Here is a 121,896-nt window from a genome sequence, read left to right as displayed (position 1 = left end):
CGAAATTTGAAACCATGCACGTAACCTCCTTTATTGACGAATTCTGACATCAATTCATGATAGAGTGTTTTGGAGGTACTGGTTTCCCTCGAACTAAATCAAACACTTACTTCTTGTGGTCAAACTTTCTTTCTTATATTTTCCGACTCAAAATAGGGAAGAGAAAGGGGAAAACACCACCTAAAGATATTTATCTTTCGGGTAATCGGCCTAATACGAGACCGTTAAGCTTGCATGTAACATAAAGGAGTGCGAATTATCCTACAGGTGGTGCGGATTTTTCATGTCCCTAATTTAAGAGTGAGACGGTAACTGCACACTCCTTTCATTTGGTCATTACACCCCTTTCTCTCTGTATTTTCAAGACTTCTATTTGTTCTTACGACTCCCGAAGAAAAAGGGCGCCTAAATTCGATTACTAAGAAAAGGCAAAAGGTCAATGCCTTAATACCTCTCTCCAATCCCGGCTGGTGAAAAATCCCACCTCAAAAGAAGAAAGAGAAAAATTAGCTTCAAACAAGAAGCTTCCTCTCTACTCTCTTCTTCTTCTTCTTCTTCTTCTTCACCATAGATTCCAAGGTCTGTTTTTTGCTCTTTTTTTCGAGTTTTCTAGATCTGATCTGATCATGATCTAAGTTTTTTATTTTTATTTTAGATGCTGAAATTTTCTGTAGTTTGGATATCTGATTGGTAGAAAATTTTTTTTAAAAAAAAAGGAATTTCTTTGGAAGTTTAGTTGATCCGATGATGAATTAGGGTTTGGAGTCGAAATTATGTTCTGTCATGGTGATTTAAGGTACTTTTGTTTTGGATCCTGAATTTTTCTTTAGTTTGGATTTCTGATTGGTAGGAAAAAAAAAAGAATTTTTTGGAAGGTTAGTTGATCTGATGATGAATTGGGGTTTGGAATCGAAATTATGTCTGTTAAGTGATTTGATTTGATCCTTATCTAAGGTCTTTTTGTTTTGGATCCTGAAAATTTTCTTTAGTTTGGATTTCTGATTGGTAGAAAAAGGAATTTCTTTGGAAGTTTAGTTGATCCGATGATGTATTAGGGTTTGGAGTTGAAATTATGTTATGTTATGTTGTGGTGTTTTGTTTTGATTTAACGTATTGTGGTTGATCTTGCGCTATAGTAGACTCGGAGATGTAGTTCTTGGATATTTTTTACTTGATTTTCAGTATTTTCTTTGATTGAAACTAGTAGGCAGCTAGTGATTTTTGTTCGAAGTTGTGTTAGTTTAATTTCTTTGTATTGTCAAGATGTGGTGTTGAGATTGATTGGTTTGTGAGATTTTGGTTCTGATGCATGCTTTTCTGATTGACATTTTTGTTATGTTTTAAGTTTCTTTTCTTGTTTGCGAGTTGAGTAATTTGCTTTAAGCTTTTCTTAATAGATTTATTTCTATGTATGTAGTTTTTATCATTAAAATTAGGGTCTCAATTTGATGTTTTAGCTATAGAACTTGTGGAATCACTTTAGAAACAAGGCTAAATTCTGTATTTTTTGTTTGATTTTCGTCTCATCTCAATTCATGATTTTTCCATCATTAGATGTAAGGTTTATTTAGGCCTTTTTTTTTGCTGGTATTTGAAAGTGTTGATTTTTTATTTTTTTTCAATGACAGGATTCTTGCTTATTGATTTACCTCATTGACTGTATAGTCATTTGAGGAATGGCTTTTGTTTCTTCTATCTACCGTGTTGGTTTCAATTGTCTTGGGCAGCATACTTTGCATTCAAATGAAGATCTCTCTTTGTTTGGTCTGAATTGTCCGAGATTCAGAAAATCTGCGAGGTACATGAAAAAGAGATGTATCAATGTGAGAGCTGTTGTTGTGAAGCAAGAGATAGATTTTACGGACCCAAACTGGAAGAAGCATTATCAGGAGGATTTTGAAGATAGGTTCAGTTTGCCACATTTAAGGGATGCCCTTGACATTAAGCCAATGCCAACCACATTCTCTCTAAAAAAAAGGTGACTTTGCCTTGTTTTGTGTACATAATCTTCATTTATTGCTCTAATGGAATGATTTTGTTAACTTTAGATTGTACATCTATAATTATCGTGTTAGTTTTGACTTTTGAAATGCCCAGTTGTTTTCATTTTCTATTTCAGTTTGAGTAGAATTCTTGCTTTTCTCATTCTGTACTAGCCGGTGCTATTCTTCTGCATCATTAGCTCTGTTTAAACTGCTGTCTTCATGAAATAATATCTGGGTTTAGCTTATCTCATTTGCTTGTTTTAGTTTTATAATAATGACTACTGAGTTTGGCTTTGACAGGGGTCCTCAAGTAGTGGATGGTATCTGTGATCCAGAGGAAAGGCCAAATGGCTATGTAAATGAGGATGATAGGGCACTCCTAAAGGTCTGTTGTTATATCTTCCTAAGAATTGCTCTGTAATGCATCTCATACTTTATGGTCCAGCTTGGCACTTGAGCACAATCTGCTTTCACTCATCACCTACAGATTTGTGTTTAATCTTAAATCACAAAGTTGAGTTCTAACAATAGTGTTTATTTTGTTGCTGCTTTATAATTCTTCAAGTTATTATCAGTGGCTTTATGCGGATGAGAAAATAAAAGAGATTTTGGGTGTGACATTAAATAAGGAGCCATGGAGTTTTTGTAGATTAAAGAGAAGCACAGAAGTCTCCTTCAAACTATAGCTTGCAAAATAGAAAGCACAAACATCATATAAATACAAAATATCAGAGTATCAGTTATGAAAGGGCATAAAGTGAAGATCTTGATACCTTGTGCTGGTAAACATCCCCAGGCTCAGTGCCAAAATTATCATATCAAAGTTGCATAAGGGAGCAAGCCTGTCATCCCATTATCTATCACTGTAGTCGTTATCAGGGTGCTTTTCACTGTTTCTACCCTCACCCATGTCTTCATCATCCATACTCTGCTTTTCTGAATTATTCATATACATTTAGTATCAGACTGATTCCTATAAAATATTGTCAAAAAACTCCAAATTGGTCTATGACTGATTCCTATATCTTATTGAAGTCGCAGTATATTGAAATATGGAAGATTGACCTGTTCTGCTAACTACATATAAATTTCTTGTTAATAGAAGGAAGGTTCCATGCGGAAGATGGTTAGGAGTTAGGATCTGTCTCGGGAACACCGATACGTAAACAGCTAAACGCGCTTTCTAATCCGAGGAGGTCTAGACTGAAGGGAGCCCTTGCAAAAAAGAGGTGAAAGGGCTCCCCCATTGGCTGCACATCACCATCGTGTTTGACTTTTCAGCCGTTACATAAGCATGATGGTGATGTGTAGCCAATAGGAGAGCCCTTTTACCTCTTTTTTGCAAGGGCTCCCTTCAGTCTAGAATTCCTCTTCTAATCCATGTCAATTGTGTCGAGCTGCTTGCGAATTCTCCATCTTTCGGCCAAGCATAATTTGAACTCTTTTTTTTTTAATGGAATTATTTTGAACTCTTTAACCCAAATAGTTACATAAAAAAGTGAAATATGGAATATTAGCTGCCCAAGAGTGTAGAGAATGATGACACTCACGATTTTCATGTCACAGTGATGTTAAAAGCCAATTGGAAAATGTTTTTTGGCGTGATAGCGAGAATATGATAACAGACAACAAAGTATTATATTCTTCTCATGCACAACACATGAAACAACAGCTTTTCACTTCTTTATTAGATTAATGTTATGCTTTCAGGACAATTCAGATTTCAGGAAAACTTTAGTGTTCATGTAACCTTGTTTTTCCTCTTACTTCACAATAAGTAATTGATATATATTGCAACAGTTGAATAGGTTATGAAACAGCTTTGAGTTGAACATGAATATTTCCTGCCTGTTTGTTATGTAGATGCCAGTAAGCATATAAACAAATTCACATTACGATTTCATGAATACTTTAGTGTTCATGTAACTTTGTTTTTCCTCTTACTTCACAATAAGTAATTGATATGTATTGCAACAGTTGAATAGGTTATGAAACAGCTTTGAGTTGATCGTGAATATTTCCTTCCTGTTTGTTATGTAGATGCCAGTAAGCATATAAACAAATTGTCCTCTCCCGCCATATCAATTTATGAAATTATGATTCATACCAGGTTATAAAGTTTTCTTCACCCACTTCAGCTGGAGCGGAGTGCATTGACCCTGATTGCAGCTGGGTGGAGCAATGGTACTGTTCTTCATCTATTGTTTCTTTCTTTATCTTTTTATGTTGCGAAAATAACTTAAAGCACATTGGTTTTTCTCTTCAATAGTGGTGTTTGCATTGCATTTAACCAATTGTCTGACACTTCCAGTCTTTTGTACCCTCATAATTAGTTTCTTCTGTATGTTAAGTATTAGGGGCCGTTTGGATACGCAGATTTAAGAATCTTGGATTTCATCAAAATCGTAGTTGGGAGACGAGAGAAGAAGGGACCGGTCGTCGTTTTCTGATTTCTCGCCCTTCTTTCCTTCAGCAAGAGAGCAGGAGATCATCCCATGACCCATGTTTCCAGGTTTTAGATATCTCAGGATGGGGGAGAGATTTCCAAAACCTGGATTTCTTACTTAAAATCCAAGATTCTAAAGAGAAGTGAAACGGTCTGTCTCCTTCTTCTCTAGTCTCCCAACTACGATTTTAAGGAAATCCAAGATTCTAAAATCTGCGTATGCAAACGGCCCCATAACTACTCACCAGAAGAAAAAAAAACTACTTACAAGAAAAAATATTGACTTGCTTGCATGTTTTTAGAAACATGGTTTGAGCCTCTAGCTCTATGGTCAAGGCTTTGTTCTTCAACTTGGAGGTTGGAGGTTCAATCCCAGCTTAACTACCAAAAACAATGTATATTTTTTCAGAGAACTACAAAACCATATCCTAGGCAAGGTTTTAAATTTCGGTTTCGTAATGCGTTTCGTCCCTCACCGAAACCGAAATTTCAAAATTTCGGGCGAAATCAAACGAAATCAAATAAGTTAGATTTATCTCGTCCTAAAATTTCAGGCGAAATTACCGAAATTTCGGTTTCGTAATGCATTTCATCCCTCACCGAAACCGAAATTTCAAAATTTCAGGCGAAATCAAACGAAATCAAATAAGTTAGATTTATCTCGTCCTAAAATTTCCCGAAATTTTGGGAGAATATTAAACAACGATAACAATTCCAGAGATTTTGGGATTTCCCTGAAATTTTGGACCAAAATTTCCGGAAAAATGAAATTTCGATCAAAATTTTGTACGGTTTCAGATTTACCCAATTTCGGTTTCGTTCTCCACCGAAACCCGAAATTTCGGATTTCGGTCGCAATTTAAAACCTTGATCCTAGGGTACGTTGTGAACTGTGATGTTGGCATTGATTAGTGATTGCCCTCTTATCCTAGGGTGCATCGTGCGGGACCCCGTAAGCAAATATACTTTAAACCTGAGGAAGTAAAAGCCGGCATTGTTACTTGCGGAGGACTCTGCCCTGGTCTTAATGATGTCATTAGACAGGTTGGTGGCCCTGTAGCTATTTATTATTATTTATTTCTTTTCTGCTATGTCATGTTGTATATTTGATTATTTGTGTACTTATTTGAAATTCCAGACACCCACTGTGCACTGACTTGTTCTGAAGGAAAGTCCTTGCATTACTCAAACGGCTCGATCATCCAAAAGTTTCCCCAGCCGTATTTTTTTAATTGATCAGATGGCTTTTAGAGTAAATAATCTGTGAGAAATCTTTCCATATTTTTTCCATGGAAAATAGTCAACCAAACATGCCCAAAAAAATCTGTTGAACTTTGTTCTTTGTTTAGTCGATCAATGCCTTAAGATGAATGAACTGAAACATGAATTTTACATGCTGGTACATATTTTGGATATCCATTGAGTCCAGACACTGATAATGCAAGCAATTTATGTTCATAAGCATCGACAACAATGATAAAGAGAAATGTATTTCTTCTAGGCTGTCTGATTTGATCTTTCTCATTCTAAGTTGCTCATAGAACTACCGTTCAAATAAATAAATAAAAAGTTGCTCATAGAACCAAAGCTCATTACAAATCTGTGCCCAAGCATACAATGAACCAAAGCATTATTCTATAAAGAACAATCTGCACCTGGGGCCTCGTATTTGTCTATCATCTTGCCACCAGATATCATTTGCTGTAGATGCTGTGTCTACTTGGTTCATATGTTCATGTTGTTATAGCATGTAGCTTATTCTTGCTCAATGACATCCTAGAATCACCATAATGGTAAAGTCTAGTGAGGCAGCATTGTTTAGATTATTGAATTAATCAAAACATAAATAAAAAATGAGCATCACATATATTTTCTGAAAATGATATTATGCATTTTCGTTACCAAATAAATCAAGTATATATTGTACCTTCTTTACCTGCTACTAGCCAAATGTTTGTGTTTCTCTTTCATAAAGCTTTTTTTGCATGTTATTCACTTGATACACTGTTTTACGCTTACAAATGACACATAGTAGAAGCCAGTTCATTCTTTGTCAAGTTTTTTCACACTCAATTTCTTTTCTATTTTGCTCCTGTGTTTGTAACTGTTTTACAAATTTGAGGGTGGAAGGTCGAGATGTTTACTTTTTTTGAAGAGGTTTTTGGAAGGTCGAGATGTTAGGGTTTTTATTAAGAGAGAAAGTAGAAGGGGGTAGATGTTCAAGGGTGGAGGGTCTAGGCGCTAGGTTTTTAATTAAGAGAGGATGGATTGTGCTTTCACAAACATGTTTAAAGGGAAAATATACAAGATTCGCATTTTAAAAAAGTTGATGATGTGTTGGACTTGCCTGAAAAAACAGGATTCATGTGGGACACAGCTATGACAAGAATCCGGATGTGTCCCACACGAATCCTGTCCGATTCACGTATCGAAACATGTCGACGCGGATTTGGCATAGAGGGGCAAAGAATCTATGCAAGGCATGTTTGTAAATGGTCTGTTAATTCCTAGTATGCTACTTCCACTGAAACAATTGTGTGTTTTAATTTCTTTTACACATTACTATTTTCAATAGCCAGCAATGAAGCCAACAAGGCGATGACTCCAGTAGGTCCATATCTAGGGGATATCTTTTTAACTTGGTGGATTGCATTTTCTAGTTTTCCTCCATTCAGTTTGTAAATGCATATTGTCTGGAAGCTAACTGGTTGTTTATGAGAATCTTTTAAATTAGAAAGTAATTGGTCGCTATGCATTTATTTGATCTTTTCAATAGCTTGTCTCTTGGAAGGCTGAAGATGAATTTACTTGTTCTATAATTTGTCACGTGGAAGGTTATTTTGTAGTCTTGATAATTCATTAAATACTATGGAATATATTATGCATGGATGGCTTCTTCCAAGATATGATGCACAGTTAAGTAAGAACTTCCGTTTAACCTTAGTTTCACATGCTTATGCAGATAGTATTTACACTTGAAATATATGGGGTCAAGAAGATTGTTGGAATCCCATTTGGTTACCGTGGATTTTTTGAGAAGGGCTTGCCTGAAATACCGGTGATTAATCTCCTTGAATCCATAAGATGAGAGTTCCTCTGGTCCGGATCTATTCTTATTTTTAATTGTAAATTTACCATTTGACTTTGCAGCTTTCACGCCAAGTGGTTCAAAACATTAATCTTGCCGGTGGAAGTTTATTGGGAGTTTCTCGCGGGGGAGCTAGTACTAGTGACATTGTAGATAGCATACAGGTATATTAATTTCACTGGTTCTCAGGTTTAATGTGGTTTCACTAATGGTTGTTCCATTATCTCTTATTAGTTTGCATCAAGATTAAAAATTTACATTATACTAACTGAGTATTTTAGGCCAGGGGAATCGATATGCTTTTTATATTGGGCGGGAATGGCACCCATGCAGGGGCCGATGCAATACACAATGAGGTACTTATATCTTCTTCTTCCACAATTAGCAAATAACACAATTGTATTTCATACTCTCATTTGTATAGTCTTTATTTGAATATTTTAAAATCTTTTAAAGCAGCGTTCATGGTTGTTGGAGGCAGCTGCCTAGATGCCTAAGAGTGACTTACCCAAGTGATCTAGGATATTTTTCTCCTAGTCCTAAGAGTGAATCACCCAAGTGATCTAGGCCTTTACAACTTGGGCCTCATTTTCCTCTCACTAAGTGGAGGTCATGATCTACTAATTGATGCTGCAACAAAACTCATACTTTCTCTTTCGACTATTGTCTGTTAGAGTGGAATTTTAGTACTCTCTATAACATGATTACAAGTTCCATTTAAGAGATGGTTCACTTGCATGACTGATGTAATGCTTTCACATGCAGTGCCGCAGGAGAAGAGTGAAAGTTTCTGTAGTATGTGTGCCAAAAACCATTGACAATGATATACTTCTGATGGATAAGACGTTCGGTTTTGATACTGCTGTAGAAGAAGCTCAACGGGCAATCAATTCTGCATATATTGAGGTAATCAGCTTTCACTTATCTAACAGTTCTACATTAAAAAAAAAAGAACTTATCTAACAGCTCTTGTGGAACTTGTGGATTATTTTCCGAAAAGAACGAGTGTAGGCGTCTCTCAGACATTTTTTTTATTGACTCTTGAATCTCACTTATATATTTAATGGATTTCTCTTCGCTGTATTCAGGCACGTAGTGCATATCATGGAATTGGACTGGTGAAGTTGATGGGAAGAAGTAGTGGTTTCATAGCCATGCATGCATCACTTTCTAGTGGACAGACTGACATCTGTCTGATTCCTGAGGTGTGTAGCTTTAATGATATGCTTTCTTTTTATTATGATTTTATTAGGGAATAATTTCTTGATAATTCAAATGAAGGTACCTTTTAGTTTAGAGGGATCATATGGTGTCTTACGGCATCTCGAGCATTTGATACAGACAAAAGGATCAGCTGTGGTTTGTGTGGCTGAAGGAGGAGGACAAGTAAGTGAATTCTGTATGTGTGCATTTAAGACAGGTTACTGGGAATCTTCCCTGGTTTTTCCTTGGTAGCTTGAAAATTATTTGTAGTATTTTTACCACTGAAATAAGTATTAGTCTTGCTTCCACTAACCTCTTCAGCAAAAATATAGTGAACAAACTAGAATGCAAATAAATGATACTGATGTGCAGATAAGGACGTTTTGGCACTCAAGTCTTCAAATATGAGAAGCTTTTGGCTGTTGTGAGATATAAACCTCAGGTTCCCAATGGAGTAAAAGACAATTTGGAGAATTTATGGGAACTGGGATCTTAGTTTGCAAACATGAGAATTTACGGTTTAAATTTTAGGGATAAAAGTTGGAACCAAGAAGAGATCTGCAAAATTTATACAAGAAACTGGCTTGGGGGGCTGTGGGGAGCAAAAATAGTTAAGGTGAAATACTCAAAAGTTGCAAAAACTTCTGGAAACTGAGAGCATGACAGCAAGACTGAACTATGAAAGCTCAAGTAAATATGAGTTTATCACGATTCTGTTATGGTGAAGGACTGAATCTAACTCAATGGGACTTTAGACTGGTCTTAAAAGTTAAATATTATCCGGTTTCGATTCAAATGGAAGAACTGAATCTAACTCAATGGGACTTTAGACTGGTCTTAAAAGTTAAATATTATCCGGTTCATTGATATCCTTCCCTGCTTGATTCTATAGTTGTTGAGAGCAGTGTTTAAAACTGCGGATGCGGTGCGGAATGCGGCCAAAGAAAATCCTAGTCGACTCTACACGACGCGGTCGAGTACTCGGTTGATGCGGGTGAGTACTCGGTCAATGCGGAACACAGCCAAGGTAAAAGGTAATTGACTCGGGGAGTCGACATGGGGGTGGGGGAGTTTTAAAACTATGGTTGTGAGACACTACCACAGCATTACCTGGCGGATGAAGCTCAGTAGGGGCTTCCCTTAACTATCGAGGATGTGCTCAATGTTGTTGAGGGGCAGTTTACCGCATTCCAGTATATTTTTGGGTCCGACAACGGTGATGTGGATACCTTGGCACGTAATGGCATGGTTAGAGTCACTATTGAGATGTTTGGCCGGATCTCCCCCTTGAGGGTTACTTCTTGTTTTCTTATTTTTGCTCAGTTTGATTGTTGACCCTCTTATTCCCTTCTTTTACCAGTAAGATTATCCTCCAAAAAAAAGAGCTCTGAAAACATCTCATCATATATCAATTTCTAATTAACTTAGGGTATTTTATGAATCCGAACTCTCAGGTCCTCTACGCATGGCTGGGCATGAAGCATCTTCCATAGCTGATAATTGATCTGCATGTGAATGGGAAGCCTTTTATGCTGTCATTTTTTTCTTCATGCTGTCCTTATGTGTAAACTCAATATAGGTGTTCAGTGAAGCAATGATGGCCTGGAGAAATACTCAATGGGAAAATCAAATGAAAATCTGTCAATTCTTTAGGGACAAGTTTTGAATAACCAAAGTGGTCGATCAAGTTTTGAAAGTCTTAACAGGTTATGAGGCGTAAATTTGGCATCCCAAGAGTTGCCATCTTTTTTAACCTTTGGATGACTTAGAAATCAGGTTCATTTTAATCTGAAAGTAAACCCATGGTTCTCTCTGTGCTTATCCATCTATATTAAGATCACTGATAACCATTATCCTTGAATCTCATAATTTAATTTTTTTTTAGAATATGAATTTCTAGAAACATGGCCGGCGATTTTTTTTAATGCGAGTTTAAAGGTTCATAAATATTTATGTGTGCCTCTCAGTGCTACATGCATACTACTTCCAGAAATTTAGTTGCTACTTGCTAAGGATACGCTTACTATCTACATAGATGAGCTGCACAATTTACTTGGAGTCTTAACAAAGGTTTACTTATTTTCTGTTTCATGGTTTTATATCACATATTTCCACCAAGGAGCTTATGATGTCATGTATGCATTTAATAGGAGCTATAGGAGTTTAAAATCTCAAATGGTTTCTTAATATTATAACTTAATTGCATTCACGGTAGATCGTTCAATAAAAATTGCATTCATAGTATTTCTGAATTTGATGTGCAGGATTTGCTTCAAAAGTCAAATGCAACAGATGCATCTGGGAATGTGGTATTTGGAGACATTGGTGTCCATATCCAACAGCAGGTTAGATTCTAGTGATTAACACTATACTCCGGTGTTCCTCAGATCTAATACGACCTTATTGATAATAAAGTGAAATGCATAGGGAAAAATATAGCAATATGGGTTTCAAAATTGCATAAATCCCCACATTATTTTCTGATATTTTAATATGAGAAACATTTTTTTAGAAGAACTGTTATTCAATTTCTCTTTTCTTGAGATCAAACAGAAGTCTCCAGAGTTGCACAACTGTCAAAACACCAGACGTTGATTCTGGTTGTTCTGTTTATATTTAAGTAATTACTCCAATAATAAGATGTCATCTAACCATTCAAATAATAATAATAATAATAATAATAAGATGCCATCTAACCAAAAAATAAATAAAATAAGATGCCATCTATTTTCGTAGTTTAAAATATGGCTCCAGCGTGCACAGCCATTTAGCCCCCAGAAATTCAAGCTGGTTGCTCTGGTATCTTAAGCCATTCACAAGGAGGAGGCCCCCAGAAGTTCATTCTGGTTGCTCTAATATCTTAAGCCATTTACAAAAAGGAGGCATCTGCTTTCTTTGACATGGACCCACCCATAGTAGTTGAAATGCTTATTATATGTGGTGATTCATACTATTATGTGCAATTATCTTTTTCCCAGTAGACCCAGTAAATTTTCTGGCATGTTTTTAGAGAATTAGAGAGACTCTAGAACCAGGTGCTGATTAATATTTATTCAGCCTCCAGGGGTGAGTCATGTGGCATCATTCTCTTAATGAATCCACATTGACCAACAGTCCACCCCCACCCTTTTGGTCTTTTACAGATATCAAGGGACTGTTAGGTCAGGTCTAATCCCACCTATCAGCCCTACCTACCCCTATACCATATACTAGTTAATCTAAACCTGCAACAGTCCTTTATAATTATACTCAGAGCTGCCTTAAACCTGAAAGTTTAGTCCTAATCCACAACCAGATCTACAACAGCCCACTCTGACCCGTATTTCCCTTTCTTTAGACCCTGCTTAACCTTTCTTTTTGAACGATAATAAAACTTTTTTGCTAAAGAAAATGTGCGAGTGATCTACATAGTCCTCAAGAGGGACAAGGCATCCCAAAGAGGAACATAGCAGATACAAGACCAATAAACCAAACCCAATCCTATCTAGATACCCTACATCAAGCCTTCAGTTGAAATGGAGTTGACAAAGACCATTTCAATCTCTTCTGCCTTGCTCATTAATAGACCTCAACATATGCTGAAAGTTTGGATTTACTTTCAAACAGAGATCTGTAATTTCATCAATAACCCCTGCTAGTTTCCATGGACCCACTGACTTGTTAGTCATCCAACCAATGACATTTGCAGAGTCACCTTCAATGACTAAGAGACCACAAAAAGAGTTGGCATAAAATTCCAAACCCCAAAGAAGGGCTCTTGCTTCCGCCTCAATGTAGTTGCACACAACTATTGGCCCAGAAAGAGTTAATAAATAAGTCCATCCGAATTATGAAAGACGCCTCCAATATCCACCCGACCTGGTATGCCTCCAATACCCACCCAATGTTACCTGGAACGCGGTTCGTTGCGGTACGTGGTACAGGAACGGGTACGATGGTAGCCCGGTACGCAGTACGATGAGGGTATACATATATACATGCATATATAATTTCATATATTTTTACAAGAATGTCATTCCATAGTACAAACTACATACATTTAATACATAAAATATATAAACCTCATGTATGTCATACATATTTTTTCAAAAAGAAAGTTCCCGTTGGAATATATGAATATCCTTCCATAGTCCATACTACATCCATTTAATAAAAAAAATAAAAAAACCTCATGTATGCCCTACATATTTTTTCAAAAATAAAGCTCTAGTTCCAATTCAACCCAAAATATATAAAATTTGTAGCTCTCTCTCCATCTCTCTTAGTTTATATGCATCTCTCTCTTTCTCTCCTGCGGGTCGCCGCGGTTCGTCATTTTTGGTGATCCGGGTCGCTAGTGAACCACGTTTGGGATCGTGTGACCCCGGATCGCGGATCGGAGGGGGGATAGCGAATCCGGCACCCGACCTGGTTTTCCTTTAGAATTCCCATCAAATCTAAACTTGATCCATCCAGTAGGGGGAGGGAGCCACTTTGGAATGGCTCATTTTCCAAACCTTTTTCCCAAATAATAGTACTCTAGTTTCTCATGACATCCCCCATAACCTATTCTCTTAACCCATGTGATTTCATAACAAAAACCTTAGCCCAATGCTTACCATAGCCTCCACAGATATGCCTTTCCCTTGACTGTCCTTCGTCAATTGGTATTAGAGTCACCACACCTAGTGTCTTCCCTTTACATCCTGCATCACATACAGCATACACATTGTAGTCGGAATTTTTTTGGAATTTCCCTTGATTTGTTACTGTAGTCTAAAATGTTAATCTTGAAAGCTGTATTTCATACTATCCTCTAGTTGCTCACAAATTGTTATTGTTGTTTAAGGTGGCTGCCATATTGATAATAAGCTTTCAATTTTTCTTGCAGATCAAAAAGCATTTCAGGGAGATAGATGTTCCTGCTGATGTCAAATACATTGATCCAACTTATATGATCCGAGCATGCCGTGCTAACGCATCCGATGCCATCCTCTGCACTGTTCTTGGACAGAATGCTGTAAGACTTCATTTATAGCCCCTCAACATGCTTTCCATATATCATCGCGGTACTTTCTCCATAAAAAATAGAAAAAGGAAAAAAGGAAACAACATTTCATTACTGCTTTGTATTGATATTTTAATCCATTTTTAAATTTTGTTTTCTTACATTATAATATGGTCATAACAAAAATATATTGAAAATTTTAATCGGGTAAGTAGATATAATATTCATTTCTATTCATGAAAACATGAGGTAATTGTAAAGTTGTGGTAGCGGTATGCGGAATAAACAGATCAAAGAGATCTAGAAGTGTCTCCAAGAATCCTGACGTATTGGAATCCGAGATGTGTCCAACCCGGATTCTTTGCCCATTTAGAAGAATCCGTGTAACATGGCTCTGCAGTGTTAATCTTTCTGTAATGCTATTTGTATCTGTACTGATGGATCATGGGATTTGCATTGATTAGATTGTCCCATTCCTATATTTCAATTTCAAATCAAGTTAGTTGCTTACCCTGCCTCAACTTTTCACGAAATTTTTTCCTCGAAAAATGCTTTTCCCAGGTTTGTTAATGCCTTTTTAGGTAAAAATTATTTTAGCTAAAACTATTTCAGCAAACACACACACACACACTTATAAAGTTTTACTTTTTTCATATTTGTGTTTTAACTTTTTTAAATATTTGAACATGTTTCTATGACAATTCCATGATCTATTATTCAGGTTCACGGTGCCTTTGCGGGATACAGTGGGATTACAGTGGGCATATGCAACACCCACTATGTTTACCTTCCCATCCCTGAAGTCATAGCTTCTCCGAGGTTTGTCGACCCCAACAGTCGTATGTGGCATCGATGCTTAACATCCACCGGACAACCCGATTTCCTCTGATTTCCCCCCTCAATACTTCATTAAATTTACTGTAGAGAAGCAATGGGGTGATGAGGCTCAGTTTTTGCTAATTTAAGGTGGAGTTCTTTGTTTCAACATTTCACAGCAGGCGACGTTTGTTTTCGAATAAGGATCTGACAAAATCCAGCAATTTTGTAGCCATGTGAGTAAGACATATATTCCTTTGATTATTGCAATTGCAATAAAATGTTGAACAGAAACTTGTTCTTGACACTTGATTAGACCAATGTGGTCATTAATCATGTCTTATATTCTACAATTGAAATTATTCTTATTGATTTGGATCCTATTTTACATCGAAAAAAATAGTTTGCTTCACTTGGCCGCATCTTCGGAAGGGAGAGGAGGTGTAATTTAGAGGTTATATCGTGACATGCCCATAATGGGAGAACTGAAGAACACTACTGTATTTGGCATTTCTTCTCTGCTTTTCTTCATTCTCTCTGCTTATTTCTCTGATTATATCTAGTTGTAAACAATCACCTCTAACCTTACATAGAGATGGAAAGGTAAGTTAGAGTTGGAAGGTGATTCCTCTAAGGTTATCTTGAACCAACCCTATTCAATTTTTACACAGACTGATCTTCAATTTACAATAATATTCCTCTAAATTAACCAAAATCATATCATTTCCCTCTAAATTGTGGAAAGGAAAAAAATTTCCATCAGAAATGTTTTTTCTTGGATGAGATTTTTGTTTTGTATAAAAACAGATTTTGTTCCTTCGTTCATTTTCTGGTGGAAAATCTTTTCTTAAGAAATTTCATTCTTTCCACCATTTAGAAAGAAATAACATGATTTTTGTTAATTTGGAGGGATATTATCATTAATTGAAGACCCAAATAACCACCACTAATCTAAAGCAATCACATTAAACGAATCTCCTTCCACTAGAAAGCCCCTCCCCCCAAATTCAATTAGCAAGGATTAGAACATGGGAAGGGATATATATTCTCCCCCAATTTCTTCCTTGGGCCACCTCCCTCTAGTAGTGTATCTATGGCTGCTCTTTTACAATATAAGGGGTAGCCCGAGGAAGAAAAGGGGGCGAATATATCACTTCCCTTGGAACATTACCTGGCCAAGATTTTTTTCCAATTCACATTGTGCAATCATTTTATGCTTTAACTCATTGCTCGAGTGGATTATCTACTGCTTTAATGGCATTTGCTTCTTCTAATGCTATAACCAAGGTTTTAAATTTCGACTGAAATCCGAAATTTCCAACCCCAAAACCGAAATTGTAGATACCCGAAACGTTACAATATTTCGTTTTCCCCAAAATTTCGGCTGAAATTTAAGGCATTTCACACAAATTCTAGATTTTTTTTAATTATTTAATACTTACCTTTCTATGAAACAGCCCATCAAAACGCTTTCTGAAACCGAAATTTGAAACCATGGCTATAACTTTTTCTTCTCTCATCTCAGTACAAAATTGGGTTTCTTTGTTCCCTTTCCAGCTTTATTTAAGGCCCTCTTATAGATTGCAGGAATTTTCTGGAAAAGTTTGGAAAGGAAGAGCTCTTTTATATGGTGTCTAAGAGCTAGAAGAATGAATATTTCAAACTTGAAAATACAAAGAAAATTACGCTTTTGATGCCTCTGGAATTAATTAATTACCACTTCACAAGTTCATTTAAACTGCATAACAGAGCTTCATATATGCAATCACCATTGCCTTCTCATGAACACAGACAAGAGAAAATGGATTTACTGAAACTCCATCCATCTCAATATAAAAACTAGAAACTGGCAAAGGGTGTTTAATATAGTTCTAATCTGAAAAAGGGTCTGTTGTGTTTTCATGGGGCAAAATTAGAGTCTGAAAGATGCACAATGGAAATAAACAAGTCACGAGATATACGTAGTTGTTTTACACGGGAGAGAAGCCATGATCTTCCACTATGAAAGAATATGCAAAGATTAATATCCCAAACTCAATCCTCTCTTTCTTCTAACACAAAGATAGCAGGCCTAAGAACACCCATTATCCAAGTCAACCATGTTTTGTTTCTCACAGATTCAAAGACTAATCCCAAACTCAATCCTCTCTTCTTTTGAGCACCCATTATCCAAGTCATCTCTCTCTCTCTCTCTCTCTCTCTCTCTCTCTCTCTCTCTCTCTCTCTCTCTCTCTCACACACACACACACACACACACACACACAGAAAAATCCCATGGTTTTGTAACTGTGAAGGTGTTTTTGTTACCATTAAATGTTCAAGATCATTATCTACCACGCCTTAATTTATGGATTGGCCAAGTCCCAAAAATCTATGATCAAACAATCTCAACCCTCTTGTTTTTTACACTCCCAATGAACAGGAGTTATTTCCTTATGTGAAACTACCAGTGACTCCAAAGGCTTAATCTGTTGGAGAAGGCGTATTAATCCTTATATCAAATGGAAGTCATTGTAGTTTGATGTGCAGAATTTATTCTGATAGTAGAGCCCAATGGGGAATCTTTAAATGCTCAAACAAGCAGGCCTCAATTGGTACATTTACACCCATACTATATGAAACAATGGAGCCAAGAAGTGAAACCCAACCAACCAAAGCAAATCGAAAGATACTTCTTTATTCATCGTAGTTGGAAAAATAAAGGTTTCAGAAGACTGTCAAAACCTTTTTTACAGAATAAATAATGGGAAGTCTACAAATCAAAATCTAATGCTGTTAGAGCCAGACCTTTGAACAAGACAGAAAATCAACAAACCCAAGACACGAATAGCATAAGCTATGACAAATAATAATAATAATAATAATAATGACTAAAAAATCACCTACTTTAGCAAAGAATCGAAAGAGGAGTTCAGTCTTCAGATCTCCAAATCGCGTGCAAAAAATAGGCTGTGTCAGAGAAAAAAATGAGCTCAGATTTAAATGGTTCTAGAGATGAGAACTGACCGAGAAAAATTGTGTTGGGGCTATGTTCTTCTTTGCAAGCGAAAGAAGGTCCTTGTTTTCATTCACTGGATGTGCTATTTCCACTGGTAACCCAGTACTGTTTAACAACAAATAGTATCTTCACTGGGACATAGGGGCCATCCTCATGATCCACCAATTTAGTAGTCCATCTCATCCCACTAACGATCTTTTTCACCTTGATAACAGTATCAACTTCATCACGGATAATGACCGCCCCTTCCGGTCGCAATATACGGTCCATCTCCAGAAGAATGTCTTCTACTTTACACCTGGTTCAAAGGCATTACTCCATAAAATTGATGTTCCCAAAGAAACAGAATGTAGAAAACAAGTTGTTTAGGGACACTTAGGAACTCTTTGGATAAATCTAAAAATTTTGGATATGATCTTGGCCCTGTTTGGATTGCAAGAAAATATTTGATAGAAAAAAATTTCATGAATTTTTTTCTTTCCATGATTTACAGGGAAATGATATGATTATATGGTTAATTTAGAGGGATATCATCATAAATTAAAGATCCCTTAAGTAAAAATTGAGTAGTGTTGGTTTAGTTATCTTTTTTCATGTAAAAACTAAAAACAGTAGGAAATTTTAGAAATATTTTTCCTTTCCAAACTTTTTCCAGAAAATTCCTGCAATCCCTATTTGGATTGCAGGAAAAGCAAGTTCTTGTGGAAATTTTCTTCCCATGATTTTTTTGCTTCCATGTTTTAGAGAGTAATGACAAATTACAGTGATATAATTACAAATTAAAGGTCCGCTGTTAATAAAACTTGAACTGCAGTGATTCAAGTTACTTTTTTCATATGTAATCAAGCAATGGAAAAGTATGAAATTCTGGAAAAGTTTTTCTTTTCCGAAATTTTCTAGAAAATTCCTGCAATCCAAACAGGAAAATTATGTCTCCACCCATTTTCAAGCATTTTTTTTTTTGACATAGGGTATCCCCTACCCACAACTTGGGTAGAGACAGTGAGGAAAGACTCAAGGGCTAGGAACATAACAGAGAACATGACCTTGGAGGAGAGAATGGAAGAAAATGATCCATGTAGACGAACCCAACTAGTGTCAGGATTAGACTTAGTCAATTTGAGCCGGGTAGATCCTTTCACCTTCTTCATGAAAATTTTCTAAATGACTCATTAGCCCACCCCAACTAGTTTGGGACAAAGGCTTAGTTGAGTTGAGTTGAGGGTATCCCCTACCCCATTTTAGGGTGGGACTAATCCCTACAGACGCACGCAATCACCTGTAAACCACGTGCATCGGGTAACTATCGGGGGATTCGAACTCGCGCGTCTATGGGGAGCAAACCCACAACGTCAGCTGACATGATTGTTTGTCTTTTTCTGAAAATAAAGCCACTTTCAGGAAAAGACTAACAATAGGAGGTGGCCATGCTGAGAAATGGGTGGAAATATCATTCCCTGTAATCTTATTTGCAAATGGTTTTGAAATGGTAGTAGTATTTGCACATAATGGTTATATTTGTGAGAGAAATGATATAGTTAACGGTTTCCAAAGAGACCTTAATGTCCCATTTTCAAATAAGATTAAATTAACATAACCTTATTAGCAAATATGGATCGATTTGGTGGCACCCAAAGAGGCCCTGATGCGTTTAGGAATATCATGTCCTGATTCCAAAGGCATCTGAAAGAGAAGAGTAATGCAACTATGCTAAAATTTACTAGTAAGCCTACTTCTGAATAGGCTCTTCTCTAATTGTATCTGATATGCTGTGATTTGGTGAGTATGGAATCCTGAAATACTTAAGACTTACTTGTTCTTGTACAAGCTGAAAAGGCCATTAGCGTGAATAAGATCATACGTCCTTGGGTAAGTAGAAAAGCCTTCACACCTGAACCAAGACGAGGAAAGGCATGTTACTTAAGTCGCTCTGAAAGGCATGGATGAACATCTAATCTCATCTCCAATACAAACCCTTCAGAAATACAAGATGGAACATAACAAATATGTAATATTTCAGCATGATTGATTAGCAAGACATCCCAGCTACAATAATATACAAGATAAGATAATGTCTTAAAGATGATGTTTAACCAGAGAATAATAACAGTCAAGACTGATATGAAAAAATTTCAAATCCACTGAAGGAATCAAAAGATGTTACTGATAAAGGAAAAGAAATTATACACTAATATATGATGATTTTAGGACAATTTCTCGACTAAAGTATGGCCTAAAATTCAGAAAATCATACCAATCATGATAAATGCCGATTAAGCCTCGCTCATATATAACACCCAGGGTACTTTTCTCAGCGATAGTAGGTACAACATTCATAACCCACGATTTTGGAGATTCAAGTGCCGCAGCAAAACCTCCAAAACCAGCAGTCATGTCCATCATGTTGCGATACCTCCCTGTACCAATAAAGTTATTGATCCTCTTATAAGCATTTACATTCTTCTTCCATAATTTATTGTGCTCCTGGTACGTCTCAATAGAGACCCCAGGGATTGACCCACTAGCTATTCTGGGAGGGACATCATTGAGCCGATCTGGAAACGTTTTCAACTCCCCACCAGCAACTTCATCTGCACTGTTAACCTCAGGATAAGGAGTTACACATGCTGTCATCTTCTTGTACCTAAATATCACAAAAAAAAACAGTGAATTCGAATAGGGCGAAGCTGGTGAATAATACACATATAAAAAATATTGCTGTCATTAAAAAAAAAGGAAGAAAGCAGACGAGTATTCCACTGTTGTGAATTTGGGCTCATTGAAAATCAGGTAAAAGAATAGTCAATGGCAGGTTGTTAAGCATATACCAGACCCTCTGCAAAGCCCATTTTGTAACCATATATGCTCTTGTGATGAATAATAAATAATATAAATTTCTCCAATGCTTAACACATTATCCATCTTAATGGTAAAGCACACAGTATACACCATTGTTTTGGTATATACTCTACTAAATGTTTTAGGTTTTGATTCCAATATGTGTTTCGGTTGTAATAAAAATAGGAACATGTCAGTTTCCGTTGAAAATTTTGGTAGAGATCTTGTAAAGTTATGGAAACGCATGGAAACGTTGACATGCAAATGATAGATATTTAAGATGAAACTTCTAGAAGAAGTGCTAAGATAAGCACAAATACACACGCAAAAAATTTGCCCTTATATATACATAATACATTCACCATATTTCACATGCAATTCATAAAAATATAATTATGTAACACATACTAGTATAGTATGCCTACTATTACACATACACCTTTGATTCCAGTATGTATTTCGGTTTTAGTATGTGCTTCGGTGGGGATGATAATGAAAACATTTCAGCTTTGTTGTGTCAATTTAGGTCGAAATTTGAAACTATGGCTCTGCTACAGATCATTGCCCACAAGAATAATAAAGGAATTCTTTCTAAGCGAAAAGTCTAGCATAAGACAGAGGAAATCGAGAACCTCTTGATATCAATTGCAAATTGGCAGAGAATCAACAATGTCACCGACAAAACCTCCACTAACTCAAGAAAATAAGGATCATATGGATGGCGTTGCTTGGTTGATTTGAAGAATGACAAGCATATAGTTTCTTCAAGAAAATAAGGATCATATCGATGATGTTGCTAAGTTGATTTGAAGAATGACAAGCATACAGTTCCTCTAAAGCGGTCAATTATGGATAGAGGGAATGAGTTATGGAATTTAGGCATCAAAACACTGATATAGGTATGCTTTTGGAAGGTTACATATGGTTCTTTCAATTCTGTAACCATTTATTAACGTCCCAAAAGCAGGTACATCATGAGCACAAAGAGAGAAACTCTGGATAGTCTGGCTAAACATAGGGTAAGTAGAGACATTTGTGCCCATAGGAGCATGGCGAGCCCTTTTGTATTCTTTAAATCTGATTTATGTCCTTTTGGGCATGTCTCAGTTCAGCTGTTCTCCGTAAACCAATAATAGAATTGATCAGAATACATACAGCAAACACTATACCCAATATAAAACATAAAATTGCAAAAGAAGCCATGGCACCAAATTAGTCCCAGGAAACCATTTTACGTATCCAGTCACAAATAATTACCAAAATCCATCATCATCCCAGTCAAGGTTTAAAATTTCAGTTTCGATTTTGAACATAGCCAAAACTGAAATTTTGGCCGAAATACCGAAATTTCGGCAGAAAATCGGTAAAAATAAAATAAAAATTCAAACTAGTGCCAAAATTTTGGGGAGGAAAAGAAAATTTCAGAAGAAAAAAATTAAATTACATTTTCCCGAAATTTCGGATTTAGGTGATTTCGGTGTGATGCATCTTTTTTATTTTCCAATGAATTTACATCTTTCATTAATGGAAATTGTTCAACTGAAATCCAAAATTTCGGTATTTCGTCCGAAATTTAAAACCATGATCCTAGCATGTATCCTATGCCAAAATAACAAGAACAGAAACATACCAGACATCATCTGCATTTGTTGATTCACACATAGTTATAACCGAACGATCTTGTCTCTCAGGACAAGATTCAGCATTCATTCTCTTCCTCCAGATTGCCATTTCACCACTCTCGTACTTCTTTTCCCAGCAAAGAAGCTTTGCGATCTCTTCAATCCTTCTTTGTTCCTCCTGGAGTTCCTCTTTTGGACGCTGCCATGCTTGGTAGTTATGATACCAATTGATGGGAGGACCAGAAAGTATCCAGTAACCACCAGGTCTGAGAACCCTATCTACTTCCATCATGTACATTCCATCTGCAAAGCGAAAACGGCCGTAATGCTCCAAAATATAGTTGCTGGCAAACGACAAAGCCGTCTAAATACTATGAAGAGAGCAGAACTTGACTAGAAACATCATTGTGGCTTAAATATGCAGTATTAAATTCTTAATGGTTCTACCTATAATCAACACAAACTAAAAAACATGGTTTAGTAATTAATCCTCACCATTTGAACCCCATTGGATCAAGCATCGCGAACAGTGGGCCATATCAAAGGATCTAGATGGGTATGGGAGTTTTATGGTTCCAAGAACCCCAATAATAGCAGGAACACCTCTTTCCAAAGCAAACTGCACTTGTGCCTCGTGCGAGTCCCTAGGCGCGAAGGACATGGCTAATACATTTCTTTTCAGTAGGTATGCACCCCAGCTCGCAACCTACACATGTTTCAATAGTTAACAGATCAATTACAATTGAATCGGCTTTTAAATGTTGGGCCAAGTAAACAAAAAAATCACCTAAGTCAACTCATCTAAACCCAGGTCGAGTTAAATGGGTAACTTGTTTTTTTTTTTTTCAGAACCCAAAATAACTAAATCTAATAACCAGAAAACTTGATCATGTACCCTATGAACTTGAAATATCCAATCAAGGAGTCAGTAGAGTCTCAAGTCGACACAAGACTTGGGCTCTAAAAGGATCCAAATAATTTTTCGAATTTTAAACTTTGAACTGGATAATAATTTGGATCAACTATGTCTCAAATGATCCCACAAATTAAACCACAAGCACTTATATTTTAGACACTGACCATTGTACCATACTGCATAAAAACAACTAAGTGTGATCCTCCAATGGATTTCATATACCACACTTGCCACCCCCTCCAATAGAGGGGGTTGCAAGTGTGTGAGCTGTAGCAAGCATGTGAGGTCACCGGGATAGATTGAACAGAGACAGCCAAAAGATTTCACATACCCCACAACCGGTGTCCAGGGCAGTTCTGACTGTCCCATTGGCAATTGGGACCACAGAAGCAAGCTGGTCGATGTATGCATCTGCCCCTTGAGGAAACTGTGTCCCTCCACCAGGAAATCTGAAAACATTGCCTTCAAATTGTACCCAGTTCTGAATAGCCTTCTCGATTGTCAAACTCTTATATGGAACATTTGCATAAGGCACAAAGTCGCGACTCTTAGGCCATGGAAATGGTGTCACATAGCCTTTGGGCGCTGGGATAAGGCAATGCAATTTTTCATTCTCTGGGGGACAATGCCTCTCTCTGTAATTCATATTCTCTCTGGGAAACGTCATTGCCCGCATTTGCTCTTGGCATGGAGTATAATCAGTGTACTCCGCCTCACATGGCTTGAACACTTGGGGTTTTGATTCAGAAACATCAATGGTATCACTTGCACCGCTATGATGGGTCTCAAAATTCAAATTAGGGGGGACAGTACAGCCTGTCTGCTTAGTGATCCCCAGTGCTATGATGTCTCCCTTTCCAAAACCACTATTTTTCCATGTGCCCAACATATAGAAGAAGCAACAACACAAGCCAACCACAATAAATATGGAGAACGACCTGCCCCGAGTTCTACTGTCTGCTGAGTTCGTTTTCATGGCCATGATGTACCTGAAATAGCAACTGAGAAAAAAGAGAGAGAAAAAGAATGAGAATACAACTTTAGCACAATAAATCTCAATGCAAATACAAACTAAGGAGTACAATTTCCAGGATAATCAGAATTCAATCCCCTTCTGAAATATTGATAATGGCAGTTGACAAAATAAATAAAGATCACTGAAAACCATAAATAACTACCAATTCTGAGTCAGCATAAAGCCATGTTAAGGCTTCGGCAGAGTAATTTTACCCAATATAATGGACTTATTATACAGGCCAATAACCACTGGAGATATACTGTGAACTATAATTAGAAAGAGTTGAGCCGTTGCAACTGAGGATCTCAGGTTACAAATCCCCTTGGACGAAAATCAGTCAAAACAACAACAAAGACAATCATTGTGTTACAGTGGTTGAGTTTGAGCCCATGAGCCTAATTTTGTGATCTTTGAACCCATACAATAAGAGCATAAGGCCAACCAAAAGATAACATTTTTGGAGAAGATTCTTTAAAAACAAGTTGATCCTACTTATAACTTGAATTGGAGAGTTGAGTCCAAGGATCTCAGGATAAATGCCTACTTTGATGAAAATCAGTCAAAATAATGGGAAAGAGAATCATTTGCCTCGTGGAGTGAGATTGATCCCAATACCTCACATTATGATCGCTACACTAAATGTGCTAGGTCATGGGGACAACCGAAAATAACAATTTTGGAGAAGATTCTTTAAAAACTTATGGATTGGGTCGGAACTTGGCTGGGTCTATTCGATTTGGCAGGCCCCATATACAAAGTCCAAACTCAGAATCCATAAAAAAATCTGACAAAATCAATGGTCTACTACTAGATGATTTGTTTAAAAAGTTGGAAAGTCTTTAATTGACAGACAATTTTTACTCAGAAGTAGATTAATATGACACAAAGGCAGACCTCAACTGCAATAATAACACAAATCCAACAGATTTTTCTTCATCATCTAATTTACTACCAGCTAATGACACATAGAAAGCATTCTTCTCTTCAAGAGAACTCAAAATCATTGTACGTGTTCGCATAAATAAAGAGATCTCAAAACCAAGCATCCTCGCTCACAGAGCAAAACCATACTTAAGAAGGATTCCCAAAGCCACTAACGAATATCAGCTTTAAGCTATCAAATGAAATGAATCTTATTGTTCTTTTTAGCAGCAAAAAAATCAGAAATAGTTAGCAAATTTCACAAATTCTAAAAAATGAAATAAAATAAAATAAAAACCAAGGCAATCCTGTTTGTTGGAGACCGGCATCATGGGATTCGGCAAGTCTTGTTTTACTTTTTGCAATGGAAAGATTTTCCTAGATTGGCACATCCCCTCTTGTATGTTTTTCCTATTATTAAAAATATTTAAGGTGTCGTTCCAGGTTCGTAGATAAATTCCAGGTTTAAAAAAGCCAAGAACGGTGAAAAAATGGAGTGTTGTGACTATGCCAGGCCACTTATTCCCATATTATAAATGCCATGTAATTCATCAATAGTTTTTGTTCTATTGTGCCTAATAGAATCGAATTCTATTAGATAATTAGCAAATAAGAAAATACACGGCAAGGAATAAATGAAAGTAACAAATGATGCTATGAGTGATTATTCGTCTTACTAATCTTCCACAAAAGAAAAGGCATTTTCTGCCATTTACGTAAAAACAGTCAGTCAAAATGATTAATTTCAATGAAACTTGATTTAATAGTTCTTATCAATGAGTCAATAAGGCCATGTTTGGATTGCAAGAATTCTGAAGAAAAGTTTGGAAATGAAAAATATTTGTAACTTTGTTTACACATGAAAAAACATACCTTGACTAAACCCTATTCAATTTTTTATTTGGAGGAGCCTACAATTTATGATATTATCCCTCTAAATCAATGATAATCACATTATTCCCCTCCAAATTTAGGAAAGAAAAAAATTTCCTTGAGAAAAGTTTTTCTTGCAATCCAGACAGGGCCTAAAATTAAAGAGATTCAAATTCCAAGTTTTACAGCAGATATGCAATCTTTCAAGATCCAATCATAGCAAATCAAACTAATGAACACGAAGATCAGGTTAGAACACTAGAATTATGTAGTGTTAAGTATCAAGAAAATCAGGAGAAAAAAAAAAAGGAATCCGTATGAATAAAAATTCAAAACAGGATGCCTTGATTATCAGGAAAACAGCATGAACAACACATCTCATATCAAATGAAGCAAAAAATAACAAAATAAAGTATAAAAACAATAAAAATTCAAAACAGATGGCATCGATTATCTGAAAAACAGCATGAACAACACATCTCGCACCAAATCAAGCAAAAAAGAATAACAAAACCAAAGCACAAAATGAACAAAAACTCGTATAAGAAAAGTTTCACAGATGGAAACCATCAAGTAACTGAAAAATCAGCAAGAACAGAATATCTAAAATCAAATCAAGCTAAAAATTACCACAAAAAAAAAAGGAAATTTATCGACAAAAATTCAAACGCATCTGAAAAATCAGCAAGAACAGAATATCTAAAATCAAATCAAGCTAAAAATAACAAAAATAAAAAAGAATCTTATCGACAAAAATTCAAAGGCATTGATTATCTGGAAAACAGCATGAACAACACATCTCGCATCAAATCAAGCAAAAAAAAATAACAAAAAAAAATATATGAACAAAAATTTAAAAAAAAATAACAAAAAAGGAACCGTATCAATAAAAATTCAAAACAGAGGGCGTTGATTATCTGGAAAACAAGATGAACAACAAATCTCACATTAAATCAAGCAAAAAAATAACAAAACAAAGTATAAAATTAACAAAAACTCGTATCAGTTAACTGAAAAATCAGCAAGAACAGCATATCTAATCGTCAAATCAAGCTAAAAATTAAAAAAAATGAATACAAATAAGAGAAAGATCTAAACGAATAGAAAAATTCTAAATTTGACAAATAAAGATTTAGAAAAAGAACAGATCTACAATGCGAGTTCATTCCAAATCTCTTACACGGATTTCGGATCTCGAGATCTCTCTTAAAATTAGGTTACTATTCCATTTGCGGCAAAAAAATCCTCTTTTTTGAGTGAGAATTTGAGAATAAATAGAAATTGAAACAGCGAGCAAGAGCGAGAAATTCCTCAAAAAACCCCTTGCTTAGAGAGAGAGAGAGAAGAAGAATCTGCAAAAGAGTTTTAATAAGAAGAGAGTCCGCAAAAGAGTTTTAAAGTATGATAAGATGACGATGGAAAAGACGCGTCTATCCTGATACGAATTTAATTCCGTACAAGACCGTGAAAGGTAAAATATGGGTGATGATAAATTCGCACCCCCTGCAGGATAATTCGCACCCTCTAACGTCAAAAAAGTGTTATGGTCTGCCGCATTATATCGGTCGCCCTTTTGTTTTTGAACTTGAGTATTAATTCATGATTACTAAAATGCGCCGTGTGCGTGGTACTCTCACCAGTTGAATGTCAAGGGGTAAATGGGCTGGCACGATATTTCTCGGCCCAACATGGCCCGCGGGCCTTGGGCCTTCATGGCACGATTTGTCCACGGGACGTGCCGTGCCGGCACGAATAAGGTCGAGGTTAAGCACAGTACGGAGCACAGCCAGCTCTCTGTGTCGTGCTAGGCCGGCAGACAACAACCACATAGGCTCACTTTTTAAATGATTTTGTCGGGCCGTGCCGTGTCGTTTCATGCCGCGTGCCTAAACCGTCAGCATGGCATGGCCCACGCACTGTAGCAATTCGTGCCGGCACAGCCCAATTGCCACCTTGAGTTGAATGTTATCATGTTTCGCGGGTCATTCACATTCTAGGACTGTTTGATCTAGTAGGCCACTATTTTTCTAGAAGTAATGTGGGTTCCACTTCATAGGATGATCCAAACCGTTCATTTAATGGGCAGTTTGAGCTACTCGCTTATATGGGAGTCTTTACAACTTCCCTATGGAATCGTTTCCCATATTTATTTTGATGAGCAACGAGTTTCCTCATGGGAATCGGTTTCTACCTTGAACCACTGAACTTTTAGGAGAGTTACCGTGGTAGGTTCCGTCTTTCCCCTAGGGCACTTTCCTGCTTATTTGGGGATGCTATCATGGAGATGGAGAGACATTCTTGCCCTCGTTATCTAGGAGGCAAGTTCGATTACTTAATTAGTCTAAGTGTCAAATTAGCGCTTGTGGATGGACTAATTTTCCACTAACCACAATGCCTTGATCAGATTTTCCAATGCATTAATCCTTCGTTAGTTTCTGTAGCCCTTTTATATTAAACATGAGCAGTGTGTGCGGGATGAGAAGTGGATGGACGACCCGAGTTGCACCCCTTTCACCTTTGATTGTAAAAGAAGTGTTTATTGCATAGTCATTCTCGTTTATAAGAGCCACCAAGCAAAAAAGTTACTTTTACTATCAATGGTAAAAGACAATTTTTGGGTCCTACAAGGTGGCGTGTATGTGAGATAGGGGTGCAACTCGGGTCGGGTTGGGTCGAGTTGAGGCCAACCTGATCCGACCTGATTTCCAACCCGACCCAATGAACCCTTTTTTCCAACCCAAACTCGATCCAACCCCGAGTTCAATCCGACCCAACCTGAGTTTTTAAGCTTAAAAAAATAAAAAATCATAAGAAAAATGCTGGGTTTCGCTCGGGTTGGGTTGCCAAAACCTCAACCTGAACCCGATCTGAACTCAAACCGGGTTGGGAAAAGTCAAACCCGAATCCGAACCTAAACCCGAACTCAATCTGACCATTTTCCAGGTTGAACCCGACCCGAGTTGCACCCCTAATGTGAGATCGAGACCTTTTTATAATATCGTAGAACATAATGAGGCAACCTACATTGTTTTGGCCCCATCCCAGACAGGCATCCCATGCATACGATAAAGGACTGAAAAATCAATAGTATAACTTTTCTTGACAGAACCCTAAACAAGCTTCATTGATCAAGGGCCTAGGATTATTCGATCAAGGTTTTCTTAACGGCATCCAATCCTCGTTATCATTACTGTTCATATCAACAGATCTGATGATATAAACAGAGAAAAAATAGGGCCTAATGAATGTCATTTAGGAAGAAGCATAAAAGTGACTTTCTTTTTATAATAATTCCAATTTTATTTAGGGGGCGAGGTTATGAGCTATAGCTCGTTCTTAGCTATAGCTCAGTCTGAGCAAGCCACCATAAATACACCATCTCCATGTTGTTTGACTCATCTTCCATAGAACCTCACAGGGATAGGTTGTTCCGAACAATCCATCTCCATACAATCATCTTAACCATTCGATCTATAAAAGCACAAAATGGACTCACTTCTAGCCATCCATTTTAAACCTCCACAAATCAACGCTCACCATCATCCTATGGAGATGATTTTTTAGGGACACCCTATCTATATTAGGTCCTATAGAATCAATATGTTAGGTCATCTTTCTTCCTTGGGCTACCCCATTGTAGTGTAGAAGGGTAGTCATAACCAAGGTTTAAAATTTTGGTCGAAATCTGGTACCACAAAGAAAATGGTATTTTTTTTCAATATTAAATTTCAGCCGAAATTACCGAAATTTCGGCCAAAATAAATGACCGTTTCGGTTTTTGGTGGTTTCAGTGTCGGTAATTTCGGATTTCGGTCGAAATTTTAAAAACCATGGTCATAACTCATAACCAATGTTTTAAATTTCGGTTTTGGTAACCGTTTCGGCCCTCACCAAAACCGGGACATTTCGGCCGAAATCGGATACATAATTAAAATATAATATATTATTTCATACCAAATTTCGGCTAAAATTTAGGGAAAAAACTAAATAATTAAAAATATTGAGATTTTTGTGTTGAATTTCTCGAATTTTTGGACGAAATTTCAAAAAAACTGAAAATTCGGCCGAAATCCGTTACTGTTTCAGGCTTAGGTGATTTCGGTTTCAGTGCTGACCGAAATTTCGGTCAAAATTTAAAACCTCGGTACTCGTAAAGTCGTAAATACACTAGAGGAGGCTGCCCTATAGAAGAAAAGGGGGTGAATGCATCACTCTTGTATAACATTCTTTGTTCTGTTCAGGAATCTCACAACCTGTGGATAGGCGAGCCAGGAATGTCGGCAAGAGCATGGCCACGACGATGTGATTGTTTAAAGTCAGAGACCAATTTTAGTAGTGACATTATCAAAATATGGTAGTGCGGATGTAGTCCCACTACTTTTTTATTGTTTAATTGGTTTTGGTAGGCTTACATGTCAACAACCCCAATCCCAGCTCGTTCGATCTCAACCATACATATGTATATGTGTACTGTAATCAGAACCGTTCATGGAGTCGACACAATAATACGGGCGGGGCAATATTCATTAGCTGCACCTCTTGTTGATGACAATGAAACGAATCGTTGAGTGTTAACATGTTGCTAATGGTTTACTTGTTCTCTTTTTCCTCCCTGCTGAGTGCTGACTACTTAATTCCACTACGCTCGGAGTTTCGACTACTCATTTAAACTAGAGGGGGCTGTCTCAAAGGAAAAAAGGGGTGAATATATCACTTCTCCTCTTACACTATAGTGGGATTGGCCCAAGGAAGAAATGGAGACTGATATATCATTTCCTATTTATCACAAAGTACACCGATTGAACGTCCTAGATTATTCCTCACATTCGATTTCCTTAGGATCGACGGACTCGATCCAAAAGACCAGTTGTTGAACATTCTCGATCGGTTGAAGATCAAGAGATTTGGCCATACCAAATGCTCTCTATAATTTTCAATTCGTGCTATGTTGGATCTTAAGATAATTTAGAATATTTCGTTTGGATCGACTAAGAAATCGACCATTTTTTTTGTAAAATTCATATCCGGAAGTGATACATTTGCCCCTTTTTATTTACTCGGGACAGCCCCCCCCCCAATGTATTATGGCCATAGTTAGCAAAACTTCGTTTTAAATGTTGCTTTGTAGGTTCGCCATTTTAGTACTTCGTTTAAATTTTTACAACCAAAAAAAACTATCTTTTCAGGAGAACGCTTAAAACACAAGATCTTTAAACTTATTAAATGTGTTTTTTGGCCAACTTTTGAAATTTTCTGTCACTATATTTTGTAAATGAATTTTTTTAAAACTTATTAAACGCATTTGCTTTATGTTTCGTTTATTTAACCATTTTTACTACGTTTTATAACCAAATACTATATTAAACCTGGATTTTTTATATCTAATATCAAGTTTTGCTATGTTTATGACTAATCTTTACCCTAGGGAGCTGTCCCAAGTAAAAAAAAGGAGAGGAATATATAATTTCCAAATTAAAAATGCATAGTTTTTTAATTATTAAAGAAAGAATTTGCTCGGTGAGAAGAGGCGACTCGTGCCAAATTGATGGAGTAAAAAGAGGTAGGGACAGACCGGAAACAACTTGAGTAGAAACAATAAGGAAAGACTTGATAGCTAAGAACATAATAGAGAACATGACCCTGGATTGGATAGAATGGAAGAAAATGATCCACATAGAATAACCCAATTAGAACCAGGATTAAAGCCAGATAGATTCATTTTACCATCTTCATGAATTTTTTCTAAAGGAATCATTTATCCGACCCCAACTAGTTGGGACAAAGGCTTTGTTGAGTTGAGTTGAGTTGAGTTGCTATAGGTCACCATCCTATGGGGGCAGCCACATAGGATGAATTAAACGAATAAAACAAAAAGTGAGCCAATGTGGCTGCTCTCTCATGCAACAACAGCCTGTCCACAAAATACTTCGTGCCATGGTCCCTAGCAATTGCCTCAAAAAAATTTACAGTCTATAAGACTATAAGGACAAAAAGAAGTTGAAAATTTTCAATAGGATTTGCTAGTGACCATCACATGAGGCATCCCAGCCGCGAGATGCCTCATGTGAGAGCAGCCACACAAGGCTCGGATTATGTCATGCAACATCCCAGCCGCGAGATGCCTTATGTTATGGACCCTAGTAAATCTCATTTTCAATTATTCAAAGGATTTTATAACTGCAATGATATTTTGGTGTACATGGGTAGATTACCATGCCTGTTTGGCTGCCACATGCCTGGCATCCTAAGGATGTCAAGTAAAAAAATGTTTTTTTGGCAACTTTACGGTGATTTTTTTAAATGGATGGTGGTAATTTTATTGTGTTTGATAGCCAATTTAGCATCACAATACCTAGGGATTACTCGACAAGATTCAACGATAATTATTACTTATTTGGTAACGTGTCATTGGGTAAGGTTGCTCCATTGTTACCTGGTGGTCACGGGTTCGAGTCATGAAAACAGCCTCTCAGTGAAGCAGGAGTAAGGCCGCATACAGTTAGCCCTCCCCAAACCCCACAACGGCGGGAGCCTCATGCACTGGGCCACCCTTCCGGTGACGTGGCACCATGTTCTCTCTCTGTGTAATCGTAATAACACCCCTTCCTATCTCTCTTGCCGATGGTTTTAAATTTCGGTTTCGGTCCTGGGCCGGAATCGAAATTTTGGAAACCAAAATTTTGGCCGAAATCTTGAAATTTCGGCTGAAATTAGGTAGAAAGTCAATTATATAAAGAAATAAAAAAAGGGCATTTTGATCGAAATTTAAAACCAAGCACTTACCAGACTGGCAACCAAACACTACTATAACTATTCTACCAGGTAAATCCCAAGTAGATCAAATATTACAAATGTTTATCTCCTCCCTATCAACTACTTATACCACTAATTTACAAGGTAACTATCGGCATCCAAACTACCAGGTAAATCCCAGGTAGATCAGTACGTTTCGGTTTCGAAGTAAGACCATGCTCTTATCACATTGGCAACTAAACACTACGATCACTAATTCACTATTCTACCAGGTAAATCCCAAGTAGATGAATCAAACATCACAAATGTTTGTTTCCTCCTTATTGACTACTTATACCACTAATCTACAAGGTAAACTATCTGCATCCAAACTACAAGGTAAATCAATGTTTGTCTACTTACACATTGTCCATCTCCCTCTATTTTCTCTGCTTTTATTTTTTCTGACCCTATCTTCTTCCTAAAGTCACCCTACCTTTAGGGTTTTCCTCTCTCCTAACACTGAATCTCAGGTTCCTCCTTCAAAATCAGATGATTTCATCAACATCCTCATTTCTCCTCGTTCAATCCTCTCATCTCACCTTCCCTAACCTTCCAAAACTCTCTCCTTCTAAGAAAAATCTCTTATCCAAAGGAAACAATGCCTTTCTTTTCAGTACCAAAAACAACAACTTTTCTGTTCGTCTTTATCTTCGCAAATCAAAAGAGATTTTAGGGTTTGGAAATGTAAAGAAGACGCGGGTTTTGGATAAGGGTTTCTCCTTCGTATGTTCTTGTGATAAGAAAGAGAAATCTGAAGGCAATTTTACACAAAAGGTTAGATTTTTCTGATTCTCGATTCAAGTATTTAATATCTTGTTTGAATTTATGTAGATTTTTCATGTGAATATGTATGCCTCTCTTTTATTTATTTTTCTTTTACGGTATTTATTTATTTTTTTAAATTTGAAGCAATTTTACAGGAAAGGTTAGATTTTTCTGCTCCTTGATAAGTATTTAACTTCTTATTTGAATTTATTTAGATTTTTCATGTGATTATGCCTCTCCTTTTTCTTTTTCTTTTTCATTTACAGTTTTTATTAATTTAAATTTGCAGATGAGTTCTTTTTTTTCTTGTTCTAATTTATTCTCAGAACTTGTTTCTCATTTGTAAGTTCCAAGAATTTTCTAGAAAAGCTTGGAAAGGAAAAATATTTCTAAAAGTTCCTACTTTTTTATACACTAGAAAAGATAAATTGAATCTAAATTAAACACAGTCATATCATTGCCTTCTAAATTATTGAAAGAGAAAAAAAATTTCCACGAATTTTTTTTCCATCAGTAATGTTTTTCTTGCAATCCACACAGGGCGTAAAATAAATTGAAAATGGAAATTTTGACAATTTTGAATATTTAAGGGCAATTATGAGAAATTTCTGGAAATAGGGCAGGTGAATGAATTTTGGAATTGTTTTTATAGTTCTGTTTCAAATAAAGTTTTAAATTTTGGTTTCGGGGTCAATTTCGGTCCTCACCGAAACCGAAATTTCAGCTGAAATCCAGAAATTTTGTATTGGACGCTCGAAATTTCATTTTTTGGGCCAAAATTTCGTAAATGATTAAAAAATTAATATTTTCCTGAAATTTCGGCGAAATTACCGAAGTTCCGGCCGAAATTTGTACGTTTCGAAGATCTCGGGTTTTGTTCGTTTCGATTTCAGTCGAAATTTTCGGTCCTAAATTTCGGATTTCGGTTGAAATTTAAAACCTTGGTTTCAAAAGGGTGTAAAGATAGAAATGTATGAAGTATTTTTTTGAGATTTCATGGAAATTCAAACCATGGGTTGTACTTATTCCTTCATAATGTGCAGGATTCTGGATTGGACTGGCCAATCCTTGAGCCATGGGACGTGCCTTGGAAATGGCAAACAGTTATCCTCACCATGATTGGATGTGGATTAGGGTGCATTTCTCTGAAACAAGACTTAATTTATTTTACATTTTTACCAAAATTTCACTATGAAGCACAAAACCATATTTTGTTTTATTTGATGGTCTGCTGAAGTAGTGAGATGATATTCCATCCCTATTTCCCTTAGGCTCTGTTTCTTTGGACGTAAAAAGGGTGTAAAACTAATTCTACACCCATTTTTTGAGTGAAAAAATGGGCATCGATTTTGTTTTTCACCCATTTTACGTAGAAAGAAACGGAACTTTAGCAAAATTTGAAAACTTCGATCTGTACTGACAATTTGTCATTGCTGGATGCTCCTGTACGATCCAATTTTGATGTCAGAAAGAAATGTTGCCATTGAAATGAAACTGAGGTTTGTTCAGCCAGTTTTGTTTTGACAGGATTGGTTGTGTCATCAGTTGCACCATATCTAGGGATTCAGGGTGGAAACCTGAGTTCAGATGAGAAGGCAGAAATACTATTTGTGGACCAATTGTACGATCTACCACCTCTTTGTTATGTTGAATTCTGTTTATAGTAAAAAAAAAATCTGTTTATAGTTATTCTGTTTATAGTTTAAGCCTCCACACATGCTATTTGTGCAGCATTGTGACTGCAGTTGTACTCGGAGTTGTATATGGTGTCACCAACACCTTCCAGCCACTTCCAGATGAAATTTTCTGCTACAGTACGTGCGTATAAAGATGTTCTTTATTGCAAATGTTTTGACTCTTGTGCTAACTCTTGATTAGGTTAGTGAATAAGCTATTATTAGCCCCCCATGATTGTAACTGGTTATTTAATGCTTGCTCGAATGTCAACTCAACTTGGTCATGTACTGGGTTGAATTGAAGGAGTAACGTGGTTTGTGGTTCAGAAAACATTATCTAATACTTGAAGAACTTGTTCAATGATCAAAATATAAGATATCAAACTAAAGCATTAGCTTTTTTAACTTTAAAAAGGTCAATCGTGTACCATGATTTCAGTCTACTCGGACTTGGGGCCCCATGTCTGAATTTGCCTCAAGTCTTAAAAATTAAACCTTGGTATGAAAATGTATGCCGTTATGGTATGAAAATGTATGCCGTTAATATTTCAATATTTATCAAAGATAGATCTCTAGGGCTTTGTCAGCTAGTTTTGCATTTGTGGATGAGTAAATGTGTTGATGATGCACATAATGGAACTGTTTCAGAATGGGAGGAACCATTCAATCTACAGAAAGGATGGCTGTTATGGGCAGGGATTGGATTTGTGGGTGCCCTTCTTGCTATAGCATTAACGGGAGCAGGATTGGCCTTGTTTAATGGAGAAACCCCACAGAGAGAGGTTAGATGCATCAATGTTTTTTCTGTTATTATTATTTTTTGAATGGTTTTTCTATTATTTTTTTATCTATGGTTTTTTCTGTTATTTTTTTTTGTCTAAGCTTACATCTCAAGGTGCCCATAAAAAAGCGGATTACATCTCAAGGCTAATTGGATGTTTATTGATACCTTTCTTTTGTTGCACTTTTAAATCGTGCGAGCATGCATACGTGCACACACACTGAAAGAAAACAGAAGTCAATCTCGTGATTGAAATTGTGCTATCAACTATAAAATATTGAAATTCAAAAATCTTTGAGATTTGTGATTTTTTATTTTCAATAACTGGATTATAAAGGAAAAAATGCCGTGAAACTGAATCTTGATATACAAGTATTTTTTGTCACCCTCATTTCCAGGGCCCTTACAATTTCAGACATGCACATGAACTTGCTAGTTCCATAAGAGTTCTAAAACCTAAACAAACGAGGGAAAATCTTTTCATGTTTGACTATTTTGTTGATGATTCCTGCATTTTTTTTCTTAAAAAAATTGTTTCAGACTGATGCACTCATTCGCTTGTCACCACTGATTGGTTCTTCAAGTATCAGGTACTAATCATTTTATACCCTTGTCATGGCGTTGAAATTTCTGAATTGGCACGATTAAGGATACAATAGTGGTGCTTGAGAACTGGGACATACAAACTAATTGTGCTTCAATATGAATTTATATTGGCGTAGCACTGCCTGTCTGGTGGGCATCACAGGTTTTATGGCTCCACTGCTGGAGGAAACAGTATTTCGAGGCTTTCTAATGGTTTCCTTGACTAAATGGTAATGCACTTTTTAGTTGTGAAGGCTTTTTAGGTTTAAAATAACATGTATGGTAACTCAAACTTGCTTTATTCCTGTTAGTGGATTGTACTGCGGCCCACTTGTTATTGTTATGTAATATTGTTTCTTTAATTCGGCCATTATTGCGATCTGTATGAAGCCATTTTTTCATGATTCCTTGTGCTTTTTTTTTCTCTGTTCATATGAAGGCCTCTTCTTCTTCTTCTTGCTTGCTTACCAAGTGTATACATACGCTAGATGATAAGGGGCAACATACATGTGGCAGTTTAATTTAAATACTTGAAGAAATTTGAGATGAGTTTTTTTAAAAAAAAACTAAGAGGTCAAGTAAAAACATAGACAGCTCACCCAAGAGCATTAACCTCTCACAATTTAACAATGAGATTTGTAAAACAAAAATTGTAATTAAAGTGTTGAAACTACCTCTCTCTGTCTCATTTAACAATTAAATGGGAGAATCTCTTAAGTAGTGAGTTTCTCAGACTGAGTGAAAATTGTAGTTTTTTTTCTTCGGATGATGAGAAAATTTTAATTAAGTCATGAAAATTGTAGTTAAAACATTTCAAGAAGCAGACAATCTCATTGCAACCACTTTCTCTTTTGCATGGAGCCATTGCCTTTTCTTTTTCTTTTGAAATTTGGCATGGTTTGTTGAAGTAATTGCCTCTCATCCACTTCATTGATTATTTGTGTTGCATCTCTTATGTCGTATGCAAAATGTGTTTTTGCTGGATGGATTAGATGTCACCAAAGGTTTGTCAAAGGTGCTAGTGAAAGGAATGCTGAGGGGATAGATTGTATTGTAGGAGCTAGGAGGGACTGAGGTATTGGGTTTAGGAAAAGGAAGCATGAAGTGCTACCACTAAGGGTACGGGGGAGCTAATATGAGTCATAGGAGACAGGAGGGGCTGTTGTGTTGTGTTTTGGGGAGTAGGCATAGGGCTCTTAGGTTTTGAAATATAAGATGGCTAAGGTTAGGGGAGGGCACAAGTTCGCTGGACCTAAATAGTGTATATTGATTAGTGGTGGGGATGGTTGTGGAATGCGATTTGGGTTGGGCTGGGCCAACCTTAGCTAAAAAGAAATAAAGAATTTTGAAATTTCAAACCGAAATCAGCTTGATTACATGGTTAAAATTCAAACTGAGAACTGAACTACTTGCACCCATTTCTTTCATGGTGTTGTTCAAACCAGGAAATACAATTTGGTTTATCTTGAAGTCTTAACTTGTATCTACCATTTAATTTTTTAGGATTGAAATTTTAGTTTGTAGCTTAATGGTGATTGATCAGGAATTTGTCCGATCTTTATGCATTTGCTTCCTTCTGCAGGTTTCCGGCACCGGTTTCTGTGCTTCTTAGCGCTGCAGTATTTGCTCTTGCCCATTTTACTCCTGGAGAGTTTCCCCAGCTTTTTGTCCTAGGTAATACTCCATTTTCAGTTATAGTCTTAGTTTCATAAATTTGTACTACTTTAGGAGGTCACTAATTAACCCAGAGTCTGGTCCTGTTGAAGGAGGCTGACTCCTTGACGCTTTTAGTTAACATCAGTCATCAAGTTAGCCAAATTTGATTTGGCTCAGTCACTGGGTGGATTGGGTCTTGGACTCACGTCCTTAACTACAATGTACTTTAAGTGCAAGTACATTAAAACTACACATTGTTAATACTTGTCTCCCAGGCAATGACCAGAGTAATTCATTATAAGCATGGTTTTTGGTTTCGACATCAATTTCGGCCGAAATTACCTAAATTTCTGAAAAATTGAATATTTTTTTTTAGAAAAAAAATATTCAATTTCTCAAAATTTCCTAAATTTGGCAAGCTCGAAATTTCAGTTCGGTCCCAACCGCAATCTGAAATTTCGGATTTCGGACGAAATTTAAAACCATGATTATAAGAAGTATGCTTTATATACCATTCAAAAAAGAAGAAGTATGCTTTATAGTTTATACTCAATGACAGAAAGAAAACACAATTTAATTAATTTTTTAAAAGCCTTATCGATGTCTCAACACGTAACTTTTATGCTGAACTTCTAGAAAATGGAAATACATTCTCCGAACGTCTATGATTGGCAATATCTTTAAAATTCATCACATATGGTGTGAATCTGGATGTGATACCAAATTGACGTGAATCCATGACAACCAAGAGAAAGAGAGAATAGATAATCAAGATCAAGAAAGACCATGATCTACACAGAAGGGTGATAGGAGTAGAAAATGAGAGCATTTTATGAACCCAATATGAACCCAATCGAGAAGGGTGAAGAGGGAAATGAGAAAAAGAAGGGAAAATAGAAAGTGATTAGAAGAAAGAGAGAAGCGAAGAGAAAAAAATGAAAGTGAAAGAGGAGTTTAGGGATAGAGAACTAACTTAATATGAAACATCACATTTCAAAAAAGGCGTCACACCCCATCAACAGAAGAAAACATCAGTTTTTATTCATATTCAACGGTTTTCAGGCCGATAGACCTTTTATATTTATGGGCTATACAAACCATACCAAAATTGAAAAAAAACTCTTCATCTTTGTTGCAAAACAACTCCTAGTCTAATTAGGACTCCTATTATAACTACTAACTCCTCATTGACATAAAACTCCTATTACATGGACTCTTCCTACTACGAAGTAAGCTAGGACTCTTCAAAACCTAACTCGTGATGGAAGCTAGCTCACTTCAAGTCCCACAACCCCGTTATGTTGCGATGTGGGCCCATGTGATCATTCGACAACTTACATGATTAATTAAAAACAACTTAAATGCCTCTATCACTTAAGATTTGATGCAAAAAAGGACCTTGGCACCCCTCCTATAACTTGAGGGGCTTAAAAAGCACCTAAAGGCTAAATGACACTTAAAAATTAAAATATGGGCCCCCGTATGGTTACCATCAACTTATGACTATTTAAAAAGAAATTACCCCTAATGGTAAGAATACTATTTTATTGGCATGATCTAGTTTATGTAGTGGCCAAGCTTGAGCCTGTGCCCATGGTTAGCATTTTCAAAGTAATCGGTTTTAATAATAAAAGCCAACATATTCGTGCAAGCAGACTTGTCAATCAGGATTCTTATCCAGTTGCAGCCCAAGTTTGCGTCTTTTTAACTATCATCCAATTCTTCTGACCTGGGTCTGATTTTGAGTTTTACATGTTTTAAAAGATTATTTTGTGATATAAGTTGTGTTTTTTATTTTCAGGTTATAAAGAAAATGACCTTTCCCTTTACTTGATTCTGTTGCGTCAATTCCACTATTTTTGAAGTAATTGATTTAGTTTTTAATGAATGGTATACACAGGGGTCGTGTTGGGGTTTTCATATGCACAGACTCGCAATCTCCTCACACCCATGGCCATACACTCACTCTGGAACTCTGGAGTCATCTTGCTGCTCACCTTTCTTCAGGTAAACCATTTACATTTCTATGTTTTTTTTCTCCTTAATTTTGGTTGGTTTTTAGATATTGTTTAGGTCCTGTTTGTGTTGGATTTTAAGAATCAATTGAGTCCAAAACTGAATATTGGACTCGGAATTATGTAATTTTTAATCAGTTTTGGACTCATGGTCAGATACCAAAATCCAAAGCAAACCAGGCCCTTAGCATTGCTCAATACCCAATCCGATATCCACAGAGAAAATATATCTCACCTATAATATTTATTTATTATATTAGCAGTAGGATATAAACAGGGCAGTGATAAATCGACCCCCATATAGGGCACTGCTGAGAGAGAGAGAGAGAGAGAGAGAGAGATTATGAAAACCTATTTTGACTGTCAAACTGGTTATTGGACTCAAAATTATGTTTAAATTTGAGTCCAATAATCAGTTTGTCACTCACCATCGGTTGTCATAATCTTAAACGAACAGGGCCTTAAGATATTAGGGTGGCGATTTATCACTGCTCTATAAACATGATGGTTATGTCCAATTTTGGCTTTTGTTTTTGGAATTTGCTATAACACTATGTTTTGGGTTGTTTTGTCTACAGCTCCAAGGATATGACATAAGAGAGCTGTTGCAGGGATCCTGAAGGAAGCTCCTAATCTCTCCATTGAATTGATTGGATGAGCTTGTGAAGACTGAGTTTCTGTTTGATTTTCTAGTAGTTTCCATTGAGAAAATAAAGCAGAAGCAGCAAGAAAAGCAAATGTAATATGTTTTATGTTTATAGTTTAACACTTCAGCTCAGTAATTGCTGCTTTTGTAGATCTAGACACAAAATAACAAGGGATTTGCTAGGCAATTTCGCGGAAAGCCATTTTGCGACTGATTTTTGCATGCGAGATCAGCCACGCATAGCAAATCCCAAATAACAATAGAGGTGATGCTGATGGTTGGGCGTGGGAATCTCTTTAGGCTGCGTTTGGATTGCTAGTATTGAGAATCAGAATGAGAAAAAAAAATTAAAAATTTGGCTTTAATGTCGGAATGGAATTAAAATATCACCTCTTGGAGTGAGACAGATTCCAGCATTTTCCCCCACTAATACCTGTCTACTGTCTGTTATTTCTTTCTATTGAAGAATCATATTTCCATATTTCCCTTTTCAATTTTATTTTGGAATTGTGAAACCAAGCATGCCATCGTTATGTTTAATAGTACCTAAAATGTTAAATATCCACATACTGCCCATGCATTACTCTTAACTGATATTTTAAACCATGGATCTTACCCTATGGATGAGCTGAAAAGATCAAAGGTGGAGCAGTGAAAGTTTAAGAACACGCCCAGTGTGCAATTATTTAGTCTCTTAGAGGTAAAATCAGGTGGCACCTGATCATACACTTGCTGTGATTGGTCAAGGACATAGTCACAAGTATTTATGTTGGGAATTTCTCAGGAAAGGTTTATCTTGGGATATTTTAAATTTTTATGTTATTTTCGTATTTATGTTTGAAGCATCTGGAAAAATAAAATATTTAAAATTTAAGAACAAAGGTTGGAAAACAAATAATATCTCGAATTCATTGCGATATTTTAGTGATCATTTTTTTTTTTTTTTGTAAAAATAAAATATGAAGATGTCTCGATGATTTTTTTTTTTTTTTCAAAATCTCGAGAAATTTTAGAAATTTATCGTTGTATTAAAAAATCATAAATTACGGAGAGATTTAAAAAAAAAAATTGGAGTCAGAGATAGTCGCCCAACAGCCGCTTGTACAGGCCATCTTATTCCTTGAATATCACAAGCCAGCACCTGTTCCGACGCCACCCGATAAACCCCGACCTCTTTTACTTAATTCATTTTTCGGTACGAAGACTCTTTATTTATTTATTTCCTTATGCTCTGTTTGGTTGCTTGTAGATGGCTGGGAGAATAGGAGAATGATAAGTCAAAGAGAATTAGACAAGAATGGAAGATGATAAATTCGCACCCCTTGCAACACGAATTGTGGCAGATTTTTAACACTTTTTGACGTCAAATCACGTTAAGTTAAAAGGGGTACGAATCATCCTACAGGGGGTGTGAATATATCATCACCCTTTTGTTATTAGTAAATGTACACCCCCTTGACCCCTTCTGCATAGAGATTAGGGGCTCTAAGTTTTAAACTTCATCTTTGGCTGTTGAAAGATTTCTGGAATTGTAACAGAAGATGAGAGAAGTTTGAATAGGGGTGCAAATTTCAGAGCAAGGGGTAGAGAAAAACAATATTAGAAATATGTATTTGAAATTGGTGATAAATTGAAATAAAGTGGAAACATAGGGAGTTATTTAGGAAATTTAGAATAGCAACCCTCAGATGAATTAAATGAATACGACAAATTCTGCTACCAGGTGGCTATTCTCTCTTGAAAAACTGAGCGAAATTGCCTAGACATTCTTGGAAAATACGATCTACCCTTACAAAAACCAGTGGCAAGGGAGCCTCATTGTATCCACGTCACCCATAGATTTACAACGGTACAGAAAAATACAAAATAAAAGGAATAATTAGGCCATGTTTTGCAACCATGAATTTTTATTTCATGGAATATTAGCTTACCAAGTGTTGAGAGAGGGAGGGTGGAAAGAATATTCCCTGGAAAAAAAACATTCACATTAATTAAGAATGAAATTCTAAGCATACTGGTAAAAAAGGAGAGAAAATATCAAACATTCACTTGGGCATATCGATTATCATTCGCAGTTTTTTTTTTTCCCTCTCAACATCATTCTCAAAGATTTCCCTATCTCTCTAAAGTTTCATATGTCACATGAGTTTATCAGATAATTCATGGTTTTCTCTCCTTCTCACTTGGATTTATAAATTACCATTAATTATTTTCTTACCGTAACCCTTTTTTTTTTTTTTAACGTGTTTTTCCTTTTGTTCACTTGTTTTCCCGGGAAAGGAAAAGAAAAGGTTTCCCGGGAACTTGACGTGGCATTAGGAAAAGAAATCCAGGAAAACTGTGTAGGAAAAGGTTTCCCGCGCCTGTTCACGTGCGCAGGAACTGTGCAGGAAAAGGTTTCCCGAGAAACTGCTTGCCCACCTTTTTTCACTAATTTTCCTGGGAAAGCAAATCCGACCAAAATAGTGGGATTTGGTTTCCCACACTTGTGAGAAAAGAGACATTTCCACATCATTTTTGGCAATTTCCATGTCATTATTTGACATTTTCCACCTAGGCTTGTTACTTTCTCAGGAAAGCAAGTGAACACCAGAATTTTGTCTTGTCAAGGAAAAAAGAGGCTGTTTTCCAGGGATTTGCTTTCCCGGGAACGCAAGTGAACAGAGCCTTAATTTAAAATTAATATATTAATGGCATCAAACTGAACTGCGGGTGGACCGAACCGAGACCTATTGTGGTTCGATCACCGATCAAGTTTCCAAAAATTGAATTTCATTCTGTAATTAATATCTATTGGTAGAAAATAGTAGAGATGAATGACGCGATCAATGTAGAATTTAGGCTCTTTAGTTACATAAGTCTGTTCTTAAGCTGTCTTTTGCCTTTGTTATTAAACTTCCATAGCCACAGGAATCCTATACTTCACAATCAAACTGAGTTTTCTCAGTTGCAATCATTTAGTAACAGAAATTAGACACCCCATCTCTTTCAGATTACATACTTTAATCAATATTAACCACCAAAAGACTAGATGTTAAGGAAAATAATTTCAAAATCATTGTAACAAGACAACCTTGATTATTTTATATAGTATAAGATGTTTACATGGAGTTCTCTTTTGTCCTTATGTTCAATAAAGATAAGGTTTGAATAGTATGTATCTAGAAAGAAATTTAAGAGCAAATACAGATTATAAAACTATTCATATATTGAACAGAAAATTGGATGTAGTTTTCAAACACTAGAGACATTTGAGTGATTTGAAAGCATTGTGTATTTACTCTTGGACTCTTGGGGAGTTTGGGGGAGCTAAATATTTATTAAAAAATCGGTTGGCTAATTAATCACAATTAATTAAGGGGACCGATAAATCGACTCCCCATGTGTCTTTCTCTCTCTCTAAGATATTTGGGAGTCGATTTATCACTGCCCTTAATTAAGGGAAATGATATTTACCCCCCTTTTATCACCAGGGACACCCATTTGCCAGTGTACTTTGCAATCAAAGCCTCTGGATTTTTTTTTGACATAAAGTACATGAGCCCCCTTTTTGCCATTGATACACTGACGCTGGGTGTCGCTGGTGATGAAAAGGGGCGTAAATATCACTTCCCTTAATAAAATGGATTACTAATTGTTGGCATAAAAGATTAAAAAAATGTATGCTACACTGGAAACAAGGGTTGTTTGGTGTAAATTTTCAGGTAGAACTGAAAGCAAGAAGGATTAAGTCATGGGGTTTTTTTGGGGAATGATGGGGAGTAGTAATTAATGATAATTAAATAAGAGGGGTTGTCATAAAAAAGTGTGGATTCATAGAGAAATGGGTTGCTTTGGGGGGTTTAATGTTCTAAGAAGTCTTTGAGGTGAACAGAAAGTTAACGATTAATTCCATGGGGTTAATCACCCACCAGGAGGGTATGTGGCAGGCTTTAACCTTTTTTAACTTCAATTCACGTTACAGGGGTGTGAATTATCCTACAGGGGGTGCGAATCTTTTCGGAAATGCATTTTGTGGCTTGACTTTTCAGCAAATTTTGTCTTATTCATTTAATTCATTTGACGTAGCTGTTCTCTCATGCAAAAGTCAGCTGCGAAAAATACTTTTCCGTGAAATTCCCTAGCAAATCCTCAACTAATTATATGATAATTAAATAAAGGCACTTGTTGAAGACAAAATAAAATGGCTACTGATATCGCACTATTAATAATTGCACAAACTCAGCTTGTCTGTTCTTTTTTAATTGGCTTCTGAGAGCTTTTTGGGAACTGTATTAACCTTTGACAGCCCATTAAATAATAAAAGACAAGAAGAGTTTGTGCAATTATCAAAACACAGTAGTGCAAATATCAGTGGCCAATAAAAAAAAATTGTAAATCCTACATTGGAAACATGGATTATTTTTTGGACTTTAATGTTCTCATAGAATGAGAAGAGGAGAATTGGGTTTGAAGAATTTGACCTAATTTTTTACTTGAGTTGCACGTTTGGAAGGTGGGATGCAAGCCCTAGGTCAAGGAACAGACAAGAGTGGTTTGAACCGAGGGCTAGATTTGGGGAATTTCACTGAATTTGGAGTTCCAAGTTGGGGATTTGACTCAAGGATCCTTTCATTTATTATAGGGTTCTTCCTTTGTTCTCCACTTAGCAGACATGGTTAGCAAACTTAGTAACACAAATGAGTTAAAAAATATGATAAGGGGTTGATTTTAAAGGGGTGTAGAGTTCAAATACTTCATTAACACTACTACCCTAAGGAAAATTAAAGAAATTGGTTGGAAAGATTTTTCAAAACCCTAAAAATCAATTGACTCAAAACTTCATGTTATGACCATGACTCAAATGCTAGTATATTTAGCATTCTTGACCCACGGTATGCATGGTGTAATATGGTGGGCCCACATCAAAACATGAGATGTAAGATGGTGGAATCAAACTACATCAAACATGAGGTGTACATTGTGGGCCCCATCTTTTGGGGGGAGATGGTGAGCCCCACCCCATCAAAACATAAGGGTAAATGATATATTCGCCCCCTTTTCTTCCTTCGGCCACCTCCTTGTGGTGTAAAAAGAGTGGCCATATTTCCCAACAAGAGGTGTAAAATGGTTGGCCCCAACATGCTATAGATGTAGTGTGAAATGGTAGGCCCCATCCTATCAAAACATTAGGTTTAATATGGTAGGCCCCACTCTAATGCATGGCTTACAGTGGAGATCTTGGGACCAACCCCATCAAAACACGAGGTAAACTTAGGAGCTTGCCCGATGCATTGGTTCGGTAGAGATTGTGATGGTGTGGCAAGGGTGTCATAATCAAAACAGAGGGTGTCATAGTCAAATATATATTTAAGGGAAGTGATATTTACGCCCCTTTTGATTACTAAGGACACCCAGTGCCAGTGTATCAGTGACTAAAGGGGGGCTAATGTACTTGATGTCAGAAGAATCCAGTGGGTTTGATTGCCACGTGCACTGGCGCTGGGTGTCCCTGGTAATCAAAAGGGGCGTAAATATCACTCCCTATATTTAATTTTGAGGTGTCCCTCGTAATCAAAAGGGGTGTAAATATCACTTCCCTATATTTTATTTTGAGTCCAATAACCTGTTTTGGACTCACAATCGGATCTCAAAATCGTCTTAATCATTTAATTCATCTGAGGTGGCTGCTCTCTCAAGCAACAGCCGGTCCGCGAAATGGCTTCTGCGATAGCCCCTAGCAAATCCCCTAAAAACAAACAGGGCCTCAGTGGTGACAAAACCGATTTTCTAAGGGAAAAGGTTTTCAGAAAAACAAAAATTCCAAGGACAAAAGCGAATGAAAATTGAAAGAAGAGATTTGTTAGGCACTTTGGCAGAAAGGCATTTCGCGGCTGGCATGTTGCATGAGATAGCAGCCACCTCAGATGAATTAAATGATTAAGACAAAATCTGCTGAAAAAGTGAGCTTGTGTGGCTACTTTTTTCATTCAACAACCGACCGCGAAATGCCTTTCTGCGAAAGTCCCTAGCAAATCCCTTGAAAGAAACATGGTTAGGCAGGAGTTAACTCGATCTTTGTCACTAGGAGTGAATGCTATTAGAAGAGCCAAAAAGTCACTATTCCTCAATAAGCTTGTTAACATGTTTGTGAGGCTAACTCCCCATTATACAAATAGATGTTGTTTATCTTCTTTTATATTTGTAAAGGTAGTTGGGCCCCTTGTTCAAATGCTTGTATACAAGCAAATGCTTGTTCACAAGTTGTGAGGCTAACTAGGCTCATTATACAAATGTTGTTTATCTACTTTATATTTGTAAAGAGTAAGTGGCCCCCAGTGTTTTACATTCTTTTTATTAGAGGAATCTCCATGAGATCCCAAATATCCACTGACAGGTCAGGATATACATCTCTGATAGGGAATGAGATAGAAGGCCTTTAAAGAAAATGAAATAGGCTTTTTGGATCATGAGAAGCTAAAAGAAGATATTAAAAAAAAAAAAAAAGATAAAAGGGATTTTAAGGAATTTGCAGAGAATATAGAGATTGAATATACATTTGAATTCTAGTGTTGGAAATAGGGTCAGTTACAAGTTTAAAAAATTCCAAACAATAAAATATTACCTTGAAGCTTGGTTTGTCTTGATTTGCAGAGGATAAAGAAGTTCCATGGGTATGAATATGAGAAGTGTGAAAAGAAAACTATTTGAAAATCCCCATAAACTGTTGAATTTGTAGTCTCTTGAGATCCTACTACTTGGATTTAAACAACCCAACTAGTCTCAAGAAGGAAAATTAAAGAGTCTTCATTGGAAACCAGTGTCTGACTTTGTTTTCTTGGTTGTTGCTTTGTGTTGCTAATAAGTGTTTTTAAGAGCTTTGCTTAGCTTCTCTCTCAGCCTCCGCAATCGTCTCGAAAACACGTTACAGTCTCCCCCGAAAGATCGGCTGAAGATTCGGAGACAGGTCTTCTTCTCAGGAACCATATAATGGCATTGAATTAAGTGAACTGTGAATTGGGTTCCTTGAGTTCATCCCATAGACTATGTCCTAGTTTTGCTTAACAGCTTAAACTGTTTGACTGTAGAGTTTCTGAGATTTCCACTGATGGGTCTTGTTCTGTTTGCAGAAACTTATAGAAACTAGTTTAGTGTGTGTCCTTTAGTTGAAGAAAGCTTGGTTTGGCTCTAGGCCTGCTAAGAAGATCAAACAAAGTTCTTAAGAAGTGCCATAAAGTTTTTTATATTTGTGTTGATTTGTAGACATAGAAAAGATGAACTGATTGTAATTGGAAGTGTGACGACTGGGGAGTTGGGATTGGTTTATCTTCCAATTTGTTTCAGCTTTTCTTTCACTTGGTTTACAAAAAGCTTGTATTTAAATAGAAGGGAGGGAGAGTTATGGATGAAAAGAGTGTTGTGGATAGGGTGGATGAAGTGATACTGCCTGGATTTCGATTTCATCCAACGGACGAGGAGCTCGTCGGGTTTTATCTTAAGAGGAAGATTCAACAGAGGCCCTTGTCTATAGAGCTTATTAAACAACTTGATATTTACAAGTTTGATCCATGGGATCTTCCAAGTAAGATATTTTAAATTTGCTGCATCACTTTTAGCTTTTAGTAGGATAGGAAGCAGTTCTAAAGCTAGATTTGATATCCTCTATTTGCACTGCTTGCCTTCATTTGTTTAGTTTAAATATGTAGAAAGTTTCTTTTGTATTCAGTCATTATTTTTGCCAGACTTGGAGGGTTTAGTGGATTTTTTCCCTGAAAATTTTCTCAGTGAAACTGATTATCTTTAATATGTATTTAAGTGAACTTTCATACTCACTTCTTACCTTCCTATTTAGCTTGCATGGTTCTCCAAGTTACTGTTTTGTGGTACTAAGTTTTTACCTATTAAAAAGATGCTTAACTGTGATAAACTTATTTTTTAAAGGACTTCGGTTTTATTTTTCAGTTCCTTGTTACTCTGCAGAGGCTTTTAAGGGACAGTTAGTAGTGAGATTTAATATGGTGTAAGCCCGAATAGTTCAGTATTTTTTTCAAAAAGTATTCGTAATCCTTGATGTTTAGCCAAACATGAAGATTATGTCTCTAGTGTATTTATCCTTTTCTTCTTTATCTCTTAATTTTGAGTTTGACAAAACACTATTTTTATGTTTCTTTGCAAGAAGAAATGGCAACAACTGGAGAAAAAGAATGGTATTTCTACTGTCCAAGGGACCGAAAATATAGGAACAGTGCAAGGCCTAACAGAGTCACTGGAGCCGGGTTTTGGAAAGCCACTGGAACAGATAGACCCATCTACTCTTCTGAAGGAACTAAGTGCATAGGCTTGAAGAAATCGCTTGTATTCTACAAAGGCAGAGCTGCAAAAGGGATTAAAACCGACTGGATGATGCACGAATTTAGGCTGCCTTCTATCACTGATTCAACCCATCCCAAAAGGCCACTAGATAAAAATCTTCCTGCAAATGTAAGTTTTCTAGCTCCATTTCTTTCAACGTAAAATGGGTGTAAAAAAAAAATATTTACGCCCATTTTTTCACTTAAAATGGGCATAAAATTTGTTTTACGTCCATTTTACGTCGAAAGAAACAGAGCCCAGTTCTTTTCCTGTTATCTATCACTTCTATATGGATAATGTTAAACAACTAATTACTCCAAAAGATTAAACTGTTAGAGTTGGTGTTATTTAATCATTTATACTTCAACACTCGCCCTCACTTGTGGCCTCTCTTTTTTGGGTTGGGCGTAGACGTGGCACATGTGGCTTCTCTTTTTGGGTTGACCATACGGGTGGATTTTTAATATCAAAGAGTTGTTGGGTTTTGAACCCAGGACCTGTCGTGAGGCAATAATGCTCTGATACCATGTGAAACAACCAATCACTCCAAAAGCTTAAGCTATTAGGGTTGGTATTTTTTAATCATTTATACTTCAACACTCCCCCTCGTGTGTGGCCCCCTTTTTTGGGTTGATCGTACATCTGGCACATGTGGGCCCTCTTTGGGTTGGTTGTACACATGGATTTTTAATATCAAGGAGTTGTTGGGTTTTGAACCCAGGACCTATTGTGAGGGAATAGCGCTATGATACTATGTGAAACAAACAATTATTCCAGAAGCTTAAGCTGTTAGAGGTGGTGTTATTTAATCATTTATACTTCAAAAGATAATATCCTTATTGATTCATCATTAATTTTCTCCTTGGGCCTGCAGGATTCGTGGGCGATTTGTAGGATCTTTAAGAAAACCAACTCGATGGCGCAGAGAGCTCTCTCTCACTCTTGGGTATCTCCATTACCAGAAATTACAAGTTCAGACATATTTTCACACACACTACATGGTATGCAGTTCACTTCAGAGAACACGTCCTATACCGGCGAACCCATATCGGCAATCAAGTTCTGTTCTGATAACTTCCCTCAGTCCTCTACGAATTTCTCGCCCGTAGATTTTTCGCCCTACAAACTCATTAATCCAACAGTTTATAATCCCACAGTTCCTCCCACCTTTATGTTTTCCCCACTCGAAATGTCGGTACCCGCAAAGTCTACTCTCGATTTCGCTTCCATGCTTCTAAACATGTCCCCTAACATACTTGGGGATGTTAATAAAACCTCTACCAATATAGATTTTGGTTCAATGCAAAATTTTAACAGTTATAGTGTCAATTTACCACAAGAGATACAAGGGAACATGGATAATGGAGAAGAAGAAATGTGCTTAAGGACAGTTGGTTTTCCTTTCAATCAATCAAATCTCTCTGATGCATGGAAACCAAACTTGCCATGGGATTCTGATTCTCCCCCTTGTCCTAGTGAATTATCTACAAGTTGTTCTACAAATAAGTGCTATACTTGAAGAGATCATATATAGTGAATGTACTTCTCATCTGTTAGTTTTGAAGTTCATAGAGAGATTTTTCATTATGCATTACTGTATATCATTTTCTCATTCCAAGGCCTGTGAACAGCAGTGCTAACAGAGAGTAGAGATATGTGTAAGTTAAATTGTTTGTCTTCATTGCATCTCTGATTAAGAAAGAATGCAAAACTTGCATAAATTCATAATTTGTCACTGATAAAAAAAAGGCCTACTACTTTCACTTTCAGATATAAACTATTTGAACCTAAAAGAGAAGCTTTGCATTGCAGGAATTTTCTGGAGAAGTTTAGAAAAGAAAAACTTTTTCAGAATTTCCTACTTTTCCATTGTTTGAATAGATATGAAAAGTAACTTGAACAAAGCATTTCAAACAGAGCCTTAACGCAGAATTTATTCCTTCAATCATCACCTTCCTTGTGTGAACCGCACACTTGGAAAGAAAATCTCAGAGCCCTGTGCCTGCAAGAAAAACATTTCTAATGGGTGGGGCCCAACATTTTATCACCAACCGTAGCATACGTGGGGCCCACCATTACCACTATGTTTTGATATAGTGGGCCCACCATCTCCACCAAAACCTATACATAAGTTGGGGTCCACCATTTTATACCTCATGACCACTTTACACCATGTTTTTTTATGGGTTGAGGCCAACCGTTTTACCTGTAATATTTGATGAGGTGGGGGCCCACCACCTATGCATTAGGGTGGAGCCCAATAGTTAGTGGGTTACTCCATTCTAATCCCTATAATTTTGCTTTGTCATAGTGTAAGGTCAAGTTTTCGCCTGCAGCCGTACACATCTTGGCCGAACCATATAAAATCGATGTGCATCTTGTGGCTTGTTATTATTTCTACTTTTCGATTGGATCGGATTTGCCGGGTAGATTTTATCAACAAAAACAGCTATACACTGCCTGCCCAAAAGGGCTTCCTTTTCGTTTCAGTGGCTAGCTACCCAGTTTCACACTTTCACAACAATTCCAAAAGGGAAATGATAAATGTGCCCATTTTCATCACTTGGGACACCTAGCTACATTGTATCTTTGACTGAAAAGGTGTTGATGTACTTCACATTTGAAGGGATGAAGTGACCTGATTGCCACGTACATGGCTAAGCGATCCTACTCACATCGGACCAGTGCCCGAGGAATAGTGGCTCAAGAAATATTGAATGGTGATGTGGGGGGTGGTTTCCGAGGAATACAAATAACCTCTGGTTTTTTTTCAGATTTGGCGAGCGTCTGGAATAACTAGTGAATTACAACTCTATTGCACCGCAATTAATGGAACTTTAGCTTTAGCTGGTCGTGATCAAGAAACCACCGGTTTCGCTTGGTGGGCTGGGAATGCCCAACTTATCAATTTGTCCGGTAAACTACTCGGGGGCTCAGGTAGTCCATGCCGGATTAATCGTAGCAATGAACCTATTTGAAGTGACTCATTTCGTACCAGAGAAACCCATGTATGAACAAGGATTGATTTTACTTCCCCATTTTACTTCCTCTGCAGTATTAGGCTTTTGTGGTATTTATCATGCACTTCTTGGACCTGAGACTCTTGAAGAATCCTTTCCATTCTTCGGTTATGTATGGAAAGATAGAAATAAAATGACCACAATTTTAGGTATTCACTTAATCTGGTTATAAAGGAGCGCCTTTATCATTTCCCTTCCAAAATCTTCCTTCCCTTGTATGACACCATTTCCTTCATTTTTTCAAAGGATCTCAACAAAAGGTCTGGGTACGTATTCTTTGGATTCTTGTTCATGTTTTGTATACTAAAAATATTCACAAATTCCAAACAATTTTTGAAGGATAACTGTTTAGCTAAATTGGATTCAGCCCCTATCCGACCAATTTTATCGTAAGAGCCCAACCCGAATGCCAAAAAATATCTACGGAGTTGAGCTTCTTTTGCTAAAAAGTGAATTGGGAATCAACCCAAGTTTATGTAAAAAGCTCAAAACCAAATTCCCTAAAATTGACCTGAACTTTTGCTGAAAACGGTAATGGATTCAACACAAATCAAACCCAATTTTATGGCGAATTGAATTCAAGCAAAATCCAATGGTAGAAGCTCAAACCGAATTCCCAAAAAAAATTCAACCCTGGTTGAGCTTTTGCTAAAAAATGAAATGGAATCAACCCAAATCCAACCAAATTCCCAAAAATCAAACCACTACACCCCTGCAAGCTGAATTTCAACGGCACATAAAAAAGAAACACAAAGGACAGATGTTTATCATGATTCATAATCAACTACTCAATAATTAAGGGAGGATCAAATACCTATTTGTCAGTAAGGCTACATTTCTTTCAGAGCAAACTGGATGTAAAAATAAAAATTTTGCACCCATTTTTTCACTTAGAAAGAAACAAGGCCTAGGAGCATATACGACTTGGATAAGGAAACAAGTTGCAATAGTTTGGGCTTGTGAACGATGATACCAATAATCCCAATTGCATTTGAACAAACGGATCTTGAAATGGATGGAAGCAGTAAGCAACACTCAGAGAAGCATCAACAGATTGAAATTTAAAGATATTAATAAAAAGCATTGAACTAGAATTACCAAATACCAATTTCAAAGGTTTGTCAAAACGAACAAATAATCAGAAAACAAAACATAGCCTTGACAGGCAAATGTGTTGTCGTCGAATTGAAGTACTAAACACAATCCAAAACAAACTTAAAAAGACACAAAATAAACCTCTTAATCCACTCTTATCTCGACGGGCGATTGTCATCATCATCAAAGTAGCACAAACTCAAAAGCTTGTGACTTTTATCTTCTCTAGCTCTTTGCAGCTTGCTTTTCCTTGGCCTTTTGGATCTTCAAAACCTTCTTGACAATCTTCTGTTCTTCCACTAAGAAGGCTCGAATGATCCTACAAAAAAAAAAGGATTAAAACAACACAATCTCATGAAATCACATGAAAACATTTAGGCGTTGGAAAGAGAAGAGCACACCTCTCCCTGACTGCACCCCCAGAGAGAACCCCTCCATATGCGCGATTAACAGTCCTCCGGTTTCTCGACAATCTAGATCTTTTGTATTCTGCGGGTCTTAGGTGAGGAATCTGAAGAAAAAACCCAATTTTTTTTTTCGAGGTCACTAGAAAAATTTTATCGAGACAAAACCCAAATTTATTATTAAGAGTAGTTTCAAGATAGAGGAAGATGATAACAGTAATGGAGAAAAGCCTATGAAAATTCCTCAGAATCAACCTGTATTGAGGTAAAAGGCATGCTAGCAGCATCATATCTATTAAATGTACGATAAATTGCAAGAAGAAACATATCGGAACTCTGATCACAGAAATCTGAGAGATCTTAGTCTTGCATTTAGTTGGAACATGTTGCTGCCCATTGTCTGGCATTTGCATATAAATAGAAAAGCATCCAATAACGCCAAGGAGTTACATAAGTCACAAGAAATAAATGCAAAACAATGTGTACTGACTTCCCAGTGCAGATGGTGAAGAATGTACAAGCTTCGGAGAAAGGATCTCAGCTTATCAGTTCCGACAGAAGAAAATTCTGAGTTGGTTCTAATAAGAGCAACAGAAAGAGAAGACTTTTCACATGTAAAAGAGCATGTCTCAGCTTAATGTCCCATTTGAAAATAAGAACAAATCAATATTAATATAAACTAATTTACAAATAAGGAAAAATTTTGGTGCCATCACAGAACTTAAATTGTCATCTAAGGTCATCATAATTAATATTATATGGGATTTGCTATCGAACCTCGCAGAAGGCATTTCGCGGAACGGCTGTTGCATGATAGTGCAGCCACCTCATATGAATTAAATGAATAAGACGTGGCTGCACTATCATGCAATAGCCGTTCTGCGAAATGCCTCCTGCGATGGCCCCTAGCAAATCCCATATTATATTTCTTGTAAAAGGCACTCCACTCCCAAAAGAACAGGTTACTAAATGCTTTGATCGAGTGAAAAGCATAGAAACAAAGGTGACACTACACGTTCATATTTTTTAACCAAATTAGAGAAAGAAAAAAAAGAGCGAGTTGGGAAATCAAATCATTTGGAAACACAATGTTACATAGAAATCAATAAATGCTACCATGTTTGTTGTAAGATAATACAGTAGAAATAGATTGAACATTATCATAAAATCAGTAAATCACTCATTAGTAAACACAATGACATATTGGTCGAATTAAGATTCAAGAAGATCCCACACGGTTTTCCGAACTTCATCTACATACGGACAAGAAACCAAGCATCTATGCAAGAGCCATAGCTCCCCACGGCCTTACGAGGATTTGCTAGCTGATGCTTGTGACATACAGTAGAATAAAGACCACCACAAATTTAGATTCATAATTGGAAAACTGATGTAGATCGTCGTGGCGGATCAGCAGAAGCAACAGGCATTCTCTACAAATCTCACCAGAAATTCTTAACATTCAGGAAGAAACTTAAAATTACAGCTAATGAATCGAAATTAAACTTGAATTTCTAGTAAAATCCTATCACATGACGGAAAATTTCTTCATTTATACTCAGAAATCACAAGTAGGATTGTTGAAGAAGAGTTCTTACACATCAAGAGACCTTCTATTCCAATTCATGAATAAAACTCCAAGAAAAAAAACATATATGAGTTGGTTGCCCAGCATTCCTTCCCAAGTCTTCCAATTTCTCTTCAACATTCCACAACACAAGTTGCCAAGAAATGCTCTTCCTAGTTGTTGAGAATTACAAATTGCAAATTACAACTTACATATTCGAAGTCTTCATCAATGTTGAATTCCTATAAATTGAGTCTTTAATCTTCAATTTGACCCATTTGAGTCATCTTGTTTCTTGTCTTGTGCAATGTATCTAAACTTAATATCTTAATCTCAATTGATGCAGCAAGCAAGCTGGAAGTCTCTTGTTAATAGTCAATCGGTGATTATACTTGCTGACAAGGAGAGATCGTGGATAGCAAACTTATAGTTTTGGAGAAAGTGAGAGATTGTAGAATGTATAGAGAGAGATAGAGGCAGAATGTGAGTTGTGCGTTGGTGTTGAGAGATCAAGGAGTCAATGTTGAATTCTTATAAATTTAGTCCTTAATCTTTTTTTCTTTTTTTTAAAATGGAGTCTTTAATCTTCAATTTGACCCATTCGAGTCATCTTGTTTCTTGTCTTGTGCAATGTATCTAAACTTACTGTCTTAATCTCAATTGATGCAGCAAGCAAGCTGGAAGTCTCTTGTCAATTGTTTATTAGATTGTAGATAATAAGAGATCGTGTAGAGCAAACTTATAGTTATGGAGAAAGTGAGAGATTGTAGAATGTATAGAGAGAGTTAGAGACATGAAAACTATTTAACCTACCAAAACACTCCCAAACTAGCTGTTATTTAGTTGGGGGTATACTTGGAAATTATATAACATACCAAAATACCTCCCAACATTAGCCGTTTTATAGATGGGCGGGTATTTATGTATAAATTGTTCGACTTAAACACCCCCAAAACTAGCCGTTTTCAAGATGTTGGCAGTATTTGGGTAAATAATTATTCAACTTATGAAAATACCCCTAAGACTAGTTGTTTTCTAGTTGTTGAGGGGTATTATTGGTGGAAAAAATAAAAACGTAAAAATCACGGGTCGTGCTGGCTACTTGCACGATGGGTGGGGTGAACCACAAGGAGATAATTGGGGACCACATGGTAAGGTGGTTGGACATAATTATGTACCACATGGAGAGAACCACAAGGACCCATGGACAAGTGTCAATTTCTGCTTCACATCCACTTCAAGGTGGCTATTGGGCCGTGCCCCGATGGGTGGGGTGAACCACAAGGAGATAATTTGGGACCACATGGTAAGGTGGTTGGTCATAATTATGTACCACATGGAGAGAACCACAAGGACCCATGGACAAGGGGCAATTTCTGCTTCACATCCACTTCAAGGTGGCTATTGGGCCGTGCCGGACCGAGCACGGCCAGTGTGCTACAATAGTGGCTGGTGGGACGTGCCAAGCACGGCCCAATGATCTGGGTTGGGCTGGGCGGTAGGTTTTGGCACGGTGGGTTGTGCCAGCCCGCGGCTCATGATGGGCTGGATGGCACGCACAATTTTTTTTTATGTTTTTTGCTTTTTTTTACCAAAAAAATCTTATAAGAACTACAAAACAGCTAGTTTAAGGGTATTTTGGTAAGTTGAATAATTTTTACCCAAATACCTCCAACATCTATAAAACAGCTAGTTTGGGGGGTATTTTCGTAAGTTGAACAATTTTTACCCAAATAGCCCCAGCATTTATAAAACAGCTAGTTTTAGGGGTTATTTTGGTAAGTTAAATAATTTCCAAGTATATTCACCCAACAACTAAATAACGACTAGTTATGAAGGGTATTTTTGTAATTTAAATCATTTCCAAGTCCTATAAATACCCCCTCCATCTCTGAACACCAACACACACAAGTCACTTTCCCCCTCTAACTCTATCTGTATACTCTACATTCTACAAGCTCTCACTTTTAAAATTTTAGGAAGGTTGGACGAAAAGCTCATGTATGTTTCGTTTTCTTGGAGGTTTCCTATGAATTGGCAGAGAATGTCTCTTGAGGTGTAAAAACTCTTCTTCACTCTTTAAGATTTTGCTGAGATTTGAAGAAAACAATTGTTGCTTCCGATGATTTGCCAAAACGATTTACATCAAAAACCCATGTCAACCCCATCTATCATTCACCGACAGCAACATACTTCTTTCCTTTAAGTGGAAATACTGTGTCAGCCCCATCTGTCATTAACCACCAACAACAAACACTTTTGAAAAATCAAAACCTTTTTAAGAATATTCCTACTCTTCGGCTCTCTAACTTAGCTAAGCACCTCCATGGCTCCACCAACTTGAATTCAACAATGGAAAACCCATGCCAATCCCATCGATCATTCACCAACAACGGCAAGCACTTTTTGTTAGAAGTGTGTATTGTATGTGTGTAGCATGCCTGAGGGCATTTTAGTCTTTGTACTTTTCCCTTTATACAAATACAAATACCCTAACTCACAATTTTCTCTTTTCTCATCTTCTCTCATCTCCTCTCTCAACACTTTTGAAAGATCAAAACTTTTCTAACTATATTCTTCCTACCATTACAAATATACCTTTCTAACGGAATAGGTATATTTTCCATTCCGGTCCGGAAACCGGAATTCCCTGTTCCGGCCGGAAAAAGGTCTGGAAAGGCGGAAAATTTTCAAAAGAATTCTAAAAAATTATTAAAATGCCATTAAGGCTGTTGGGGAGTGTGTATTTTACAGATTTGCCCTCGTTTTATGACCGTTTTATAGTTGTTGTGAGAGCATTTTTTGTCTTTTCAAAAAAAATCCAAAAAATTACATAAATTCATTTATGGCTGTTGGGGAGTGTATTTTACACACTTGCTCTCATTTTATGACCGTTTTATAGTTGTTAGGAGGGCATTTTTCGTCTTTTTGCAAAAACAATTGAAAAATAAAAAAATCCCAAAAATCACAGAATGCCATTATAGCTGTTGGGGACTGTTTTTTACACTTCTACGCTCATTTTATGACCGTTTTATAGCAGCTGTTGGGAGGGCATTTTGCATCATTTTTCACCTAAAAAGCTATAAATAGCTCTCTAACCATTGTTTTTTCACAACTTATTTCGTCTTCAAATCTTCTCCTACACTACATACAACTACATCTAATTCTCCTACAACTACAAAGATCATCTCAGAGGCTTTTATTATTCCAATTCCACTACAAGCTCAAGAAAATCAAAGACTTTTTTTATCTCCTACAACAACAAGCTCTACTATACTACAGACAAGGGCTTCTCTTCTACAACCTAAGACTTCTTCAACTTAATCTCTCATCCAAAAGGCGTAAGGAAAGTTAAAGCTTTATTTGATTTAATTTCCTTTCATTCCATATTCTTTCTCTCCATTTCAACTTAAAATATGAGTTCTTCTGGAGGAGCATCATCTATTGGTTCCGCACCCGCTAGATCGGATGACCCGGCATGGGCTTATGGCCTAGTGATTCCGGGTCAAAAAAACTGTGTTAAATACATCTTTTATGAAAAACTCATAAAAGGTGGAGGTATAACCCGATTTAAAGAACATCTAGCGGGTGTTCCTGGCCATGTCCCGGCAATACTGATGTAAAATGGAGAATGACACAAATGTTAGGCGAAATGAGAAAAGAAAGGGCTAGGAAAAGTGTATCAAGGGCAGATGTGGGTAGTTTTCATACCACACCAAAAGAAGATGGGGAGAGGGATGAGGACGATAAACCGTTTTATAGCTGTTGGGAGGGCATTTTGCATCATTTTTCACCCAAAAAGCTATAAATAGCCCTCTAACCATTGTTTTTTCACAACTCATTTCCTCTTCAAATCTTCTTCTACAACTACAACTCTTTTATCATAACATCTAGGTGATCTATACTCAGTCGGTTCGTCGTCCTCATCACCCTCTCCCTCTTCCACATCCACATCTTCTTCTTCTGGTGTGATATAAAAACTACCTACCTCTGCCCTTGATACACTTTTCCTAACCCTTTCTTTTCTCATTTCGCCTAGCATTTGTGCCATTCTCCATTTTACATCGGCATTGACTTTTTTACATGCCGCGACATCGCCAGGAACACCCGCTAGATGTTCTTTAAACCGGGCTATACCTCCACCTTTTATGAGTTTTTCACAAAAGGTGCATTTAACACAGTTTTTTTGACCCGGAATCATTAGGCCATAAGCCCATGTCGGGTCATCCGATCTAGCGGGTGCGGAACCAATAGATGAGGCTCCTCCAGAAGAACTCATATTTTAAGTTGAAATGGAGAGAAAGAGAATAAGGAATGAAAGAAAATTAAATCAAATAAAACTTTAACTTTCCTTACGCCTTTTGGATGAGAGAATAAGTTGAAGAAGCCCTAGGGTGTAGAGAGAAGCCCTAGGGTGTAGAAGAGAAGCCCTAGGTTATAGAAGAGAAGCCCTTATCTTTAGTATAGTAGAGCTTATTGCTGTAGGAGATAAAAAGCCTTTGATCATCTTGAGCTTGAAGTGAAATTGGTTGAAATTGAAATATTAAAAGCCTTTGAGATGATCTTTGTAATTGTAGGAAAAGTAGATGTAGTTGTATATAGTGTAGGAGATAAAAGAGTTGTAGTTGTAGGAGAAGATTTGAAGAGGAAGTGAGTTGTGAAAAAACAATGGTTAGAGGGCCATTTATAGCTTTTTGGTGAAAATGATGCAAAATGCCCTCCCAACAGCTATAAAACGGTCATAAAATGAGCGTAGAAGTGTAAAAAATAGTCCCCAACAGCTATAATGGCATTTCTGTAATTTTTGGGATTTTTTATTTACTTTTTTTTTGCAAAAAGACAAAAAATGCCCTCCTAACAACTATGAAACGGTCACAAAATGGGAGCAAATGTGTAAAATACACTCCCCAACAGCCATAAATGAATTTTAAAAGACAGAAAAATGCCCTCCCAACTATAAAATGGTCATAAAACGAGGGCAAATCTATAAAATACACTCCCCAACGGCCTTAATGGCATTTTAGTAATTTTAAAAAAAAAAATGAAAATTTTCCGCCTTTCTAGACCGTACCGGCCGGAACCCCGGAACAGGGCATTCCGCCCGTTCCACCCAGAATTCAGGGCGGAACGACGGCAATTCGGATCGGAACGGAAAATATACCCATTCCGTTCCGAAATCTAGTCTGTTCCGGCCGGAACGGAATTAATAACTAAGATGTCAACACTATATTGGCAACCAAACAAGGGGTTTTGCTGACATGGCACCCAAATGCCAACCAAGACACCGAAGGTACTCAGGCTTTTGCTCAACCAAACACACCCCAATTGACTTGGCAAGTCAATGGATTCTGATTAATTCAGAAGGGCCAAACCGAGTCCACTTGGATCAACAACTTATTGGTGGGCAGCTATTAATCTGTCAATTACCATACAACATTATGAGATCGTTTCTTAATTTATATTCTTACTTACATAATGGCTATGATCTGTGCAAATAGACACAAGTGTCGCCTGTCGGCACGGACACGGAGTGTCGGACACGACAAACTCCAAAAATTTAGAAACAGGGACAAGCCTAAAATAGAAATAACATATAATCATGATTTGTAGACATGGATTCGTGTGCCGAATTTTGAAACGGATATGAGGTATCCGACATGGAAACCTCTAAAAATCTAGAAATAGTCTCACACTCGTACACACACATACGTATAAAGTTACTGACACTTTAGTACACTTAAAAGTGTCTAAAGGAGTGTTGACATGTGTGCACACGGGTGTCATGTCGGACACGACACGACACGCGTGTCAGCAATAAATTCAAAGTGTCGGCCAAATCATAGCATAATGGTACACTCAACTGCAAGTGAGGTTTCAAGCTATGAGTAGGACGTAAGTTGTTTTCATTGAAACTTGCAAAAGTATACTCATGAGCACCGTGAGACTAGAAACACAAGTTTTCTATTTTTAATGCAAGAGAATCTGATAATCTATAACCTAAGCGAGGTGAAAAGTATCCAATACAGATGAGATGAACCAACCTTATCTGAATCGTAAGAAAAATGAATTACAATCAGATGCAGAATGAGAATATATGGTGTGTTACTTACCGGTATTAGTTACCTTTTTTATTGATATCTTGTATGGTGCTTGAATACTTAATGTCTTCGCCTAATCGTAACAGCTAATAGTACTAATATCTTGTCAACATGTCTTACAAAATACAAATTGCTTACTTAAAAGATTAGGCTCATATTTTCATTAGGTATTTTCATTTTCTTTGAGATAAGAAATTTTATTAATAAAAGAAAGAAGGATAATAACAGGAGTGTAGATGATGACCCCATAGAACAGCCCACTACAAGTGGTAGCTTAAGATTAATGCTCTAAACAGCCCTATGAGTGACTAACCTTAACATGGAACTCTTCCATATTGTTAGCACTCCAAAGGAAATGAATGAATTACGAGGAAATATCACCACTCAAATCATGGATCTCCTTGATGAAGTTATGTAACATCCAAAGGCTTAGGATCAACCTTGACACCCACAAAATGACATTCAATGAATCACCCTCAACCCAAAGGGAAAAGACTCAACTTATAGATATAGATCCCAACATGCAACGCACAAACATAAACTTTCTTTTAGACTACCATACTAATGGACCACAAAAAAAATGTTTCTAACTAGAAAGCTCTCCACAAGTTAAGAAAAGGATACAAATAAGTCCTTAATTAAAATGTTATCCATTAAGCACAATGCTTAACTATTTTTACTACGGTAATGAATTTCTAATATTTTTATGTCAAAAATGCACCCAAGCCTGCGAACAAAAAGAAGAAACTTTGCATAGATCTTATGCTATTCATAGCTCACATTTACCATAGATAACAATGTCAAAAGCAGGGTCAGGCATAGGAAAAGGACAAAGTCAAATGGGTGAACGAAAACACAGAAGAGGCCTCTAAGTTCGGCCCCACTGTATTTAAAAATAAATAAAAGTCCAGTATGGAAACCATATAAAACTCCCTTAACATCATCAATACCGAACACCCTAAAACCCTATCACACAGAGCAGAAAACACAATAACAGCAAAAACATTACAAAGCAAAAGAAAGTTGGTACAGCCTAAAAATCAACCAACGAATCCAATAAAAAAATTACTTTCAATAACACCGAAAAACTTATACGGATATTATAACATAAAAATAGAAAAAATTAAGTATCTGAGTAAAAAAAATTAAAAAATCACATACTCCTTGAATTCTTTTTCCGGTGACTGGACATTTTGGTCCGCTAGCTCTCTTCTTAGTGGTCTGGAAGATAAGCTTCCCACCTAAATTCCAACACAATCATCAGGAAATAGATAAGCTAAAATGCCATCCAAATATATATATATATATATCACACGCACACATACATGTATGCACATATGGGTAAATGATATCACCACAACCATGTTTTGATATTTGCAACAGCGATTCTTGTCTTTTATTATTTAAAGAGCAGTAAAAGGTAATTATAGTTCCGAAACAGCACTCACAAGCATGATTTTAAATTTCGGATGAAATCCAAAATTTCGCATTTCAGCGGGGATCGAAACCGAAATTTGCCGAAATTCCAAATTTCGTGAAATTTCGGAATTTCGGTGCGAAATTTCGAGAAAATGTCATTTAAAAAAAATATGTTACAAAATTTCGTCCGAAATTTCGAGAAGAAATACCAAATTTCAGCCCAAAATTTGGGATTTCGGTGGGGTCCGAGATCGGTACCGAAACCGAAATTTAAAACCTTGCTCACAAGCCAATTAAAAATGAAAAGGTGCAATTACTAAAACAAGGTTGTGCTAATATTATTTCCCTATATATATATATATATATATATATATATGAGGAATATGATTGTGAGCTTGAAGCTCATATAACTTATATGAGCTTGAGGCCCAAACACATGTGGCCCCACATTGTTAGGATGATCCAAAGCATTCATTTGAAAGGCCCTTACATAGATATGATGTGTACAAAAAATCAGCTCCATAGGATCATCCTAACCCATCCAAAAGTGGAAGGCAAAATGGACAGACACAGTTTGCCACAAATCTGCCCTTTTTGCCCTCCGCTTTTGGAAGGGTTAGGATGATCCAATGGAGCTGATTTTTTGTACACACCCTATCTATGATGAAGTCTTGTAAATGAATGCTTTGGATCACCACAAAAAATGTGGGACCCATGTGTTTGGGCCCTGAAGCTCATATAAGCTATATGAGCTTCAAGCTCACAATCATTTTCCTCTATATGTATATATATAATATATATACATACATTTGTATATATTTTAATTATGGTAAAAAAAAAAAACAAGACCACGATATATAGATCGATGTAGAAAGAAGAAAGAAAACAAAAGGGGGACGAAAGAGCAGCAAAAGAGAAAGCTAGGGTTTAGCTGATGTATATAAAGAACAAAGAACAGGTTGGGGGGAGGGGACTATGAAATGGCAAAGCATTGAATTGGAAGGCGAAAGAAAAACGAGTGTGTGGAACCGAAAGATCAGATCGGGATCAGGAAATAAAAACCAAAAACTAGGGTTTTGAAGGATAAGAAGAAGAGCATCTAGGGTTTGGGGAAAAAACTAGGGTTTTAAAGGATAAGAAGAAGAGCATATAGGGTTTTGAAGGATAAGAAGAAGAGCATCCACGGTTTGGAGAAAACTAGGGTTTAAAAGGATAAAAAGAAGAGCATCTAGGGTTTGGAAAAAACTAGGGTTTTAAAGGATAAAAAGAAGAGCATCTAGGGTTTGGAAAAAACTAGGGTTTTGAAGGATAAGAAGAAGAGCATCAAGGGTAAGGAAAAAACTAGGGTTTTGAAGGATAAGAAGAAGAGCATCTAGGGTAAGGAAAAAATTAGGGTTTTAAAGGATAAAAGAAGAGCATCTAGGGTTATGAAAAAACATAATACGAACATCCTTAAAAAAAAAAAAGCATGATACGAACATCAATGACTTTCAAGTGAAAGAAAAGAAAAAATGCTAGGGTTTAAGAGGAAAAGAGAGAAGATTAGGGTTTATATATATACCAGGGGTTTTGACGACCCTGGTTTGATTGGATTTGGTAGCGTAGCTGTGCCGTTTTCGATACGTGAGCCTTTGAACCATCTTTTCTCTTTCTCTCTCTCAGTCTGAGACTCTGAGTTTTGCTCTCAGATAAATGCGAGAAGAAGAAGAAGAAGAAGAAGAGGTTTTGAGCTGAGAGGAGGCGGGTATAAAAGGGCTTTCTGGGCTCATTGCCCTAGATCGAACGGCTGAGATCAACTTATCTGATGGTTCTACCTATTCAATAATTCATTTCATTGATCTGATGTTGGCACTACCTTGTTTTTATAATCGCATTAACTCTTATTGTTTTTATTATTTAAACAGCTGTCAAAGGCTGAAAGGTTATTACAGTTTCTGAAAAGTTCTCACTGGCCAATTAAAAAAGAAAAGACAAGGTTAGTTTGTGCGATTATTAACATATGGTCGTGCCAATATCAGTAGCATTCATTTCAGTTTTTCTGTATTAATTAATGTTTGGATAGAGGGATCCTAGAGGAAGACTTTCTTTTTTTATTGGCTTGTGAGTTGTGACCATGGTTTTAAATTTAGGTTTCCATACCGGTTTCGGTTTCGGACCCAACCGAAATCAAAATTTTAACCGAAATTTCTGCCCAAATCCGGTGAAACAATAAAAACATTATTTTATTCGATACCAAATTTCGGTCAAAAATTAATTAATTAAAAAATACAGGTTTTTGGGTGAAATTTTGGAAAAAAAGAAATTTCGACCGACTAAAATTCCGAAATTTCGGACGAAATAAAATACCATTTCAGGTTTGTGATGTTTCGGTGTCGGTCCCGACCAAAACCCAAAATTTCGGATTTCGGTTGAAATTTAAAACCATGCTTGTGACAGCTTGGGAGGTGTAATATAAGTATATAACCTTTGATAGCTCTTTAAGTAATAAAAGACATGGTAAGATATTGATTATCCGATTCAAGAGGAAGGGAATAATTGATTCCCTAGAAACATATTATAAAAAATAATTAAATAAGAAATCGAATTCAATAAATTTTTCTTTTGGACGGGAAGAGAATCAGAAGTGAGGGACCAAAGGATATTGGCCCATTTATTGGGGAAGAACTTTGATGGCTTTAGCTTATGCAGCTGGCCCCAATTGGCATATGTGGCCATCTTAGGAATGCAATGAGAGAGGTGTTATATAGGGTTGCAACTCCTCGGGCCACGGTGTCAGGTTTTCCAAAACCCTCCCCTACTCAAGAAATTATCTTGGGTCGGCTCTGGTCTGATTTTTTTATTGGAAAACTCGAGATTCGTAAACTCGACCCTACCCAAGATAGTTTGTTAGGTTGGGTCAAGTTTTTATTTTTTAGTGTAAGATAGTGACTAATTTCAAAGATTGTAGAAAATAACAAATTTTCACACCAAAAATCTCTAAATTTATGTCATCAACTGTATATATAAATTTAAGAAGGGACTATTTTTTCACATCACCAACATGATCAACTTAATGAAAACAATTATGAAAATATATTGGAAAATAATTTGTCAAGTTATTCAAGAGATATTTAAGAAAGAAATTGTAAACATATATAAGTTGATTCGGGTTTCGTTTTTTATTCTTCAAACCCGACCCTACCCAAGATTGGGTTGTGTTTTTCAACCTAAGACCTGACCCAACCCAAGACCTGACCCAACCCAAGACCCATGATTTATAAACCCAACCCGGGGTTATTTTAGGGTCGAGTCGATGCAGGTCGGGTAAAACCCGACCCAAGTTGCAGCCTTAGTGTTATGAGCTTTCGCAAGTCCATTAGACAAGAGGGGAGCTATTGATGCAGAGATTAAGGTAATCCTATATGCTATTCACTCAACATCGAGAGACAATCTACAACATATGATCATAGAGGAGGATTCCATGTGAGAGGGTTGGAGAGGGCTATATCCATGGCGGTCCAAGACATGTTTAATCAAAAATTATATTTTTGGATATTAATAAAATGTAATTAGAGAATTTATATAATCTATAATTCGATCTGACCGATAAAACTTCCAATCACACCTTCTATGCATACATATAATACGGGAGTGATGAGAATATCAGCACCCATAGGATACTAGAGAAGAAAAACTAATTATTCTCTAAAGACTCTTACGGTAATTAGAAAGACTAGCCAATAATCACCTATCTTCCAAACCTAAAAAAACAAACAAATTGAAAGTTGAACAAACTAACAGACTACTTCCTCTAGTTATAACTTATAACACTAGGGAAGGAAGATCAATTCAATAATGAAGAAGAAAATGATTAAAAGAAAAAAGGAGTGGGATAAATACTTTTCACTCATAGATCTACGTCCCAATCCCAGTGCATGGTACTTCCGTTTCGATGAATCTTAAAACCTTCAAAATGTATGTTTCAAACTAACAAGATCTACATATTATCTGAGTGTCATCTTCAATCCCTCTATCCATCTTGTTTCCCTTCATCCCTATTTATGTACTTACTAAAATTGGTATGTTTGCTTGTATGTGTGGCTCTTTGGCTTAAGTCTTGGGTATGCTCCCCAGTGACAAGAGTTCGAATCCCCTGGGCTTGCCCGATGTGCGCGGTTTACGGGTGATTGCGCGCATCCGGAGGGAATTAGTCCCGCTCTACAAAGTGGAGTGGGGACACCCTATGTCATAAAAAAAAATAGTAAGGTGCATACTCACTCAAATTAGTAACTTTGTACTAGTTCTTTATCTCATATGAAAAAGGAGATATGGAGATATTTTCTCCTCTCTTCCAAGGAAACAGGAGATGGAGAAATTTTCTCCTTCCTATGAAATAGAAAAGGAGAAACTCTTTCCAACAAACAAAAGAGGAGAAAGGCCTTCTCCAAGTCGATGTACCATGCCATCTTATTCCTTGGATGCATATCTTATTCTTTAAACATCTACAACATGCACAAATGTGAAATATTCTTTTGCACGTAGGACCCTATGATCTGGGCCCACATACCTTTGAGATCCACTCACTCGAAGATAAGACATGTCAAACAACTAGAAGGTTATTTTTGCAAGTAAAGCAAAGTAGAAGACTTCGTTTACAAAAGGCCCATTAAATTAGGAATAAGATGATATGAGTTTTGCAAAAAAAGACAATCCTTTGTTGTGCCAGAAGACAAGTGACCTCAAAACCCAATCAAATGCTAAAAACACAATCGAAATTAGACCTGGCAAAAGCGACCCGTCCCCGCGGGTCGACCCGACCCACCCGCAAATTTGCGGGCACGGGTCTAAGTTTTAGTGACCCGTCAAAACTAACCCGCGGGTGACCCAACCCGCAAAAACACGGGTTGGGTTGGGTCGGGTCAACCCGCGGGCACCCCCAAGTCACTTGGCTATTTTAAGGGTGGTGATTTTGTTATGCTAATCTAGTTAGATGGCTTTTTTTTTCTAATGCAAAGGATGGTGATTTTGTCATGCTAATCTATTTTTTAAGGGTTTGATGCCTGAATAGGTTATGGCTGGCACCATAGAATATAAATAGGTTGTGGCTAGCACCATAGGTTGATCCCAACCCTCCGATTTGAATGTTAGAGGGTTGATCACTTGATCCTAACCCTCTATAGATGGGAGGGTTAGGATCAACCTATTGAAATGATTTTTGGGGCACAACCTATTTAGGCTGTGGGCCATCTAATGGACGGTTTGGATCATCCCACGGTGCCGGCCATACCCCCCTCATCAAAATCCAGTGATAAAATTTTCCAAAATAAACAACTGTTTGAATTTGCGGGTGACCCGCGGGTTGACCCGGCCCACCCACGGGCCGCGCGGGTCACCTAAATTCTGACCCGCAAAAATGAGGGTCATCTCCTGACCCACACCCGCATCACCCGTGGGTTGACCCGGCCCGACCCACCCGTTTGCCAGGTCTAATCGAAATGACCAAAGTTGCTCAAATCTTGTTGCCAAAGGAGTGAAGATGAATTCATGAAAATGAAGTTAGGAGAAAATCCAAAGCATTCTACTTCACTTTTTGACCCATTTGCAACCTTCTGGGCCGGCTGCATTATTAGTTAGTGGGAAATGATATATCCACCAACTTTTCTTTCCCGGCTCACCCCCTGGTAGTTTAAAAAGGGTAGCCATAAATACACTGGAGGGTGGTGGACCAGGGAAGAAAAGGGTGTGGATATATCGCTTACCTAGTTAGTGAAAGACAGGTTGGATACCACCAAAAAAGATAACATTGATTTAGGGAAATGATATTTTATACTCCTTAATTTATTTCGGTTATGGCATTCTTCACATTATCATGCCCATTTCTAATTGGTTGTTGATGATAAATTGTGAATTGTAAATCCCTCTAAGATCTCTCCCTCTCATGGTTTTAAATTTCGACCGAAATCCGAAATTCCACACCGAAATCAATCAAAACCGAAACGATCATTTATTTCGGCCGAAATTTGGATTTTTCCAAAATTTGACCCAAAGAATCTGTTTTTTTTTTTAATATTAATTTAATATTTCTCCGAAATTTCGAAATTTGAGGGTCCGAAACCGGTACCGAAACCGAAATTTTAAACCTTGCTCCCTCTATGTCCTTCGCTGCTCCATCTTTCCTAATTTAGGCCCTGTTTGTTTTGATTTTTCATAATTGACTTTGAGTCCAAAACTGATTATTGGACTCAAAATTAAATAGAATTTAGTCTAATAATCACTTTTTTATTCAAAATCAATTCTAAAAATCCTAGACGAACCGGGCCTAATTGTGAAGCCCAAGCTCTCTCTCTCTCTCAATAATGTTCCTCCATGTGTTGTCATCGACAGTAGGTGATTTTGTTTATGTTAGAGAGGAGAGGGCTCAAGAAGAATCCAAATGGATATAAACAAGGGAAAAATGCACTTAGACCCCGTGTGGTTTCTGACACATTCAACTTAACCCCTAAAGTTTAAAAAGTTACAAGTAGACCCCCTGTGGTTTCATTGGGTTTTTTAAACTGGACGGAGCTGACGGAGTGGGGGAAAATACCAAAATGCCATCGTCCTCCCCAACTGTAAATTAGGGTTTTCATACTTGAAAACTAAAAATTAGGATTTGATTCAAACCCTTATTGATTTATCAACATAAACCCTCCATTTAGGAGTTTTATTTGTCTTCATTCACATCATTATAATGATTTGCACAAAAACCCTAATGTTTTAGGGCTTTATTTTTTGTTTTTATCAAAGTTTTTTTCTTGAAAATGGGTTTGATGTAGCCATGGGGTGGGGTTCGATTGTCTGTGGTGGAGGTGACGGCGGTGGCCGGAGATGGCGACAACGGCAGTGGCTGAAGGTGGCGACGAAGGCGGTGGCTAGAGGGGCGACGGCGGCTTTGAGAAATGGCGTAACCCTAATCCCTCTACAAATGAGGGTATTGCTGTCCTCAAAATATTAATAATGGTTAGTTTAGTCTTTCCGTCAGGTTAAACTAACGGACACTTGATGGAGGGGGTGTACTTGTCACGTTTTGAAACCAGAGGGGGTCTACTTGTTGTAACTTTTTAAACTTTAGGGGTTAAGTTAAATGTGTCAGAAACCACAAGGGGGTCTAAGTGTATTTTTCCCTATAAACAATATGTAATGGTTGTTAGAAGTACAACGTGATGGGACAAACAAATGCCCAAGAAAAATTGTCTCATCAGCAGTAACTAAGATCAAACACAGCCTTTGTTCCTTCAAAGAATGGAAAATCCCACATATATTGTTAAAGTATAAAAGATAAATAGCACATTTCTCCAACGGCATAAGCTTTTAGAGAAGTTGGTAAGTTAATACAATATCAGAGCCAAAAGTTTCGAGTTCAAACCTCCCGAATAGTGAAAATCCACTTCCGATATATGGAGAGGGGAGAATCCAGCAGCTCTTCTTATCTAAATTGGATTGCCCATGTAAAAGGAGTGAATTTTCCTCCCCTCCCCATTCCACCTTTTCTTCTACATTTTGTATCTCCAGATAAATAATGGGCAATTATAAATTCGCACCGCTTGTTGGATAATTCACACCCCTGTTAACATGAATTGCGTCAGACTTCAATGCTTTTTGACGTCAATTCACGCTAAAAGCGGTGTGAATTATCCTACAGGGCGTGCGAATTTATCATCACCCAAATTTATAAGCAATTGCAATTGCTTCTATATTTCCTTTAATACACTGGTAGACCCCAGCTTACTCACCCAAAAAATAAAAAAAATTAGTACACCATGAAAAAAGACTACAAGGTTAAGTTTGGCATCCTTAACTGAAGTCCCTCTCTCCTTTCTGACCCTCTAGCATGATTGGGCAGACCAATATTTCTCTCCTTTCTGACCCTCTAGGCCTCTAGCATGATTGGGCCAACCAATATTTCTCTCCTTTCTGACCCTCTAGGCCTCTAGCATGATTGGGCCGACCAATATTTACATGGAATAATTTTTCATGGTTACTAAACAAGGTCTAAATGAGCCCAAATATGTGAAATTGTGCTGCAATTTAAAAGATTGACAATCTGATTTGGGAGATTTTTTATATTAGACTGACATGAAAAACCTCTTATAGCAATGGAAAAATAAATATTTGGGTCGATCGCATTGTATTAGAAAACACAAGATCTCATGGAGGATCGCATGTGATCTCTCATCTAGTTGTTTTTTATACAACAGATTGGCAACTCTATTTCTTTTTGCCCAAAAGAAATAGAGGGTTCAAAAAATAAATAAATTGAAGGTTTGAAACAGAACCCAGTAGGAAAATATGTTAATAAAGGGAAGTGATATATTCACCCCTTTTCTTCCCTGGACCACCCCCCCTTAGTGTAATTATGACTACTTCTGTACACTAGAATGGCACCAAGGAAGAAAAAGGGGCGAATATATCAGTTCACAAAATGAATTGTAAGAGAGACTTTGTTTTGTTACAAGATAAGGAAGAAGAGACAGGTTCTGCAGCCATGATAATAGCAGAGTGAAAGAAAAAGAGTAAGCTTAAAAAACAAACCAAAAAAAGAGTAAGAGGCTTTAAGTAAGCTTCATAATTTTAAAGACATACTAGACCTGGCAAACGGATGGGCCAGGTCCGGTCAAAAATGACCCGGAAATTTACGGGTCACTAAATGGTTGACCCGGACTGCACACGTGTGGACCGGGTGGACCCGCGGGTCATCAGTTTTTTTTATAACGATCTTTTGTTGTTTTTTTTCTTTTTTTAAAAGATTTTTTTCTACTTTGCGCCCATCCTTTGCATATGATGATGGCCATTTATGTTGACTTTTTGGCAGATTTGTCTTATTCATTGACGTGGCTGTCATCATATGATGGGCGGAAGTAGCTTTCTCAAAGGTGGCTAGCAAATCCCTTCATGATAATCATGGGGTAAGGTCTAGGAGAAAAATTACGGGAAAGAGGCTTTAAAATTAGAAAAACTATGCAAAAAACTACCAAAAAAGTACCTCTACTGAAAAACTACGGATAAAATTCATGAAAATCTAAAAACTATGGGAAAAAGGTTATTTCATTTCTCTACGGTACCCGGGGCCCACCCGGACCGGCCCAGTTTTTATAGGCCGGGTGGACTGCGGGTCATTTTCAAACAGGTCACAAATGAGTGACTCGGACCCGAAAATATGGGCGGACTGGGCCGACCAACGGGTCCGGGTCGCTTCTTGCCAGAGATAAGACATACTAATGATTTGGAATGAAGGTATCGAGGAGACAAGAACAATTCAACTACGTAGATAGCATAGTCAGGAATTGGGATACTATGTTGAACGATAACATCTACAATGTGAGAACTAAGTGAAATCCCCCTCAGAGACCATTGAACTTAGTGTTTATGGTTGATCTCGGAGGGGGTTTTAAACTTTTGAGTAAAATCATCTATTCCTTTGCGGGATCAGAGGCCGAGATACGGCACTCACGAAGGTATGACTATTTTCTGAGGTGAGATGGAGGGGAGGTTGGAAGTGGAAAGCAACTCTTCTAACACTATGTCATGGGCAAAAGGAAAGCAACTCTTCTAACACTTAGGGGTGTCAACGGATCCACTTCGGGTCGGATCCACCTATGTCACAGTCACGATCCATTCAAATTCCTTATCGGTCGGGTCGGAGTCGGATTGTTCTTCGGATCCTACTTTCCACGTCGTGATCACAATCCATTTTAATTCGGACCGTCCATCAGAGTGTCCTATTGTGTCCCACTAAGCTAAGTAAACAATTAAGTTTTTTCAAAAGAGATAGATGGCAGTCCACTATTAGTGTGTCTCTATGCATTTTCTTCAAGTAAATTAAAAATTTATCTATATTTAATCTATGTGTATAATAATGCTTGTAAACAATAAAACTAATCAAAATTACTTACACAAATATAATGTATAACTATTACAAAGAATATGATGAATAAAGAACCAAACCCCTCTCTATTTTCCTTCATGAAAGTATGAAATGAAACAACTGATAAGAGAGGTTTTGACCAAAATACCCTTCATAGAAAGGTTAGCATTAACAAAATTTGGAGGGTATTTTTGTAAACCATTTCGGATCATGACTATCCAATGGGCATCTGTGGCGTGCCCATACACAACCCAAAATTTTTCGAATCCCAAATTTGATGATCCGAAATATGCCCATAGATCCTATTCATATGTTAAGATTCCGATCATTAACGTTCGGATTCGTACGATCCATCGAACCGTCTGAATCAATTGACACCCCTACTAACACTATGTCATGGGCAAAAGGAAAGAGTGACAGACTATGGAGGCCAGCGGGATTTAAAGATGAGAATAGAGATTTGTCTACAAATAGGGTGATTTCTTTTATCTCTCTCGTTCCTCTAAATGCTAATGACTTGGCCGACCGCATAGAGATTATTGTTTTGAGGGGCAATCTCTCTCTCTCTCTCTCTCAAAAGTACACTGGTAATCTTTATTTCTATCAATAAATGGTATATCTTCTTCTAAGTAGACAAAGAAGTAGATAAACAAGGCTGTGGGATCTCACATTAGGCCAAACTAAGCCCAACTTGGGCTTTCCCCCTAAAGCCCAATTTTGCAGGCAATCAAGCCATCAACCATTCAACCATCAACCCAAAGCATCTACCATTTCCAAATTACCAAAATAACCCACGCAACAGCTTCTTTATTCAAATACATTACTCTCCATATAAAAAGAGATAATTTATATGGTGGCCGACCGTCAAAGAACAAGGGCAGAGAGAGAGAAAAAATTCTTACCCTTGATTTTTGATCAAGATCAAACCCCCTTTTTTGACTTTTCCCGTAATAAAAAATTAAAGAGATTGATATTTTCTCTCTCCAACCTTTATATGTAAAGGGCGGCCACCATATAATTTCTCATAAAAAGAAGAGCTTCACTTGAACCAAAACTAGACTCAAATGCAAGATACTTAGGGGGGGGGGGGGGATGAGCAGCAGCTTACAGCTTTGCGCCTCGTTGCTAGGAGACTGCAAGAGCTTCACAAACCGAAACGGATTCCAATAAGATTTAATTGTGACACTTTAAATCTCTTTAATCTGTTTTTTTTTTCTTTCTAAATATTACAATAAATTTAGGGAATGTTATCAGCACTACTGTATTTTGATGATCGCACTCCTCACTTTATTAAAAGTACAATATGGCCCACACTATAGAATGATCCAAACCGTCCATTAGATGGGCCACAGCCTAAATAGGTTGTGCCCCAAAAATTATTTCCATAGGTTGATCCTGACCCCCGATCTATTGAGGGTTAGTATCCACCCTGTAACAATCAGATCGGAGGGCTATATTCACATAGAAAGTTTTTTTTTAATATGAAAATAAAAGATTATATTCACATAATCTACCCAAATTCCTAATATATAACCATATTATCATCTAAAAGAATTGAAATTAGCTGAATCCATGGATCCTTTTTATTTTATTTTAAGGAGGTTAGTTGAAACCAACACTCGATACCTGTGTGGGATTCAATACTCGATACCCATGTATCTATACCCAAGCAGCATAGTGAATACGAATCCCCCCACCAATCCCTCCTCATAACATATATCCAAATGCGAGAGCGATCAATTCATCCAGATAGTTTCTTCTTAGAGATCTAAATGCTGGAACTCAACTTTCCTGCCAAGCCATCACACATGGCCTTGACACCCAGCTCTTTGTTCAGACGATGATCGTAAGCATGTATGCAGAATGCAGACAAGTCTCTTCAGCTCAGAAAGTTTTCAATAAAATGCCACAACAAAATATCGTAGCATGGAATGACATTGTCACCACCTGTTTCAGAGTGGCTGTTTAATCCGATGCCTTGGCGGAATCCGACATCGTGGAATATCATGCTTCCAGGGTACACCAAAGCCAGGGTGCTGGGGTCTGCAAGGAAAACGTTTGTTGAGATGCCCAGAAAGGACTCCATCTTTTGAAGGAGAAAGATTGTTGGATTTGCTCAAAATGGTTGTTTTGATGATGCTTCCAATTTTTTCTGGGGGTTGCAGAGGCTGGGAATGGGAACCAACGAGGTGAGCTTGCCTTCTTTCAGCAGTTGTATTGGCCGGGGTTTTTGAGTTTGGGAGAATCTGACATGGTGTATATAGAAAGAAAGCTGGGGTTTAATCGGATTATCTCAGTAAGTAATGCATTTTTGGATAGGTACGCCAAATGTGGAAGCACAAACATGGGTCAGCTAGAGTGAGGCCTGAAGGTATCGCATTCATTTCAATCCTACATGCTTGCTGCCATGTTGGGATGATAGAACAATGATGCCATTACTTCTACAAAATGAAGGAGATCTACAAAATCGAACTTTCAATAGAACATTTCGGGTGTACAATCAATCTCTATGATCAGTCTGGTCTGCTCAAAGAGGCCTATAAGTTCATTACCAGGGTGCCCATCGAACCAAATGCCATTATCTGGCAGACACTACTTGGGGCATGCAATATCCATGGTAATGTTAGGTTGGCGGAATTTTGGTAAGGACAGCTTTCGGAGCTGGACCTAGATGATTGCAATGACTTCTTTTGTCAATATGTCTAAGATGTAGCTGGTTGTGGTCACTGTAAGGAGTTTGATGAACACCCAGATGGAGCGCAATGGAAGTTGACAAAGTTGTTTCTCGTTTGTAGGTGAAAGAATGAATAGAATTACAGAGGCGGCTCATATGAAGCTCGCAAAGATCATGTCAACACTGAAAGTAGAAGGTTATGCCCCAGAGATAAGGACTGTATTGCATGATATAGAGGAAGAGGAGGATGCAGTTTCTAGGCACAGCGAGAATCCTGCAGTTGCTTTTGGCATTGACATATTGAGCCATGGAAGCACTCTAAGGATTGTGAAGAATCGGCGTGACCCAAAGTGTACACATAGGATGTTGTCTTGAGGGATCTCAGCCAGTTTCATACGTTTAAATGATCCTGTTTTGGCAGAAATTATTAGTGACTGTTGTTTGTAGAAAGAACAATGGGAATTCTGTTGATGAAGATGTCAAGTTCTTTTGCATAGTTAATAATTCAATCAATGCATAAGAACAAATAAGAACCAGGAGGGAAAAGAGACCCAATCAGGGCAGAATCCAATGGCCCGTGGTACCACCATGACAAGGAAAGCTCATTATACACACAAATTTCAATTGTCCTCAAGTACAACGAGTGTCTACAGTAAACTCTGTGTGTGTGTGTGTAATATTTGTGTGTGTGTGTGTATGTCACACACACAAATATTAGCCCATATCTATCATCCAATGCCTACACCCAGCTATAAAGCCCAAATCCACCCTTAATGGTGCAAATTTTGTATTACTTTTAGTTTTTGATGTTCTTGGATTCTAGATATTGTTAAAATCAAAGTTTTATCAGCACACGCAGTGAATAAGTTACTTTGCATCCATTATTACACATAAAAATTGTAAATCATTTTTAAAATAATTTTATATAGACATACTAGCTGCTCCAACTTCTTGAATTTTTAAGACTTCCCTAGTCACTCCCAAATCCATGACCATTTTCTCTTCCTGCAATTAAGATGCAACAATTGAGATATTATGCCCCCTATCTAGGGAAAGCCACATCAATAGCTTATCTGATAAGATAAGACTGACCTTATGCCAAGTGCTACAGATCCTTCTGATCTGGTCTTTGTTATATATTTGCTTGATGTAACTTGAATAGATTTACAACTAGGGTTATCTTCTACTTCTTTTGCTACTTATCTTCATGCCACTTCTGGAACTAACTCCCTAAAGTAATAACCTCTACTACTGTTGGATAGAAAATGAAAACATTGATGCAGTTTTCAATTGACCAGAGATTAGGGGAATTAATCTGTGGAGAGTAAATACACTACAAAACTCTCCAAGGAGATGGTCTCCATCAAAATGTCCCATGCCAACCAAGAATCAAATTCAGAAGCTGATCGCCTAGCAAATCCAACTATACAGCAATCTCAAAAACTGCCTAGGGGAAAGAATTCTGTCATTTTTGGCGTGCTCATGCAAATGATCAAATGTCAAAATAAAATAGTAGGCAATGTGAATGCATATATTAATAAATAACAGTAAAAGAAACAAAAAAAAAACTGCAGTATTTGTGTGGTTTTAACTTAATTCCAACAAGGGTCTATATATATATAAAAGACTAGTTATAGTTATAGATAGAACAATAACACGCAAAAAATCTCTCACTGGATCATGCAACATTGCCTACCTGATCACGTTGGGAACAACCAAATTGTAGTGCTCACCAAGACCAAATAAAATAGTAGACAATGTGAATATATAAAAGAAACAAAAAAAAGTGTAGTATTTGTGTGGTTTTCAACTTAATTCCGACAAGGGTCTATTTCTATAAAAGACTAGTTATAGTTATAGATAGAACAACAACACACAAAAAATCTATCACTGGATGCAACATTGCCTACCTGACCACGTTGGGAACAACCGAGTTATAGTGCTCACCGAGCCCAAATGCATGCCGGTGATATGACAACATGATACTCGGATTAGCCGAGCTGCTACCACTTTCAGACTTGTACTCCTTCCCCATCTCCACATCAGGAAAAGACCCTGAAAATATCATTATATGTTTTCTCAAGGAATGCGTAAGAGCTCCCAGTTCGAGTTGTCCTCCCCAAGCCGCCGTTGACTCTACTTCTCTACAATAATTCTGAAATCTTTCCAAAAGTGAGTGATCCGAGTCCACGTCTATCTTATTATCCGATAGAAAAAAAGGAAGAAAATCCGATGCATTCTCCCTCATATAAGTAGCGACCATTTCTCGAAGCTCTTGGTAACTATACGGCGACATATGTCCCGAATGAAGGGACAGTTGATCCTCGACCGCGCGGTAAAGGCAGTGACCATCAGGCTTAATTTCGTTAACGGCCAACCCAAGGGGCTCGAGTTTTTTCTCGAGCTTTTCATTTTCAATCATACGATCACTGATAATATTACTTTGTTCTTCTTCTATTCTCTGCTCCCGTGCGGCTTCTTGCTGAGCTCTTTTCTCGCGTCTTTTAACACTCTTGCTGGGTTTTGATTGGTCACTATGAGTACTAACAGAAACACCGGCTATGGCCATCACCAAAGTGTCGAGATCACCCTTGTTGTTGTTGCTGCTGCTGTTGTTGTTTTTCTTGTAGCCTAATGAGGCAAGTTCCTCTGCATGTTTTGCTTTAAGTTTAGATGAAAGTTGTGAGATTTCATCTTCAACTTGCTTTTTCTTTGCTTTTTGTTCAGCTTTGCTGCCTTTAGCTGCTGCTTTTCGCAGACCCACTTCCTTGTTCTGAAGCTCAGTGGTCTCTTTCCTGTAGACAATGATGGTGGCTTGACATAGACACTAGAAAATAATAAAAATATATAGGCTAATGATATTGGCCTGTGTTTTTCACAACCTATTCATGAAAATTTTCTAAAGGATTCATTAGCCGACGCCAACTAGTTAGGGACAAAGGCTTAGTTGAGTTGAGTTGAGTTGAGTATAGGCTGATGATATTGGCACTATCATGTTTTGATAATTACACTAACTCATATTGTCTTTTCCTTTTTAATAAGCTTCCGTGAACTTTTGGGAATTGTGATAACATTTGACAGATGGTTAAATAATAAATACTAAAAGACAAGATGAGTTCGTTCAATTATCAAAAAAATAGTATTGAATAATCCTACTCCACAATGTACTTGGATTTAATCCACTTTTGTACATTGGCGGGGACAACTTGTCCCTCCTTTCAATAAATAAAATTGTCAATTAAAAAAAATGTATTGCAAATGTCCTGGTGGGTGGACCTGGATCCGGTTACTATCTGTTTCTCAGATAAGTTTATATAGTAACATTCATCTATTACAAATTGTGCGCATAAGTAGGCCTCATGGATTTTTTTTTAATTTATAATTATTAGGGGATTTAATAAAATAGCAGATATTCCAAAAACAGGGGATCGAGTTGACCCAAGAACAACCAAAAAAATAAAAAATGAACAAAAGAAGGAAAGTAAAAGCTACAAAAGGAGGATAAGAGCTACAAAAGGAGGATAAGAGCAAAACAAAAGGAAATATCAAACTTCAGGAAAGCAAAAAATATACGGAGGCGGCACCCCCCTCAACACCTTCCTTTAAAGGCCACCCATCATATGGAATATGAAAGAAGGGGAGAGATACCGACAAAAATAACAGATCTCGGCTACTCTCCAAGGAACCAGGCTTTTCCAGAGAACTACAGAATGACATTAGCTGATTCACCTTCAACCCAAATATAACCGGAGAAGTCTCCCTTAAAAGTGTGAGGCCCCTCAAAGCAAATCACGAATTTCTGCTCCATTAGATAAGATTCATTCATCCCAATTGGGCTGAAGAACACTTTGACTATTGAGCCCTCCGCATCTAATCACTCCCCTGATTCTGGAGGGGCCAGCTATTCGTGTGCACATTTTCCACAATAATCGTTTTTTCTTCTTTGAGATCAATTTTTCTACAATAACGACCCAAACAAAGACATTTGTATTTGTGGTGTTGACTATTTTAACATGATGAAGTAATGAGAAGCAACAATACAAAGTTACAAACCAACATATACAAATCCCGCTTAGACAAGCAATTTGCCGAGAGCCCATGATATTAGCTTGCCTTTGGGTAGGAACAATCTCCTCTAAACACACAATTAAATCCAGAAACTCCATCAGACATACAACTATCTCTCATGTGAATTCGATCCATGATGCTCGTTAGCCCAATGCTAGGATAACCACCCTTGTTCCACCCAACCACGCCAGAGGAAAATGCAAAGGGGACATTTCAGACTTATTTACACCTCTGATTCTACAATAAAAAACCCATCTCGCCAAATGAAAGTAAAAACATCCCACTTGAATTCCAAACAGACCTACGCCCCCACCATAACCCACCTAAATAGGTTTGCTCTAGTTAGAACAATCAAAGGTCAGCATAATCAATTCCCCCAAAGAAGGAATCCAATAGACAAATAACTAGTGGAAGTTGAAAGGTCCCTAGGGTCTAGATTAGTCGTATCTATCCTATACAATCCATAGCAGAAACCCCTTAAAGTTCGTGATATAAGATTCCCTCTCATTCACCTCCAATGTACTGCAGCTAGCATGTGAAGAACCAAGAAGGACATGTTAAATATCTATAGCTTGCTTTCACACCAAAAGGCATTAAGAAATGGAAATAAAATACAAACCCCTTCAAACAGCTGTAATCCAATAAGAAGGGTTTCTTGCTAAAATTATAAGCATATATGCAATTCAGAACTCAAAAGTAAACTTGACGTAATACCTAACGAAGTGTCACACTAGAGCAAGTATAAAGTACATGTCCTATATGAGCATGTGGATGCAAATGAAGAAAGCTTTACTAGGAAAGTGGCAATAGAAACATTCGAGAGAGAGGGGGGGAGGGGGGGGGGGGCGCTACAGAAATTGAAAGGGTACGAAAATCAAGTAATTAAAACGGAATCTGGTTGGGCACAGGGACTAGGCACCTATGGGGGTAGTATCAAGAAATATAGGGCCAAGGGCTGGCTAGGCTGTTTGTGGGGTGGAAGAGTCATTTGACTTAGGCATTAATATCAAAGTTGTAGAGTGCAATAGAGTTAGATTCTGGGAACCCATAGCACGATACACTTCCTTTAGAAATCTTCTTTTCGGTCATCGCATGGGACTGCAAGTGTTAAAGATGTTATGTTTGAGAAATAGATGGATAGAACGAGTGATGGAGTTGTCTGTTCTCCATTTCTAGGAGAATCTCAAAGGATGTTGGGATCACAAGGTTTCTTTATCTTGTTTCCTTAATCCTTATTACTTATATGCACGCCGTAGATTGAGAAAGGATCGTAGGGAGTCTCCTAAAGGGTTATTTAGACAGGTCTTTATGTGCATCTCTAGCAGCTGCTTGCAAATTTCTTGAATCCTAGTACATTATGGTCCGTTTTGAGTCCTCCTAAAGTCATTGCTTTCTGCAAGATTGCAAGTCTGGACAAGATATTGATGGTGGAATATCTAATTCATCATAATGGGCCAATTCAAACCAATGTTCATTTGTGATTCAAAGGAGATGGCAGACCATATACTCTTCATACTTTTTGGTGGACTACTGATTATGAGCCTTCAGCTTCGCTAGTTTTGGGTTGAGTTAGGTAATATTGAGCTCGAACTCAAACATGTTGGAGGCTTGGATATGGCTTCCTTCATGAGTAGATGCATTATCTTTTAGAGTCTTAGCTTTCTTGCCGCTTGGTCTAAAAGGAGTGGATCGCTGTTTAAAAACTCCATGCGTAGGGCTGGCAACGGGGCGGGTCGGGGCCGGATGTTGGGGTCCCCTACCCCTTCCCCTTTGCGGGGAATTTCCCCCCTCCCCTTCCCCTCCCCTCTGCGGGGATGGTGGGGAATCCCCCTCCCCTCCCCGCGGGGAATATCTAATCCCCTTCCCCTCCCCGTATCCTTCGGGGACAAAATCCCCGCCCCGCCCCCGCCCCACTCCAACATCACCCCCTCTTTAATCATTGATACACTGATGATGGGTGTCCCTAATCAACTTGATGCAATTTCAATATATAAAAATGTTATAAACTAGCATACTTGTAGACGAAGGAGATATATTTCTTACTCTTCAGAAGATAGCAAAATCCCTTGAAGTACTGACTTGACTCTTGAGTGCCCTCGCAGCAGTCGCACCAACAGGCGTTATAAACCCAAATAGATGCCTGAGCAATGTTCAGAGGCTTGGGAATCACCAAAATGCAAAAAGTGAACTGTGTCCCTAACCTGAGCAATGTTTCTTTTGTGGGAAGGAATTAAGGAAACCCTAAGTCCCTAACCAAAATAAAAATGCAATTTATTATTTTATTTTCGCCACCGATGTTGGCACTACGATTTTTTGATAATGGCATACACTCAGCTTGTCTTTATTATTTCAACATCTGTCAAAAGGTTATTATAGTTCCCAAAATGCTCTCAGAAGCTAATTAAAAGGAAAAGACAAGCTAGGTTTATGTTTGGGGGAATCTTGTAGCCGATCCACAGAGTTTCTAGTAGTTTTCCTAAAAAAAAAACACTTAAAAATATACAAAAAAATGGCATTGATTAACGGGGCGAGCGGGGCGGGGCGGGGAGGGGACAACTACATCCCCTTCTCCTTCCCCTCCCCGCACCGGGGAATTTTTAAATTCCCCTTCCCCTATCAAATCGGGGAATCCCCGCCCCAAACGGGGCGGGGCGGGGCGGATCCCCTCTTTTTCAGGTTAAATTGCCAGCCCTATCCATGCGGCAATCACTGACCCTACCGAGTTGGAACCCTATCGACTGTGACATTTTCCTTAACTTACTAGCAAACCTAACCCGATTTTACCCTCCCTCTGTATACTATCACAACCCTATCTCTTTCTATATGTATTTTGTGTAGTTCCAATGATGCTTCCTACACGCCCATGGTTTTAAATTTCCCCGAAATGATCGAAATATTTCCATTTCCATTCTCACCAAAACAAAAACTGAAATAGTCGAAACGACAAAAAATGGAAAGATGATATTATTTGCATTTCATTCCATTTCATTAATGTAGAGACTAATATCTGGTAAGCAAACATCATTGAAGTGCACAACAAAGTAACTGTATCAAATGAAGAGGATCTCAGATTGGCATGAGACCAATAATGCCACATGTCAAGTAACTATATGTGGTATTGACATAGAGTTGGGGTCCTTAGAGAGGAGATGAGACATTGTACTCTCTTATACTTGATTACATTGTACTTCTTTATTTACTTTACTATTCCAGACATGTGCGACAACGCATGCCACTAGGTGTTCAATGTGATTAAGCCATTATGGATGGCTTTCTTGCTTATTTGATTGTTTCTAAGTTTTTTTTTTTTTTGAATGGTATGATTATGGTTTCTAAGTATGTATTCGTCCTTATTCTAGCATTTCCCAAAGTTTCATAAAAAAATTCATCATTTGCGTATGTTTTTTAGAAGATTAAATTTTTTCATAATTTGCATATGTTTCCATACGTTTCCTTGATTTCTGGTTGGGCACAGGAATTAAAAGGGTACGAAATTGAAAGGGTACAAAAATTATGGCTTCAGAAATTGAAAGGGTACGAAAATCAAGTAATTAAAACGGAATCTGGTTGGGCACAGGGACTAGGCACATGGGGGTAGTATCAAGAAATATAGGGCCAAGGGCTGGCTAGGCTGTTTGTGGGGTGGAAGAGTCATTTGACTTAGCATTAATATCAAAGTTGTAGAGTGCAATAGAGTTAGATTCTGGGAACCCATAGCACGATACACTTCCTTTAGAAGTCTTCTTTTAGGTCATCGCATGGGACTGCAAGTGTCAAAGATGTTATGTTTGAGAAATAGATGGATAGAACAAGTGATGGAGTTGTCTGTTCTCCATTTCTAGGAGAATCTCAAAGGATGTTGGGATCACAAGGTTTCTTTATCTTTTTTCTTTAATCCTTATTACTTATATGCACGCCGTAGATTGAGAAAGGATTGTAGGGAGTCTCCTAAAGGGTTATTTAGACAGGTCTTTATGTGCATCTCTAGCAGCTGCTTGCAAATTTCTTGAATCCTAGTACATTATGGTCCGTTTTGAGTCCTCCTAAAGTCATTGCTTTCTGCAAGATTGCAAGTCTGGACAAGATATTGATGGTGGAATATCTAATACATCATAATGGGCCAATTCAAACCAATGTTCATTTGTGATTCAAAGGAGATGGCAGACCATATCCTCTTCATACTTTTTGGTGGACTATTGATTATGAGCCTTCAGCTTCGCTAGTTTTGAGTTGAGTTAGGTAATATTGAGCTCGAACTCAAACATGTTGGAGACTTGGATATGGCTTCCTTCATGAGTAGATGCATTATCTTTTAGAGTCTTAGCTTTCTTGCCGTTTGGTCTAAAAGGAGTGGATCGCTGTTTAAAAACTCCATGCGGCAATCACTGACCCTACCGAGTTGGAACCCTATCGACTGTGACGTTTTCCTTAACTTACTAGCAAACCTAACCCGATTTTACCCTCCCTCTGTATACTATCACAACCCTATCTCTTTCTATATGTATTTTGTGTAGTTCCAATGATGCTTCCTACACGCCCATGGTTTTAAATTTCCCCGAAATGACCGAAATATTTCCATTTCCATCCTCACCGAAACAAAAACTGAAACAGTCGAAACGACAAAAAATGGAAAGATGATATTATTTGCATTTCATTCCATTTCATTAATGTAGAGACTGATATCTGGTAAGCAAACATCATTGAATTGCACAACAAAGTAATTGTATCATATGAAGAGGATCTCAGATTGGCATAAGACCAATAATGCCACATGTCAAGTAACTATATGTGGTATTGACAAGAGTTGGGGTCCATAGAGAGGAGACGAGACGAGACATTGTACTCTCTTATACTTGATTACATTTGTTTTTTTGAAATGGCAATATATTGAAAGAATGGAACCGAGATGGTCCACAAAAATACAAAGAAAAGAAAATTTACATAAAAAAAAGACTAAAAATACATTTCACAGAGAGAGATGATCAAACCATTCCAAACCCTCTTTATGGAAACCCAATCTCGCAAGGGAATCAACTTCACCATTGGCTGATATTCTAACAAATTTAAACACTACGGATGAACCTGAAACAAGATCAGCGATTTCCTCAAAGAAGCTAAGAAATCGCCACAGTGGTGCAACCTTCCCAGATAGCCAACTGATTATGTTAGAAGAATCACCTTCCACAATCACCTTATCGAACATATCCCTACTCAGGCGTTTTATTCCTTGAAAAGCCGCTTTAACTTCTGCTTCAGATGAGTCGTTTCTACCAATTGGTCCAGCAAAAGCCCAAGTTGGCTGATATTCTAACAAATTTAAACACTACGGATGAACATGAAACAAGATCAGCGATTTCCTCAAAGAAGCTAAGAAATCGCCACAGTGGTGCAACCTTCCCAGATAGCCAACTGATTATGTTAGAAGAATCACCTTCCACAATCACCTTATCGAACATATCCCTACTCAGGCGTTTTATTCCTTGAAAAGCCGCTTTAACTTCCGCTTCAGATGAGTCGTTTCTACCAATTGGTCCAGCAAAAGCCCAAGATACCACCCCTGCAGAATTCCTAACAGGGCCACCAATCCCAGCCAATCGGGCCCGAATTACCCAAACTAGACCCGTCAAAGTTTATTGTTAAATACCCTTCAGGAGGAGCCTCCCATCTTTGAACTATCTTCTCTCTCCTCACCCCTTCCCAACACACAATTCTCCATCCTTCCCACAGATCAAAAGCTGAAACAAATTGAAACTTAGGAAGCCTCTTCGCCCAAAAACTCACCAAAGCAATAATTTTCATAAATAACCAGTAACATGACTTAGCCACTCCATTGAAAACTCTCGAATTTCTTTCTTTCCAAATAACCCACCACAAAGCTATCAAACACAACTTCCAAAGAAATTTCCCTTTCTTCTTCCAAGGCACAAAATCCCAACTCAACACAAGTTCTGGTATAGAGTTTGGGAAGATCCAACAGATACCAAACCTATCCAAAATGAGGCCCCAAATCTCCCTTGCAACCTTGCAATGAATAAATAGATGATCAATAGATTCACCATCTTCCATACAAAGCGAATAATAATCTACCTATACTTGATTACATTGTACTTCTTTATTTACTTTACTATTCCAGGCATGTGCGACAACGCATGCCACTAGGTGTTCAATGTGATTAAGCCATTATGGATGGCTTTCTTGCTTATTTGATTGTTTTTAAGTTTTTTTTCTTTTTTCTGAATGGTATGATTAGGGTTTCTAAGTATGTATTCGTCCTTATTCTAGCATTTCCCAAAGTTTCATAAAAAATTTCATCATTAGTGTATGTTTTTTAAAAGATTAAAAATTTTCATAATTTGCATATGTTTCCATACGTTTCCTTGATTTTACAATATTTCCACCGAAACCGAAATATTTCCATTTCCGTGCCGACCAAAAACGACACTAGAACCAAAATTTAAAACCTCGTACACACCTCATGTTTAGTTTTCATGAAATTTCCTCTTCGCTTTCCCATCTCTCCCATAGTTCTTCTCGGTTCTCGCCTTTTCTCTTCAAAACCGTAGCTTCTTGCTTCTACTTCCCCTAACACTTCTTGCATTTGCATCCAACTCAAGCAATTATGGTCTAGATGGTGTTGGGATGAACTACTATATAATAAAATAGAGTCCGGAGATACATGGATTCAAGTGTCGGTTTCGGTATGCATTTCGATCATCATGAAAACAGAAACATTTTGATTTCAATTGGAAGTTTCAGTGGAAATCCTATAAATAGTGGAAACATATGCAAATAATGGAAATTTAAGAAGAAACATCAGGAAATGATTGAATAAGTGCAAATATACGCCTAGAAACCATCACATAAGCATGACAACCATCCATAATGGTTTAACAATAATGAACTCCTAGTGCCATGCGTTGTCGTTATGTTTGGTACAATATCGTGCATTATTAAAATACGGTACCTGGTTGGGCACAGGGACTAGGCACCTATGGGGGTATCTAGAAATAGAGGGCCAAGGGCTGGCTAGGCTGTTTGTGGGGTGGAAGAGTCATTTGACTGAGGCATTAATATCAAAGTTGTAGAGTGCAGTGAGTTAGATTCTGGGAACCCATAGCATGATACACTACCTTTAGAAGCCTTCCTTTAGGTCATCGCATGGGACTGCAAGTGTCAAAGATGTTATGTTTGAGAAATAGATGGATAGAACGAGTGATGGAGTTGTCTGTTCTCCATTTCTAGGAGAATCTCAAAGGATGTTGGGAACACAAGGTTTCTTTATCTTGTTTCCTTAATCCTTATTACTTATATGCACGCCGTAGATTGAGAAAGGATCATATGGAGTCTCCTAAAGGGTTATTTAGACAGGTCTTTATGTGCATCTCTAGCAGCTGCTTGCAAATTTCTTGAATCCTAGTACATTATGGTCCGTTTTGAGTCCTCCTAAAGTCATTGCTTTCTGCAAGATTGCAAGTCTGGACAAGATATTGATGGTGGAATATCTAATACATCATAATGGGCCAATTCAAACCAATGTTCGTTTGTGATTCAAAGGAGATGGCAGACCAAATACTCTTCATACTTTTTGGTGGACTATTGATTATGAGCCTTCAGCTTCGCTAGTTTTGGGTTGAGTTAGGTAATATCGAGCTCGAACTCAAACATGTTGGAGGCTTGGATATGGCTTCCTTCATGAGTAGATGCATTATCTTTTAGAGTCTTAGCTTTCTTGCTATAGTGCGCTTGGCCTAAAAGGAGTGGATCACTGTTTAAAAACTCCATGCGGCAATCACTGACCCTACCAAGTTGAACCCTATCGACTGTGATGTTTTCCTTAACTTACTAGCAAACCTAACCCGATTTTACTCTCCCTCTGTATACTATCACAACCCTATCTCTTTGTATATGTATTTTGTGTAGTTCCAATGATGCTTCCTACACGCCCATGGTTTTAAATTTCCCCGAAATTACCAAAATATTTCCATTTCCATCCTCACCGAAACAAAAGGCAAAATAGTCGAAACGACAAAAAATGGAAAGATGATATTATTTGCATTTCATTCAATTTCATTAATGTAGAAACTGATATCTGGTAAGCAAACATCATTGAACTGCACAACAAAGTAACTGTATCTTATGAAGAGGATCTCAGATTGGCATGAGACCAATAATGCCACATGTCAAGTAACTATATGTGGTATTGACATAGAGTTGGGGTCCTTAGAGAGGAGACGAGACATTGTACTCTCTTATACTTGATTACATTGTACTTCTTTATTGACTTTACTATTCCAGACATGTGTGACAACACATGCCACTAGGTATTCGATGTGATTAAGCCATTATGGATGGCTTTCTTGCTTATTTGAAATATTTCCATTCCCGTGCCGACCAAAAACGACACTGGAAACAAAATTTAAAACCTTGTACACGCCTCATGTTTAGTTTTCATGACATTTCCTCTTCGCTTTCCCATGTCTCCCATAGTGCTTCTCGGTTCTCGCCTTTTCTCTTCAAAACTGTAGCTTCTTGCTTCTACTTCCCGTAACACTTCTCGCATTCGCTTCCAACTCAAGCAATTATGCTCTAGATGGTGTTGGGATGAACTAGTATATAATAAAATAGAGTCCAGAGATGCATGGATTCAAGTGTCGGTTTCGGTATGCATTTCGATCATCATGAAAACGAAAACATTTTGATTTCGATTGGAAGTTTCAGTTGAAATCAAGTAAATAGTGGAAACATAAGCAAATAATGGAAATTGAAGAAGAAACATAAGGAAATGATTGAATAAGTGAAAATATACACCTAGAAACCATCACATAAGCATGACAACCATCCATAATGGTTTAACAATAATGAACTCCTAGTGACATGCGTTGTCATTATGTTTGGTACAATATCGTGCATTATTACAATACGGTAGTGCTGAATAAATAGACAGTTATAGTTTATGAAAGGGGAATGATAGACATTTTGTTTTACATATTAGAGAATCACCTATCTGATAAACATTTCCATCTGTAAAGGAGACCGGAAGAAATTTTCTTGTAGGCATTATTTGAGTTATTGCAATCGATTTTTTAATTTTTATAAACAAATCAACAATACGATGATCGCGAGCGCTGTAAAGCGAAGCTTTTTTATTGTATTTCAACCTTGTCGGCGTTTTGGTGGAAACATTTCATTTCGATCGACATACAATATTCAAACGATTTCATTAAAGTTTCTTGTTGGTGCAAGTGGAAACTGACACATTTCGGTGGAAATATGAATCCATGCCAAGGAGAAGGTAGAAAGGTGCATCCCATCCCCTCTATCATTGGTCACCTCAAACCCAATTTTGATGATTCTTCAACTGGAAACACCACCCCAACAAAGGTAAAGAAATTGTTTGACGCACTTTCTTTTTTTCTTTTTTTTTGAAATGGCAATTGAAATGTTTGACGCACTTTCTGTCAGTGACAGAGTAATAATGCATGCAAGAAGAACTACCGAGGCCTAAAAGGGAAGCAATAATGGCTTACAGCAAGAACATCAATGGAACATGCCTCATAAAAACCAGTCTAGGGTATAGTAATTATCAAATTTACACCAAGACACAATAGAATAAAAATATAATTTGGAAGTTGAAGTTTATAGTGGGCAAGAAACCTGGATATAGAATCAAGCATTTGCAAGGTACTTTGACATATCTTGCTAACCGTTTTGCATCAGTAAATTGGCAGCTCAATTGAATGAAATCCATTGGTATTGGCTTGATGCATCCTCATAAAAGCAAGTCTGAGCAGAACCTAATTCCTAACCCTCGAAAGGTTAAAGAATCTAGTTACAAAATAAGACAATATTGAAACTTTTCCAACTGTCATGGACGTTCATGCTCACATTTTGATAATGCTACCTACCATTCACGCCACAACCATGGACAACATTTAAATATGCTCTTAACATGTTACTCACTTGGGGCTCCAGACCTTGTGACTAAAATGTTTAGTGATGCATTCCTGGAAAAAGCTTTGCTAGGGTGTCATAACAAATGAAATTTTCATGACTAGATGATTATGCCCCGCCTCCATAAAATTAATTTTGTTTTTTTTTATTGTTAAAGAAAGGGACCGAGCTGGTCCACTGCAACCAAACAAGAGCAACCCAAAAGTTATATTGGCGATGGTTTTTTTTTTTTTTGGGGGGGGGTAGGTGGGTTGGGGGGGGGTGTTAGGTAAAGGAACTAACCTCTGGCTAGACACTTCAGGTCGAGCCAGTGGATTGGCCTCATTACTGATGGATCTCCATACGTGGAGAAAACTGACTTGGTGAACCTCGACTCAATCTAGGATCTCCCCAATCGATGAACCTCCAATGATACCTCGACCCTGAAGGTAGCCAGCTTATCATGTTTCAAGAATCTCCTTCAACTACTATAAGCTGGCCTAAACTTAAGGGTCAATTCAGTGAATACCACAAAGCGTTGTTGGCTCAACTCAGCTTCTGTCGCGTCTGTCACGCCAAGCAGACCGAGAAAAGCTTTCTTAATGAGACATTCCGCTGTAAGGATAAGGCTCCCAACCCCTGCTGAACCTGGGTTACCTAGTCTAGAACCATCAAATTTCATCTTTATTAAGCCTGGAGGCGGGGGATTCCATTTAGATGACAGTTTGCTCCTATGAGAGAACCTTTTAATCTCCACCCAAGATCTTCGCCTAGTGAACTCAGATACCCCTCTAAAGTCAAGACGGACCCCAGCCCATTGAAGAATTGGGGGAAAGACATGTTGAATGTAGGTTGACCTCTGTGTGTCTCCTTCGAATATCTGCTGATTTCTTACTTTCTAGATGTCCCATATGTCGGCCAAGAGAGCTAAGAACATAGACTGCACCCTCTCTTAGGCAACAGGCAAAAGGACCAGCTCTCGAACAAATCTGCAATGTACTTGGGAAAGACCTATTCCGCCTTGAAAAGAGGCAGGATGAAAGGCCATATATCCTTAACCAATCTACAATGGATGAAAATGTGGTTAACTGATTCATCTGCTTCGATGCATGGAACACATTTTGTCGAGGCAGGCACTCCACACGAAGGCACAAATTCTTGTTAGGGCCAAGATCCTCCATATCCTGCAACCTGTGGAAGGGTCGGACTGAGGCTAGAGATAGTGATATAAAGACTGGACATAGAAACACCCACCATGTCTAGATCCATATTCTTCTATCCTCCCTAATTATCTTGCTGAAAATCTGCTCCAGGTCTAACAGAAGCTGAGCCACTAACTCAAGCTCTTTGTCGAAGAAAAGCTCTACAAAACGGAATGTTCCAGGTGATACTATCACCCCTTCTAACAAAGGACTACCTCACCATCTTGTTAGGCTCCTATGACACAAAAAACAGGTATGGGTATTTCACTTTCAGAGCAAGATCGTCGCACCATAGGACAATCCCAAATCTCACCGATTTTCTTTCCAGACTCGAAAAAGGATACCTTTGTTGAAGCCATGTAAGCCATTTAGGATACTTCTTGATGTAATGCCAACTTGGCAGCCACATCACACTTAAGTGGCTTGTGGGGAGCACCGCAAGTTGTTTTGAAATAAATGCTTGGAAGACCTTTCTACAACTACCTCATTTATTAGTCCAAGTAAGTTGTACTTCATTAAGTGGGGTTTAGTAAGTTGCATTTCATTAACTAGAATCCAGTAAGTTGTATTTCATTGACTAATTCTAGTAAGTTGTGTTTCTTTAAGTCAGTCTAGTAAGTTGTAGTGTTGAGAATTTGTGGTAGTTAATGTTGTGTAAAATGTGTTGTACGAGATGGAGTGGGAGATTTTGAACAACTATTGATAATATATCAATTTGGTTGAGCATCGACCCCGTTTCCTTCTTCTTCCCTTGTTGTGTTTTAGATTATTCTTCTTCCCTCTTGATCACCTGCATCACTTCTCCACACAGTGCTGCCCGTACTTCTATATTGGTCAAATGGGCACAAATCCCAAAAGCCAGCTCCAGATTTAGCTTTGATAAATCTTTGTCATAGCTAATCTCTTTCTTCCCCAAACTGCCATAGCCATTAGCCTAGCAAGGCACAATTCAGAGTTTTGCTCCTAAAACACAAGCCTCCATCTTCCTTGGATGTGCACACCTCCTTCCAGCATACCAAATGTAACTTTTTCTTCTTGTCGAACTTGTCCCAGAGAAAATTTGTTGGAAGCTTCTCTATCCGATTGGCCACACTAGATGGACATCTGAAGAGACATAGGTAATAGACGGGCCGATTAGAAAGCACCACTTTGATCAAGAATTTTCCCGACAAAGCATAGTGTCTTTTTTTCCAAGCAGACAACCGATTTTCAATCTTTTCCATCATTGGATCCCAAAGGGCCCAGAGATACCACTACGCAACTGAATATCCTTACTTGCCCCACCAAAGGAGTTCGACAGTCATGAAAGGCAGTTTTGCAATTTGTCAGGAGAGATGGCTGAGGCCTAAGACCCTGCAATCAGTCCCATCGCAAATCAACACGATTGATTCGTCCTATTGAACTAAGGATCATGTAAGCAAGAATTGTCATGGTATTAACCACTTCATATTTAGGCCATGTTTGGTAACCATGAATTTTTTTCACATGGAATACTAGTTTACCAAGTGGTGGGAGTGGGACAAAGAGGCTTGGAGAGGAGGACAATTGAGAGGGCATTAGTGAGGATAGGGTGAGAAGTGGGCAGTGGCTGAAAAACAGAGAAAGGAAACACTCTACCCAAAATAATTTTTCTTCTATTTTCAGCCACTTCGGACCATCTCCTCACCCTTGCCCTCTCAATTCTTCCACTCAGCACTCTTTCCACCCCTCTCTCATCATTTGTCTCACCACTTGATAAACTAATATTCCACGAAAAATAATTTCATGGTTGCCAATCATGGTCTTAGTTTCATTTTTTTTGTTCCATGGTTTTGGGTTTGTGTCTTCGTGACAAAGGTGGAGATCAGTTATAAGTATTCCTTAAGGGCCCATTTTGGATTTCCACAAGATTTGGATTTGGATTTCTACCATTTGGTAGCCTTTCTGGTGTTGAGATTTGGATATGGATCAAATCCTTAGATGCCAAATCAGCTACAATAGTGAAAAAAAAATCCGATTTCCAAATATGTGACAATTCCCTTCACCCTCTCTGCTCCTCGACTCTCTGCTCCAGTAGCAAGTACGTCTCTCTCTCCCTCTCCCTCTCCCTTTCTCTCTCATGTACAACATGAGCATGAGGATGATTAATTTATTTTGTATCCAAAACTCAAATCCAAATCCAAATACAAATACAAATACAAAAAAAAATGAGGTATCCAAACGGGCCCTTAAGGAAAATTCGGATTGAGAGGGATTTGATTTTTGATGATTAGATAATGATTTTTGATGATTAGATAATGTCAAGAATTGGGTTAAATCTTTCTACCTCAGATGTTTTTTCGGATATGAATTACGGTTTTGATTTTTTGATGATAAAATACTTTCAATAATTGGGTTAAATCTTTCTACCCCAGGTGTGTTTTTATTCGGATACGAATTAGGGATTTGATCTTTTGATGATTACATAATGTCAAGAATTAGGTTAAATCTTTCCACCTCAGGTTTTTTAGAAATTATAAGTAAGAGTCTTAGGATAGTTTTCCAGAACCAAAGAAGCTGTTATTGAGTTTTAAGGAGGCACCCCATTTGATGTGGCTTGTAAGTCAGTTGATTTGATTTATTCTTAATTCGTGGTGGATTTTCTACAAGCAAGCATTTTGTCTGTGAAATCCTTTTTTTTTATATATAAGTAGAATCTTTACCCACACTGCTCTAATCACTACTTAAGAGAAATGAGATCTTCATGCAACCTAAAATCAAATTCATTCCATCACAAATTCACTCCTAAAACAAAGTCCTCATAAAACAATCTTCATCAAAAAACAAAAAGATGAAAAACCCACAAGCAAAATAGATTCATCTGGTGAAATAGCATATGGGTTATCAAGGATTGCATCTAATTCAATAAATAAATGAACATGAAGCCCACAAAAGGGAGTAAAATCAAACATAAAGATAAAGAAAACCCACAAGCAAAATAGATTCATCTGGTGAAAATAGCATATGGGTTATCAACAATTGCTTCTAATTCAATACATGAAGCCCACAAAAGGGAGGAAAAACAATGAAAATCAAACTATACCTATGCCTGGAGAGCACTTCCTCTAGGGTTTCTTGTTCTTTTTCAAGTGGGTTATTATGAACTTCATCAGAAGGCCTTTCATCTGCTTCTTTGGCTCCCTCCATTTTGGAGTTGCGTGGAATCCAAAGAAGGTTAAAAAGGAGGACAAAAAGCTACTAAGAGAAAAGGAACACTCCAGAGAAGAAAAGAGATTGCTTTCTTACCTTTTTTACAGTTGTTAAAATTAAGAGAAATGTTACCAGCACACCCATATTTTCATATTTGCACAAACCCAGCTGTCTTTTCTCTAGAGAGCTTTTTGGGAAATGTAATAACCTTTTGACAGCTCTTTAAATACTAAAAGACAAGATGGTTTGTGTAAATATCAAAATGTGCTGACATCATTTCCCTAAAACCCATTTGCTGTTAGTTGACAATCAAGCCCTGAAGGCTGAAGCCCATTACTTTTATCATTATGGCAACTGATATTGGCACTGTCGTGTTTTAATATTTGCACAAAAGACTGTCTTTTCCTTTTTAATTGGCTTCTGAGGGCTTTCTGGGAATTGTAAGCTGTTTAAATAATAAAAGAGAAGATGATTCGGTGCAATTATCAAAGCATGGCAGTGGGAATATCAGTAGCCTTTTTAAATGGTGTAAGCCTGTATAGTCCAGTATATTTTTCAGTATGGCCCATACCATAGGATTATCCGAACTGTTCATTTGATGGGTCACAATGTAAATAGGTTGTGCCCAAAAAATTTGTTTCTGTAGGATGGTCCTAGCCCTCCGATCTATAGAGGAACAGTATGACCTCCATAGATTAGAGTGTTGGGATCAGCCTACGGAAATGATTTTTGGGGCACAACCTATTTAGCCATCAAATGGATGGTTTGGATCATCATATGGTGTGGGCCGTACGGTACCTTTTGAAAAGTATTGGACCATATAAAACTCCATTATGATATAGTTTTTGTCATTTAATGTTGTTAATTTCAAATTGGGAAGTGATATTTAGGCCCCTTTTGATCACCAGGGATACCCAGCGCCAGTGTATCAATGATTAAAGTGGGGCAAATGTACTTGACGTCAGAAAAATCCAGTGGGTTTGATTGCCCCCTACACTGGCGCTGGGTGTCCCTAGTGATCAAAAGAGGCGTAAATATCACATCCCTTTCAAAAAAGGGTTGCCCTTTTCTTTCGATGTAAAATGGGTGTTAAATAAATTTTATGCCCACTTTTCGACTTAAATGAGTGTAAAATTTGTTTTATGTCCATTCTATATAAGATCTCCCACTTTCTTATGAAACATAAGATTTGCGAATGTCACTCTCCCCCTCATGTGCAGATGTCATTGCTCTCCCCCTCATGCTCATGTGCAGATGTCATTACTGTTTGGATTGCAGGAATTTCCTGGAAACTTTGGAGAAGAAACACTTTCAAATTTCTTGGATTACAGATGAAAAATGTGACTTGAACCACACAGCAGTTCAAGTTTTATTTAAGGGTCCTTTAATTTGTAATTACATCCCTCTAATTAGATCATAAGTAATAATTTCTCTCTAAATCATGGAGATAAAAAATATTCTCTATAAAAAAATTTCCTCTAGAAATATTTTCCTTTCAATCCAATAAAAAGTGCGGACTGGTAGATGCAAGGGCCCTCTTTATGCAAGGGCCAGCGGCGAAGGGCCCTTGAATAGATCGATGTCATTTTTAAAGTTGGTTGAGAAACTGAATTCAATTGCACGTAATGACGTGGATCTATTCAAGGGCCCTTCTTTAGCCCTTGCATAAATAAGCCCTTCATCTATCATTCCTCATAAAAATTATATAATTATTGGGGCCATTGATCTCGTGGGCCAACATTTGAGTGTCCTGGCCTGTATACTTGGATGGCCGCCCACTAGATCAAAGGCCCCACCAAACAGGCCCACCATGTACGTAGTGGAAAAGTACGAGCGAAAAGAAATCCCTTGCTTGCAAGTGATAGTAGCAAACTTTCGGATAAGGTGCCCTAATTATTTGTCTTTTAGTTTTTATATAGTGAAAGGTGGTGCATTCAAGTTGAGTAAAATAAAGTATGGCCCATATTATTGGGCTATCTATACCATTCATTTGTTGGGCCCAACATACATAGATAGGGGTGCCTTAAAAATGTACTCCATAGGATAAACGTAATCATCTGATCCGGCTCCAACAAATGAATGGCTTAGACCGCTAAATAATGTGGCCCCATTGTTTTTTTTTCCTACACTTGCATGCGTAGTATATCCTTTCTTTCTTTTGAAGGAAAATCTTTTTCAAAGATTTTCTATGAAACCAAGATAGTTTACCTTTCATAAAATTCTAAGGATACCTATGCTTCATTCTTCTGAATGTGGGAGAAAAGATAAAACTGATTTGTTTATTGATCCAAATTAGAGTTTGAAACTCATGTAATTTGCCTCTTCTCTATGGTTAACTCAATAAAAAATCAGATCTATTTATGAGAAATCTCATTCAGTTAGAAATGGTAGATTAAAATGGGACAGCGCCGTATGAGGTAGGAGACTCTCAAGTATGATTCTAAGGGAAGGAATTGACCCACTCTTCTGACTGGGAGAACAAGTCATTCAACAGTGAGATTTTGAAATTGCAGAGGCATGGTCCGATCAAGCTGTTGAATATTGGAAACAAGCTATGGCGCTTACTCCACGTAATTATATTGAAGCACATAACTGGTTGAATAAGAACACTCTTTTATAATCATTTAATTCATTTGAGGTGGCAGTTCTCTCTTGCAAAAGTGAGCTGGAGAATGACTTTTCATAATCTCTTAGTAAATCCTGCATAAAATACATGCAATTAAATCATAGTGCTAAAAAACTTGGACGACTTGACTCAAGTCAATAGGCAATTGAGTCCAAGTTGCGGAGCTACTCGATGCGTAACTCACCCTTAAAAGCTAGCCGTTAGAGGGAGGGTGTCCATTCCCTTATAACCCATCCACATTTACATCACTTTACAAATGTGGGACTAATTGCTTTTGTGTGGAACCCTAACAAAATCAATAGGCAATTAAATCATAGTAATATCAAGATTTTTCCAGGGAGAAAATTTCCAAGATCCAGGCTCGTTGAAAAGAGCTTAACATTTAGATGGGTTGGGTCAGTTTGAGGCCAACCCTAGCCCAACCAGAGCTAAAATTCCCTGAACCCTATCCCAACTAAAGTCAAGAAACGCGTACAGGTGTGGCTCTTTGGCTTAAGTCTTGAGTGTGCTCCCCAGAGACGAGAGTTAGAATCCCCTTGGGCTTGCCCGATGCGCGTGGTTTACGGGTGATTTTGCGCATCCTGAGGGAATTAGTCCCACTCTACAAAGTGGGGGTGGGGACACCCTACGTCATAAAAAAAAACTCAAGTCAGAGACTTGGTTCAAGGAGGGTCAAACCTAATCCAAATTGCCTCTAGATCTTTCAACTCTAATCCAATCCGTCTAGCCTGTTTTTTCCAAATCGGGTTGGGTTGTATATATTAGCCTAGCTAGTGCAAAAAAAACAAAAAAATAACCCTAAGATTTTGAAAATCACATTAAAAGTAGGGGGCGGGGGGTTGGGTTCGAGTTGAGTCAGGCTGCCAAAGGCCTTAATCCTGAGTCAGTTGCTCAAGGCTTTAATCCTAACCCAACCCAAAATTAAATAGGGTTAGCATTTCCCAACCTAATCCGAGGAAATGCCAACCCAACTTGAGCCAAAGTCGACTTGAACCCATCGGGTTCGGGTTGAGCCCGGCTCAAGTTGCACCACTAATCTCAACATCCCGATCATCTGACAGTTACAGGTGGATCCGATCCATAGCAGATCCATTGACACTACTATGAAACACCCCCACACTTTTATTTTGTCTGTTCCATTAATAAAACAGGCTGTTTACTGTGGAGACTACACAGCATAGAAACAGCTATTGGGAACATAGTTTGACAAGTTATCTCACCGTACTTCTTAGTTGAAAGAAAAAAACGAAGTGTGAGAAAGAAAAGAAAGTTCTATCATATGAGTTTTTACATGGTGTGTGAGCGTATGGTTGGGCCATACCAAAAGAAAAGAAATTTTATTGTTGTACACTACCAACAGACAAAATATAAAGGAAGAGTGGGTTATACATCACTGTAAGACAAAGTGTTGGATATATGTTCTAATATAAGCCCGTAGATAATGGACTAGGTGTTTGGGGCCATATGGGCTGAAGCCCATAACCTCTTATTCTCTCTTCCTTAGCCCTTCAATATTTATACTTTGTATAAATAGGGGCTGGCGGCAACATGTTAGCATTCCACTTAGATGCAACCCTCTTAATGCTTCAAGCAACCAAGTTCCACCGACTCTCTTTTCTTCTCACCGCCTCTAACACAAAGTACTAAATTTGAATTTAGAAATGACTTTTTCTAAAAATAAAAAAAGTAAACGACTGATTTTGCAAGGATATCATTATAAATTTTAAAGGCCTAGCTCAACAAATTAAAAGATGAAACTCTGAAGTTCAAGTTGTTTTTTTCATCTGTTATGAATGAAAAAGTAAGAAATATTGGAAAGTTTTTCTTTTCAAGAAAATTCTTCCAATCCAAAAAGGGCTTCAGGATTTCAGAGTTGTATGTCTGAAGGTCGTTTTCTAATAGGACTGATCACTTGAGACTGTTCTTTTCATTTGGTTGCTACTAATATAAGTGATTTTCCCTTCAGGAAAAAAATTATAAAATTTATGAAAAATCTAAAATTAACTGGTGCAATATGTGAACATGAACTTGGGTTTGTAGTTTGTACCAAAGAAAAGATGACCCATGTGGGAAATCATCCAAAAAGGAGGAACTGGTAGATAATAAGCTTTATAGTAATGATGAAAAGGACCATACACTGATGTGAGAGGTTCTTTGGTACCTTAAGTTCAAAAATTTCAAACCTAGTAGAAAAAAAGGAGATACATCAACACAATCACTACTTCCAAAATCCACCCCTTGTCGGTATTATAGGATGTGACTAGTAGTGACCAAGGTTTTAAATTTCAGTTTAATTTCAGCCGAAATCCCATAATTTCGGCTGAAATTCTGTAAAGAAGCCCAAAATTTTGAATTTTTGGGCTGAAATTTCTGCCGAAATTATCAAAATTTCGATTGAAACTTGGTAAATGAATAAAAAATTAATATTTTTCTTAAAATTTCGCCGAAATTGACCAAATTTCGGCTGAAATTTGGTACGTTTCGACAATTTCAGGTTTCGGTCGTTTCAGTTTCAGCCTTGACCTTCGGATTTTGGACGAAATTTAAAACCTTGGTAGAGACCACCAAATAAAATCTTTGAATAATTCCCATGCACCACCTTCGCATCAGATACTTGCTAAAGGTATCAGGGGTGCGACTTGGGCCGGGCTTAACCCGAAGCCCACGTGTTCAACCTGCTTTGGTTTGGGTTGGAGGTTCCTCATGTTGGATGGGTTAGGGTTGGGAAAAGCCAATCCAATTTAATTTTGGGTTGGGTTAAGATTGAGGCCTTGGGCAACCTAACCCAACCCAACCCCACCCAATCCCATAATTTTATCATGATTTCATAGCAATTTTTAAATTCTTAAAATTAAGGATTTTTTTTAATTTTTATTTTTTGTATTTTTTCCTATTTTGCCCCGAGCCAACGCAACCCAATGTAACCCGACTTTGAGATGGGTTAGGCTAGGGTTTAGAGAATTCGAAGCGAGCTGGGTTAGGGTTGATCCTCCTCGACCCAAGGTTTGGGTTGGGACGGGCTAGGGTTGAGGTAGTGTTACTTTGGGTTGGGTTGAGGCCAAAGCCCAATCCAACCCGAGTTGCACCACTACAAGGTTTGGTGATTACGACTGATTGTGTGGGTGGTAATACCAGCCTTTGATAGTATCATTGGATTCACTATCGCTTTTCAATTCCAAAACAAACAGGCCTGATTATTGCACTCAAAATCAAAAGACAATTTTTCGTCCAAGAGTCAGTTATGGACTCAAATCAATTCTCAAAACCGAAAGAAATGATTGATAACGATGGTTAGATCAGCACCCACTTAAGTACTTGGAGATAGAAAAATAGGCTATAATTCCTCACAACAAGAACACTAGATTACAAACTCTTGACAATCATGTTGACCAAAAATCATATGTTCACACTGTGATGGCTTCCTATGGAATTATAATTTGGCACTCTCTCCCCCTCTTCTCTCTCTCTCTCTCTCTCTCTCTCTCTCTCTCTCTCTCTCTCAAAGGAGAAATAATGCTTAATTCTTAAAATTTTCAACTCAATTGGGCCTACTGCTATATACATGTGGCGTATACTCACTTGATCTTAAATTTTCATAATGGTGGGCCCATCACAGATGGCCCTGTAAAATATGTGAAGTCACACTAATTAGACGATCATAACTATCTTATTAGTAAACTTTTTCCCATTGAATATGGTTTAGGACCATTTTTATTTTTAACTACAAATAGGTAAATAATTATTTGATTCTTGATTGTGATTATGAATGTTTAATTATTATTTTTCTTCATTATGAAAGCAGATATTTATTGAAAAAGGAGAAGATTAGCCAAAAAAAAAAGAAGGAAAAAATAGGGATGGAAAGAAACACCTCAAAATAAGCAATGCAAAATTGGTTGAGTGGAGTTTGTGGGACCTATCCTTCCAAAATATGGTGTAAAATGATGGGTTCCACACTGCATGGATTTGTCCAGAGATGGTGAGCCCATAGTTAGCAAAACATGGTATGGCAAAAAAAAAAAAAAAAAAAAAGGAAGGGAAAATTCGAGTTTAATACTGTATTGGCTAAAAAATTCGTACTAAAAAACGTTCGAATAAATTATTACACAAAAAACGTTTTAAATTTTTTCATTTACAAGATATGGCAAGGGTTAAAATTGGAAAATTGGTAAAAACGGTGTTTAATACATTTAAAATGTTTTCCGAAAAAAGATAGGTTTTTTTTCGATGTAAAAGGTTTAAAACGAAGTATTAAACAGCAATCCTACAAAACTCATTTTAAAAAAAAAACATTTTTTAAAAGAGTAATGCTAGGGAAACCGAGAGTACCCATGGTTTGAAATTTCGGTTTCGCTACCGGTTTCGCCCCCTTCCAAACCGAAATTTCGGTTGAAATCCCTTACACGCTAATAAAAAGAATATTTAGTCATTATCGAAAACCCTGAAATTTCGGTTGCAATTTCGGGATAATCAAAAAATTGAAAAAATTGTCAAAATCCCTAAAATTTCGTATGAAATTTCGGAAATAGTCGAAATTTCGGCCGAAATAATGACACGTTTCGATTATGTGCCATTTCGGTTTCGGTCTCCACCGAAACCCGAAATTTTAGATTTCAGTCAAAATTTAAAACCATGGTTCTACCACACTATCAAAAGTGACGTGTGCCAGCCCATAGATTTATAGGAAAATAACCAAAAGCAGATTTTTTTGTGTACACATGTCACATTCTCATTGCAGGTCCCATGCTCGGTGGTGCTCTCGGTCTCCTTATCATTTTCCTTTTTAAAATGAAGTTTTGCTCACTATGGGTGGGCCCACTCATGATTGTAAAATGGTGGGCCCCACCATACCATGGCTTGGGTAGAGATGGTGGCCCTTACCATATCAAAACATGAGGTATAAATGTTGGGTCCCACCCATGCTATGCATAGGTGTAAAATGATGGGCCTCAGCATAATTATCACAATTCACAATCTATGTTGTAAAATGATGTCCCCACTCATGCTATGCATAACGTACAAGAAAATCAACCATAGAAAATTTTCCAATTAAAATTATCTTGGAAAGAAAACTAATGGCAATGGAAAGAAACTTGGTTACTAAATATTAGAGATGTATTTGGTGATGGACAGTTACTGATGGCGATGGAAAGAAACATGGTTAGTAAATATTATAGATGCATTTGGTGATGGATAGTTATCCCCTTCAAAGTTCCATCACTACATGCACGTAGCTATAGGATTATATGATCTAGGCCGTCCATATAATAGGCCGACTTGTTGAAAAGGTGAAGGGTGTGGCTCTTTGGCGTAAAGTCATGGGTTTGCTCCCCAGTGACGAGCGTTCGAATCCCCCCTTGCTTACCCAATGCGCGTGGTTTCCGGGTGATTGCGCGCATCCGTAGCGAAATAGTCCTATTCCCGAAGGGGGTGGGGATACCCTTCGTTACCAAAAAAACAAAAAACAAAAAGGTGGCAAATGCAAAAGAAACTTAAAATTCTGTAACTACTTGTAGTTAGAAAAGCATGGAATTAGTCAATAGCTCACTTAAGTCAATTTGTGTCTCGATCAAGTGGTTCATCTAGCTTTGTCGGGGCTTCTTCTTGTCCGAGTTTGATTTTCTAAACATATATATATGTATGTATTATCGACATTGACTTTCATGCCGCATGAACCCTTGTATGGGACACAGTATCAACATTTATCACTATATATTAAATCCCATGTCGGTAGTTCCTATCTTGAGGAGATTAAACTTGTTCACATCTTCATTAGTAGGGATTTGATAGGCAATTTCGCGGAGTTTTTGCAGCAGAGACAGTTTGGATACGCGGATTTTAGAATCTTGGATTTCTTTAAAATTGTAGACGGGAGAGAGAAAAAAGAGAACAACTGTCGTTTTCTTTGATTTTTGCCCTTCTTTCCAATAGCAAGAGGGCAGGTGATCATTCCATGTTTCCAGGTTTTAGAAATCTAAGGATGGGGGAGAGATTTCTAATGAACCCTCTTTTACACTTTTTTCATACTAAAACCCGGATTCTAAAATCCGCGTATCCAAACGGCCCCTAGGAAAATGCTATAAGCACAAACCCCCCAGGTTTTTCTTCTTTAATTGGCTTGTAAGAGCATTTTGGGAAATGTAATAACCTCTTGACAGCTCTTTAAATACTAAAAGACAAGATGGTTTGATGGTTTGTGAAAATATCAAATATGGCTCTGATTATATCATTTCCCATCCATAGTAGCATGGTGATTTATTGTATGAATCTTCTCTTAATTTTTCACTCACCCTAATGAAAGCTTTCTAGATCACAAAAGGTCCTACAATTTCATTCTCTCTGAAATAAAAATTAGAGTTGGTTTTATTCTTGGAATACGACGGAATGTAGATAGCTTATGCTCGAACAAAATTTTTATCACTTTTAGCTGGAATCAGGCACTGGAATCGGCTTCTGATTCCTATTCTACCTGATTTCAGCATTCAGTTTAGAAAACGAAAAAGAAAAACAGAATCAAGGGCGTAGAATTGACACCAGGGCAGAATTAAAATGGGTAAAATGCCGAATTATGTTACCCACCCCAAGATTTGGTATTCTGATTCTGCTCCAGTCAGAAGGAAATTTTTATTAGAACACATTTTAATTAAAGCTTGAGCGCAAACCAAATCAATGATTTTTTCTATCAGAAGAATGGGATACCCTTGACCCCGTGAGGGTAGACACAATCAAATCAGATTTTAGAACCGATCACATTTTAAAGAAAGTTCTTATCCCTAAAATATTTTCTTCAAAAACAATTGACAAATTCTGGTAAACAAGTGTTAATTTTCAAATGATCCAACCAAAATTTGACGAAGATTTTAGTGAATTCCCTGTACCCTTTTCATCTCATGTCATTTTCTCAAATCAGAGAGCCCTGTCATGGCCCATCCATAGCAATATCTGACGGTCGAGTAGTTTCGATTATAGAATAAGTGGACCCCACTTGTACTCCTGCCGATTCATATTGTTGGGAATGTTGCCTTGTTTCCACGGCAGCTGTGGGAAAGTTGCCTTATTTCCCACCGTGCATGGGAAGGCAATAAGGCAAATAGAAAGTTGTGTTGTTTTTTAGGTTTTTCTAAAACCTAAGTATAAAGAAGAAAGTTTCACTCTCTTGGTAGAGTGAGGACTCTTTGGTGTGTCGGCTGATAAAGGAAGAGAGAAAAGAAGAAGAAGAAGAAGAATACTAGAGGGTTTTCTTCTTGGGTTATTCTCTTGGTTTCTCTTGGGGTTTTCTCTCAGGTTTCTCTCGGCGTACGATCTTGGTTTTGAGAACCAAGGAAAGGGTTGCAGGTTTGTGGGTTTGCGATTAATTCATTATAATACTTGTATATTATTTTTCTCATAGTGGAAGATCGCGTTTCTCGCCCGTGGAGTAGGCTTGGCCGAACGACGTAAAATCTTGGTGTTCATCTTGTGGCTTGATTTATTATTTTACTTTTCCGTTAGTTTGTGCACGATCGGATCGGATTGCCCGGCGGATTTTCTCAACAAGTGGTATCAAAGCTCAGGTGGAGCGATCGTCGAGGCCGGGTGGAGTGATCGTGGGTATTGTGGTTGGATCGCGATTTGAGTGATCTTTGGGAGTAGAAAGATTGTTTAGGAAAGATTCTCTTTGGAGGTGGAGCGCTACACCGTAAAGTGCGGAGTAATATGAGATGGCGGTAAAATCAAGTTCTACTCAGTTCAACATTCACAGATTTGACGGAAATGTGAGTTTTACCCTATGACAGATGAGGATGAAGGACATCCTAGTTCAACAGGGCTTGGCTAAGGCGTTGAAGGGGCAAGATGGGAGGTCGGAGAAGATGGCAGGTGCCGAATGGGAAGACATTGAGTCGAAGGCGGTCAGCACGATTCGACTATGTCTGGCAGATAGCGTTATGTTTAACGTTATAGAAGAAGAAGATGCGCCTAAATTATGGGATAAGTTGGGAAAACTTTATATGTCCAAAAGCTTAGCCAACCGGGTGTATCTGAAGCGGCAATTGAACGGGCTGAAGATGCAGGAAGGCGGAGATCTTCTGGAACACATTACGGTGTTCAACGGGCTTGTGGATCAGTGATAAGCACATTTATGTGTGAATTGTACGTAGAAAAATATGCATATTTTATGTTTAGAGTGCTACTATTAAGGTATTTTGCTTGTTTTTGGTGTTTTAGGGTTATTCTTGAATTTTCGTGGAAAATGGAGCTAAAGAGATGAAAATCCAACGAATTTTTCATCACTTGAAGGGTTTAGATCATTTATGTCACACCAATTGGTTGGTTCGGAATAGCTTTGAAAAATGATTTGAAGAGGTACAAGCAATTTATTCTAAGGCCTACTAATTGTGCGGTTGAGATTGTCTTATGGCAATGGGCTTGGAGGGGCAATTAATTCACATTTGTTGATCGTCATTTGGATGGTTAAGATCAGCCCACAAAAATAATTCAAGAGGTGCAACCATTGGTAAGATTGAAATTCATATTGGAATCCATCAATTTAACGGTTCAGATCATCTTATTGGACTAGTTTTGGGGTGCAATTAATTTACATAGTGGACCGTCAATTGGATGGCTTGGATCGTTTCTTGGAGGTCGAGAGGGGAGAAGGGAATTATTAGTTGTTTTATGTGTATTATAAAGGAAGGGTAGATTTGCCATTTGCAAATAATTGTGTCCCTTCATTTGAAGGATATGGACAATTTGGTCGTTTCATGCACATATCCCTCAACTTGGAAACTTTCCATTATTTTCTTTCTAACATTTAGAAAGTTGCTTGAGGATATAATTGGAAGGTTTTGTACACAACTTTGGAAAAAGGAAAAATAGGAAAGTAACCCATGTTTTTTTTAGAAGAGATATATAAAGCTCATTCAAGCCTTAATATTGTCCTTTCATTTGTTTTCTAAGATTAGCTTTTTAATCTCCACCTTACATATTTTTTAATCTCTTAATTTAGCAACCATTCTCACCCAAAATCCTACATATCTATCTCTCTTGAACTCTCTTCCAGATTATTTGAATTTTTAGTCTCATCGAGTCTTTGCAGTTTTTTTTTTGTTTTTTTTTCTAAAACTTCAACGGACCATAACTTCTTCGTTTTAGCTCCGATTCGCGCGTGGTCAGTCCGTTGGACAATGATTCAATCCAAGGTGAGATCAAGGCTTAAAGGAGGACAATGATTCAACCATTGAAGGAGAAAAAGATTAAGTTTTCTTTATTTTTGTCTTTTATTTCAATTTTAATGTGATGTATTTTTATTTTTATTTTCAATTAAAGAAGAGTTCTTTTTGTTTCTTTTCCTTTCTAAGTTCTTTAATAGCAATTCCCTTCTCTATCTTTTCTATTATTGCTTCTTTCCCCTTCTCTATGTGTAACTAAACCCAACCTACTTAGGGTTTAGATGAAACAATGGGGAAGGAGAAAGATTTTTAATTAAATTCAATGGAGTAAAAAAATAACACATATAAGGATTTGTAATTGTTGGATCCCAATCACACATGCCATTGGCTTTGCCCTTTCGTATGAGTAATTGCCGATAAACACTATAAATACTTATATATTCAATAAAATTGGATAGTATAGTTGATAGATTACTCATAGGAAATAACATCATTTAATCTTATCTCTCATAGACATAACTATCAATTATGCGATTTAATGCAAAAATTGGTTTAATTGATTATCCAATCCAAACCCATGGTGGATTCTAGCCCTAAGTACTCATTTAAATTGAATTACGGCTTTTACACAATTCCAAATTACTTTTGCAAGTAATTTCTAATTTTAGTTTTTCAACCAATTTTCTAATTAACTCAGGCTTTTAGAATTTAGTTTTCTAATTAGATTAGATAGGTACAATAGAGATCATTAGAACATTGCTTCACTTAGCCTAAATATAAGAGTTGAATTGATAATCGTTTTTACATTATTTTCGACCCATATCTATTTGGTTAATAAACTTAAATATATTATTGGCTCCGAGGTCTTTGTCCACGAAAATCCTGAGTCCATTCTAGGCAACATTATATCGTAAGTTTATTTTTCGAATAATATACAGGTAGAAATCACAATTCTCTTCCCTGAGTTTGACCCGTATCTACACGCGATCCGTGCACTTGCGGTTATTTATAATATCACAATCAATCAGCTCCACAAGGTTGATGAAAAGTTGAAGGAAGAAGATAATGCCCTATTACTTCTTACTTTACTTCCTGAATCGTATGACAACCTAGTGACGACTTTATTGTATGGTAAGGATACGATAAAGTTGGAAGAAGTCACGACGTCGCTTTATCGAATGAGATGCGGAAGAAACTTGTTCTTGGTGTAAGTGAAGAACAAGAGTAGGTTGTTCATGGTGGGAATAAAAGAGGAAGGTCGTCTGACAGGAGATCAGGAAAAGGCAAGTCAAGATCCAGGGTCGGCGGAAAGGGCGTGCAATGTTACCGTTGTAAGGAATATGGTCATATCAAGCGGGATTGTCCAAAGCGAGCCGACCAGGTGGACAAGGTGAGTCACAGTCTCCATAGGTGGCGGTAATGGATGAACAGAGCGAAGGGTTTGGAGACGTTCTCACAGTCTCCATAGGTAATCACACTTCTCCTCATAATGAGTGAATTTTAGATTCAGGGTGCTCTGTTCATGCATGCTCCATGAGGGAATATTTTGATATGTTCTAGGAGACAAGGGCGGGTGTAGTGTCATTGGGTGACGGGTCTACTTGTGACGTCACGGGAGTTGGGACGGTGAAGATCAAGATGTTCGATGGAGTGGTTCGTACTTTGGGTGGTGTGGCGTATGTCCCAAAGATACGGAAGAATCTAGTATCACTTGGCCGATTGGACTCCAGGGGTTGCAGGTTTTCAGCTATAGGTGGAGCCATGAATATCACACACGGCTGTATGGTTCTGATGAAAGGAGAGAAGTGTGGCGGATTACATCATCTGGTTGGGGACACGGTGACTAGTGTTCATAAGATCTCGATGGTTAGTTGGAAACGGAGTGGTAGCACGTGCACGCGTAGGGTCTCTTTTGCAGTTGGTGCAAAGACATGTTTCTAGGTTGCAGACGACTGTGAGAGGATGACAGTACCTACGTTGGAGAGTATGGATCGAGATCCCTCTCCAAGGTTGACTAGGTGAACCAATGGGTTGGGCAGCTACACATGTACATTGGCCGTGTTGATCGAATCAGGAGGAGTCAAAACCAAGTTGATTCGAGGGTGTGTAGCTGGTACTTTGGAAGGCCAATGGTGGTTTGCGGCAATAGCGGACCGGTGGCGACATCAACAGAAAAATCTTCAGGTGGCTGGAAAACAAGCCAAGGTGGAGATTGTTGGGAATGTTGCCATGTTTCCCACGGCAACGGTGGGAAAGTTGCCTTATTTCCCACCGTGCATGGGAAGGCAATAAGGCAAATAGAAAGTTGTGTTGTTTTTTAGGTTTTTTCAAAACCTAAGTATAAAGAAGAAAGTTTCACTTTCTTGGAAGAGTGAGGATTCTTTGGTGTGTCGGCTGCCAAAGGAAGAGAGAGAGAGAAGAAGAAGAAGAAGAAGAAGAAGAAGAGAGGTTTTCTTCTTGGGTTATTCTCTTGGGTTTCTCTTGGGGTTTTCTCTCTGGTTTCTCTCGGCGTACGATCTTGGGTTTGAGAAGCAGGGAAAGGGTTGCAGGTTTGTGGGTTTGCGATTAATTCTTTGTAATCCTTGTATATTGTTTTTCTCATAGTGGAAGATCGTGTTTCTAGTCCGTGGAGTAAGCTTGGCTGAACCACGTAAAATCTTGGTGTTCATTTTGTGGCTTGATTTATTATTATACTTTTTCGTTAATTTGTGCACGATCGGATCGGATTGCCCAATGGATTTTCACAACTCATATATTATAACCCCTATAAAATGTAGGGGTGTCAATAGACCCCGCCATTTTGATGGATTTAAAAGATTTGAACATTAACGAACATGATTTGGGAGCAACATCTTGATCCGACAATGTCTATTGTTTCCATACCATAAGGTTCACAATTAGTTCCGATCGTGACCTAGGCGTAGCCACTAGGGGTGGACATGGTTCGGTTCGGTTCGGTTTTGGGATATACCCAGAACCGAACCATATATAATTGGTTCCCTAAAATTTGAACCAGAACCGAACCATATATGTTTGGAACCGAACCGAACCAGAACCATATATAATTGGTTTGGTTTGGTTCTGGGTTTACCCAACCTTCACCAAATGTAGATATTTTGCCTAAGGGAGATGATATTTTCACACCCCCCTGCATTGAGTGCATGTTCCCCCTTATAACGTGATTTGACGTGAAAAGTGGCAACTTACGTCAAATCACGTTATAAGGGGAGCGTGCAAGTAATGCAGGGGGGTGAAAATATCATCACCCTTTGCCTAATCGTGTTTATAATCGGTTCGATTCGATTCGGTCCTGTTTATATATAAACTACAAACACTTACAGGCACAAATTTGAGATAATCAGGCACAAATTTGGGATAAAGTCTAAGCAAATCGTTAAAACTTAAGAGGGGGTGAATTAAAATTTTAGAGGCAGAGCAACACGTTAAAGAGGGGTGAATTAAAAGGGGGTGGGGTGATTTTATCAAATGAGGAGGCATTGGTTTTTAAGGTGATGGTCGGTTCTCGGTTCGGTTTTTGGTTCCGGGATCCCAAACCTAGAACCGAACCGAATTTCCACCGGTTCCAGGATATCAGAATCGGAACCGAACCATATAGATATGGAACCGAACCAAACCAAATGTGCCGGTTCGGTTCGGTTCCTCGGTTCGAACCGGAACCATGTCCACCCCTAGGAACCATGTCCACCACAGGTAACACTTCATTTTTCTCTTCTCTAACCCTAAGCCCAAGCTGTGCACAACATAAGTAGGACCCTAGGACACTCGAGGGTCAAATTCAATACGGATAGAGTGACCCACAAAAATTAAAATTCGAAATGCACTCTTAAAAGGATCCCACCCATTAAGAATTTGAATGGATGATTACCAAGACACGGGTGGAATAGGTCAGGGTAAAAAAAAATGAAAGAAACTTAAAATTATGTTACTACATTTGTATGTAGAAACTCAAGTAATTTGTCAATAACTCGACTTAGTTTTGACCTTACTAAGTTCATCAATGACTTAGTTCGATTTGGTTTTTTACCTCGGAGGTGTTCTTGTCTGAGTATGAGTTTTTAAACATTCTTCGTACTCTTGCTGGGAAGGGTGTCAACGTGTCAACTTCGCATTGAATTACATGTCGACACTTAGTATGTTAAAATGACACGTGTCCACATAACGTTGGTTCTTTGATGGCAATTATCATATCTATTTTCTCTTTTTTCTTCCCTCACACAGATTAGACCATCCAGATCACGACACGTGTCAATCGAACCGCCGTATCCAAACAAAGGGGCTTTTAATTTTGGGGTCCACCTTACTTTTGAGCATCTAATGGGCCAAAGCCCACATAGAATCACAATAAATAAAGCCTTTTTCTCTTGTGGGTACCACATGGAAGACACAATGGGCTTCAATCATGGTTTTCGTCTCAGATGGGGCCCATTCACTTGTTCACATGACAACCCAAAGAAGGATAGTGAACTCTTAAATGACCTGCAAAGTGGGTAGATCCTGGCCATACATGTACCATTTTGCCACGTGTGGATTAGGAGATCTTTCAGAGGCTCATGGGCCACCATGTTTCCAAATGGATAGATGCCCATTTAAATACAATATAGGATTATCTAAGATTTTAAAATAATATAATTTTTTTTCATGACATAAGGGTCTACGTATCTTGCACCTCCGGCAAATCACATCCCTTCTTCCGGCCAATAAATTGACATTTATGGAAGGAAAGGGTCCAAGCCCCATTTATATTAAATGGGAGTATGACAGTAGGGATGTCAATGGATCCCATGGTAAAAAGGATCCGAACGCTAATGGATAGGATTTGGGTACAACAATTAGACCCAGACGATGTCCGTTGGATCTATATCTTAAGGTCTGAAATTATTTCCGATCATGTGTTACGTGCCTAATTGGCCGTAACATAAATAAACAAAGATAAAGATAGAAAATGAGGAGAGAGGCTGATTCGTGGCAATCAAACCTCCAAACGATTCAATTAGAGAGGAACCGTGACTTTGTTTCGGTGTAAAATTCTCTACATTTTCATTAAGATTGAACTTTTTTTTTTATAGGTAAGCTAGGATCGAACCCCCCGACCTCAAGGTGAAGATACAAAGTATTTACCAGCTGAGCTAGTGGCTCTACCTCAACTTTTTAAATACAAGCACAAATAATTGCCACATCACTGCCCTATTAACCCACTTACATGACACATAAGTAACAACTAACACCCATAACCCTAAAATACATTCCCACAACTATATAATAATTACATTACAACTACCCGATAAACAACATAATAGTGCACAAAATATGAGCGAGCATCGATCCATACGGAGGATCAGTGCATGAAAATGCCCGCCATATTTCTGTTCATTTATGTTTACTTACAAGAGATATCTTCATAACATTTAAAAATCCTACTCAAAACAACAAAAACCAATTTTTTTTTTTTTTGCCTTTTCATTTCCACGACAATTCTCTCTCTCTCTCTCTCTCTCTCTCTCTCTCTCTCTCTCTCTCTCTCTCTCTCTCTCTCTCTCTCTCTCTCTCTCTCTCTCTCTCTATATATATATATATATATATATATATATATATATATATATATATATATATATCTATCTCATCCATTAATCTTAAGCCCAAATCGTGTAATCGTGTACAACGCAGTGGACAGTCCGATTCAAAATGGATTGTGACCCAAATAGGGTCCGAAGAACACTCCGAAAAGTATCTAACTGAAAATAGGAAGTTAGTAAAAAAAAATTGAATAGAACTTGACCAAGTCATGGGTGGATCCGATCAGAAGTGGATCATGAGGGTGACATGACATGTGTGGTAAATTAAATAGAACAGACAAACATAGGAAGTCAGTAAAAAAATTTAAAAAATTAAGGCATCTATGGTAAATTAAATAGAACAGACAAAAATAGGCAGTCAGTTAAAAAAATAGAAAAATATAGCATGCATGAAAGGGTAAAATGAGATTGGGACACTGTAATTTCGTCACCCAATAGTGTTCAGGGGGAGCCACCATGAATATCACACTAATTAGGGAAATGATATTACCACTCCTTTTCAGCATTTTGCCTATGTTTTTGGTTGCCCTCTTCTAAACGTTATTGAATATAGTGTCGTTTTCAGAAAAAAAAAGATAAACAAAGGGATTGGGAATGCTGAGGAAAGAGGTGGAAATATCATTTTCTTACTATAATCAATATAACTTGATTAACGGATATGATTAACAGATTGCTGAGATTATTAAGCTTTTGCTTCTAAATAGGCCCCACTAAATAAGCAGCTGCATCTGAAGAGAGTTAAACGTGGGGCCAGAAAGAGTGTGTTTATCCTTCATTTGATAGAGATTTCCTCTTTTAGACTGCAAGGATTGCTGGAATCAGAAATTGGAATCGACATCCTATTCCGATTCTGCCTGATTCTAGCATTTTATCCCAACAAAAAAACTGAATAGGGCAATGGAATTGAACACCGGGCGGAATAGATGGTGGAATTTATAGCGCCATCTGTTTCCCGCCCAATAAGTGGTATTCTGATTCCAGCATCATGGGGATGCTGATTCCGATTCTGGCAATCGAAACAAACCCTAATGCCAAAATCAGGTGCTGGAATCAACATCTGATTCCAATTCCGCCCGATTCGTGCCTTGGCTTAAAAAAAGAATGGAATCAAAGATGCAAAATTGACACTGGGGCTCAATCAGAGTGGAAAAAATGCCGGAATCTATTTCCCGCCCCAAGATGTGGTATTCTGATTCGCACGTCACCAAAGTGCATTTAATGTTTTTTTGACTTATATAATTGGTGAGGTGCATCTAGTGGGGTGCACTTTCACCATAATTTTAGTATAGCTAGGCACCCTTGATTTAGCTTAGGTCTTAAATTTTTTCTTCTTCTTCTCTCATTTCATTTAAGCAAGGTAAGAATAGGACCCAAACCCAACCTTACTAGGTAATAATGAAATCCATCTGATATTGGGTGTTTAATTTAGATGAAATAGAAAATATGATCTTGCTGATTTGAAAAGCATATCTATTGTTACCATTAATGGGTGAAAGTAACTCAACTGGATTTTCATTGATCTTTATCCTAATGACACTGAAGAAAGGTGAGTGAGTGTATCTAACACATGATTCAATCAAGGCAAAAGCTAACACCTTTTCTTCATTAATTATTGAGGGATGGGCCCATTCACGAGATAAAAGCCTTTCTTAGTAGCCCACCTCAAAAACCAAAAAAAAGGAAAAAAAGAAGAAAAATGAAAAAGAGGGACTCTCATAAATTGAAAGTAGGCCAAAAGGGCTCTTTACATTACTCATGGACAAGGATAGGGGTGGAGCCGAGCCGAGCCGAGCTTGGCCAGGCTCGGCTCGGCTCATTAAGCTCAAAAGCTCGGCTCGGGCTCGAACCAGGCTCGGCTCGGTTCGGTTCGGTCAGGCTCGCTCGCGAGTCTTATCGAGCTCGAATTATATTAATTTCACAACCCTCATCTTCCCTGGACAGCCCTATCTAGTGTTTTTTTACTACTCTTTTTACACTAAGGGGGGTGGTCCACGTAACAAATGGGGTTCCAAAAAAGAAGTGACATATTTTGCCTCCCCCTTTCACTCCCTGGACAACCTTTTTATTGTATATATTAATATATATATATATATATATATATATATATATATATATATATTTATATATATATATATTTATATATATATATATTTAAATATATTAAATTCTTAACGAGCCTTAAAGAGCCGAGCCTGGCCTAACTCGGGCTCGGCTCGGCTCGTTAAGGATTCGAGCCGAGCTCGAGCGAGCTTCCGAGCCAAAATTGACACCCTTAGACAAGGAAGTAAGGAAGAGCCGTCCTAGACCGTCCAATCCACAGTTCCATGACACCTCACAAGAAAGCGAAGCCCCAAAAAGCTTGCAATCAACTTCTTTGTCTCCAAGCATTTGCAGAGAAGACTCCTTCTCACACTCAACATACACGTAGTAGCCACTGCTTAGAAACCTCTTCACACATACTGGGTCTAGAACGGTTTTAAACTTTTACAACTTTATTGAAAATAGATCTAAGAACTACTATTGTCATCTAAGTAATGAATGCAAGTTTACATGAATTATTAAAAGTTCAATGTTAGAGTTGTTTGTTTATATTTTTTGTCATGCATATTATTTATGAGAAAAGAGGTTGATAAGTTATATATCTACTCCGTCGGCCCCAAATACTCTGGGCACCGACAGTTTTTAGGTGATGCAAATCATTCATTTGATGGACATAGATAGGGTGTGACAAACAATTCAGCTCCGTAGGATCATCCCAACCCTTCGATTTATGGAGGTTAAGATGGATGGATATAAACCTCCACAAATCTGTCCATTTTTAACCTCCACAAATTGAAGGTCTAGGATGATTTTACGGAGCTGGTTTTTTGGGCACACCCTGTCAATGTCAAGGCTAATCAAATGAATGGTTTGGATCATCAGAAAAATGTGGGCCCCATGTATTTTACATGGGGCCGACGGTGTAGATATGTTATCCTTTTGTTTTTTACAATTACAATAATTTGGGTGTGTGGCAATTTTGCAAAAGCAATTTTGTTGTACCTCTTTTTCAAGAGAAAATGACACCTCATATGAATTAAATGAATAAGATAAATTCAGCTATGAGGTGGCTCTTCTCACTTGTAAAAGTGGAGCTTGAAAATGGTTTTGTGCAAAATTGCCAATAGATTCCTTAATAATTTAGGGTGAAGATGTGAGGATGAATACATAAATTTCTATAAATTTGGAGAGTTTAATATAGACCGACGTTGATTTTTTTAATGAAACCATTAAAATAAGTTCTTTTTTAATTTGTACAAATTTGGACCCATAATTCAATACACAACCTTTGCCCAATTTGGGCCTAGTTAGTTTAGGCACTAGCAATCGATTTTCATAATCTTAACCGAAGAGGGCCTTAAAAGTGAAATTGTTTCACGACTTAGGCCCTCTTTATCTTAGATTTTGACAACCGATTGTGAGTTCAAAGCTGATTATTGGACATAGAGGCTTTAAATCCAATATTTTCTTACTAAGTAATTATTCTATACACATCGGGTCTTTAAATAGAGGCTTTATAAGGTTGAGCAGAAGGTCCATTTGATTGGATGCTATTTGTCCAAATGTTGATAAGATGAAGTTAAAAAGCTTAAAAAGCTGGACTTAGTGCAACCCACATTGAATGCAACGCGGTTTTCTGTGGCAGAGGCCATATCACAAGCTGACTTTTTCTAGCCTATGAGTAAATGCTCATTGCTGTCTCATTGACTCTTGATACTCCCCTTGGCCCCCCTCATGGGTCAGCGTCTAGCTTAAGAAATTTTCTTCTCTCTCTTGGTCTCTTGTATATATAGAAGAGGAAATCTGTCCCTTAGACCCTTGTCTGAGCATTCCAAAGAGAAAGAGGGGAGAACAAAAGGTTCAGCTGTTGAAGAAACACTCTAAGAAATTATAAAGAAAGAAGAGCAAAGCTGAGATGGGTAGACCTCCTTGTTGTGATAAAATGGGTATGAAGAAAGGGCCTTGGACCCCAGAAGAAGATATCATCTTAGTCTCATATATTCAAGAACATGGCCCTGGAAATTGGAGGGCTGTTCCTGCTAATACAGGTAAATTTTTTTTATGCTTCTCTTTTGCTTTGGTTGGTCTGGTTTGGGAAGATTAATGATTAACGATTAAGATCTACTAATTAAAAGTGTCTATTACCATTAAAATGGGTAGATTTGTGCTTAATTTTGCCCCATTGGAGTTACGGACTCCAATGACGCGGAGATTAGAGCAGTGCATCAAGGAATAAGGATGTTGGTGTTGGAACATAATATTCTTGATGAGATTTTATATGGTGTCCGAGCGTGAAGTCCGGTAGGACATCACGCCCTTGATATTTGACCCAACACCAGCCCATATTTCAAAAGGCTGCCCTTGGATCAAATATCAACGGCTGTACTTTTGTCGTACCACCTACACTGGAGACTCATTGAATGTGATAAGATGGTTGAAGGGAAGCTCTTCGCATCCTTGACGGTTTTTCAAGATGGATCGATGAGATCTCAGATCGAGTTCAGAGAACTTCATTCTCATTTCATCATGTAAGGAGATCGGCTAATAGCGAGGCCGATTGGCTAGCTAGGGTGCATCTAGGGCGGAGTTGGAAGTCTTTGATTACCTCTCCTCTTAACGTCTTGTTCTTTGTTGCTTTCTTTTTTCTTGTTGTTGGTATTGTGTTGATCCTCTATTAATTTAATTCATTGCAATTCAAAAAAAAAAAAAAAAAAAAAAATCTTTGCCAAAAGGCCTATCTGGGTTTTGTGGAAATGAAGTTAAAAAGCTGATTGACATGTTTATTCATCTAATTCCCTCTTTTCAAAATTTTTTTTTTTCAGGGTTACTTAGGTGCAGTAAGAGCTGTAGGCTTAGATGGACTAATTACCTTAGACCTGGAATCAAGCGTGGTAACTTTACTGAACATGAAGAGAAGATGATAATACACCTTCAAGCTCTTTTGGGAAACAGGTAACAAATTATCTCTTTAGAAATCTATGTAAATACAAGGGCTTAATGAAAAGGGATTCTTGATAATGGATAGGATTTATTTTTTACTGTTCGGGACAGCCCCCTCTAGTGTATTTATGACTCCTCTTTTACACTAGAGAGGGCTGTCCTAAGTAAAAAAGGGGGGAGATTATATCATTTCCCTACTGTTTTTGGTTGTATGTATATTTTTTGGAAGAAGTGATGATTTGGGTTTTTAATATGGGATCTGTGATAAATGCAGATGGGCTGCCATAGCTTCTTACATCCCTGAGAGAACAGACAATGATATAAAAAACTACTGGAATACCCATTTGAAGAAGAAGCTCAATAAGCTCCAAACAGATCTTGATGGGCATAGTAGAAATGGGTTTCCAGGTTTACCACCAATTTCCAAAGGACAATGGGAGAGAAGGCTCCAAACTGATATACACACTGCTAGGCAAGCTCTATGTGAAGCCTTGTCTCTTGAGAATCAAGACCATCATCAAGATTTGAAACCTTCTAATGGTTTCCAATCCCTCAAGATTCCGAACCAAGCGTCGACTTATGCGTGGAGCACCGACAACGTATCACGATTGCTCGCGGGATGGATGAGAAATTCTCCGAAAAATGGTCGGACAATTTCGGAGACTACTCGGAATTCATCCAACAGTCCCATTTCTACTGATTCTACTTCAAGTGAAGGGACCCCGAGCGCTCCTAACACCGACATTATATCGCCCGAGGCTCTTGAATCGCTCCTCAGTTTCGACCATTCGACGCCCATGTCGCTAGAGGAGACTACAAATTGCACTTCCAATACGACATTTTTCCAAGCTGAGAACAAGCCAAACTTGGAGAACAAAATTCCTATTTCCATGCTTGAGAAGTGGTTGTTGGATGAAGCTGGTGCTCAAGGGCAAGATGACATGATAGACATCTCACTTGATGATACTGATGAGTTGTTCTAAAGGGTGTTTTTCGTTTAGGTCTTTTAGGACTTTCTTGACCATCTTTGTTTTTTTTGCCTAGGCTTTGAACTGATCTAATTCTCTCTAGTGGCTTGATCAGAAAGAGATCCAAGTGTAAAATACAAACATGCTACATAAATATATCATGTGTGTTGAACAAGAATAAAATCCTATCCATGATCTTCAATGGAAGCTTAATATCTATGTAAAGGGAATTCAAAGCTTCCTGGTCCTTTTTTGTCATTTTTCCTTTATCAGTCTGGTTAGAATTTCACTATTGTATAACCCGGGTTTGCAATGAATGAGATGGGAAAATAATCTATCCAGAACAGTCTCTATGGCTCTAGAGTATCAATCTATTGAACTGAAAACTTATATGCATTTCATATTGATTATCTCCTTATCCCTGCAAAGACAATGACAGCTCAGTAAATAGATCATAACACATGGCTTATATAGAATGGAGATGAGTGGAGAATTATGGTTTGACCTTGACTCTTGTAACTTGTGTTTTTTTACGGAGAGAGGATGTCAAAATCATTTACTTTTTCTCGTTCTACAACTTAAAATCATCTGGGTATATTCAGTGTATGAGTATTATTTTTCTTGGTAGAAACATAAGGGTTGGATCTTGTCTCTTGTAAGTTGTAACTTGTGTTTCTTATGAAGGGAGGAACGTCAAAACCATTTACTCTTTCGTTTTACAACTTAAAATCATCTGGGTATATTCACAGTGTATAACTATTAATTTTTCTTGGTAGAAACATAAGGGTTGGATCTTGTCTCTTGTAAGTTGTAACTTGTGTTTCTTATGAAGGGAGGATGTCAAAACCATTTACTCTTTCGTTTTACAACTTAAAATCATCTGGGTATATTCACAGTGTATAATTATTATTTTTTCTTGGTAGAAACACAAGGTATAATTATTTTTTGAGAAAGGATAGGTTAGCATCCCCTCTCTTTTATTTGGGACAGCCTCCTCTACGTTAAAAGAGTACTCATAAATTCACTAGAGGGGGTTGTACCAACTGAAAAAAGGGGCGAATATAAGACTCCCCTTATATTTTTCTTGGTAGAAACACTAGGGTTTGACCTTGTCTCTTGTAACTTGTGTTTCTTAAGAAGGATGTAAAAATTAACCATTTACCTTTTCTTGTTGGGTTTTGCAGGTGTATTGGGAAAGAAATTTTACACACGTTTTGATAAAAAATTCTCAAAACATATGTAAAAGTATCAAACAACGTGTAAAATGATTGTAAAACGTTGGATATATTTACAGAGGGGGATGGTTAACTCCCAGTAGAAAATGGCTACAATTCATGGCTTCACCATTGGATCTAGTGCATTAATAATGGCACTGATAATGGTAGTTGCAAATGATGTGGATCCAAGGGTGAGGCCCTTGTAGAAGGGCTCATGTGAGTTTGGCATCCTTCATATTTACAAGGTATATAATTATTTTCTTTTTCTTGGTAGAAACAGAAGGTATAATTAGCTATAATTAATATTGATAGATTTTCCTTGTTCTCACGACATTTAGGCCCTGTTTGATTGCAAGAAAAACATAACTTGAGGAAATTTTTTTCCTAAGAGCATTTTCTATTTCCACAACTTAGAGGGAAATGATAAATTCTAAGGATATCATTATAATTTGAGGGATTTGCTAGGGACCATCGCAGAAGGCATCTCACGGACCGACTGTTGCATGAGAGAGCAGCCACCTCGGATGAATTAAATGAATAAGACAAAATCTGAGCCTATGTGGCTGCTCTCAAGCAACAGGCGGTCTGCGAAATGCCTTCTGCGATGGTCCCTTGCAAATCCCATAATTTAAGGGTCCCAAAAATTCTTGCAATGGAAAAACATGTGTAATCAAGCAATGGAAAAAGTAAGAATTAGAAAAAAATAAAATAAAATAAAATTTCCAAACTTTTCCCAAAAATTCTTGCAATCCAAATACGGCCTTAAGATGATGAAAATAAGGGTGCTGTTAACTCTTTACCAATAATCCCATCATTACGGATTTATAGTCAATATATAATGATGTATAGCGATACGACTGATTCAATAAAAGTTCATTTTATCTTATTAGTTTCAAAACTCTCCCGCATCATCATAGACTCCCTTGAGTACTCAACTCCCTTTTACCTTGGTCGTATTCTCGTCCGAGCCCACTTTTCCTCTATAAAGTCAATCAAAACTCTATTGACTGTCCTAAGTTATGACCATGTTAACTGAGTGCTCAACTGCGTCAATCAAGTACTCGACTGAGTTGTGCTGAGTCGACTATAATTTACTTTGGCTGCATTTTGACATGCATCCACATTTTGAAACACTGCATTTTATAGGCTTATTTATTATATTTGTTATACATCAGATATGGTGACGATTTAAAGCTGTTCTATCACATTATATTGCTAATTTCAAGTTAGATATAATTTTACTAAAATTTGGATGATATTATGCTAATACATTAATTGTTTTAGTCACTCAACATCACACAGAATAAATTCTTGATAAACCCTTTAGTGGCTGTAGTATCACCACCAAGTGGTGGTAGCTAAACTCTTTACTCGCACTTTGACAGAACATCCTCATCAAACTACCTTCATTAAGTTTTGTATCACCTTTTTAGACAAACACCCTACTTAAACTACCTTCATTTACTCTTAATTATGGCTCTCCTTTTGACGATAGACCATAGCTAATTAATTCCCACAACACCCACATTGCTATTGTTCTAGCCTTTACCTCCACTATCACTTTTTTTCTTAAAGCAAAGTGGGAGTTAGAATTTTCTTATGGCGACGTTTGGCAATCATGAATTTTTCCATGAATATTAGTTCACTCAATGGCGAGGGAGAGCAGGAGAGGGCGAGATGAGTTACCCAAAAAAAGGGAAAACAAATCTCTCCTAAAAAATGATTTATTTTCCCCTGATTTTAGCCTTTTCTCACCCTCTCCAGTCAGTCTCTCTCTCTCTCTCTCTCTCTCTCTCTCTCTCTCTCTCTCCCACCCTCCTTACCCCTCTCTCACCACATTATAAACTAATGCTCTATTGTCTGTTTGGTTTCCTTTTTTTTTGAAAAAAATAGTAAGGAATGTAATTCTACTAATTCACTGAAGGGTGTTTCTAGGAAATTTAGCAAAATTGGGGAATTTGACCGCCGGGGATGTCGGGCGATTGTCGGTGACGTGGAACCCTCAAAATTCGCCGGATGAATTTCTTCGAATTGAAGAAAAAATAGGAGAAATTCTTAGGCAAATTCCTTTTCCCCGTAATTGTCATAACTTTTTAATTTTCATTGTAGTTTTTTCGGTAATTGTCATATGTTATTACAGTATTTTTTCATAATTTTCCTACTTTGCTTACATTTTTTCCTTAATTTTTCATTTAACTGCTATATTACTATTTTTTTCGTAATGATTACTATTTTTGCTATTTTATGTTTTTGCTAGCAACCTTTGCACCATGTGCCAATCTTTGCACAAAGGATGGGCTACAAGCCGAGAAGTGGCCTCAGAGAAGGTGGCTAGCAAATTCCTATAAAGTGACGGCACTCCTCACTTTATTAAAAGTACGGTATGGCCCACACCATAGGATGATCCAAACCGTCCATTAGATGGGCCATAGCCTAAATAGGTTATACCCCAAAAATCATTGCCATAGGCTGATCCTAACCCTCCAATCTGAATGTTAGAGGGTTGATCCTAACCCTCTATAGATCGGAGGGTTAGAATCAACCTATGGAAATAATTTTGGGGCATAACCTATTTAGGCTATGGCCCATCTAATGGACGGTTTGGATCATCCTATGGTGCGGGCCATACCGTACTTTTAATAAAGTGAGGAGTACCCTCATCAAAAAACAGTAATGCTGATAACATTTCCCCAAAAAATCTTAAAAAATATGGCAAAAAACCTCCTTCACATCTCTTAACGCAACCAAACAACATCTGGGAGATTTGCTCTCAATCTCCCCGTTGACTGATTTCCTTTTGATTTGCTTTTAATCTCCCTTTGACTTATTCTTCTCCAAATCCTCCTAACATCTACCAGCATCCAAACAGAGCACTATGGGGATAAGAAAAATTCACGGTTGCCACACATGGCCTAAAATTATATAAGGAAATAGGTATATGTAGCCTTTTTCTTCCTCATAACTTTCAAGGATAAGGGTTCTTTTCTTTTTGACTAGGCAAAAACGATTGCATCGTACTTATATTGAAACTGCACCCAAAATGCAAATAGTTTGTACAACCACTGTGACCCTATGGGAAATGATATTTTCACCTCCCTCCTTAGCATTTCCACCCTAGAAAATGACATCATATTCTAGAATTGAGAGCAAAATTGAGGTGAAATTGAGTTTCTTTTGGAAAAGACAAACTAAAGGAGTGGAAATTGTTAAGGTAAAAAGACTAAATATTGCCATCTCCAACAGCTTAAACTTCTGGAGTAATTGGTTGTTTCACATGGTATCAGAGCAAAGGTCCTGGGTTCGAAACTCCTTTGATATTAAAAATCCACATGTAATGGCGAACCCAAAAGAGGGGCCACATGTGCCACGTGTAGGCCAACTCTAAAAAAGAGGGGCCACAGCTGAGGGGGAGTGTTAAAGTAAAAAAGATTAAATAATGCCATCTCCAACCGCTTAAGCTTTTGGAGTAATTGGTTGTTTCACAGAAATATCATTCCTCAGTCATCTATTTGTGTGGTAATTTGCTTTGAAAACTGATTTGGATTTTCCTTGCAAGTTTCTTGTGAATAGTCACACTCAATAAGTGTTACTGAGAAAATTATAATATCTCATGAATGAAACCAGTTAAATAAGGGGGAACAGTAGTCCAGTGATTGTCTAGGAAATCTGCAAGAGGGTCTTAAATGCACTACATGTGAAGCGTTTTGACTTCTTACCCTCTTTAAATGTTAGCCTTTTCTACCTCTGACTATCCATGCAATCCAAACTGTAAAAGTATATATTGGAGAAAACAGAAGCCCTTCATGAATATCATGACCAGATGACAAAGCAAAGCAGCCCTTCTTTTACTCTTCCGAATTGGAAAAAACACAA

At 37.6% G+C, this 121,896-nt stretch overlaps 7 protein-coding genes and 1 pseudogene across 11 annotated transcripts; 5 read left to right on the top strand and 3 right to left on the bottom strand.

The window, feature by feature from the left end:
* The first annotated feature begins 366 nt into the window (after positions 1 to 366).
* On the top strand, positions 367 to 14,937 carry LOC143857899 (ATP-dependent 6-phosphofructokinase 5, chloroplastic-like). The gene is made up of 14 exons (XM_077368433.1): positions 367 to 579; positions 1,629 to 1,978; positions 2,286 to 2,370; positions 4,096 to 4,169; positions 5,364 to 5,475; positions 7,394 to 7,489; positions 7,582 to 7,683; positions 7,801 to 7,875; positions 8,285 to 8,425; positions 8,608 to 8,724; positions 8,801 to 8,905; positions 10,987 to 11,067; positions 13,593 to 13,721; positions 14,431 to 14,937. The coding sequence occupies exons 2-14, from the start codon at positions 1,677 to 1,679 to the stop codon at positions 14,596 to 14,598; spliced, it is 1,587 nt and encodes a 528-aa protein (XP_077224548.1). The 5' UTR covers positions 367 to 579; positions 1,629 to 1,676; the 3' UTR covers positions 14,599 to 14,937.
* Positions 2,615 to 27,101, bottom strand: LOC143857898 (putative methyltransferase PMT2). Of its 5 annotated transcripts, XR_013238787.1 has the most exons (9): positions 26,892 to 27,099; positions 23,231 to 23,900; positions 22,479 to 22,689; positions 21,992 to 22,286; positions 19,778 to 20,167; positions 19,337 to 19,414; positions 17,532 to 17,821; positions 6,087 to 6,207; positions 2,615 to 2,921 (listed from the first exon to the last, which is right to left on the bottom strand). XR_013238787.1 is itself a non-coding variant. In XM_077368431.1 (7 exons), the coding sequence occupies exons 2-7, from the start codon at positions 23,879 to 23,881 to the stop codon at positions 17,590 to 17,592; spliced, it is 1,857 nt and encodes a 618-aa protein (XP_077224546.1). In that variant the 5' UTR covers positions 23,882 to 23,900; positions 26,894 to 27,100; the 3' UTR covers positions 17,181 to 17,589. The 5 variants fall into 5 exon arrangements, 2 of the variants coding, with proteins under 2 accessions (XP_077224546.1, XP_077224547.1); XR_013238786.1 differs by lacking the exon at positions 6,087 to 6,207; XR_013238789.1 differs by lacking the exons at positions 2,615 to 2,921; positions 6,087 to 6,207 and adding an exon at positions 15,977 to 16,119.
* A 5,736-nt stretch (positions 27,102 to 32,837) lies between these two features.
* LOC143857901 (CAAX amino terminal protease family protein) lies at positions 32,838 to 41,111 on the top strand. Its single transcript, XM_077368435.1, has 10 exons — positions 32,838 to 33,280; positions 34,315 to 34,406; positions 34,785 to 34,892; positions 35,003 to 35,085; positions 35,596 to 35,729; positions 36,269 to 36,318; positions 36,451 to 36,543; positions 37,896 to 37,987; positions 39,870 to 39,976; positions 40,563 to 41,111. The coding sequence occupies exons 1-10, from the start codon at positions 32,996 to 32,998 to the stop codon at positions 40,602 to 40,604; spliced, it is 1,086 nt and encodes a 361-aa protein (XP_077224550.1). The 5' UTR covers positions 32,838 to 32,995; the 3' UTR covers positions 40,605 to 41,111.
* Positions 41,112 to 48,010: 6,899 nt separating this feature from the next.
* LOC143858258 (putative NAC domain-containing protein 94) lies at positions 48,011 to 50,480 on the top strand. The gene is made up of 3 exons (XM_077368915.1): positions 48,011 to 48,191; positions 48,786 to 49,090; positions 49,836 to 50,480. The coding sequence occupies exons 1-3, from the start codon at positions 48,011 to 48,013 to the stop codon at positions 50,478 to 50,480; spliced, it is 1,131 nt and encodes a 376-aa protein (XP_077225030.1).
* A 2,553-nt stretch (positions 50,481 to 53,033) lies between these two features.
* On the bottom strand, positions 53,034 to 64,283 carry LOC143857730 (large ribosomal subunit protein eL34). Its single transcript, XM_077368189.1, has 4 exons — positions 64,126 to 64,283; positions 62,307 to 62,386; positions 53,478 to 53,587; positions 53,034 to 53,395 (listed from the first exon to the last, which is right to left on the bottom strand). The coding sequence occupies exons 1-4, from the start codon at positions 64,202 to 64,204 to the stop codon at positions 53,302 to 53,304; spliced, it is 363 nt and encodes a 120-aa protein (XP_077224304.1). The 5' UTR covers positions 64,205 to 64,283; the 3' UTR covers positions 53,034 to 53,301.
* Positions 64,284 to 72,838: 8,555 nt separating this feature from the next.
* On the top strand, positions 72,839 to 75,348 carry LOC143857621 (pentatricopeptide repeat-containing protein At1g74630 pseudogene; annotated as a pseudogene).
* A 1,521-nt stretch (positions 75,349 to 76,869) lies between these two features.
* LOC143857498 (OVARIAN TUMOR DOMAIN-containing deubiquitinating enzyme 5-like) lies at positions 76,870 to 93,571 on the bottom strand. The gene is made up of 2 exons (XM_077367931.1): positions 93,383 to 93,571; positions 76,870 to 77,916 (listed from the first exon to the last, which is right to left on the bottom strand). The coding sequence occupies exons 1-2, from the start codon at positions 93,484 to 93,486 to the stop codon at positions 77,028 to 77,030; spliced, it is 993 nt and encodes a 330-aa protein (XP_077224046.1). The 5' UTR covers positions 93,487 to 93,571; the 3' UTR covers positions 76,870 to 77,027.
* Positions 93,572 to 114,711: 21,140 nt separating this feature from the next.
* On the top strand, positions 114,712 to 117,023 carry LOC143858045 (myb-related protein 306-like). The gene is made up of 3 exons (XM_077368637.1): positions 114,712 to 114,946; positions 115,721 to 115,850; positions 116,113 to 117,023. Exons 1-3 carry the CDS (start codon positions 114,814 to 114,816, stop codon positions 116,819 to 116,821), a joined length of 972 nt encoding a protein of 323 aa, XP_077224752.1. The 5' UTR covers positions 114,712 to 114,813; the 3' UTR covers positions 116,822 to 117,023.
* Positions 117,024 to 121,896: the final 4,873 nt, after the last annotated feature.

The sequence above is a fragment of the Tasmannia lanceolata genome, unplaced genomic scaffold, assembly GCF_043159265.1.
Source record: "Tasmannia lanceolata isolate RefF3 unplaced genomic scaffold, GAP_Taslan_0.1 ptg000025l, whole genome shotgun sequence".
Taxonomy (NCBI): Eukaryota; Viridiplantae; Streptophyta; class Magnoliopsida; order Canellales; family Winteraceae; genus Tasmannia; species Tasmannia lanceolata.
Note: the sequence above shows the minus strand (reverse complement) of the source record. Positions and strands in the feature narration are given on the sequence as shown.

Bases quoted from the DNA above. Each gene is read 5' to 3' on its own strand.
- LOC143857899 (XM_077368433.1), top strand. From the start codon at position 1,677: ATGGCTTTTGTTTCTTCTATCTACCGTGTTGGTTTCAATTGTCTTGGG. The intron at 5,476-7,393 runs GTTGGTGGCCCT...ATGCTTATGCAG, and splicing joins TTAATGATGTCATTAGACAG to ATAGTATTTACACTTGAAAT. The intron at 8,725-8,800 runs GTGTGTAGCTTT...ATTCAAATGAAG, and splicing joins ACATCTGTCTGATTCCTGAG to GTACCTTTTAGTTTAGAGGG.
- LOC143857898 (XM_077368431.1), bottom strand. From the start codon at position 23,881: ATGGCCATGAAAACGAACTCAGCAGACAGTAGAACTCGGGGCAGGTCG. The intron at 22,690-23,230 runs GTATGTGAAATC...AAACATGTGTAG, and splicing joins CCCTGGACACCGGTTGTGGG to GTTGCGAGCTGGGGTGCATA. The intron at 17,822-19,336 runs GTAAGTCTTAAG...CCTTTGAACCAG, and splicing joins TTCAGCTTGTACAAGAACAA to GTGTAAAGTAGAAGACATTC.
- LOC143857901 (XM_077368435.1), top strand. From the start codon at position 32,996: ATGATTTCATCAACATCCTCATTTCTCCTCGTTCAATCCTCTCATCTC. The intron at 33,281-34,314 runs GTTAGATTTTTC...CATAATGTGCAG, and splicing joins AAGGCAATTTTACACAAAAG to GATTCTGGATTGGACTGGCC. The intron at 36,319-36,450 runs GTACTAATCATT...ATATTGGCGTAG, and splicing joins ATTGGTTCTTCAAGTATCAG to CACTGCCTGTCTGGTGGGCA.
- LOC143858258 (XM_077368915.1), top strand. From the start codon at position 48,011: ATGGATGAAAAGAGTGTTGTGGATAGGGTGGATGAAGTGATACTGCCT. The intron at 48,192-48,785 runs GTAAGATATTTT...TTTCTTTGCAAG, and splicing joins TGATCCATGGGATCTTCCAA to AAGAAATGGCAACAACTGGA. The intron at 49,091-49,835 runs GTAAGTTTTCTA...TTGGGCCTGCAG, and splicing joins ATAAAAATCTTCCTGCAAAT to GATTCGTGGGCGATTTGTAG.
- LOC143857730 (XM_077368189.1), bottom strand. From the start codon at position 64,204: ATGGTTCAAAGGCTCACGTATCGAAAACGGCACAGCTACGCTACCAAA. The intron at 53,588-62,306 runs GTATGTGATTTT...TTTTTTCTTCAG, and splicing joins CCGGAAAAAGAATTCAAGGA to ATTCCTCACCTAAGACCCGC. The intron at 53,396-53,477 runs GTGTGCTCTTCT...TTTTTTTTGTAG, and splicing joins GGGGGTGCAGTCAGGGAGAG to GATCATTCGAGCCTTCTTAG.
- LOC143857498 (XM_077367931.1), bottom strand. From the start codon at position 93,486: ATGGAGGGAGCCAAAGAAGCAGATGAAAGGCCTTCTGATGAAGTTCAT. The intron at 77,917-93,382 runs GTATAGTTTGAT...CATTGTCTACAG, and splicing joins GAAGTGCTCTCCAGGCATAG to GAAAGAGACCACTGAGCTTC.
- LOC143858045 (XM_077368637.1), top strand. From the start codon at position 114,814: ATGGGTAGACCTCCTTGTTGTGATAAAATGGGTATGAAGAAAGGGCCT. The intron at 114,947-115,720 runs GTAAATTTTTTT...TTTTTTTTTCAG, and splicing joins GGCTGTTCCTGCTAATACAG to GGTTACTTAGGTGCAGTAAG. The intron at 115,851-116,112 runs GTAACAAATTAT...TGATAAATGCAG, and splicing joins CAAGCTCTTTTGGGAAACAG to ATGGGCTGCCATAGCTTCTT.